At 36.0% G+C, this 144,179-nt stretch overlaps 3 protein-coding genes across 3 annotated transcripts; 1 reads left to right on the top strand and 2 right to left on the bottom strand.

The window, feature by feature from the left end:
- Nucleotides 1-2,297: 2,297 nt before the first annotated feature.
- LOC145682232 (E3 ubiquitin-protein ligase sina-like) lies at nucleotides 2,298-4,839 on the top strand. The gene is made up of 2 exons (XM_081753815.1): nucleotides 2,298-2,481; nucleotides 4,058-4,839. Exons 1-2 carry the CDS (start codon nucleotides 2,298-2,300, stop codon nucleotides 4,837-4,839), a joined length of 966 nt encoding a protein of 321 aa, XP_081609941.1.
- Nucleotides 4,840-73,271: 68,432 nt separating this feature from the next.
- Nucleotides 73,272-117,580, bottom strand: LOC145681668 (uncharacterized). Its single transcript, XM_081753290.1, has 4 exons — nucleotides 117,496-117,580; nucleotides 108,728-108,912; nucleotides 102,442-102,602; nucleotides 73,272-77,168 (listed from the first exon to the last, which is right to left on the bottom strand). The coding sequence occupies exon 4, from the start codon at nucleotides 76,778-76,780 to the stop codon at nucleotides 75,836-75,838; it is 945 nt and encodes a 314-aa protein (XP_081609416.1). The 5' UTR covers nucleotides 76,781-77,168; nucleotides 102,442-102,602; nucleotides 108,728-108,912; nucleotides 117,496-117,580; the 3' UTR covers nucleotides 73,272-75,835.
- Nucleotides 117,581-124,575: 6,995 nt separating this feature from the next.
- On the bottom strand, nucleotides 124,576-131,826 carry LOC145682231 (E3 ubiquitin-protein ligase Siah1-like). Its single transcript, XM_081753814.1, has 2 exons — nucleotides 131,672-131,826; nucleotides 124,576-125,362 (listed from the first exon to the last, which is right to left on the bottom strand). Exons 1-2 carry the CDS (start codon nucleotides 131,824-131,826, stop codon nucleotides 124,576-124,578), a joined length of 942 nt encoding a protein of 313 aa, XP_081609940.1.
- Nucleotides 131,827-144,179: the final 12,353 nt, after the last annotated feature.

The raw sequence follows: 144,179 nt of genomic DNA, 5'->3' as shown, positions 1-144,179 counted from the left end.
ACACTCGGTCGAGAAAGTGTAAAAAAGCTTCTTCAAGCCAGCCATCCTGAATGAGGTTTTCCTTGCTCATACCAGGCAAATACCTGGGTGGTACCTAACATAGAGGTCCCAGGCCGCTTCCTTCCTTCCCCAGTCCTTTCTTCCTTCCCTTTCTCCAGATAGTGTGCTCGCCTATGGACGTCATCCCTCAAACGTGACGGGCTAACATGGCCATAGATGCCGAAAGACCAGAAATCTAAATCCTAAATCTCTGTAAAAAGATGATTTTTTGAGGCTCGTTTTGGTGCCCCTTAACTGTGGCGCCCCGGGCAGTTGCGCGGGTTGCCCGGTCCTTGGTCCGCTCCTTCTCAAACTTCTTAAAGAAGCTAGCATTAATTCTGGGGATCCGGTACAAATTTGGAATTAATTTCTAGTGCGAATACTTTTGAATTCGGAGAAAGTGGTTGGGCCAACTTTATTCACGTAATCGATTCCCGGCGGGAGCTAATGTGGTTTGAGTTCTACGTTAATCAGTAGGTTCTGTCTCATATAGCCTCGCTGCTGAAAGGCAGGTTAAACTCACAATCAACGCAACTCATTCATTCACGTAACCTGATAACCATGTTTTTCCTGGACGTTTTCAGAAAAAATAAAAGGGTTAATACCAAGAGAATTACTTACTCCATCAAAGTCTTCTGTTTTCTGTTAAGGTTTGATTTGCAATAACAATTAAGAAGACACATCTATCAACTGTTTCAATTTTCAACTATTCCAGAAATGATGAAAAAAAGATATGATTGGGTTTTGATTTGATTATTATTTAGTAGGGTGGATTGAAAAAAACAACTTTTTTTTCGAAATCGATAACGTCTCACACGGGAAAAGTTGCCCACCCATAACAGTAGTTCACTGATTTTTTTTCCCACATTTTTCGGACCATGTCTTCCGGTGCCGCAATCTGCCTAAAGTTTTGGAAAAGTTAACATAGGCAACACGTATTACACAGTATGTAGACAGTCTGTATTATCTTCCAATACGGTTCGAAAGTAGCATATTTTTCTACGTGATCGTTCTTCAACTTTATGTAGTGTACTGATATCACCAACATGTGCAATTCTTTGCTTATTTTAACAATAAAAAGGCATTTATTGACGTCGAACCTGGAAAAGAATAGGAACGATGAATGGAAGCTCAAGTCCATTGTTGCGCGCATCAGCGCAAAACGATACAGTTACTGTTTGTTTCTGGTAGTGGGTGAGTTCATGTTGAATGTATGACATGGCCGAAGGGGGGGTTGGGTTACTGCGAGGGGATGTGCTTTGCTTTAGTGCAGTAGTGTCACCTGCGATACGATTAACGTGTTGACTGTTGAGTGTTTACGGAACCGGCGTTCTTTGAGGTTAAATGTGTGTGATTCGCATGTGCGCACTGAGTATTCAGTTTGCCACACCACTATCAGATACCGGACTTGACACCGCGACAGCCATAATAGACTTTCCGGAGGCGAAACAAGCGTACTTTTCAACAACGAATGCAACGAGCTGCGATGAAACTGCAGGCAACATCGGTAAACACATTGGTAGCCTTGTCAGTATCGAAAAAGACTTCGAAGGGAAATTCAGTTGCTAGTGTGTCTTTTCCATTGTAACGAGCTTCTACTGCGTCACTTGTTTCAACATTTGGATGGACACTGGTCCAAGGGCATACTAAGGTCCAATAGGGTAGAAACTCAACTCATGTGAGGGTAAGCCAATAATATCTTACCAGGCAGTACTGCTTGATTTGCTGGACGATTATGACAAAGTAAAAGATGACAACTGAACAAAATTACTTGATGAAACTGTGCAGAGCTGTGTCGACTGGAATTTGCTTACCAAGTGTACGTGACCTGAAGCCCGGCCCCGTGAATCATTCCCGGTGACTAACGACGGTATGCTGCATCCTGCGCCCTTACGTAAGCGAAGGGTCGCATAATCCTTCTTTAGTTTGGCTTGTCAAATTCATTGTAAAAGTCTACGCACCGATGTGGTTCGCGATTCGACTGCATCCTTCTTGCAGTAACGGGGTGCGACACGTTTGGAAGATGGGCCAGCTATCCGCAGCAATTTAACCGGATAACCTAAAGAAAATAGTCTTTTCGGTGCTCCAAACAAATGGCTTTTTCGCACACCTGAAAATATGTTGCTGACGATGCTCACCGACTCTTCTTAAGTTATTCGGGCTCTTGGATGGGACGAATAAAAAAGGCCCGCGCCATGGCACCCAAGAAATCCATTCGACAGTTTGACATTAACTTTTAAACTGAAAACTATAATGATATGATAAGCTGGTCTTCCGTCAAAGTCAACGAACCGACCTTGACTAAAGCACTTACATCGCAAGAAGTAGAAGAAAACATCAAAAGTGCAGCAGTAGCAACTAAGTCGACAACGGATTTTCCATGCCATACCCAGGCCATGGAAAGGATGGTACGAGAAGTTACTGCAGCGTCCGAGAAGAAAGGTGAATTTCAAGAAAGAGACGGTTTCATTTGAGCAAGACTGCTGTCCAGGAAACATATTCCCACTTTTGAGTCGAAACAAGTCTTCGTCATCGAAAACTTAGGTCTTAACAACATGTCTGTTGTCTACTGGGTGGGCGGAGCTCGATGTGCAGTCACCTCCTCGTAGTGAGCTCTGGGTTATTTTAAGCCATTTTATAGTTAAAATAAGCAAAGAATTGCACATATTGGTGATATCAGTACAGCACATAAAGTTGAAGAACGATCATGTAGAGAACTATGCTAATTCCGGACCATATTGGAGGATAAAACAAACTGTCTACATACTGTGTAAGCGTGTTGTCTATGTTGACTTTTACTTTAGGCCGATTGTGGCACCGGAAGATATCGTCCAAAAGATGTAAAAAAAATCAGTGAACTACTGTTATGGGTGGGCAACTTTTTCCGTGTGAGCCGTTATCGATTTCGAAATATATATATTTTTTCGATCCACCCTATTATTTAGGGTCTCTTTCGGAAGCGAGGCTATATTAAAAGTCGACTTACAGCTTAACATAAATCAAAATTACACAATTCCCGCCGGAAATCGAGCCTTGTTCTCAGGACTAATCAAATAGCCATGAAAGAGGTCGAGAAGAACATATATATCGTCATTATGAAATATAAAATGTAAGAACATATACACTGAGAGGAGGTGAAAGACGCAGTGTCCTATTTATATATTTACAACAGTTGATCTAAACTGAATATGTTTTCATCATTTGCCTATATTACTATTTTGTTAGACTTATTTAACTATTAGGGTCAATCAGAAAGTTAGTTGCGCTACCTAAGGAAATAAAACAAGATAGAAATTTTACAATATTATTATTTGTATCGTAAAGTTCCATTCACAAGCTACTTTTCAACGTAACCCTCTTTGTTATTTAAGCACTTGTCGTGGTACAATTGTTTCTATGCCTTCTGCAAAGAAATTTCTTCCAATGCCCATAACAATCCTTGGGCTGCAGCTTTCACCTCGTCATCCGAGTGGTATCGTCGCTTTGAAAGTTCGTCTTTCATTGGACCAAACGCATTCATTCAGGCGAGCTGCGATTTCCGAATTTGTCGCAGTTGATGGCCTTCCCTAATCCTCAGTATCGTCAATACCTGTACGTCCATTTTCAAACATATTGCAGCACTTCGCGATAGCTTGATGTGACATTGCATTTTCACCATACACTTCATGCAATTGCTAATAAATTTCAGTGCAGTTAAACCTTTTCGCCCACAAAAAACGAATCAACACACGCATTTTCAATTTGGAGCTGCCAAGATATGTTTACGACTGATCAGAACACCTCCACTTGCCTCGTGAAATCAGTTATGTTACACGATACAACTACATGTCTGCAGTGTTACCACAGTTTCATCAAACTAGCCTTTGACCGAACATCTATTTACGAAGGAGTGCAACTAACTTTCTGACTGACCAACGTATAATTCTAATTGTCTCAGCGATAAAGTCATTCTTCGCAAGCTATTATAAATTTCAGTTTATTAAGACTGTTTTGTAAATATGAATATCTTTATTTCCAGTTGAAACTTCAAGCAATATGGGTGATGGAGAAAATATGAAAAAAATATATGACATTCTGACATGTCGTAGATGTAATAAGTATTACACACCACCTATTCGCATGTGTACATCAGGACATACTTTCTGCAATACATGTAAACCTGACGGAAGGGGAAGATGTGATTATTGTCAGTCTAATCGTAGCCGTTCTGCAAATAACCATATGCTAGAAAAGATTGTTAAGACAATTACATTTCCATGCCTGAATGAAAAATATGGTTGCATTATAGGATATATGAATCTAGATCAATTAAATAATCATATGAGAGAATGCACTTTCACTCCTATTACATGCCCTATAGGATGTCGCAATGAATGTTTTGATTTTTATAGCATTGTTGATCATTTTAGAAACAGCCATGGTATTATCGGACTTGATGCAGAAGTAAAAGAGCAAGATTATGATATTTGTCGTGAAGTTGATTTTGATAAGCTTAAACATGAAACCATGTTAATTAAGGCTGACAACGTATGGTACATTGTGCTACAGCGAAAAGGAGACGGAGATATTATGTATTTCTATTATCTCCGAATGTTTTGTAAAGGAAACGCTAGATACAAGTGCAAATTGGAGCTAGAGGTCAAACGGGGAAGGAGGAATATTGAAACGTTTACTTTCGAAGATTCCCTTCCACCATTGAGAACATCGCTTGATAAACTGCGGAAAGAAAAGAAGTGTCTAACCATTTCAGGAGAGCATACTACACTGCACATGAAGCTAACCATTTCTAATGAACCCTAATAACTTTTTTTCGCAATAAGCATAAATAAGTTTCTTCAATTACGAAGGCCGATTGAAGGTGCAGTAACAAGAGCATCATTTTTAAACTGCTAGGAATCAATTTTCATTCATATGTGTACGTATTACACACTAACTCTATTACATGTAATTTTAGTACATGAAGTGCGAAATGTTATGCGATATATTAATATAATCTCACTCACAAAGAAAATTGTATTATCTCAAGTGTTTGCTTCAGCAAAAAGAAAATAATCGAAATAGAAACGTTCTAGAATTACATACATTCGCAGAAAAAATGACACTGCTACTCAAGAGAAATGGCATTACAAAAGGTGTCTCAAAAAGAATTTAAAGAATTTAAATCTACTATAAATCGACTTTATTTATTTGAAAAAAAGCAAACAAAGCACACCTTCAGAATATGTTGAGGTTTAAAGGTGAAACACAATATTAGGCATATGACCCCCTTCTACTAGCCCTACACGCGATCGCTCGTACGATGAAATTAACCACCACCCGCTTACACATTTTCCAATCAACTTCGTCGAGAAACGTCCAATTTCTTATTTGAGTTCCAACAGATTACGTGGTTTGTTCTGGTAAACTCGTGACTTAGCGTACACTCATAGGTAAAAGTCACAAGATCGAGGTGGGTAGGTTTCGTCTTCTTGTAATGAGATTAGCCTGTCAGAGAACTTTTCTGCATGAGAGCGATTGTGTCTCCTGAAGTGTGGTAAGTTGCGCCGTTTTGTTGGAACCATAAATTGAAGATGTTAATTTGATTGAAACGGCGCCAAAGGAAAGCGGTGAACATCACACGATAACGAACTCCATTCACCTTTTATTCATCTTCAAATTATTAAGGAACGATTAAGTTCCCACTCCAAATCCCACAACAAACCGTAACTCGCTGAGGATACATGTCTTTTTTGTGAATTACTCTTAGGTTCTCTGATCTCCATATTCGACACAATGGAATAATTATGCTTGTTCACAAGGCCGTGAAACCATGGTTCTCTCGTTCCTTTTCCAGAATCGATTGTACAAATTATCGTCGTTTACCATAATCTACTGGTTTAAGTTCCTGTATGAACCGAACTCCGTACGGGTGTAAGTGAAATCTTTTGTTAAGATTCTGAGCATCGTTGATGGACACATGTGAATTTCTTGAACGCGACAGCGAAATGATTTTCCCGGCCTCACAGTAACGGAATCACGCACAATAGCATCATTTGCCTCACTCTGGCCACTTCGAGGGCGTGCAGGACTTTTGATATCTACTGTTGAACCGGTTGTTTCAAATTTCTTGATCAAACTACGAACAGTAGATTCATTTGATGCAGTGCTGTGTCGTGCAAGAATCGTACGAAGTTTCCTGGCCACTTCGAGGGCGTGCAGGACTTTTGATGTCTACTTTTGAACCGGTTCTTTCAAATTTCTTGATCAAACTACGAACAATGGATTGATTCATTTGATGCATTGTTGTGCTGTGCAAGAATCGTACGGAGTTTCAGTTTCCGCGAAACCTTCTTATTCTTGTAGCGAGTTTTAACAATCAACACTCGCTGTTCCGTACTGTATTTTTCCATGACGATACTCTACAAACACTGACCTGAAAAAGAAAAGCACAGTATCGAAACATAACCTCAATGATCACTGATAACAAAACATGCAAAAACAATGTTGCCAACAACAATTAATAAAAACAACGAGATTTTAAAGTCAGGTATTCTTTTTGAGACTCCCTTTGTTAGTAATAAAATTCTGACATCTGATGTACAAGATTCAACCTTACCCGGAATCACTTTGTTAACTCTTAGTTATTGTGAATGTATTTAAGTTTCCGATGTTTCTTCACTGTCTTCATGTTATAAATGCTTGCATCACGATCTACTTGCATTAATAAGCTACTTTTGCTGCCTATGTAGTATAACCACTAAGTTGAATAACGTTGTAACTTTATTACATCAATTACATCGTAATAAATAATTATGGAACTTAAACATCATGGAGTGCAAATTGTATTAATAAATTTTACCTTTACATGTTCAGTACCATATAAAAAGGAGGCATTTCGGGGATGTTTTGTATGGCGTTTGATTAAGACAATACAACGTGTATTAGCGAACATAACACAGTAAATTATTAGGTGTATTCTTAACTGTAAAATATAAATACAAAACATCATTTCTAATGTTCACAGCCCATTTCAGAAAATACTTTTCTCGAATCAATAAGATGTTTAAAAATGTCTAACTGACTGCCCAAAGACGAGTGTAGTAGTAAGACAGATCTTGACCTTAATTAGCTTGTTTTCTTTATTTTGTTTTCGATGTATATATTACGTCATTTCTTAATAATTACTCAATATTGTTTTTTATAATTGTTGACATATTGTGCCATTGAAATAAATACGATTTAAATTGTTAAATTTGGTATTTGTACTAGTCTTTAATTAAAGGTAGGCTTCAGATTCAAACGAAATAGTGTAACGCAATTTTAAAACAGTCAGTTTTGTTCAATTTCGGAAACTAGTACCAAACGCGTTCGGCAAGGAGACTGAACGAAATCGCATCGAGAAATCATTGAAACGTGATGATTGAAATGAACACTTGATGGTAAAATGATTATCTCAATATTAAGTTACAGAACTAGCGTCAGATAATAAAAAAATAAATAAAAAAGCAATACACATATGAAGTTGATGATTCGTTTGTCTTAATTTCGATAGCATTGTACTACAGTGAAAAATCATAATGTACGCAACGCAAAAGAAGCTGTTGAATAAACCTCTCATTGTGCTAAGTATATTATTGTGTTGGCTCAAGATCAAGTTTTATCACAGGGCGCGATTATTAAAGCTGAAAAATACGATGAAAAATTCTTGTACTTACAGAACTAACTGACTCAAGTATCACGATAAGCCCCCCAGGGTAGATTTCCTATCCTATTCTTGTAGTGTGTCCTAGCCCACGCGTGTATGTTAATGGTTTCCTTAATTTATGGAGTTCGTATTCATGTCAGTGTGTTCTTAATTACCAAATATGCTAAAGATAAACCTTTGGCAAATATGTTACTCTATCGAAAAGCTAAAGGCGCAATGTACTAACTGAAAACATATTCTATAGGTTCTGGAAGTTCAGTAAGATCAAATACAATATTGGATGGCTATGTATTGTATAACATGAATTCAAGTATTATCATGCTTCAGAAGATAGACCTTCTGTAGCCTACGTAATAATATAGTATTTAAGGTACTGTTTTATAAGACTACTAAAATTAAAGCAAAATTTACAAGAATGTATGTTGGTATCAGTAGATAAATTAAGCAATCTTTAGTTCTTCATGATTCTGCTACTTAATTTATTGACCTTAAGAGTTACATTGCTACTTTAAATATTTTATCATTTCTTTATGTATTTAAGCAAAAGATATGTCTTTCTACACTGAAGTATTGAATACTTGATATGATGAACACGTTCTTGTAAATATTTGAATTTCTAAGAGGTTTTCTTGCATAAATAACAAACCAATTTACTTACATTATTCTTACGTCTTTCTATAGATAATGTCTGTTAAAACATTAATATGAGTAAGCGTAATAAGGAAGACACTGAGTGTGTTAACCCTACAACGGCCAACCTATTTTCCTAACATAAGCAGCCAAGGTGAGTCCAATGGACTCACACTGTTCATAATGGGTTATCTGACCTTATATTGTGATACGAAGTGTAATTTCGTATAGTATTTTTAAGCGTTTCTGACGGAATATGTAAGTAAAGCAACCACGTATCTCTACAGCTTTCAAAGCTCGTCAGTGTTGCCATCTGACGTAAAATTTTGGTGGAAATTTAAATTATTTTTCTTGTATTCTATAAAAGATAGTTTAATTCTAAATTTTAGTAGGGACAACTTTTGCAAACTACTGATTTTCAAGAAACGTTTCTTTCAAAATACTGTAAGTTATTAGAAACAATGTAGATAATGCAATTGTTTGTTTGGAATGTTCTCATAATCTTCTGGAACTACTGAAGAACATGGTTCGTTTTTCTTGTTTGTTGATTTACATTTTTTACAGTATCTAAGTACAACCGAATGTTCAGAAAACACATGCTTTCTGCAGGTCATGCATGTTTGCCTTTGCATTCGTTCTTTTCGCGCATCAAACAAGTAAAAAATCTTTTCTTCTTTCTTTCTCCAACTTTACGTTGGTAACATCACTATTGTTGAACTCAGCAGCCGCAGACTAGATTGATTTGTGAAGACCTACAGCACTTCTATTATTAATATGTGGCTGGATAAGACTTTCTGCTATTGCAGTAAGAAACTCCTTTCTGGAAATCTTCCGATTACGATGTAATATACTCCAGACGAAATAGGCTGCAACAGCACATACATCAGGCATATTCCTGAAAAAAGTAAATGGTCATATGTTGCTCTTTCTTTGGCATGAATATTCATGGACCAATTGGTCTAACATGTCAACAGCTTTAGTCTCATTATAATTCAATATTTTCTCTGGTTTGGTTGTTTTTCTTACGTCCATGTGTTCAGAATGATGCATGCTTCAGAGAAGAATTACAGATCTGTTTCTCTCAGGGACATAAGACAAAAGTGTAAAATCTTTCTGGAAACCAAACATTGGTGACTTTTCTTCGTTCCTTCTGTTTGGTAAGAATTCGGATGGAACGTTGGTTTTTCACTGTTCCTGCTAGTGTAAGATCATTGCGAAGCAATGTTTTGGCTTGATCAAAATCTGAGAAATAATTATCACATTGGATATTATCTTTTACTTCCAAATTTTCCCCATGGTCATAGTGATTTTTGAAGCATTGGTTCTTTCTTTCCCAAAGTTCACGTATTAGTTCAGTTCATCTTGTTTCGTTCAGTTTATCTTTGTTTCTTCTGTCATTTTTTGTTGTTTTGTCATCAAATTGGATAAATATGCACAAATAATTGAACTTGTTTTTGCCCATCACACCGCAAAATATTGGTGGTCCATACGTTTTGTACCATAGCAGTTTTATATTCAGATCTTTGGTTTTGAGACGACCAGTAGTATACAAAATTCCAAGTAAACACTTCAATTCTCTCTCATCGACCGGCTTCCACCGTTTCTGCATGTTGCGTTTTCTGTGTTCACATACTGCATCTTCATGGGTGTACCGAACAATAGTCTTCAATACACCGTCTTGAGTAAACAATAACAGAGCCTCTAAGGGAGGTTTTTTATTTAGAGAAAAGAACCTTATTGACTCTCATCTGACGAAGATCTGAGATTTCGTCTTCTGTGGTCGAGGAGATTCATTATATCATGTGGTTCCGTCCTTTGCATAGACATCTTTTCATTACTTTGGTACCTATTCCCATCATCATCAATCTCAGAATTACTAATCGTATCAGAAACTTCTAATGTTTCAGTTTCCCAATCACTTCCGCTATCTTCAAGTTCACTACACATAATGTCTTCGTCTTCATCTTCCAAAAACTGGCGAATTTTTTACACAATATTCAAAGAAGCTGCCATTTCTGAACTTACGTTGGTAGTAGCATACACTAACAGTTCCACTACCTGAACCACAACAAGAATCAACTGATACAAACGTGTCATATACTGTAATTAATAATTTAAAGACAAATGTACCGATATTTCCACTGGGAACTCAAATATATGATGCAAAGTAGTAGTGAGTCCATTGGACTCATGTTGGCCTTTTGTGTTACGAAATTAGAAAAGTAATTTTAAAACATACCCTAATGTATATTTTTTCAGTTCCGAATTGTATTCACACTTTACATTACCTACCGATAGCATACCTAGAAATAGACATATATTGAGCAAGAAATAAATTGCAGGTGGATAACTATTATACACGATGAGTCCATTGGACTCACGTTGGCCGTTTAAGGGTTAAATATATTATTTATATTATAACTAGTGTGTAAGAACTAGATTTGATGTATGGTAAACATCAGAAGTTAGGTCTTCTATAAGTGTTTATTGTAGTTACAATGCACCACTAAGAATTAAGAAACAAATCAAATACTGGAGTTCATGCGCTGATACTGTCTTCAATATCACGATGAAGCAAAGGCATATTAGCATTTCTAGAATGCAATACAATAAAACTTAAAGTATTTTGAATATTCTGCTTATAACTAAAAAAAATATGTCGTAGTATTGCTACTAGCAGGAATTTGATAATGATACACGTTCAGTTTGAAACATTACATACGAAAATCATCACAATTTTTTTCCCATCCTTCTAATTTCTATTATTAATAATATCATCTTCCAAAATGCAGAAGTTGTTACCACAAGAGGCGTGAATAGGATTTTCCAGAAATAACTTCTCTGCACATTTTAATTAACAGATAAGTTATTTTTTAAATGACGCTATAATTAAAAACATGGTGTCAGCTGAAAACGTTTTCCCTCACAAGATGATTCCTAAACAGTACTCGCCATTAAAAATGCAACTTCAAGGAGACAGGGTAGCTACGCCAAAGTTCCCAAGCCGATATCTAATAGTAAGTGTCGAATATGCTTAGCCCTTAACATACCAAGCGGGGTACTCTAGGGACCCCAGAGAGTGATATTTGGTGATACTGCCGCAATTATAAGAATCAATTTATTCTCGATTTTTATATGTATCCTGCAACCCTTTGAGATATCAATTTCATGATTAGATCAACGATGCGTTTCTTAAAAAAATACCAAAAAAAAACACTTCAAAATGTAAAAACTCCATTGTTAAACCTGTGTTTCAGATTTACGAACACAAAAGTATGAAATTGTATGAAGAACTGAATAGTGTTCAAATATACATAATATTTGACGTCAACAATGTTCATTTAACTTAAGTATGCTTCTAGACATCCAAAAAATAATAGTTGGAGTAACCCTCTGCAATACTATGTTGAGAAATTAAAATAATACTTGGGGTCCCCAGAAGACTCCAGCTTGGTAAACAACTTTGACGACTTAGGCTTGGTACGTTAAGGGTTAAACTTACCGCTGTATTCGCTGTGTGACAACGTGGTGATAGCAGAGCAGAACTGACCCAACATTGACAACCAGAACGACTGTAACACAGCGAGACATCGAGAGGATGTTCTCTTCTGGTATGGTAAGCCATGCGTCTTACGATCCAATGCCACAGCTCATCAACTGTAGCTGGCGGAGTTCACAGGTATGAGAAGCTGTGCAGCCATCGACCAAACATATTTATCCTTCCCTGCTCTATACATTCTGCAAATTTGGACTTTCCTGGATGTATCCTTCTTAGTTCAACATTTTAAGTAACGAGCAGTGTAATAGTCTCATACATTATTTAAAGAAAGAGCGATGATTCTCAGAATTACTCGGAAGTTTCTAGTTTACAATTATATACATATATAGATAGATAGATAGATATAGATATAGCTATATAGATAGATAGATGTACAATAATTTAAAACGGTTATATCAAAGTTTGCATTCAGAGCACAAAAAGAAGTATATCTCTCGGAACATTGATTTTAGCCAGATAATACCACTAGTAAACTCAACCACACTCAGTACCGTTAGTTGCTTGGTATTGTCTATGAGGCAAAGATCATCGTATCTCATTACGTGTAGATTTTGGCATTTGTTTAACACTAAAAATTGTTTGTCGCTAATCGAACCCAGTAACATATATATACCGACAGGACGTACGTTAGTCACAAGGTTACATGAGTGAAACACTAAATTATTTGATTGACACTTACGGCCTTGTCAACACTAGAGAAAGGTACAAAGTGATTAAATAAATACGAAACATAGTACATACAAAATATAGCGATGTATGAAGTCTCCTTTTCATACGATTTGGAGAAAGGATACATCTGTAGAGAGCAACATAAATGATATCTCTGGATAATTTGGATTAGTCCAGAATTCGAACAAAAATAATTTTAAAATTCGTTAAGTCCAACATTTTTTCTTTCTTTCTTCGGATTCTCAATAAAGTTGACTACTGAAAAGCTGAGTTACAGATTTTATGTTAAAACATATTCACTATACCATTACCTTATTCACAGAACAATACATTAGTTATTAATGTATGACTGAAATAATAGTGCTTCGTGCAGATTTACTTTATCCAATCGGAATTGCACAATGATAAAAAAAAGTTGCAAGGTATAATGTTCTTATTTACAGAGAAAAAGAGTTGAAAGGACTTAACGCTAACAAACATTTTCTTTAAACAGACATACATTTATTCTAATTTATGGAAGAAAGAAATAATTTGCGGAGCAGTATTTATTAAGGTTACATATTTGTACAAAAGAATGTAAATACAATCGGGTCTGTCTTCAGAAAGGACGTGCTTTTAGCCACAAATTACACTGCTTCTTTTCGCTGTCTTTCATGCAGAATCCTGGTTTTGTTTTGATGCATGAAATACCTGAAACAAAAATCCAAAAATATTTAAAATGTTACATTTTAAAATATTTAACATTTTTTAGATTAAATGGACAAAATCTGTTCGGTCAGGTATGGACTTTTGGGTTTCATGTAGAAAAATGATGAATTAAAAAAAAGTGTTTGTTGATGCTGAACAACTCGAAATGTATTACTATGCAAAAGTAAGTGGGTACCCACTGGCGTTCGAGGTACCATGGGGTACCTAATATTTCTGCATTTTTAGATATGTGGAAATATATGTCTCTAAAATGTAAAGAACTGATATCTGTTTAGTACAGAAAACCGCAACTCGGTAAGCCTTATGGATACCGAGGTATGGGAAAATAAAGGACAACACCATAGAAGTGTGAGTTTTGCGTACTAGATTGTGCAGTTTCGAAAACGTAATTACTGAGGGCTAACAACAACCTCAAAAGTAGTTTCAATTCAATACACTACACACACGTCCTTATGGGGGTTTTCGGGTACTATGGCATTCGCAGACCTCCCATTTCTAAACATTCTAAAATATATCTTAATAAACTTATAAAGAACGTTACAGGTGTGTGTTTACCGAAACCGCAAGTCGGTACGTTTAACAGTTACTGAAATATGGTGAAATAAATAGGAACACCATAGGTATGTGGGGCTTCCATACTTGACAGTAGTTTAGAAAATTAATGAAAATATGACTAATGGCTATCAAGATATTGTCAAATAAAGGGAGGACCTACACAGTTATGGGGTTTTCGTGTTAGGTGGTAAAATTTCCGAAACCGATCATGAAATCTGAATAAGCACCAGTAGCAATTTCATCCTAAAGTAACTGGGTATTTCCATGGGGTTTTAGAACATCATGGGTCTAAAAAGATTAAGTTTTAAAAGCTTTGGAAAATATAATTTGACATTTGTAAAGAGTATTAGAAAAGAGAATAGAGTTACCCAAAACTTCCAGCCAGTACATCTTACAGCTAGAGAGACACCGTGAAATAAAAGAGTATTAGATCTTGAAATTTCATAAAACAACTTTTGGTCTTAATAAAAGTTAAATAAGATGGTACTTATATGGGTTAAGTGAGTACCTCACACTCGTCAGGGCAATTCCGATCGAAAGATTAATTCAGCTCGAAGTTTTCTTCGGGTAAATCCAAGCGTGATAATTCCTAGCGTACAAAAAGAATGAAAATTCTTTGTCAATATCTAATATAGCAACCGAGATATAAATAATTATGTATTTTACGACGTCGTAAAAATGGAGACCCACATGGATTTGTACTGTTGAGTCTTTGCTGTAAGAAGAAGAAATTTCAGAAAACTACCGTATATACCTTAATAGACAATTAAATGGGTGGAGGCACGGTGGCTTAGTGGTAGAGTGCGTACCTTTGGTGTATTGGGTCCTTGGTTTGATCCGTGTCCAAGTCAGTTTGTAGTCGACATTGTATTCGTGGGTATTCTCGGGGTACTCCCGTTTCCTCCCACCTTTACACTCCATCAATTCTATCATCAACATTCACTTGCCTTAATTTCATTTTAAGATTAAATCGGCAGTTAAGTGTGATCGTATCTCTGTGGATTAAGAGAATACTCCAGTGTAGTTTCTGCAAAACATACTAGGTACACACCCCACCACTAAGTTACTGTGTCCTCACTGATTTAATTGCATATTAAGGTATATACAGTAGGTTTTTGAATTTCTTTCTTATAGCAAAGACCCAGAAGTACAAATCCTTAAAGATCTCTATTTTTACGTCATAAAATAAATGACTCGTTATATTTTGGTTACTATATTAGATATTCACAGGGAATTTTCACTCTTTTACACAGCTCGATGAACCTTTGGAACTGCCTGAAGAAAGCCTAGAACTAATCTTTCCATCGAAATTGTACTTGGTACTCACTTAACCCATAGAAATACCATCTTATTTAATTTTGTTGGGACCAATAATTTTTCCGAAGTTTCAACATCTCATACTCTTTTATTTCACGGTGTTTCTCTATATGTTAGATGTACTAGCTGCAAGTTTTAGGTAAATACATATTTCTAATACTCTTTACAAATGTCAAGTTATATTTTCAAAAGCTTTTAAAATTTAATCTTGGTAGACTGTAAGATGTTCTAACACCCCATGGAAATATCTAATTACTTGAAGATGGAATTGCTACTGGTGTTTATTAACTTTCCATGACCGGTTTCGGAAATTTTATCATCTAATACGAAAATCCCATACCTGTATTGGTCCTCTATTTATTTGACAATATCTTGATAGCCGTTAGTCATATTTGAATTCATTTTCCAAATTATACCTTCAAGTATGCAAGCCCCACATACATATCGTGTCGCTCTTTATTTTCCCATATCTCGGTATCCGTAAGGCTTACCGAGTTGCAGTTTTCGGTAAACAAATATCAGTTCTTTACATTTTAGACACATGTATTTCCATATATCTAAAATGCAGAAATTAGGTACCGCATAGTACCCCTCTTCCCCATTGGGGTACCCACTTACTTTTGCATAAAAGGGCAAAAACACCAGTGGTCGTTACTTTAAGGTTGAAAACATACTCTTTTGTCTCTTCTGTGAGCACCGTGAATCGGTCGGAGCTGTACCATAGTTGGAAAGAGACACTGATCCTTCCTATATATGACCATGTAGTCAGAATTCAAAATCGAATAGCCGTTGAAGGAAAAACAATATTTTAAAATCCCTTGTATTGCACCGGTAGTAGTCATCTCAAAATCGAAATGTTCCAGTGGTAGTTAGGGTTTTGTACCAGTGTTCGTCACTCAAATAACTTGACATAATTTATTCAGAAACGCACTGTTTATCAGTTTAAAATTAAGAATAGAGTATAAAGTACTAATCTTAATAACTGTGCATCACTTTTGGCACTCAAGAAAGAAAATAAAAAAAGTTTTTACATACTTTTTAAAGCAATTTCAGTAAGAAAAATGTTAACTGAATTCAAAAGTTAACTGTATATTATTTTAACGTTAAGAGTACAATATTAATTACTATGTTTAATAACTATAGTGACTTTAAGCACTCAAGAATGAAAATAAACATGTTTGTACATACATTTTTAATACAATTTGAGAAACAAAATAAGTTAACCGAATTCAAAACTTAATTATATATCACCTTAAGATTAAGAATGGACTATAAAATACTGAGGTTAATAATAATGCATTACTGAAGAATGAAAACAAAAATGTTGTATTTACATGTTGTTATTTCTCATTAACATGCTTTTTGATAACGCACGATATGGGCTAGTGGTACGCACGAGAAATGATTTGAGACTGTCACCTCTCGCAAAGGTGTCGCGAAAGTTGTCTCGTCTCGAAAACTGTATCTGTTTCTATTGGAAGAGCTATGTCTCGTCTCGAATTTCGTAACAAAAATTCGTTACACATGCAGTTTTGTGTAAAAAGTGAAATGTATAAATACAGGAGAGAAAACATTGCAAACAAACATTATGTTAGTATGTTGAACATACTTTTTTGTATGTGGTGCAAAATATCTTCATCTATGGGTTACTTTGCACCAAAGTTTATATGAAATGAAATCTTTGAGTTTTACGTTCCACGATTTTGCCGGGTATGCTAAAGGAGACTATAATCATGAGAATGAATGAAATAGTAGAATGAAAACTGTGAGAGAAAACGGGAAAACCCCGAGAAAACCACACACAGTGTTTGTCCAACACAAAGCCCATTTGGCACGTGCTGGGATCGATCCAGGAACTCCACGCAGGAGAGGTGAACGCTCCATCACTGAGCTACCACGTCCCCAAAAACACAACCTCAGAATATACTTCATATAGAGTAGAAATGAAATGAAATCTTTGAGTTTTACGTCCCACGTTTATGCCGGTTAGGCTAAAAAAGATGGTGATGATGAGTAATGAATGAAATGGTGGAATGAAGAAAGTGGGAGGAAACGGGACAACCCCGAGAAAACCCACGCACACGGTGTTTGTCCACCACAAAGTTCACTTGGCGGGGACTGGGATCGAACCCAGGACCCCAAGCACCAGAGGTGAACGCTCCACCACTGAGCCACCGCGACCCCTGATATAGAGTAGAAGTAACAAGATGTAAAAAAAAAAAAAAATGGCCCGTCTGGAGGACATGTAAGCTAAACACCAATACAATTGTTACAGATTTATTTACTTGCACTGTTTAGGCTGAACATCGCAACACCAATATCATTATGTCACATCCTTTCAAAAACTATGCTAACTGCAACGTAGACCTGCTTTGCTTCGTAATGTCCAAATAGTTGATTACTGTGCTCGAATGCAGGCAAGTAGCATACAAATTTATGATGTTGAAGGCGTTATTTTTCACAGCTATGAAGAAAAGACATGAAAACGAAAAATAAAAATAAATCTTTGTTTTACGTCCTACGGTTATGCTGTGTATGCTGACAGTCCCAAATGAGTATTGAAAATTGATGATCTTGGAATACGATTTGGTGGAATAATGAGGGAGGGGGAATAGACATTGATTAAATATAAAATTGAAAAGAAATAAGGGCCTGACGCTCAAATATTTATCTATCTGGCAGCCATGTTGATCCCTCTAAAATATCATGAAGTACTTGATTGATTCTAAACCCAATAATAGTAATAGTAATTATAACAATAAACACAGAATATACCTAGATATAATTTACGCACCTTGAAGTGTAGAAATTAATGATTGCAATCCTCAGCATTCCAATAGTTCTTTGGTTTCTCCACATGAAGATTCGGACATCGGTTTTCTTCTCAAGCAGTAATGGGGTACAATAATCAGTTGCAGTCCAAAGCAAAGTCACTAAGTTAAGCATGAATATAAAAGATTTTGTGTTAAACATTTCAATGTAAATTTCATGAAATAGAATTCATTAGTTAGTTACATACAAACTCTTACGCATGTAAGTCAGAATCTACTTGTAATAACTTGTAAATTTAAACAAACTAAATTATACTACAGTTATAGGGACATCAAACATATATTCCATAAGATATATAGGGTGTCTCAAAAGTCCCCTGACATAAAGTAACTCGATTATTATCAGAGTTACAACAAAATGTAATTGGGAAACCGTCTCCAAATATGATGTTTCCAATGTAAGTTGAAGGAATTTTCAAAACCGGATGAGCCGTTTGGCTGTACACTCTTTATGCGTCCAATGTTAAATGAAAATGCGACGTTGCCATTTACCTGAACCCACAACATAAGTGAATGAAGTTACTGATTTTTACGCTAAAATGTCGATGGCTAGCCCCCATTTCAAACAGTAACTTCATTCACATATGTTGTGGGTCCAGGTAAATGGTAACATTGCATTTTCATTCCACATTGGGCGCATAAAGAGTACAGCCCAAACGGCTCCTCCGATTTAAAAAGTGTTCACTTTAGATTGAAAACAACATATTTAGAAATGGTTTTTCCTCTTACGTTTTGTTGTAACTCTGTCAGAAGACTTTCGAAACACCCTGTATACATCATACGAAGTTCCTTTCTAAATTCTACACGGGTGTAGTTTAATTGAATGTGAGATGGGTGATACACATTAGGCCGTTTGGGAATACTCTCACAGACGGCCGCCATTTTGGATTAAATTTGTTTGTTATAAACTGGTGGGTAATGTGATATATATATATGGCCACGGGCTAGAATTTTCTCAGTATGTCAAATATGCAATCAGATTCCATGGAGCTTAATTTGGTGAAAAGTTATTGCCAATTGAACGTTGTATTTACCTCTTTCTTCTAGATGTAGAACCATACCGTTAGCACTCCGCCAAGTGAACTTTGTGGTGGACAAACACCGTGCTCGTGGGTTTTCTCGGGGTTCTCCCGTTTCCTCCCACTTTCTTCATTCCACCATTTCACTCATCTCTCATTATCACCGTCTCCTTTAGCCTAACCGGCATAACCGTGGGACGTAAAACTTAAAGATTTCATTTTCATATCGTTAGCACGTGAGGAATGCATCGAAATATTCAAACTGCGGAGCGGGAGGAGTGCCTATACAGTGGTTACCGATTGCAAACAGAATCATCCACAATGTGACTGTGTTACATGTTGCACTGTCACAGTAATTAACTAAATTTGAGGAGACGGGCACATTCGTGGACATACGTCGTAGCGGACGATCGTAGACAGCTACAGATGAAGCAACGCCTACGGCAGTGCTGACTTCTTTCTCGATGTGGCCCCAGAGGAGCACACGTCATTTATTAATGCAATGTGGGTTGAGTCATAGGGTCTGCGCGTGTATAAGTGCATCCGTACAAGGTGCAAATGAAGCAACATCTCCACGAGAACGATGTTGATCGCCAAGTGCAGTGAGTAATTATGGTTAACATTTTTATGCAAATACTCTTTTCAGATGAAGCTGACCTCTACGTAAATGGGGAGGTTAATAGGCAGAACATGCACAATTGGTCACCTGACAACCCGCGTGCAAGACCCCTCCAACATGACCAGCGCAAAGAAAATTAATTATGGTGTTGGCAGACAAATGAGGAATACGTCTAATCAGTCACTTTTTCATTCCATAAAATTAACTGCGGAATAATACCTCACGCTCATACAGGGATAGATATTGCGAGCTGCGATGCCCGAGGATGGTACATTCTCGCAGTTTTTTCAACACCATGGCGCTTTCTTCATTATGGATTCGTATTGCGTCACTACTTGAACAATTCTCTAGAACATGGGTTGATCGACGAGAGGCAGTTGAATGGCTGCTCGATCACCGGACCTAACGCTGTTCAATTTCTAGCTAAGTGGAAAAGTTAAGGCTATGGTTTGTGCAGTAAATATTCATAATTTTTATCATCTAGAACAAAGTATCGCCATCGTCTGTGCACAAATTTGACCCTATATCCTACTTTGTGTCCACAGCAATTGGAAGAAGCTTCTGCAAATGTTTATTGCTCAGTAGGAACATGTGGAACATATACTATAACCAGGGGTAAAAGTGGACCTGAAAAGGTGGGGGGACGGTAGGTAGCGGCATCACTCCACGCCGTTCCTCCTGCCTATCTCTGCCCATTGTACCAATTAGGATCTGGGGGACGCCCTACATATTTTTCGAGGTGGGGAACTGCGTCCCTCGCGTTCCCCCTCGCTTTTACCCCTGACTATAACAGGGAAATGTGTTCGAAGTGGGAAAAATCAGAGGCGGTGTGTTTTATTACGATTTTGACTCGATATATCGGCTATCTAAATGTTCAAATGCAGTGAGGCGTGAAGCCTACAAGATTGCATTTCTATTTACATAATGTCTGAAAACCACTGGAAAGCTTCTTTTAGTTACGGAGAAAAAACAGAGAGGCTGATCCATCCATCGTGAACAACTTTCTGGAAAAAAATAAATGAAAATAGCCCTTACCTTGTATCAGAGAATTATACACGAAAGTGCTCAAAAACCGACTTTTAATATTAACAATTTCCAGCGGGAAAACTCCTGGACCACACACTCGAATGAGGGGTATTTCAAACTCCCGTAAGATCTGCCCCCACAGCAATCCCCTAAATCCGCCCATGCTCAAAACACGACGCTTATAAGAATTCAGACAAGACGACACATACATACATACGAAAGAAACAATTCAATACGGCACATCAAAATATAAACTAGATGAACTTCTTTGAAAACACCTCATTTTACAAACAAAAGGTAGAAAAAGGTAAAAATGTCAGTATTGTCAACTTAGAATCTACATAAGAAATAAAATCTTTTTATGTGCAAAGCTATTCGTCAATACGTATAAAAAATGGATTTATTAATGGTATTTAGCATTTATTCTTCCGTGAAGGTATATCTTGATCACTAAAAAACCAGAAACGGTATGTCTTTATCACTGGAAAAAAACAGAAGGGTATGACATACCACTACATATAGTCTCACTTGGTTCACTGCCAATAACATTTCACCAGAATAAGTTACATGATATCTGATTGCATATTTGACATCCTCAGAACATTTTAGTGCATGGCCATGTATCACACTACCCACTTATCGTCCGTATTACAATTTCGAATCTAAGATGGCGACCGTCCGCGTGATGTAATCCGAAAGTATCCCTCTGGGCCTAATGTGTATCTCTTATCTCGCAATCAATGAAACTACATCCCTGTAGTTTTCAGAAAGGATGACAAGAGATTTCTGATGCATCCTGTATATAATAGTTGTATCAATAATGACGGGTATACCGGCTAGGCTAAAGGAGACGCTGATGATATAATGAATGAAATGGTGGAATGAAGAAAGTGGGAGGAAACGGGAGAACCCCGAGAAAACCCACTCACACGGTGTTTGTCCACCACAAAGTTTACTTGGCGCGAGCTGGGATCAAACCAAAGACCCCAAACACCAGAGGTGAACGCTCTACCACTGAGCCATCGAGGCCCGACAGGAATATTTGTTGAAGTCTACTGTCTTCTTCAGTACCAAGGTTACACAAAAATGAGCCTATGGTTTTGATGGAATTCGAACCAACATTATATGTATACTCTCTCAGCGAGAATCAAAGCTGGCACCAAGTTTACATATGCGCGCGCATTGTATTTTACTTATATAGCTCACAGAGCTATGGGCGAGCAAGCAAGGCACGTGCCCCGGGCGTGTGGTTGGAGGGGCTACTAAAAGAGAGGTTATATATTAGTACTTTTCCATTTTGGTGTTTAATACTTTTCATCAGAGTGCGAAATCATGAAATCAAAGTGGGGGAGACTGAAGGACTGAAGAGAGCGAGAGAGAGGGGAAAAAAAGCTGCGCAGTCTTACACTTCAAAGAATTGTAGTGAAATGAGAAGGTCAGAATTCAAGATGACATTCGGATGCTTGGCACAAAGAAAAACATTGCAAGCAATTTTGAAAAAAAAAAGAAAAAGAAAGAAAGAAAAAAACAAATGTGATATATTTTGTAGGCTTTGGATATGTATGTTTTAGTTGGCATCAACAATTATTGGTGTGTTTTGTCACAATTGACAGTTTAGCGAGAGACTAGGCTAACTGACAATTTTAACTTTCTAAAAGAAAAGGAAACAAATGAAAACAGCACGTTACAAAGGATTCGACTGATATTCATAGTTTGGCTTAGTATACAACAGGGGTGGATCCAGGATGGACTACTGGGGGGCGGTGGGTTGTAATGCCACTACTTACAAGATAGAGCTACTTTTAAGAGATTCAACTCTGGGTGAGTTTTATTTTATATTAAAATACACAAAGTTTCCTCTTCTTGGGGGAGATAGACTCTCCCTGGATCCGCCCCTGTCTCAGGACAAGCCACACAGACAAGTGGTTGAGGCAAAGGTCAATTAATGACATTAGTATGCTGTTCCGTCAAAATCTCAATCTTGACCTGGATGTAAGTTAGTCTGGTCTCTCACTGAACCCCTCAATTGAATGTTTAATATGTAAATTAGGCACTTCTACATCACAAACAGTAAATATAACCTACCTTATTCTACGTTTTTAAATGCATTTCTACAACTGATTGTAACTTTAAAGGTTCTCGTGAAGATTAGCTGGCGGAGGTTACCTAACATAGCCATGAGTTATCAAATTAACAGTTGTGCTTCGTGGGTGATGATAATGATCCTGAGGTTAGATGTTAAATTGGACTCGAGAGCGGAACAAGGGCTGATCTTATTCGTGTCTCAGAAGGGGCATGGAATGGAACGAATATGAAAATAAGGTTGCTGTAATAGTTTTTCATAGGGTTTGTAAGATTTTCGAAACACATGGCAATTTTTTTTATCAAGACTTGACATTTTTTTAAGAAAAATATCAATACTTGGCAATTTCAAGTTTCATCCCCCTCCCAATCTTGTAATGCTCGCTACGCCGCTGTAAGCAATACATATTTTCGACAATATTCGTTGTTCATCTGTTTCCGCTGGGTTCCAACGTGGTGAGCTGCATATGGGACTTTTAATAGTGTTATTATAATGAGAAAGAATTGCAAATTATGTTCATGTTCCTAAAAGAGGGAAATTGAAAGAGAAATTAAATTAAAAATAAATAAGGTAGAGAAAAGTAATTACTTGAAAATAAAAATAAAGTCTTTGAGTTTAATGTCCCACTATTATGCTGTTAGGCTAAGGGAGTCGGTGATTAAAGCAAGTTAATGATTATGGAATATTTGGTGAAATGAGAAAGTGGGAGGAAACCAAGTCCCCGAGAAAACCTACGAGCACGTATATGAAAATGAAGTAAAACATACACTGGCCTATGCTTTCTTTGTCTAGCAGAGTCATAGTTTGGAATCGAAAATGTGAGTTTCGAATCCTTGTATTTAGATTGAGAGTGTAAGTAACGAAATCACTTAATACATCCATTAAGATTTCGGAAGGCGAAATCTAAATTTAGGTAAGCTAACTCCATGTATTAACTGCTTGCATCCGCTTCGTACATTGTTCGAAGGGTCACGAAACAAATCACCTCATTTAGTCTACACATACCTAGTACTAGCGTTAATTACCTGCTTCGTTGGGTGAAAATAAGAAAACCAGTAATATGTTACGTTAGTCAGTCACTTTTTTTGCTATTACGAAACGCTCTCTCATATCGGTTATTTTCGATCATTTGTAAGATCCGTCTCCCCGCTTTCCCTCCCCAAGTTGCTTGGCCGAATTTTGATTTAAATAGTATCGGAAGTGTCACTGTCCATTTCTGCGCCCCCAAAAACAATGGATTTAGATTAGGATTAGTTCACTTAACTTAGTAAGCCTACACAGCTTTGGCGCGGCTCGACTTGTTGGAAAGCAATCCAAAATCTAAACAAATATATCGATGTCATTGGGGTTTAGTAAAGTGTATCGCAAGTCAAGAAGATTGAGAATCACTGCCTCGATTATTCCCTTCAATTAATCATCAAACTCCTTTAACCTGAAGTACATAATCGTGGAATGTTTAATTAAAATTATAATTTTATGGCATCTAGAAAATGCACATAATATCGGACATTACGTTACATTACCATTCAATCGCAATAGGTTATTACAGACGTGTGGTTGGCTTGAAGCTTAGCGTCCTATTCAGCGCCAAGACTGTGTACTACCTACACCTACAGCATAATATGGAATCCTACTCGCATGATCTTCGATCAAGATTTGAATCAACGGGAGGATGAAGATTTTCCCTCTCGTCAAGTAATTTCCCCAACTCGCCAAAGAATTTCTCCCTTGCCGGGAAAATATTTTCCCTCATTTCATATTTTACATATTATATACTATATATTATATCTTGCATCACTGAGAAATAAAATGCTTGGATTGTATATCTGAAAAGTCGCCCCCTCCCCGCAGGCACGTAGCCACGATTTCGCAATACGGGAGGTCCGTGACGAAATACTGTGGTTATCACACCAGGGGTTCGATCAATCTAAACTATTTTACTGACAACATATCCATATTGATTTGTTAGGACAATAAAATGAGGATATGTTAGTAAGTATTTTAATTAAAGAATTATGAAGAAATCTTGCGTAAAAGAATAGAAAAAAGTATTGACAAAGACATAGTCTTCCGAGGTCATTCGAACTCGGTTCTTCTCGTCTTCTTTCTATTTCTCTTATCTTAGTTCAATGCCGTCAAGGATAGCAACGAGATCTCTTTCGGGAGTAAAGACATCCTATAAAATGGATTAGTGTTGCCGCGAAATTCAAAATGGTTCATATTATTGGTAATTCTGGGCATTGCTTAAGTTCTGACAGGCTATCTGAAAGAACCGGTTTATCGATCGTCATTTGTAGTCCATAGGGTTACTAGCGCAAGTCCCGGGGGGATGAGGACATGTCCCCTCCACTCTTAGAACTGGGGGGGACTTTCCCCTCAATAATCCGATTTGAAATGCGTTTTTTGGAGAGAAATGTGATGATTTGTGTCCGATTGCCACAAAGGAAATTAAGATGAAATTGATGTCCCCACCCCAGAATAAGCCTTAAATCTGCCCGCCTCACAATTTTGCAGACAACTCTGCTCCCCCGATCCTCCGCAGCATTGTTTTTCAACTTCATAAATATTTTGAACATCCTTAAAAAAAATTATGAGAACTGTCTTACCCGTCCCTCCCAATGTTGAAGACAGATTTGCGCCGCTGCATACGGTTAACATGGAGCTAGATGGAATTCGGAATGTTCCGTTACAATAATATCCGATTTCAACTTGATCCGCTCCCCCCTCCCGTTTCCTCCACACAAAGCTCCTCGTAAGAAAGAGTAACCAAAACGCTTATTGTAGCTTTATATTTTTGAGGCTGATTCATCTGTTTCTTTCTGTTTCATCTTTCCTTAATATTTTTCATTTCTGGATTCGAAGGGGGGGTCTGGACCCACCCCTTGGCTACGTGCCTGCTTCCCGTAAAAAGCTTCATTCGAACCCTGAATCAAACAACTCCATCTGTAAAGCAGTGCTGAGTTGATTTTAATATCCTTTTCTGCAACGAGGCTGTATGAGACGTGAACTTACTGATTAACATGGACTCCGAACCACTCCCGCCGGGAATCGAACGCGGGTCTCCCACACCAAAGGCGCGTACGCTAACCGCTTAGCCATGAAGGAGCTCATATCTAAAGCAGTGTAAGCAACAACAACAAAAAGAAACACACACACATACTAGAAGTTTGCGCAATTGGGGATCAAAACATTCTCAATGAAGTATGAGAAATAGTAAACGTCAATCAAAGTGGGCTTCTGCTTATTCTTTACTTCGTTAATACTTAATTCCTTCTAGAAATAGTGAAACAATACTATGAAGACACAGTACTTAAACATAATCGAAAGAATAAGACAAGGAAACAGGGTAATTTCCGACTAATTAAATTAGTCATATATACTATACCTAACTGTTACATTGTATTTCTTACCATTTTACGAAAGCGATATAACTTTTTTACCAGCCATAGAAGCTGGACGCAATCCAATACTGCAATTTAGACGCTGTAACGAAAGCTGCAAGTCAAACGCCTGACACTCCTAACTCTTCAAACTGTGTAATAGCTGTTTCAAGCGGCCTACAACTTATGACCTTGAAACTATGTGCTAGTAACCAAATTAATGCCAAGGTACGATACAAACACCCCAACTTGCCACAATGACGTCAACACAAGGAAAAAAAGAAAAACATCTAATTTTTGGTTCGAAAATTATGAAACAATAATAATAATAATGTAATTCTCAGAAACTCAAACATTAGTTAACTAGAGAACATAACAAGCAAAACAAAACAAAACAAAACAAAAAGAACCTTAATCGTGAGCTCTCCCTGACTGCTGTTTTTAAATTTCAGTGAGGCTGTAAAATATGTTTTGTTTTATTGTTAAAAAACAAAAAGAAAAAGAAAAATAAAGAAAGAAAGGAAATAAATTTTGTTGCAAATATCCTAGTAAAAATAGGTTTCCTAGACACAAGTGGCTCCGCGTAGCGTAGTTGCTAACGCTCTCGCCTTCGGTACGAGCGGACCCAGGTTCGATTCCGGTAGGGGCACTCGGTCGAAAAAGTATCAAAAGCTTTTAAGTCCAGACATCCTGAATGAGGCTTTCTTGGGTTTTCCTCATTTCACACCAGGCAAATGCCGGGTGGTACCCAACATATAGGTCCCAAGCCGTTTGCTTCCTTCCTTTTCCCCGGATAGTGTGCTCACCGAGGGACGTCATAACTCACATGTGACGGGCTAACAAGGTCATTCATGCCGAAAGCCCAGAAATCTAAAGCCTAAATCTTCACTACACAAGAAAATGTTCTGAAAACGGTTTCTTAGCAATTATGTTAAGCAGTCCTGTAGTAAATCTCCATCAAGTAATAAACCGTCACATATAAAAAGGAAAGAATAAACACATAACATTCATTTTGCGTACCTTGAAATGTAAAGAGTTACAAAATATTAATATTCAAAGATTTCTCAAAATTCAGATTAACCCATTTCTTTCTCCTCAACCATTAACGAGTTACAATAGTAAGAATTGTAGTCATAAATAACATTACTTGTTTAGTACTATATTAAAGCAAGTTATACTAAAGGAATATATAATTAATGAAATATTTAACTAAAGTGATAATTTACTATTGCACTTACCCAGGCTTTTGTTTCCTTCCGCTCTTCTTTTCCGTTTGTAAACAACCTCGTTTATAAACCAGCTCGCAAGCATACGACAGTTGTTTCATGACGTCATCTATGGTGCAAGAAAGAGGTGTCTATAGGCGGTCAGGACCTCACACACAGATGGACGTATATAACATATAGCTGAAGTATTTAACATACGTATACGTATATAAAATACGGAAGATTGTTAGATGTCAGACATCCTGCAGCGACATGATATAACATCCAAGCGCGTTAAAGGCAGTAGCTGTGTAGCATATGGATAAAGTACGCTCCGTACAGATTTCCTTAGTAAACATAACGAATCCTTGTATTTGTACAATATACCGCTGTCCGGATAATGGATTTTTCTCAGTGTATCCTTAGCCGTGCGGCCCAGCGTTTGTGCACTCTGCAAAGCATTGTTGGTGATATTTGTTCACAGATCGTAATGATTCTTCTTTTCAAGTAGCCAATGTTATTAATTTTACACTGGTAGACAATAACTTTAAAGTGCCCCAAAGCTAGAAATACAACGGAGTTAGGTCGGGGAACATTGCTGGCCACTCAACTGATCCAAGCCGACCTATCCAGCAACCGCGAAAGTGTTCATTGAGTCATCGATTACACTCCGACTATAATGCGGCGGCGGTCCATCTTGTTGACAATATTGATGAAATCACCCTTCCCCGTACAACAAAAGTGGCATAACAGCGTTTTCAAGCATATCTCTATATTGTGTAGCATCTAATATCCCATCAATGAAAACAGATCTAATAAGATTTTTGCCCCATACTCCATACCACACCATTATCTTACCTGCACCTTGCATCTTTGATGCATCTATATAATTAAGATTTGTATTAGGCCAGTACCGAGAAATCCTACGGTAAAGGTTTTTTTTTTTTTTTTACAAAAAAAAATCTGCCACAGTTTTGAAGTTGTGAATGGATTTAAGCTAGAATATGTTATCATTTAGACTTAAATTTTGTTATATGTGGAACATTGTATAGACGAGAACCGACTGTCTCTTTACTTTTTTCTTGTAGGTAGGATAGGATGCTAACTCGAGAGGAAAGAATCGAAATTATCCTTTTGGCTGATGGACGCAGTTCAGCAATAATAGAGGCCATCCTCAAAGAGCGACATCCTAATCGTGAGCCAGTGACAGAAAATGCCTTACGAAAACTAATCCTAAAAATTCAGGGCAACACGAAATATTTACCTCGATCAGGAGAACCACGAAATGCAAGAGATCCACTCACATTAGCAGCTGTTTTGGGTGTATTGATTTAAAGTCCTACTAAGAGTGCGCGACGTTTATTAAATAAACATAATGTTAGTGTCAAACGTGCTGAAAGAATATTGAAAAGGGAAAAGTGGCACTTTTAAAAATTACAGTTGAAACAAAAAAACTGTCAGAGGATGATTCTGATAGACCAATGGAGTTTTGTAAGTAGACGTTGGAACTGATAGCTCGTGACCCAGTGTTCCCTCATAACATTGTTTTTAGTGATAAGGCAAATTTATATGTGACAAGTGAGATTAACAATCAAAATATCTGGTACTGGGCTAATACAAATCTTAATTGAATAGATGCATCAAAGATGCAAGGTGGAGGTAAGGTAATGGTGTGGTGTGGAATATGGGGCGAAAACTTATTGCACCTGTTTTCATTGATGGGACTTTGGATGCTGCACAATATAGAGATATGCTTGTAAACATTGTTATGCCACTTTTGTTGAACGAGGAAAGGTGATTTCGTCAATGTTGGCAACAAGATGGGGCACCGCCGCATTATGGTCGTAATGTAATCGATAACTCAATGAGCACTTTTCCGGTTGCTGGATAGGTCGGCTTGGACCAGTTGGGTCGCCAGCAAGGTCCCCCCATCTAGTACCGTTGGATTTCTATCTTTGGGGAACTTTAAAGCTATTGCCTACCAGTGTAAAATTAATGACATTGGCTACCTGAAAAGGAGAATCATTACAGCCTGTGAACAAATATCACCAACCATGCTTCGCAGAGTGCACAAGCATTGGGTCGTACGGTTAAGGATATGCATAGAATATAACGGTGGGCATGCTGAACATGTCATATGATTGTAATTGCCTTATATGTGTTAGCTCTCTCTTTTCCTGTTTATTAAAGAATATGTAATGTGAGATGTAGCAAAGCTTGTTTTTTACTTTATCTTTATCCTTCAAATATTTAGCCCGGTCCAGATTTTGTATTTCACTTAACAAAATATCATTTTTCAATTACTTCGAACATATGGACATTTTCCAATATTGCGAACGAAGGAGTTGTGGTATTTTAGTATGTCATTTAAATAATCTTACTAATATCTATGTCAAATTTTAACTTGTTAATAATTACTTCCTAAGTTTAATAAAATTTTAAATCAGTTTGACGGTAGTTTTCGGAATTTTAGAATTTAGAGCTAAATATTTCTAAAAGTATATGTTTTATGAAAAATTGTAAAAAAAAAAAAAATTATTGTTATCTATGTTCTATAGACCAACACAAAATTATCTCTTTATGTTCAACCATACCGAAGATATTGCTATTTTTATCTGGGTATTGTTCATTTGATACGTCCAGCGGCCATTTTCCAATGTAGCGGCGAAGGTCATTCAGGGGATTTTAGGGGACTTTAAGTATGTTCTTTAGTTCATCATTCCCAACATTTGTATCAATTTTCAGCTTGTTACTAATTTGTTCCTTCCTTCATTAAAATTTGAGCTTCATTTACTGCATTTTAAGTACGATATGCTATTTTTAACCTCAAAGGACTTCGAAATATGGTCATACTGTTATAACAATTCTAGACTGCTCGGGAGAAACAGTGTAAGTTAAAAAAACACAGAATTTCAGGAGGCGATTTTTTATTTTACCAAGCATATGTATGAATCACTTATACTAACAGTACAAAGACGCGATTATTCCCTCATGTTTAGAATTGACTTATACCAAATTAACCGGAGGTACGGCACGATACATAGATCTAGAATTTTGACTTATCTAGGGGTTCCGGGTTCAATCCCAGCCCCCGCCAAGTAAACTTTGTGGTGGACAAACACCGTGTGCGTGGATTTTTCCGGGGTTTCTCCCGTTTCCTCCCACTTTCTTCTTTCCACCATTTCGTTCATTACTCATCATCACCGTCTCCTTTAGCCTAACCGGCATAATCGTGAGACGTAAAACTCAAATATTTCATTTCATTTTTTTTCACTTATCTAATTTTGTCCAATTTTTGACTTTGTTTCTCCCGCGCACTCTAGAATTATAATCACATTATTTCTTTCTTCCTTTCTAGGGGAAACATCAAGAAACGGTGCGTGCCTTTCCCTTTAAATATTCCGAAAAACATGAAATAAAATCTTTCAGTTTAACGATTATGCCCTTTAGGCTAAGGGAGACGGATGATTAACTCAAGTCAATGATGATGGCAAAATTGGTGGAATGATGGTGTAGAAGGAACGGGTGTACCTGGAGAAAACTCACGGACACGATGTTGTCCACCACAACATTAGTTGACGGGGGATTGGACCAGTGATCTGTCGCACCAGAGATAAAATCTCTACCACTAAGCCACCGTGTCTCCCATTAAAGATTTGGAGATATGGGCATTTTACTATAATAAATAGCAAAATTAATCTTCCCCCACCCTACCCTCTTCATGAAATTTCCGAAAATCCTTCCTTAGTGGCACCTTCCGTCACAAATTCTACGCATTGTCAACATTTCTAACTTACGTGGTTCGGCCTTGACGTTAATTAATCAGTCACTCACTCACTCATTCAATGGTTTTACTTTTAAATACATAGATAATGATTTCAAATTGACAAAAGAAAAAAAACTCACTTCTAATGATTTGGAAGTAACTAGCACTTATTGCTTTGAAATTTGATGTTGCTTCACTAGAGGTCTCTATTTGCGAGTAGTGAAACGTATTGCACAACTAAGGTTCACTGACAGCTACTTGAAGACAAACAACACTGATCCATGGAAATGATAACTGTAATACACCTGATGTCTGTCATTTCCAAGCGTCAATGGCATAAAGAAATATTACTGTGATAGTTATCAAGAGATTCAGACATGCGTACTATAACAAATTGTCATTGGCTAATAGCATTCTCATTTAGATAGTCTTTTAGTTCCATCCCATCTTTTGACATTGTAACTTACATGCACGCAAACAACAACTTTGATAGTATTGATTATCCTTAAATGCAGGTCAGTAGTTACAACACTAAGACAAGGGCAATGCAGGAAAAAAGTTTCTGATGGGCTAACGTGAGTTCATTTTACACGCATGTTTCTTGGTTCAACAATTCTACTATTATGGAATACGTTTTTTCCTTCTTGAGCAACGAAGAAACAAGAATAAGATGCATTAAACAATCAGCAGAATTTATTGTGATTTGAAAACTTCTGAAAATTAAATATTAAATTAATAAATAACTAGCTGAAGTTGCTTAGTCTACACAGCATATTATTTTTTCATATCTCAGGGTTGCGAACTCCTCAGACAACAAAATAAATTATGTACTACTTCATTTTATTTCACGAACAGTCCTTGGACCTACGGGGGTTATTAAGGCAAGAGTGAGTGCGTTTTCGCCGTCGCTGTCGTTCAGACACCTGATAGTCTATGGACCATGGCCGTCTCGGAACGGCAGCTTTACAAGATGCTCAGTGGTAGAGTGTTCACCTCCGGTGCTTGCGGTCCCTGGTTCAATTCCAGCTCGCGCCGTGTGGACTTTGTGGTGGACAAACACCGTGTTCGTGGGTTTTCTCGAGGTTCTCCCGTTTCCTCCTACTTTCTTCATTCCACCATTTTACTCATATCTCATCATCACCGTCTCCTTTAGCCTAACCGGCATAACTGTGGGACGTAAAACTTAACCTCTACGGTCCCCTAGTGCTCATTTGAGTACCTTCATTTTAATACTACGTAAATATGTGTTGTTTCATTTCAATCTCATCCATACACGTTTTGCTACTCAAGTACTTATTCGAGGACATATTTAGTGCACTCTGGGTCTATTTAATGGCAGCATTAAACACACAGTGTGAGATTCAGAAGAATAGCTGTAGCAGGAGAGGAAAGGATTGAAGGTCCTGCCAAATAAACGTGAGTATATACGTTTATTTACCTTCGGCATGGTTCCAAAAATTATTTTCTTGTAATTTAATATCAACTTCTTGATATAAAGGTATTATTAGTAGCAGGGACGTTCTCTACATTTCAGAACTAAGTAAAAACTACCATGTACTCAAATGAGTACTTTGGTACTTACGTATACATATTATTCCCCTGTACTCATTTGAGTACTTTTCATATTGCTAGATATATTTTCTCTCTCAAAAGCTATTTTAAGTTTTGTTTTGTTTTAGTTACATTTAGAAATAAACATACATTAGATGCTGGATTAAGAAGATGTGTTAAAAGCAGTTGAGATATAAATAATGTAACAAAATAGGGGTGTATTGTAATATTCTCTTTATAACAGTTTTACGTCTATTTATGCTACGGGCGTAAGCCGTAATTGCCGTTACCGACCATAACATTGATTTTATTCTTTCTCTGTTTATGCTTTTAACTTGTTTTCCGATTAAGTAGTGTTAATGAAAGTTTTAACTGCTGGAATATCATGAGAGGTGATCGCTACTATAATTTCTAAATATTTTTATATTAAATTGCGCTCTTTCTTTGTTTTAATTTTGTCAGTTTTTCTTTGCTTGCGACTAAATTCAAGTAACTTTCTTTTATGGAGTAATGTTCAGCAGTAGCTACTTAAATTCTAAGGAATTGTTCTTAATTTATTTCAGGATCTTATAGAAGAAAAGTACTGCATAATCCTGATCACATTCTACAAATTTAGGTAATGCCTTAGTGACATTTCAATATCAGACGACAATGAGGCCAGCAATAGTGACTTCACAATGAATGAACCCAGCATCAGTACTGTATGAGAGTATGATGCTCAGCAGACTAAGGTGGAATTAGATTCTATTTCTTATTTTCCAAATGAAGCACCAAAAAGAGACATGATATGAGAACACAGCATGTATGAATTAAATCAATGTGATAGTTAAGGACATTAAGAGTGTTCTCGTTAAAGTTATTTTCGTGATGTAAAATGTACGATTGTTCTAATGAAACATTGACGGAATATGATTATAATAGTATCTTATCTTATAAGGTAATGAAGGTAAATATACAATTAATACATTTTCTTTGTTTCTTATTTTGTTACGATACATCACAACAATATAGCCTACTTTGTTCTAACTTTGTTAACAATATTTTTGTCATTAACATTCGATTTTTCATTTAATATTTGCAAAAGGTCGTTTATGGTATGGAGTGAATTCAACCAAATTCTCAGGAGTAATTATACTCATACTGAATGGATCTTGAATGATGTTAAAAGAAAGAATTCTGTTTGAAAACGAAAGCAAATAAATTTTTATTGATAACTAACTGCTAATATTTGCCTCATTCCTAACAAAAACATCCTTTATTTATTTTTATATTTAGAATAAATACATGTAGTACGCCCCAAAAGTACTCAAATGAGCACATGCCCTCCCTGTGCCCCTGTGGCACTTTTTAATAAGAAATTTCTTTTAATACACCCTAATACATATATTTAACCAGAAAATATTCAGAAATAATTTTTTGGTGCAGTAAAAAAAATTCAGGTCTGTAGAGGTTAAAGATTTTTTTTTTAATTTTCCATTCTTTCTTCCTCTTGCTACCAACTTTCTGCTAGGAATCTCGTTACCTTATATTTGCTGTCATTACTTCTTAAGAGTCGCTTTTTCCAATTTTGTGGTTTATGTGCATTCTTCAAAAAACATGAAATGATATCCCTTCATCAGCACATCTCAAAGTTCTTTCAGAGAATGTTATTGATTTCTCTTTCTAAGTGTCAAAAATAAAATCTATTTGGTCACTTAAATGACCTACTTTTAAAACTTCCTAGCAGTATTAAATATGATATTTCATCAAAAGTTCACTTTCTCCATATAACTTATGAATAAGCTCCATTGCGTCAATAACCGTTGCAGATTTACCTTGCGGATGGTCAGTAGGTGAAACCAGACCCTCAAGGAAAGTTCGCTAGTGTGGCTTTATTAATTTTCCTTAAAGTACCATCAGGATTCGCTAGACTCAATGGCAAAGAACCCAAAGGATGACTGAAAACTTCCTTCACGTTTAGGTTACGGTTTTCTGTTTGTTATTGTTTTACGCCTAATCTGGTTATTTCTTAAAGTTTGCATTTTTTTTACTAGAGTCAAGGAAACCTTTATTCTTTTCTAAACTATTATGTTGGAAGTCTTCGTAACCTATTTCTCTTTCTATCTTCTCATTAATAAATCGGTTTGAGCTTCTGTTGGAGCTTCTAACCCTTTGAAATGTGCACAATGTTGTAGGGAGTTTTGTCGAAAGGGTTGGTCCACTCACTCTACAGAAACTCAACTAAGGCCGAGACTTGTTCTTCGTCTTTAGAAATACGAGTCTTCTGAAGATCGGGATGCTAGTATTTCTTATCTGGAATGATTTCTACAAATTTTCACATCCTTCCAAGTGCTGAGGCTCAATATTCTGTAGTTAAATAGTATTTACTGACTGCTTCAAGCTTTAAACTGTATCCTTTTGCCCCACCTGCTGTCTGAGTATCTTTATTTACGGTCTCCTTTAAATCCTGATCAACCGGAATTTGTGCAAATGGATTCATTGATTTAAGCTGAACAAATGGAAAGCTTTGTATTTTCCAATTGGGATATTTCAGCCAAATGAATTGATAAGTACTGACGTTGTGTATTTTATCTAAAGAAACACCATGGGATCATTTCTTGGAAACACGAAAGGTAGAGTAATCAATTATCTTCCCAATAAGCTGGAATCAAGCCCAAACGTAACTCCATAGATCTATGTAAAAACATCCAGAAAGACGAAAGTGCTCCACTCTTATGTCTCAGATGATTCAGATAGTCTTCGAAAAGGATAAAAATTCCTTTGATTTTGTCGTCTCCATACAACGTCTCAAAACTGTTTTGAAATATGTTTTCGGCAAATGAACAAAATAACTAATTTAATTCTGTAACTGTAAAAGGACGCTGAATATTTTCGACTTCGACATAATAAAAGAACTCATTCCAAATTATTCTCATTAAGGCTTCGTACAGGCATTCGTGAAGTCTTACAGGGTGGTTGTATTGCTTTCCGTCTAATACTTCATAAATGAAGCCAATTGCAATTCTTTCTGATTCTATTGCTAAGTCTTTGAACTATGTGGAAAGGTCCCATCATTGTGAAAATACTGTCAAATTCATGTATCCACTCAAATTCAAGATGTATCCCTTAATTTCTGTTGCTTTTGAAAAATGGCCTAATCTACAATAACAGCAATATTTTCCAAATTTAGCCTTCACTTTATTTGGTTGCACTTAGTCAATATTTCATAACTGTTGACTTATCAGTTGCTGGGTGATTTGTGGAAGGCAAATAAGCTATTGTATTTGGTTAGCGTTGTTCCTGACTAGTATATAAAGTCCTGCCCAAGAGCTAACTGTCTAATTTCCAGAGTTGTAATGCTGATTTGGAATCCAAAGTAAATTTTTCCGTTTAGATTCCGAAAACAAGCTAAGGCAATCAGGAACTTGCTGTGTTCTAATGTTAGGAGGCTTAATCTTCTTAATTGCAATATATTCTGGAAAAGGTGAATGATGACTACCATGCATCTTTTCTTCTTATCACCATTAAATACAGGTCTCACAGGCAAACACGAGGCTGATACTTTCTGCATTATAACCGTTAACTCAGTGAGTTTATAGAACATTCCGCCGCACTATTCATTATTTACATTGACTTGCAGTGCTGCCGCGCGCACCTTTAAACATTCAAACCTTAATATTTCCGACTGTGTTATTGTTAGAATGTTCACAAATACATCAAATGAAAGCTAATTAATATATATTTTCTTTTGTCCAAAGTATTGTTTCATAAAATCTTTGTTGTCACTATTAGTATAGATTAAATAAAACTTAAAACGCTTCGAAATTCATTTTTGTTATTTTCCTCATATATCGTCCAAGATGATGAGAACGCTACTTGTAAATATAATCAGTATCGTTTAAAAGAAAGAGCTTTAAAATTCGATAATTAGGAGCGGAGATACCAGTTTTGTAAATCAACTTGGGCGCCAAGTTGATTCGACGTCATCTTGTAAAGTTACCGTTTCGAGACGGCCATCATAGTTCTTCGTGGTCTTCAGGTACTGGCACAATTGTGGTTTGAAGGAAATCTGTTACCCCAAATTATACTCACCTTACCTATACTGGCCCATAGACTATGACTAATAAAAACAGAATCCTCCAAACATGGGCCCAGTTATTACGCAGTTCACAAGGAATGTAAACCTCATTTAGGTTGGTTATAGGGTGCGTCAGTGTTTTCTTTTTTCTTGCATGCAGCACGTAGCAAGCAAATACATTACACAAATTAATTATAATGTCAGTGATATATATGCTGTTCATTGGGCAGAACACCTCAAGCAATAAAGATTCATCTTAGACTGGAGAAAGGGTTATCCTTCGTTTCTCCATATTTGACCATGAAACAAATTCCGGAGGGATATACTAATTCCGTATACATATGTGTGATGTTGGAATATATAACTCGTAGGATATGAAGCTTAGTTTTTTTTTAAATTTCAATACTTCCAGTATACCCCTAAAATGTAATAAAGAAATAACTTCCCGTTTTAAATATTTAATTAGAACTGAACAATCTACATAAAATTTGTAATCGATCAGTGGCAACGCCATCTTTCTAAAGCCTATGGTTTTCGAAAACTCACTGTCGATGGGATTGGCCACAAACAAACTTTTGTTGGCCAAAAACATATGGACGTATCATTTTAATATATAGATTCTATCAGATGAATGTAAAGTAGTATGGACCGTTTTATAGGGTGTTCTGGGAATAAATCGATGAATATCGCATGAGTTCAAGATCTCATTACAAGAAAAAAAATTATATGCGACTTCGGTCGGAAACATTTAATTACGTAGATGGAGTCAATTAAGGTAACCAACCTATAACAAATTGCACTAATCTTAAATTCACCCCACCTCCGTAATTAGGTGTTTCCGACCAAAGTCAGGTCCTGAATGCGTATGCCAAATACGTTGGTTCAACGTAACAACTCTACGACCAATTCCACCAATTGTCTTAAATTCTTCCAATCTCTGTAAATAGGCGTTTCAAACTAAAGTCACGCTCTGAGCGCATATACGAAATATGTTGGTTGTATTATTCAATGTAACCAGCCTACGAACAATGCCTTCAATTGTCTGCATCTCCGTAATTAGGTGTTTCTGACCAAAGTCAAATTCTGAACTCGTATGCGAAATACATCGATTGTGTTATTTGACATAGATATCCTGCGACCAATTCCACCAATAGTCTTAAATTAGCTCCATATACGTAACTAGGAGTTTCCGAGCAACGTTGTAGATTAACTTTTCATTGCATTGATGTGTTGAATACGTATGTGACGTTCGTCGGTGGTTTTATTCAATGAAATAACCGTATGACCAGTATCAATAATATCCTTAAATTAGCTCCATCTCCGACGAGATTCCGACCAGAGTCGGAGAAAAGCTTGTTTCTTGTATTGAGGTCATGAACACGTATTTAACGTTTTCGACTTATTCCCGGAACACCTTGTATATCATATATTGGGTGCATGAATTCTTTCTCGCTGTTTATTAATAGAAGTCTGTTGTTCTATTTCAACATAGCGGAAAGTGACAGTAGTCATATATACAAATAAAACATTTTATCAAGAGACTTTAATATCAGTTTGTGACCTTCGATTGGAGTAAAAAAAACAATTATTTACTACTTTGAAAACATCAAGTTTTATATTTTAAAAAAAGCATTTGCAGCAAATGTTGCTTTTCTGTTTTCCTGTCGAGTAATGTCCTGCTGAAAGTAATCGTTTGCTAATGGAGACACGCGGGGAACTTGCTCTACTTGAAACCACATGCAAAGGTTGGTTTAGATGATACAAATACAACAATTTTGAAATGAATGACAAAAAGCCTTCTGGTCAGCTGAAAAAGTTTGACGATGGAGAATTAGAGCCATTACTGAAAGAAGCTTTATTACAGTCGCTTAAAAAATTGTCTGCAACACTAATCGTCGATAAGTGAACTGTTAGCAAATGTATAAAAGCAATGGGAATTATCCAGATATGACTAAACTGGATAAATTATAAACTGTCAGAAAGAAACAATGCGAAATGATTAACCATTTATGAATCGCTGCTTTTAAGACAAAATGGAAGCCATTTTGTCATCGAATTGTGCTAACAATGAAAAGTGGATTTATTACGACAAGGGTAAGCGCTGGAAATTATGGGTGTTCGACCCGGCCGACTGTTTGACCCGGCAGACCATCAACATCAATGCCATGACAGGATAATCGTTCTAAGAAGGTCACGTTATGCATTTTTGGGGATCAAGTCGGCGTAGTATATTATGAGTTGCTGCAACCGGGTGAAACAGTTAATTCTGATCGCCAGCGAATGCAATTCTAAACGTGAATCCAACATTCAAAGAAAAATGCCCGCAACATGCCAAAAGACATCACAAAATCATTGTACTCCATACCAATTCTAGACCCCAATTACAAACCTTGTGAAAGAAACCCTGGAATTAATACGATGGGAGGCCTTACCGTTACCTGCCCTGTTCACCAGACGTGGCTCCTTCACAACACTATTTGTTTCGATCGATGCAGCATGTCATTTCTGATTGACACTTCAGATCGTTTGAAAATGTTGAACAATGGCATGATGGGTGGATCGCCTAAAAAGAATCTGATTTTTCTTTATTTTTGTTAATCACGGAATCCATGTGTTACCCGAGAGGTGGAAAAGGTTGTAGCTTCCGTTTCAATAAAATGTATCGCCCTTTTAAAATAAGCATGGTCTTTTGTTGCAACGAATAAAGAGCAGCGAGAGTTAATTCAAGCACGTAATACTATCAAGAACTACGTATTTAAATATACTTTTGTAAAATCCATAACTGCGTGATCAAGATCGACTAAAAGTTAACTAGTTTTGGCCCTTACATATTTCCCTTATGTATTTCCAGTTTTAACTGATATAGTTTCGGATTCAATTTGGAAACCCAGTCGATTATCCTAATTCAACTCCCGATATCTCTATCTTGAGATGTAATCCATAATTATGACCAACTTTTAAACTTAAATATTTTTAGAAACTTGCTACTCATATTTGAATCGTGTGAACTCCCAATTTCAGAGTTAAATATTTATATACTTTAGAAAAACAATCACAGGAGTGTTGATTGATCATTAAACCAATATTCGGTTGGAGTTGTAACATCAAATTAACAATCACCAACAGCAACATAAATATACTACCTTTGGTTCACAAGCCTCGAACTTTTTGATACCAAATATGAAACTCCATTATAGATTAGTTATTATTATTATTATTATTATTATTATTATTATTATTATTATTATTATTATTATTATTATTATTATTATTATTATCCTATTTTTCAGCATTAATAGTCCAAAGTCTCCAACAGAAAGGGCCTATTAATATAACATTAGGCCAGATCAAAGGGTTATTTATAATCCCAAAATATGTATCAAATACTTCTACATGAAAACATGTATAAAAAACATATTTAGTTTTTATTCTCGTGCACTTTACATACTTTCCCTTTATTCACAATATTCTCTATATCACTTTCTTTAACAGTGGTATCAAATATTACAAAAAGAGTTCCTTTCCTACTTTTCGCTACTAAGTCGACCTTGTCTATACCACAGCATGAAACCAAATTATGTTGACTTTCATGTAGATTTGAACTAACACTAGAATTTCTTATGTTACTTGCTTTTCTTACATTTTTTTTAATTTTCTGTTCTCTTTTTGTTTCTCGAAATAACTTGAACCCATTGCTCTTTATTTGTGTCATTCCCAATATTTTCTTGACTGTATTCATTAAAACAAACATTTTCACTAACACTCAACCCAGGAATTTGTTCAGAATAATTCACTCCCATAGTACACAAATTCTTATGAGAACCAACTATTCTCTGTTTCACATAAAAGGATAGGAAAAAGAAGAAGTTTTTTCCCCCACCACGCTCAAGTACAGGTGAATGTTGGTGTTCCGTCTTCCACCATCAGCCCCCGCACACAGAGGTATAGAGTGTATTTAAATATGTCTAGGCCTAAATAATAAACTACAACTTTCATAATAACATTGAGTATTTTAAAACACTTAATGACATTTACCTGCATTAGTGAGTAAGTAGCACATGTGTCATTTTAATGGAAATTTTATTGAACAGTTGTATTGTTTATTTTCCTTCTTTTTTGGCAGTCGGGGTTATGACATAATGTTGGAATGGCAAGGGATGTCAGGGTTGGTAATTGAATTGGTATTTACTGCTTTGATACATGAATTTTATAATATAAAATCGGAAACCAAGTACAATATGTATGGGTAAATTATCAGTGCGTTAAGATAATAACAATAGAACCTGAAATAATAATAATAATAATAATAATAATAATAATAATAATAATAATAATAATAATAATAATAATAATAATAATAATAATAATAATACACTTCTTGTTTCCTCTCTTATATACATGTGTTCTTACATTAAAAAGAACCAGAAGAAAAATAACCAAATGTATACACACTGATAATAGTGAATAAATGCGTCTCGCCCCGGGCGCCTCAACTCAGGCAAATGCCCTGGTTTCTATTGATTATTTTTCAATGAAATCATTTTCCTACGTTTTTCTCTTCGTACGTACACCTGATGTGATGGTGGCAAAGTATCTTTTTTTGTTTGTTGTTTATTAATACGCGGCGATAAATTTACGGTAAAGCATCATACATACAAGATTCATCAACATTGAAGTCTTCTGAATTTATTAAGGGGGAAAATTTGTTATGGTGGACTTAGAAAAACAATCCCAGATTGATTGAAGCCTGACACGAAATAGTAATTGCAGATGCTACGTAATTTGAACAGGGCCATGTCTGAGTCTGTCGTTTCAAGCAAAATTATAATTTTGGAGCTTAACCATCACAGTGAATTTGATGCCCCTAAAATCCCCTAAAATTTGGCGCCTTGTGTGGTTGCAATCCTCACCCAGCCCTTTCGTTGGCCTTGAGTTTAGCCAATTGATAATAGAGGAAATTGACTTTTGAATTGTTACTTGACTATTTTAATAAAAACGGAGTTGTCAACAGTCCTGACAACCGTTGAGGGGGGGGGGGGGAGAGTAACAGATGTTTGGAAATGAAATTAAATCTTTGAGTTTTACGTATAGCAGTTATGCCGGGTAGGCTAAAGGAGACTGTGATGACGACAATGAATGAAACAGTGCAAAGAAAAAAGTAGGAGGAAACAGGAGAACTCCGAAAAAATCTGCAAAAACAGTGCTTGTCCACCACAAAGCCCACTAAGCACGAGCTGGGATCGAACCAGGGCCTTATGCCCCAGAGGTGAACGCTCTACCACGGAGCCACCATGGCCCCAACAAAAGTTTTTAGTTCTCACAGAACTCTTGTCTGGAGGTCAATGCAATTAATGGGAGCTATACATACTTGAATTTCATTATTTTCAACAGTCTATGGAGAGTTGAGTGAGAAAAGCAGGGCAGTTCATCATCGGTATTTATAGCTATCAGAATTTTATTTAACGTTGGCAATTCATTACGGGAAAAGACCTGATGTACCTTTGATCGAATTGCCGATTTCGTGAAGTCGTCATAGTTTTCCGAGAGGGGAAATACTTGTACGCGTATTTTTGGTACTTCTTAATTTATTTTCATTAAATTTAGCCTCCCGCCTACTTCTATAAACAGTTGCCTTTCCTACACTTGTCTGTTTCCCAGTCATGTCGGCGAATTCTTCAACAGTTAAATTAGGGTGTTGTTCTCTTAAAGCATGGAAGATATTCAAAATGCAACGCTTCTCACCACTTCGTAACGCTGTCCCGGGCTCATGTTTTATCGCAGAACTACTGCAAGCATCATGAATTGTCGCTTCACAAAGCACTAAATACGCAATTATTTACAATTTAATATGCACTAAAATTTGTTTCAGATAATATAAACTATACAAAACATAATGGATACAGAATACAATTTAATATGCACTAATTTCACACGACACTATATATAATATAGTTACCACACACGCTAAATTCATACAATATTTGCACAGGTCGATAGTCTGCGCACTCGATACTCAGACAGCCAGAAGATTACCTTCCTTGAAATTGTAAATAAAGACAGAATGTCGACCCCCGATTCTTAAGTGAAACAATGATGGAAATTAACTTTATAACGAATTAGTTCTTATTTCTAGAAATGCAATTTAATAAATAGGACTAAAGCCAAAACTTTAATGCATAAATAGTAAAAAATACTTTTCTTAAAGACAACAATTAAAAAAAGTAATTGTTTGTTATTTGGGGTTGACAGGTAAAAAAACAGCAGTCAGTGCTTTTTCGCCATCAGGTGCGAGCGAATTGACGTACGAATTTAGTGTGTACACGATTTTGTTTATTAGAAAAGCTTCCCTCCCTGTGAAGGTCAACGGCTTGATTTCCCCTCCGTACTGGAGAGTGGTGGGAGGAAGGGGAGTTTCCTATCAGGTTGCCTGGAATAGATCTTAATAGTTGGTGCTCTAAACATTCACATGATTTGTTTCGTAATCAGATTCTTAACTTATTCTGAGCTTTCAACTGAGAAATTTCTTATTACAAACTTTCAAGTTCATTACGAAAAGCACTAAACTTTTCAAATCGTTCAATTTACTACTAAAGAAGTTTTTCAAAAGATTTTCACCAGATAACCCACTAAGAACATTACTATTGTTTTCCTCATACGAACATGTAACATTTCTATCTTCTGATCTATTAGATTCAGAAACTCCATCTGCTTTTGTGCAAGAGTCACGTAAAAATTCAGACAGTTGAAATAATCTAGTACCCATTTTAGAATGAGGTTCTATACATCTTAAGTAATATTTAATTAAGCGATTGTTTCATTTGATATATTTTTTTCTTCCATAAATAGGTTGGTTACAAAATGGGCAACTCTCTGAGAAAGGAGCCATAGCATAAACTAAAATAAATTAACTCAAAGCCTTGTATATACATACATATCGGTACATTTCAATACAATTCTTCAAGTAGCCTCGCTGCTGAAAGGGACGTTAAACTCTAAATCAACTCAACTCGACTCTTAGCCTTGGTATGAGAAACAAACTCAACAAAAACACACAAAATTAACTTCTCTACCTGCATTAGGATCTAAAACGGAAGACCGCACAACTCAACCTACTACTAACTACTACTACTACTACTACTACTACTACTACTACTACTAATAATAATAATAATAATAATAATAATAATAATAATAATTATTATTATTATTATTATTATTATTATTATTATTATTATTATTATTATTATTATTATTATTATTATTATTATTGTTATGTTCTGAGTTATGAATTGGCTGGTAGATTGAAGTTTATCGTTCATTTCAGCACCAAGGTGGACGACGTGGACCGACAGTTTAATGTATTATTTGAACCACAGGAATTCCCTTTAAGAAATGAAATCCAGTCTCCCTTGTCAAAAATGTAATTGGGGATCCGCCTATGGTGCACTCTATTATTGCTATTATTATTATTATTATTATTATTATTATTATTATTATTATTATTATTATTATTATTATTATTATTATTATTATTATTATTATTATTATTATTATTATTACTTTCCGTTTAAGTATTTAGTGGAATACCACTATCCATGATATGAAAAAGCCAAAGCTAGTAAAAATAATTTAATTATGCTGGATATGAAACTCTCACCTACATCATTAGTCCCGCACCCCGCACCTTAACTTCGCCCTCTGACGTGCAAATCTGCGGGATGGCCCTGTTCATTCAACGATCTTTCTCCATTTAAACTCCTGCGAGAAAGACTGTACCAATCACAATATCAATATTTGTTATCCCTTGCTCTTTGTCAGGCTTGATCTCTTTTACACAAAGAGCAAAGAAAATTAAAGTATAAACCACGATTATAGATATCAAGAATCTGTAATAATAATAATAATAATAATAATAATAATAATAATAATAATAATAATAATAATAATAATAATAATAATAATAATAATAAAACTGACACTCTATGTTTAGAATAATATTAGGATTATTTTAGTTATATTAACTTGCAGTGTAAGCTATTTGGATGAAATATCTTCTGTACTGGCAACGCTGACAGAGAAACCTTTTTCCTGCTTTGTGACTCATGTGATCTTAGCGTTGTATATCGATAAGAGACTTGAAATAGCTTCGAAAGAGTGCTGTCTGTCTCATGTGATGGGAAAAAATATAAAGTTGCTGTCATCTCTAATGTGATAATATTTATTTTACAGATGTATAAATGGTCCTACTTGGCTTATGTGAAGAGAAGGAGGCTATCATGAGGTAAGTGTTGCATTCTCAATTAGAATGAATTCTTTAGAGGCGCACCCGAGTGAATTACTACTCTCGGATGCACTGCTTGTGTTAATTTGTTTTGAGTTGCGCAACTTCCGTCAGTGAAGTGTTTGTAATAGTGAAGAGCATGTGTTTGCAGTGGCGGTTCTTGCGTATTAGGATTGTTCACAAATCAGTGTTTGAGTCGTTCTGTACTATTTGTGCCTTATTAACTTAGAATACAGTGAATGTATAGCGTGACAGTATGTATAGCAATAAATCACCAGCGGAAGCCTGATGATCAATTGTGATTTTTCTTTCATTTTTTTTAATTTTTAGCCTAATTATATAGCGAGAAAACGAAAACTTGTTGTAACTTAAGCAAATATGCCTACAACTAGGGTGACCAAAATTCCATCAGCTAAAAGTGACTTAAAAAAAGCTTATTTTGAAATAAATTATTATTTTCCCAATAAGCCAGTACTACAAATTGAAAACGTGTGCATTTTTTTTATTGTATAGCTGTAAACACATTATGCCGTTCAGGCTAAAGGAGACGGCGATAATGAGAATGAATGAAATGGCGGAATGAAGAAACTTTAAGAAAATGTGATAACCCCTAAGAAAACCTATGCACACGGTGTTTGCCCACTACAAAGCCCACTTGTCGCATACTGGGTTCGATCCGGCGGCCCCATGCAACAGAGCTGAACGCTCAACTACTGAGCTATCGCAACCCTCAATCTCTCTTACACAATTAACAAATACATATTATAGGCCCTACCAGGGCCGGATTTAGGGGAGTGCACCGGTGCACGTTCACCCTCCCCTCTTCTTTGTAAATATACACTATTTAAAATGAGAAGTTAGCAAGGAAAATAGCAACACTTTCCGAAACTTTCTGCCATTATTTTTTTCCGTTTGGGCTTAAGAGAAAGCAGAGCTTTGCAAAATCAATAGTTTAAGTCGATTTTCTTAAGATTGAAGGAAATGGATACATCAATCAAAACAATATAACATTTGTCAAGTAGGGAAGAAAACAGGAGCCAGGAGGAGAAAAAAAAAACATTTTTCTCCTCCATATCACTTGCGACTCTCTTTAAAATACCCTCACCCTCGATCTATGTATTAGCGTTGTCAGGGTTAAAGAATATTGTCGCATGCCACTTTGAAGAGTTTCAGTGTAATTGGTTATTTTGGTAGTTATTTGTGCTCCGCCCCCTCAGAAAATCCTGGATCCGACCCTGGCCCCTACTTATTGTGTTCTGTGGTAACAAAAATTCAGAAGAGTGAGGACAAAAAGAGCTGTTCTTTATATTTTTTATTTAAAAACAAAGAGAGAAAAGTCACAATATTTTGTTCTCAAAACGGGAAAGTTCCGATTAGTCGAAACATTGTAGGATTGCCAACTCTGGAAAATAAAATCACTGGCACCTCCTGTAAATTCCCTATGATATAGGGGTAAGTGTGAAGTAATGTTCGGGCCCATCTATGGTAAGGAAAATGTACTATCGTGAACAAAAGTGCATTAGCACCTGTATTCTTCATATCTTTAGTGCATTCACTAATAAGCTTAATAAATAGGATACATTGTGCTAAAAGTGAGAAACTGAAGTCGATATTGATCATTTTGTTGTATTTACCAGTAACTGTCTCTTCTTTAAAATGATCGAAACAGATGAACGAAAGTATATAAATCCTTACGTGACAATTTTGAATTTATAAAATGAAATTTACTCTTTAAACTTACGTACTTATATCTATCTATCTATCTGTATATATATATATATATATATATATATATATATATATATATATATATATATATATATATATATATATATATATGAAATTTAAAAAAAAAGTCACATATTATGTATTGCTTAATGTATAGTACAACGGAAATTGAAGTATTTGTAAAGCCACTGTTGAAAAATTTCGATGTTCGATGTTTTGTTGTGGATTACAGATTTGAAATACCGGTCATAAGGTTCTGGTAAGAAGTCTGTACCGCCACCGGCCTTAAAATAACAGCAATATCTCCAGCCAGGCCGGTTAAATACCTGTCAGTTGGCAACCCTAACTTATAGTCACCTACTATTCATTATAATGTTCTTTTTTTAGTTTATTTTATTTCCTCTTTTTTTGTACTTTTTCTGTAATATTTTAACACAATGTTTCTTTCAAACAGTGGTGGAATTATGCAGGCCACGCCTACCTATTCAAAACTTTGACCCTCACCAGTTGCACTCTTTGTCTGTAGTAGCCATGCTGCTACTGTCTAAAATAATGAAAACTTATTGCAAGTTGAAAAATACTTTGTGCTATAGAATATTGAGAACTATTACTGTATTTTTGTAGTTCAATAGCAGCAACGGTAAGATGTCGAAAATTTTAACTTGCAAAAATGAGATGCATATGAATTGCGGGTTGGGATGAGATGTCGTATTTTGGGTCCCATATTGCATTTTGGGTTCCAGCAGTGTTTTTAAGTTACAAAATACACACGTAATGGTAATGCTGCAGCCTTTCTTAAGTAATACGCAATTGCTAGTTCAATCATAGGCTAGAAATTCCCAATAAATGTTGATACCAAAATAGCTCTACACACAGTCATTTTAATGAAAGAACGTAGAATTTTCTCTCATTATTTATATTTTGAATGACAACTACGGGACGCCTTGTTCATATTTGATTAAAAACGGGGCATTCAAGCGTCACGTTTGAGAATTAGAAAAAAAATACGGTTAAAAAGAGTACTGTCCCGGCGAAAACGGGACGTTTGATAACCTTAAGCTGTGAACACAGTTTACAATATATTATGGACGCATTCTAATCCCTTACCTGAAAACGGCGAGAAAACTTCAATGACACTGATGGTAGAGTTTCGATTCTTCGCTTTCGATATATATATATATATATATATATATATATATATATATATATATATATATATATATATATATATATATATATATATATATATATGTGTGTGTGTGTGTGTGTGCGTGTGTGTGTGGAATTTAGAAATCTGGGCTGTCGGCATCTAAGACCGTTTAGCCCTTCACGTTTTGAGGTATGACGTCCCTCGGCGAGCACACAATCCGGGGAAAGAGAAGAAAAAAAGGATCGGGGAAGAAAGGAAGCAGTTTGTGACCTATAAGTTAGGTAACACCCCGGCATTTGCCTGGTGTAATTGAGTAAAACCTCATTCAGAATGGCTTGCCTGAAAATCGTTTTACACTTTTCGACTCAAGTGGCCCCACCGGTATATATATTGGCTGAAATAGCCTCTGATCGCACGGTTTATGGCAAATATTTGAATACCTTTCCATTTAGGATATGTATTTCAATGAAACTGTAATGGAAAATACAGAAGATAATGTATTTCTGACAAATTTTAAACATTCTACCCCTATAGAATACACTCTATAATTTAATTTATATAATTTAGAAAACTAAGCTTTATTATCTAAATTATCAGTATATATATATATATATATATATATATATATATATATATATATATATATATATATATATATATATATATATATATGTGTGTGTGTGTATATATATATATAACATGGAAAATGAAATCTTTAAGTTTTACTTCCCGCGCTTATGCCGGCTAGGCTAAAGGGCAGAGTGATGATGAGAAAATGAATGAAATGGTGTAATGAAGAAGTGAGAGGAAACGGAAGAACTTCTAGAACAAACACACACACGGCATGTCACCCACAAAATTCACTTGGCGCGAGCTGGGATCGAACCAAGGCACCTATACACTAGAGATTAACGCTCTACCACTGAGCCACCGCTGCCCTTGTGTATATATATATTTTTCTTCTTGTTATTTTTAATGTAAGAACATCTATTTATAAGAGAGAAAACAAGAAGTGTTTTTTTTTTTATCATTTCAGGTTCTATTGTTATCATATTAACGCTCTGATAACTTACTCATACATATTGTACTTGGTTTTCGATTTTAAGAGCCGCGGTGGCTCAGTGGTAGAGCGTTCACCTCTGGTGCTTGGGGTTCCGGGTTTGATCCCAGCTCCCGCCAAGGGAACCTTGTGGTGGACAGACACCGTGTGCGTGGGTTTTCTCGGGGTTCTCCCGTTTCTTCCCACTTTCTTCATTCCACCATTTCATTCATTACTCATCATCACCGTCTCCTTTAGCCTAACCGGAATAACCGTGGGACGTAAAACTCAAAGATTTCATTTCATTTCATTTGGTTTTCTATTCTATATTATTATGAACTTATACGGTGTAGTATTAGTAAGTAAATACCCATTCAATTACCAACCCCTGCCATCCCTTGCAATTCCAACATTATATCACAACCCCGACTGCTAGAAAGAAGGGAAAGAAACAATTCAACTGTTTAATAACATTTCCATTATAATAACACATATGTTGCGTACCTCACTAGTACAGGTAAATGTAATTGTGTTAAAATACGTAGTGTTATTATGAAAGTTGTAATTTATTATTTACACATATTTAGATATACTCGATACCCCCTCAAAGACGCAACATTCATCTGTACTTGAACGTGGAGGGGGAAAACTTCTTCTTTTTCCTATCAGGTTATGTGAAACAGATTATAATCTCAGTAAGTTTTGATATTATTAGCTGAATCCGCGCTCTCTCCATAGCGCATCAGTCCAATATGAGAATCTCCTTCCCATTTCCTCACTATATTTGCGCATGCCCCTTTCCAGACACAAGTTAAGGACGGGAGGACTCTGAAAGGGATTTGAATTGCTATAAACAAACATAAACGTAGCATTTTAATATATACGTGGTGAAGTGATTTCTTAGCAAACTTGGAGAAGTGATAGTTGAAGCAAATGGAAATATTTTTCCTTTATAATATTTCCCTAATATATTTCCCTTTCTCTCGACCCGAGTACTCTTCGCTGCGGCTTTACAGCCCTTTAAAAGTTGTCAGCATGCAATAGATTATCCATGCATTCAGATTAAAGCAAAACGCCTGAAATGTCCGTCAACCCGCTACACTTAGCTCTTCTGCGGGTTGTCTAACACAAGGATCACAACCTTCACAACGTCACAGTTACTTTCATGACAATGTTACTCTTACGGGTTCAAGCAAACCCAAAAACGTTGAGTAGAAAAATAGCGACAAATTGTTCGAAAATTTTAATAAGAACTGACAAATCTACAGAAAATTTGCAATCGATCAGCGAAAGCGGTATCTTTCTAGAATCTATGATTCCTGGGAACTCATTATCGAATGGATTCGCCACAAAAATATAAACATTTCTTGACCACAAATATATAAACCTAGCATTTTAAAATATAGACATTTTACCAGTCCTCTTTGCCCCTCTGACGATAGGGATGAATTTGTACAAACGACAAATATCGGTCGCTCTCGATTGTTTTTACATGTCAATATTTACCCAAACTGTGATAAAAGGCACTGAACTTTGACGTAAATGGATCTCGTTGTTACTATCATCTCAGCATTCCCGACGACTATGGATTCGACACTAATATGGTCGTTTTCCACCATTTTTATGTCACTTCCTTCCACTCCTCTTAGATGCTGTAGGGACCTCACTTCTACTGCGAGCTGATGTTGGACTTAAAAGGCATCAAAACTGTTAACAATCGACTCAGGGACACAGAAAACTGTGGAATCGGTACTAATATCGGTCGTTTTAGATTATCTTTACATCCATTACCCCTCTCCCAGGGATTCTTATAGGGACTGAACTTGGACTTAAATGACATTAAGAGTTTCATTATGCATCCCAGCATTAGATTCAACAGTAGTATCGGTCATTTTCGATCATCCATAGACTGAACGGTGGCTCAGTGGTAGAGCGCTTACCTCTGGTACATAAGTACCCTGGTTCTATCCCCATTAATTAAATTTGTATGGACAACATATATTTAGTTTGCTTAAGAAAATTGACGCGATTCAAAAGCTTGCAAAGTGTGAATGATGTGGTTTCTGCCTCGAAGACTAGTTGCAGACTATGAACTGAAAGTTTCCGGTTCATTGGAGAATTTGGAGGACCTGCCTCCCAGATCACACAAAATATATGAAATTGACCGATTTGATTGGTCTTTAAACTGAACGTAGGCAAGTGACAATCTTTGAACTCTTACAATTGCATATTCTCAGATTACGTAAGTCCAAGAAATGTGACTAATTAGTCCTATCGTTCTGGAAAACACGGCTCTTTCTAATCCATGATAACGGGTTTTATGTAGCGTAAATCCCAATGTTAAAGAAAAATTATGAAAATTGTTTGCAAACTATTCAGGATTCAAAAGTATGTTTCAATACTTAATACTTACGATTGTAACATAATTGTATATTCGTTATGTATTATATTTCAGCTACAATAGAAATACCATTTTGTTCCATATTTTCGTTTGTAGAATTGTTTTGAGTAAATTTTTTAACTTTTGCAACTTCTTTTTAGCTGTTGAAATTATGGACACTATAGTTTAGTCTAATGGGTAGTGGATTCGCTTTGAATGACAGATAATATATTTCAGTATGTAAGGAGATGCATCGTCTCGGATAGAAGCTGAATATTGGCTCGACTCCTAATTTATTGCTAAGGTTTTTCCTGCATAACCATTTTGCTACTTAACGGAGTGAAACGAAATCATATCATATCTTATAAACAGAGAGTATAAATTAGGGATGACCATTTCCAGAAAATAAATTTTTCAGTTCTCCGTTTTTTCGGAAAATTTTCTACTCTTCCGCTTTTCGGACCGTCCGATTCCAGTTTCTCAGAAATTTACCATTTCCTTTTTCTTGGATTTTTTGCGTTTTCGTTTCCTGAAAAAAATGTTCTGCTTTTTTTTACCGATTTCGAAGAATTTTCCAATTTACGTTTTTCGTGTTCATCAGTTTTTCCTTTTTTTCTGGAGAAATTACATTTCGTTCTTTTTTATATATTTATATATATATTTTGTTATTATAAAGAACAGCCGAGTCATATAACCCGTAGAACGAGTGTAAAGCGAGTGAGAAGGGAGGGAGGGATGATATCAGGGGCAGATAAAGGGGGCTATAAACCCGGGCATCCACTCTGATCAAAATCTCAACCAGCTATCTAAAAAGAATCATGAAGATGCAATCAGCATAATAAAATAAAATGTAACCAAAAATATGAAAAATATTCTCTTAACTTTTCTATTGTTCTTTCACAGAAATGTATTAAGTGAAGCCAGCAGGAGCCAAATATTTTTTATCCCCGAGCCTGCAGATGGGTTAATCCTGCCCTGGATGATATACATATACAAAGGTGTCAGTGGGTGGGTGGAAAGTGGAGCTAGTTTTCGCTCATTGCAGCTTATTCCTTAGCTCGTCACCAGCTCCAGTATAACACTTTTTTTTTTTTTTTTTTACATTTTTTTCTATTATATGAGCTCTTTTACCTTTCAGCATTGAAAGTAAAACATAAAAATGTGTTAAAAATCTTAATCCATTAGGTAATCAGAAGTAATAATATGAACTTTTTTTTTTGTGTGTCGTTGTTCAAAATAAAGCACCCGTACGATCGTGAGCTGCAATAAAGTAGTAAAACGGAGAAAATCAATATGCAAAATTTTGTCCATTTTATTATATTTATTGAAATGATTAGAGTGAAAATACGAATGCTTTAACGGATCATTAAACCTTTAGTTATATTAAATATTGCATTTTTAAAAATAAATGTTTCTTTTTCTGCATTTATATTTTACAATATGCGTAAAGTCAAAAACATCAATAGTTCTTCCTTGTGGTATTGGGAACACCTCCCGGTAACAATACCTCGCGTGCCGAAATCTCGCGGGAATCACGGTCAATGAAATTGTAGGCACGCGAGATTTCGGAGAGGCGAGTTTTAGGCTCTGCGAAGTTATAGTCTGGCAAAGTTTTGGCCAGAAATATTTTAGACGGTTATGTTGTCTCGCAAAGTTTAAGGGCGCTGCCCAATCAGTTACCCAGAAGTTTTAGGAGGGTATAACCGTATGCTCACCAAACTAGCTTATTTTTAGTATATAATCACTTGATTTTAGTAAACCGTGTTTGTGATTATGGCGTTCTATTCCACCCCAATTTCTCTTTTGTACGGCAATACACGTGAAACTAATCAGAAGTAAAAAAGAAATGATTTCTTCACCTGATATCATTGGCCTTTTGGTTATGATTTATTTTCATTGACTTCAATTGAAAACCGGAACGCACGATCTTCCTTTGCTGATTTCAACAAAGAGGGCTACAGAAAAATGCATGCATTTGCTGTATGTTCAGGGAATTCCACTCAACATGTTATCACTAAAATTGCCACAAATTTTCTTTTAAATTATTACATAATTATTACCGAGACTTTTTTTGAAATCGACGTCAAGTGCGATCTAACAGTGCACTGCGTTGCCCTGCGTGGCAACTTCTTGGTTGGAGCGACATCGTTCTCCTTGTTGTTAATATAATACCAGTGTAGGTCTCTTTGTTTGAAGGTGGGTGCAAAGCAAGCAGGGCGACTATCCATTGCAGAGTAGATGATGGTTGTTTTGTGATAACTGGCTGTGTTCTCTGATTTTAGTTCTCGTTAGCCTGTACACCCTCTGCATGGCAAAGTCGGCTGTGTGGACTCAAATTTTGTTTGAAATAAGAAAACTAATGGTTTGAAATGCAAGTACTGTCTATTCCGATAATTGTACGGGAGATCTTGGTATCGTTTGCAGTCGAAACATTCAGGGTTCTAGACAAACCAATCACATCGATTGTTAAAGTAATAACAGAAGAGGATGATTATAATATTACCAAGAAAGGACATATTTTGAATATTAATTCTTATATCTCCTGTTTGTCTGTTTGTCAATAACGTAGCGAACGAGATTTGAGACTTGAAACCCTCCATTTGCCGTCCATGATTCTTGATCCATTGGAAACACTTTTGTGGACGAAGTTTTTATTATTAATATTAATACTATTTATTTAATCTATAACGAAAATGCACTGCAAATCACCAGAAACATTTTCGTTGCTGATGATGCTAATTTCGAAGCACTTTTAATGGAAAGTTGTAATAGAAGGCATGCCAACTACTAAAATATTTTATGAATCCCACTGGCGTAGGATTGGTGATGTGAGTTCCAGCCAGATCCAGATGTGTGTAACGTGGAACAAATTTTGTCCATATCACTAGCACCAGGGACACATGGTTTTCTATTTTTTTTTTTAACTCTTGTTATGTTTATGTTCACTCAATCAGAATTATGTGTACCACATATTATATATATACTAATCACATTTATTCACATCACAGATGATGAAAAATGTTGCCGTATTTGCGCGAATATAGCCGCACCTAAACCTTTGACGCGAGATTAAAAGAAAGTAAAAAAATGAAATGAAATCTTTAAGTTTTACGTCCCACGGTTATGCCGGTTAGGCTAAAGGAGACGGTGATAATGAGATATGAGTGAAATGGTGGAATGAAGAAAGCGGGAGGAAACGGGAGAACCCCGAGAAAACCCACGAGCACGGTGTTTGTCCACCACAAAGTTCACTTGGCGGGGGCTGGGATCGAACCCGGGACCCCAAGCACCAGAGGTGAACGCTCTACCACTGAGCCACCGCGCCCCCTAAAAGAAAGTAAATCTCGAATATAAGCCGCACTGCTACATTTACGAGAAAGTTCAATTAGAGAGTAGTTTGATTTGTGTATATATATATAACTCGAGAATAATTAAGGGTGACTCATCACCAACAGGACAGCTTTTGTATATTAGAAGGTCTGGTGACGTAACTAACTTATGCGATAGTGTAAGGACTTCAAAGTTAATCACTTCGTTTGTGAGTGATAATGAGAAAGGAGCGTACTAGTTACACAGCGAAATTAAAATTTTCAATTATCAGATATGCAAAGGAACACGAAGAGCAGGGAGCAAAACCCAGATTTGATGGTGATGAACAAAAAAAAAAGAAAGAAAGAAAGAAAGAAAAGAAAAAGAAAGAAAAAAGAAAGAAAGAAAAGAAACGTTCGTCGGTGGTGTGCAAATGAAGAGAAACTCACAAATAGTTCGAAAATTCAATGTTTATTTCGAGGGCAAAGATACAAATATTCAAGAGAAAACAAAATAAGTCTTTTGCGGTGTATTCTCGAAGGCCAAACAAATGACGTCGTGGCCCGCGCCAACTTGACGAGCTTCTTCTCAAAACACGTGTAACCTGTTTCGCAATGCATGTAGGACTGAACAACAACAAAAAAAAAGTCCGGCAGTAACATATCTTAAATGAGCGTTTTAGAACAATACACACAAGTATATATATATAACATAAATCCTGGAAGGCTTAAACATACCATGTGTTTGTTCTCTGCTGAACATGTGAGCTCCTTCGTGGCTAAGCGGTTAGCGTACGCACTTCCGGCGTGGAAGACCCGGGTTCGATTCCGGGCGGGAGCTCATGTGGTTCGGATTCCACGTTAATCAGTAGGTATACGTCTCATATAGCCTCGCTGCTGAACGGGACGTTAAACTCCAAATCAATTAAAATCTCTACTGAATATGCCAGAATGTTATTGCCAGAGACGGGAAACCACACCGATTTACTTTTTAAGGTAAGTATGCCGTGACTGAAAAGAAAACTGTTTCGGGATATTTCTTTGTTCAAGTTTAGCGTCCCTTTTCAGCAGCAAGGCTATATGAGACAGAGACTTAAGCAGTTTAAGGTGAATCTGTATCGCCGTAATATAGTCAAATGTTTAAATGATATTCCTCTGGGAATCGAACCCGAGACCAGAAACGTGTATCGGAATACGGTCTTTTTAAGTATATATAGAAGGAAATATGCACGGAAACTCTGTTCTAGCAGAGTTTGATCATTGGTATGAAGAGGAAGGCAAAAGGATGAAAAACTCTGCGCATTCCACTGCGAACAATTGAATCACGAAAACGGTGTTCATGAAGAAAGGAGTCCTTGACCAAACAATAATATATTTATAGACTATGAACGGGAGTTTCCCGTTCGATCAAGGCTTCCACGAATGCTGGAAGATATTGTTTCCGTGCTTGAGCTGTTTGATCACGATATGTTTTTTGTTGCTTTTTAATTGTGTATAATAATAATAATAATAATAATAATAATAATAATAATAATAATAATAATAATAATAATAATAATAATAATAATAATAATAATAATAATATGTTATTCCATGTCACCATTGGATCGTTTACTATTGCTCGTATTAAATGCAAGTTAATGGACAATTTTTGAAATATTTAGATTCGTAACTGTTATAATTTTATTTACTTGATTAAAGTTAAATGTTCCATTTCAGCAGGATTTGAAAAACACCGTTTAAAAACGCACCGTTTATCTTCTTGAAAAGTTTCTTTGAGACTTAAGAATTAGTTGAGGTGCTACATCGCAGAAATCAACGAAAAACTGCAAATTGTGATAAGAACATCCCCGTTGGTATAAATAATGTTTAAGATTATACAATGAAATTAAGTCGGGGAGGCATCGTCTAAAATCAAAGAAATCCAAGATGGCGACCATATTTCAAAATGGCTACGGAGTTACAGTTATTCTGTTATACGTCGTAGGAATTGAGTGTTTGGTATCGATTTATAGGTTTTTGAATTCAAGAGTTGCAATTTTTATGTTAAAAACAAGTTAGGAATTACTGTAGGTGTTTTTTTGTTCCATATACTTTTTAAATTGAAACATAGGCGAAATCATTATACACTATTTTTATCTAAAAGTATATGATATAATGCTTCGTTTAAACTGAATATTTCTGAAGTTGAACAATGTTTCTAGACCATAACCAAACACATCGACAAGCACCACAGCCATTGATTCTTACATTCATTCATTGTTCACATTCATTCTTACAGTTGCATAATAGTGTACAAGACAGTCCAACATGTCTGCATCCACAGTTGTTTCTACAGTTTTTGCACGTACATTTTATTAGTTCTCTACATGATTCCGAAATTTCTGACAAATACGACTATTTCACGTGCCATGATGCATCATCCAACTACCGTCCTTAGTCGGCTGGAGAAGGTACACATATTGTGCGTTTGCTTGCTTGTCCCCAAACGTGTCCAGCTTGGAAAGCACTACGTAACACTTGTTGTAATGCGGTCTTTGTCGGTGGCAGACTTTCAAGGGGACGTTTTTTGGTCATGAACAACTCCTGTCGTGCATTATTGACACTTCTACTGTTACTGGTTGAGCAGTATAGTAGTACCACGTATCTTTCAAGAATGTCAAAAATTGCCGTTGGGATGGAAGTTTGAGGTTGTGAGATGAAAGAACATGCAGTGGCTTCTTTAAACAGCATCCATGTCTTCCAAGTTGATTTTTTTTTTCCCTGTAAAATATGGAATACTGTCACAACCCGTAAAAGCATGGAATCCTGGTAAACCTATAGCCTTTTCTCTTCCCATTGCTTCAGCTATAGCATGAACTGGAATAAATCTGTATTTCTTTCCTGTTCCAAATGCAATACAAAGTTTATCCAGGCCCTTTGTTAACAAGGGAAAGAAGTAAGCAATTGCTAAGACTACGACATCGGTATCTACAGTGCGCATAACAATATTTCTGAAGCCGTTTTCTACATTGTCTTGGAAGTGGAGTATTATCCTTGTGTCCGCTTCTTCATGGCCAGGGCAATGAGCACCAATTAGGGAACTTCGTGCAGTAATATTGCCTTTAACTTCTTCTCCTGCAGTAGTTAGAACCTGAATATTTGTAATATTATTTACAGCTAATTCTCCAAGTAGAGTAAAAAGCTCTTCTTTGTTCCTAGAATTCCACAAGAAATCTTGCCAATGTTTAGGTAAAGTCACGTGTGAAAGCACTTGTCTCCTGGTTCCAGCTCCTCTCTTCTGTGTAGTTGCACCTTTAATACCTGGTGTAATGTATCTATCTCAAAACAAATCAATTCTTTGACAAGCAAAATTTTCAATGTTGTTACCAATGTGAGGATAAAATGTGTTCGTATAGTAGTCACCAAATGTTCTTGAATAATGTGGTTTTAAAACGTTAATAAGAACTGCACCATCATAAACTATAGCATCACAGTTTCCAGGAAAAGCATTATCATTCTTGTCTACAGTATCTTCTAGAATGTGTACTAAGTCAGATTTATTACCTAATCTAAATTCGCCATTATTTGAAACTGCAGGCGGAAATGGTTGGTTTTCGTGCTTTAAAAAACTCTCCATATCCAACTGACGATTCTGTGTAACTATAAAGAGTCTAGAAAACAGCTTAACATATGTTTTTAAAGTCTTAAGTATACTATTGTGTTTACTAGAGTCCTTCGCAGGAGTGTTAAACAGAGGTATTTTGTTCTTCTTCAAAGGTTCAAATTCCTGTATTAACTCAGATTTCTGGCCTGGCAACCACTTAACGTCTTAGTGCCGATGGATACTGGTTCAGCCCTACGGCACCACCATCACCTTTCACTACTGCGTTATTTCGTTCATGTGCTTGGTCTATGCTAATTGCTGAGAAGTTTCTGTTTGATTTTCTTATCACAAACTGTCCAGAAGGAAATGAGCGATGTATGCCTGATAGTTGAGACTCTGCATCAAATAGGTCTTTTAGATGGACCGATAGCCAACAGGCATAGTTATGATGATCCAGAACAAAAAAACAAGGAATCATGTCTTTTAAGCAGTCACAATACAAAAAGAAGTTGCCTTCTCTAATTGAGCGAACAAAGAGAAGCAATAGGATTTCCGTAGCCAATATTTGAACACGACACTGTTTTGCAGCTCGCTCTTCACTCCATATGTCAAATTCAAGCTCGGAACCAGACTGGTGGTAAGCATCTTCCGACAAATGGTATAGTGCTGCTGCAGTCACTTGGTGAATCCCTCTGCCTTCCTTTACGTGGGGTTATTTTGAGATAGCTTTCTGCAATGCAATATCAGCGCTGGAAATTGCAGCGCTCCATCCACTTTCTGACATCCACTGACTCAAAACTCTGAGAAAGCTTGTTCGATGTGGAAGGCACCAAACATCACCATGAACTTTATCTCACCATACATGTCTGGATATTTCCACTGAATCACTTTTGATAGTTCCACTGAATCGCTTTGCCATTTTCGATTGCCATGTTCACATACTCAAATCTGAAAAAAAAAATAAAAATAAAAAACAGGGATTAGTTGGGTGCGCTTTTGTTACAACGAGTTTATTATTATATACGAGTAAAAGAAGCACAAATGTGAAACACTACACTTGTGACCAGGACGTTTATATATAAAATTCCTAACACGTTTTTAACACAAAAATTGCTATCCTTGACCTCATAAACCTATAAATCGATACCAAACACTCAATTCCTGCGACGTATAACAGAAAAAACTGTATCCGCGTAGCCATTTTGAAATATGGCCGCCATCTTGAATTTCTTTGCGTTTAAACGATGCCTCTCCGACTAAATTTCATTGTAGAACCTTAAACATTATTTATACCAACGGGGGTGTTCTTATCACAATTTGCAGTTTTTATACACGTAGCACCTCAACTAAATGTAGTGAATGTGATTTGTAATTAAAGACGACATCATTATCGAAATTGACAATAATTTTATGTTTATTGGTTATTAAAAGTCACTGAATATTTTCTATGTTTAAGGAGTTTGATTTACCAAAACTTCATTATACAGGGTGGCCCAAAAGTAGGTATACACTCCTACATTGACTAAGCATAACACTGTAGTTTTAAGGTTTATTTCATTCGGTTGTTCCGAGCTTAAGATATAAGTTAAAACACATTAAGAACAAATAATAAAGAAACTAAGTTTACCTAATGGATAACAGTGAGAAATGGTATAAAAAGCAATGAGTTGATCAGCACGGGACTGTATACTTCCTTTTTTTTGCCACCCTGTGTATTTGTCTTGACTGTTCAAGTATATATAGGGTATAATTATAAAGAATTATAATATTTAGTATATAGAATCTCCAGAACTACCTGGAGTTTTACCATCAGTTTTGAACAGGATGTATAAGGCCAATATTTATTAATTAAGTTCGTTGGTGGAGATGATATTGAAACGAAAAGTGGTAGAAATCAACCATTTCCAGTTTTAACATTGACAACTATAGAGCAGATGAAATGTTCGAGAAATAAATTTTGTATACTGTGTACTCAAACTAAAAGTAATAGGAATTCACTACAACTTCCGATTTCAATATAGATGTATGTGGAGCAAACATAATAATAATAATAATAATAATAATAATAATAATAATAATAATAATAATAATAATAATAATAATAATAATAATAATAATAATAATAATAATAATAATAAGTGAATGCAATCTTTGAGTTTAACTTCCCACGTTTATGTCCTTTAGGCTAAGGGAGATGGATGATTAAGGCAAGTGAATTATGATGGAATAATTCGTGGAATGAGAACATAGGAGGAAACTCGAGTACCCCGAGAAAACCCACGAACACGATGTTGTTCACCACAAGCTTACTTGGCCAGATTCAAACCAGGGACCCCACGCATTAAAGTTAAGCGTTGTATTACTGATCCACAGTGCCCCCTTTGGAACAAACAAAAAAGAAAAATGTTAAGAACGAAAAACATTTTTAAAACCGACTTAGTGTTCTAATGTGAGAGAAGTTACGATCTTCTCTCTTAACCCTCTGTTCAAACTGGAAATGGCAGGAATTAACTACTTCCGGTTTTAACATTGATCGTTATAGATTAAAGACAATCGTAAGAAGTGAGAGGCGTCTCAAGAATATATTCCGTCTCCACTGTCTCTGTACTAAAACTGGAAGTATTCTATTAGAAGTCTACTAATTTACCTTGAGGTTTCAATATTATGAAAAGAAAAACCGTGACAAACCAAACTTTTTCACGTAGTACAACACATGTGACACTGTTACTTGTTGTATTTTTCTGATTGAATTCCATGCCTCTCTGGCGTTCTTTTTTTTTTTTTCCTGTGTGTGTATGTGTTGTTCAAGTTCAACGACTCTTTACAGTACCCGGGCTATATGTGAGACGTGGACCTACAGTTTTAAGGTGAAATCCGATCAAGGTACCACGTACTTTTACATTGTTAGATTGAATAATGCGGTTGATAAATGTACAATGCTGTATTAATCCTAGCCATTGCAGAGTTACCGTCGTAAATAACGGGCATTAGGATCATCGGTCTGCTATTGCCTCATATTCGTCTGTTAAAACTTGAGATTAGCTAATTAAGATACAAAATTAGTTGAAAGTAAAAATCAGTTTTATAATAGCATAATTGTGTAAGTATTAGTATCCGATGTACCACTTCAAGGATCGAAATGGCTAATGCTAACTGCAAGACCAGTACACAATCGTAACGTAATATTAGAAATATTTTTAATATTCTACTTTCTCTCAGTTGCTCGTTCGTGGCTAAGCGGTTAGCGTAGACGCCTTTCGTATGGGAGACACGGGTTCGATTCCTGGTAAGAGCTCGTGTGGTTCAAATTCCACGTTAATCAGCAGAATCCGTCTCATATAGCCTCGCTTATGAAATAATGTTAAAGTGAACTCAACTCAACTCTGTTTTCTCTTACCCTGTTTTGCAATTCAACAGTGCATTCGTGTACTTAAATTCCAAACATTACTTTTAATGAAATGAAGTTTCTTTAATGTCAAATGAAGACTGTTAAAGATGCCATTAATCAGAGACACCTTGATTAATATTAAGACCGGGTATTCGACATTAAGTGTCGCTGTGAAAAATTCAAATTCTGTTAGTTTTCAATTCTTGAACTATAGCCGATAAACGAAACGTGAAACGACGCTTAGTTCAGCACAATTGAAGTTCGTGTCGCCATTGTGCACAATATAATTTCTTCTTTTTCTAAATGTGGAATTGAGTCCAAACAGAAGAAGTAAACTTTGAAAAAGTCAAATACAAATTTTCAAACAAAATACTTTAGTTATTTTTAGGACTAGGCGAAAGGTGATAGACCAGCATATATAGCATTTATAGTAGAGCGCAAAACCCAGAAGGCTGTGCATGTGCAATAAATAGGTAGAGAGTGAGTTTATCATAGGTATGGAAATTATACTCAACAATAAAATTTAGAGAGCGTGCAGAAGATGAGTAACCAGGAAAGCATGAGGCTGTTTGAGAAGGAAGAATGGCAAGGATTGCCTGTTACTAGCCTCGCTACAGCGTCATTTGCTCCAGAAAATAGTAGAATGACGTCATGAATCGTCTCTTAAATCACGGCATAGAGACCAAGAGGCAGATGTTGCAAGTCCAAGGTTTCGATCTTACATCAGGGCTGCTTCGTCGTGGACCAAAAAATCCTTGTTTAACTTCACTCTAAGACGAATGTACTTCTCCATTGACCCCACTTCAAGACTACTAGGCTTCCTCCTCTGACCCTTGGATGCCTGGTTTTATTATGGGCTCTCTACCAGAGAAGTCAGGTGATTCTCATTCAGAACAACACGTTGAATAACGCACGACGATTACCAACAGTGTCAGATTGTCAACCAGAGACAAATAACAATAACTGTAAAACAAATGACCCTTTGGCGAAATACATCCCAGAAGAATGTTCTGACCTTTGTGTCCTGTGTATTTATGAGACGATTCTGTGGGTGGTAGGACAGCGTGACGTAGATAATTCCTCCTAGAGGGAATCCTGTCTGGTAATGATGTAGTGTCAGGCCATGCTGATGGTGGAAAAAAAATTGAAATGGTATTAACAAAGTGACGAATTATAGAAAAGCAGTTGTTACTTTGATAGCACGTAGAAAGGAAAGAGAAATTTCTGCAGACTTTATTGTATTTCATTCGAACCACATAAGCTTATGTAATGTAAATTCTCCGACTCCGGCTTAGGTAACTGATGAGACGTTGAAGCTTTCTTCTTCGTTGTCTGGGGCGATGTCCAGTCGTGTTACTGGTTGGATAACAGATGCTACTGGGTTCCTTTACAATATATAAACAAAATGCAGTAAGGAATTATTTCATAGTATATATTGGAGCTAACAAAAGATGACTGTAGTATGTCTTAGCCAGTGAAAGAGAAATGTGTTATTACGTGCATGAAAATCTTCACCTATCGTATATTGCTGACGTTTCTTCTACCGTCTCCCATCTCTTCCAGACTTCGACTTTTTCTTGGCAAAAAATAATTTACATGTTAACTGGGCGGTATAATGTTCGTGTGGTTGAGGACTTCGCATCGCAGAGTTCAATCTTACTTTCGTCATAAAATCAAATTTGTTGACTGAAGGATATACCACACACACTGCAGTAAATGTGTGTGTGGCTGCAGAATTATATTAAACATGTATTGTAATTATCGTCTTATTGACCTTTGAAAATGACATGTCAATCTAACATTTCTATTGCATCAACCTTCTTCTTAGTTCACGTTGAGGTCTCTTTTCCAAATTTCACCAACTTGTATCCCGTCCCTCCCGTGTATTCCCACTCTGCGATAATACGTAATACTGTATTAATAATAATAATTCGGAGACAATGTATGATATTGAGGTCGAGTTTTGTTTTGCAGTCGGCATTGTAGCTTGAGAAAAAGTTGTTCTGTGAGATGCAGTTTTGAGTGATTTTTCGTCTGCCTCCCAACTTCGCATCGTTTCAGTGTAAGCGTGGTTCAGATATCACTTGGTCCTTCATAATTTGGATGTTGTGTAAGGATATAAATCAAAATTATTATTATTATTATTATTATTATTATTAGTAGTAGTAGTAGTAGTATTAGTATTAGTATTAGTATTATTATTAGTATTATTTAGTAGTAGTAGCAGTAGTAGTAGTGGTAATAGTATCAAGTTCCGTCACGTATTACGGCTGGAATTACTTTACATCCTGTTTTATCCCTGGGTGTCATCGTGAATAGTGTAATTATACTATACGATATTGTTGGAAACATTTTACGTGATGTGGAATACAGTTCATGTTGGCAATATATTGCACAAATTGATAGCTTAGGATATATTCAAGGTCATTATTTTGTATTTCTGTAGCAAAATCCATATAATAGAAATGCTCATTCTTGTCGTCCATTGGAATTTTCAATTCGATATTTGCGGCCGATTTTCATTTATACAGAAATTACAAATTACATCCCAAATGTTAAAGAGAGAAAGAAAAAATGATTTTTTAAAAGTGTAACCCCTTAGGCTGAAAAATACGGATGGTTGATGGAAGTGACTACCTAATTAATTAGTTTATGCTCTCCCACCGGGAATCAAACCCGGGACCACGCGCACAAACGGTGCATCTGCTAGGTGCTAAATCACGGCTAGAAAAAAAGAAGAATAGAAACTGACAGTCTCAAAGGTACTGAAAATTGTTTTAAAAAGCCAGAAGTTTTAGCAACGGAAGGGGCAGATATACTGACATTAATTTGAGTTTCGAGGGAGGATTATTACTTAGGTACTATTATTAACCCATATATGCCCAGAATATTTTGTGTCACGAAATTAAGTAATGTAAACATTAGTAACAAGAGTTGTCAGAAGAAGAATTTATAAAAACTTTTTACGTATTTGTTCTACTTAATGAAATAATGCGTGTTGCGAAAACGCAACGATTGATTTGAAATTGTTACTGCTCTTGAACTCAAGGGCGTCATTTAGGGGAGCATGTAGGGGAATTTGCCCCCCCCCTCCTGAGTTTGAGATTTATATAGATTTTATTAATAGAATAGTAGTAGGCCAGTGAAAAACGCGAAATATTACTTATATCAAGGGGTCTTGCCCCCTCCCCCAAGCCAAATCTGAAATGACGCTACTGCTTGAACTTAATGAACTATTATACAAAAAATGATACAAAAAAAGTCAGGAGCCTTGTTGAAACACGAAATGTAATTTTAGTTAATATTTGCTTCAAATTAGAAACACAACATACATTTATTTCTTCACCAAGGTGAACGGCCATTCCGCAAGAAAAATAACATGAAAGAATGCTCTACGCATAAAGCTGTTACGAGTAAGAAGTTCGAACTTCTCCACTAGGAACATCACCTATCCACGTGTGGCTTTATGACTTCCAGTAGCAAAAGATTGTTATAAAAGAAAATAAAACGCCATTATTTAATTACACTACAAATGTTGCAAAAAAGGAACTATGGGCATATATGGGCTAAAACCCGTATAAAATGCGCCACCATAAAATGTGCTGTTGATTGATTTAATTTACTTACAGATCATTTTATATTGCATGCTTATAGTTCGTGGGATTCTCCTTTTTTCCACATTCTCATTCCATCAACTATTTCATCATCATTCACTTGCCTTAATGATCTGTCTCCCTTAGCCTAAAGGACGTTAAACGAAAGTATTTATTTTTTTTATAATTTCAGAGCGACTCTTTCTGTAAAATATTATTATGTAATGATTAAATTTTGTTCTTTGTCTGCATGTACGTATATATTTAATATTATTTGTGTATAACATATAATTTATTTATTTTTTCAGGTGATGTCAACAAGAAGAAAACATGAATATTTGTTTTAAGAATCGGATCTGCAATTCGTATAAAGGAAATTGAGTACTTCGTTCCCAGTACAAGTAGATTATGCTTCTCGAAAAGGTAGCATTTGCTTCTGTTCAAGTGTAACTTCAGTAACTAATCTTTGCATGTCAATCCGAAGGACATCAATCTAAAATTTCTCTAATTTATAAAGATAATTATGGCTGTTAATAGCGAAGAAAGTGTTATCAAAGTTATGTGTTTGAATGTTAAAGGCCTTGGTGCAAGACTGGGCCAAACTAATGTTGTTGATTATATCGAAAATTTTGATATAGTTGTATTCACGGAAACTAAAAGAAGAGATCTCAGAATGCCAAACGTATTAAATAAAAAAGGTTTTGAAGGATTGTGGATGGAAGGCGTAAAAACAACGCTCAACAATCAGGAATACCATCCGGAGGTCTTGTGATTCTATGGAAGAAATATTTGTGTGACTACAGTTTGAAAGAATTGAATCCATTGTTCCAAACACCGGGAAATACACTTAATAACATTTTAGGATTGCTTCTAACAAAGAATTCTATCCGTTTGGCAATAGTCGCAGTGTATAGATCGATGGGGGTGAATTATTATGACGAAAATTTCTTCAGTATACTTGGTGAATACTTGTCTCGCATCAGAAATGAATATCCGGATGTAAGTGTTTTAGTTGTGGGAGATTTTAATGCGCATACAGGTAACAAAAATGTGAAGCTGAAACCAGATGTTTTAGACAGAAGCAGCAATATTGTTCGTGAGATAGCAAGAACGGAAAGGCAAAGCCAAGACACAAAAATAGACGATTCAGGTGTGTTGCTTATTCGCTTTTGTGAAGAACAAAATCTAGTTATTTTAAACGGGACTACTAGTGATGATAAGGAGGGTAAGTTTACATATGACTCTTTGTCGCAAAATTCTAAAAGTGTTCTTGATTATGCACTAATTTCATCTAATTTCGAACCTAGATTAAAAACATTTTTTATTGCTTCAGATGTGTTCGGTGAGTCTGGTAATCAGTCAGATCATAAACCACTAGTTATTCATTTAGATTTTCAATCCAGTCTGGAAACTCAGGTTGAAAGATTGAGTTTATTGGTTGACAAACTAACTGTGGAAAATGAAAGTTTAAAATGTAAAATGGCAACGATGGATGAGGAGCAAGTAAGGTTAAAATATGAAATAAATGAAATGAAGGAACAGATGAGGAAAATATTAAAAACTGTAGCGAGTGATTATTCAATACTGAATCATACGAAAATTTAAACTTTGTATTGGTTTTGTCAGTGCGTTTGTATTGTTGTGAATGTATATAATCTCATTCTGACATAAATTCGTTCTTTGGTAATAAAAACTTGAAGACCAATCTACTGATTGATGCTTTACCCAATACGAAAACTTGATGACTGGAACATATAAGGATTTAGGATTAAGGTTTCTGGGCTTTTGACATCTATGGCCAGTTAGCTCGTCGCGTATGAGGGATGACGTCCCTCGGCGAACACACTATCCAGGGAAAGGGAAGGAAGGAAACGGCCTGAGACCTATAAGTTAGGTACCACCCCCGCATTCACCTTGTGTGAATCAGGAAAACCTCATTCAGGATGGCTGGCCTGAAAAAGCTATTTTACTTTTTCGACCGAGTGCTCCCATCGGGAATCAAACCAGGGTCCGTTGGCACAGAGATGTGTAAAATATAAGTAGACTGGACAGCAGCTATAAATCTTTTACACAATATGAACCATACGGTTCATTATATCCAGCAAGAATCTGCCAACAATTCAAGGTACTCCGTTTTTGAACACTGCCAATAATTCAAAATGAACAATATTCAGTATATTTAACTGCCTTTCCATGCAGCACAAATCGATCTACAATATTTTGGAATTGTACGGGTGGTATTTTTGGTGACGATATGATTGGTGATATTTCCAACCAAATACTTTTTCATGATTCATCTAATCAACATTAGATTTAAATATAATTTCATTTTCATTATTTATTTGTGATTGTTCAACACTATGGATTTATTTTACAAAAAGAAATCAATGGACTGGTGCCAGTACGGGTCTTCCTTTCAGATACCAATAGGTCAATCCATACGAAATGGTCCAGAGGTGGTTGCTCGACCATCTCCGAAAATTATAAAACTTTGAGTGTAACGAGCCTTGTGTATGAGAAGGTCAATAACACTATTCACGTTGTCGTACGTACAAGTGTTCCCGAATGGCGGCCATCTTTGTTGCCGGTGGACTGCCATTTTTTGCATTTGCAAGTGTTTGCGAAAACTACATTTGCTCAGGATGTACGTATCAGACGAACACCAAACAAAAACGAATGTTTAGATGAGAGACTAGGGTACGTGGAGAATATATACTCTTACTTCTAAACAAATATGCAGGGTTGCAAACCAATACATGAAATCAATAGATAAACTACAGAAAATTACACTTTTAAAGGGGCTGTATTTTGGAATGGCATAAAGTGGGGGGTTCATAAGTTTTGTGCTGAATACTATTGCATGTAAAGAATCTGTAGAAACATCCACAACTATGATACTATTGACACTAGATTTATGGGGGTCCGAAAGCTGAAGTTTGAGATTTTGATGCCATGTTTGAAGCGTAATATCTCAGGAGGGCAAAGTGCTAAAAAATGCTGCTTAGGTCACAAAGTAATTCTGTATGTATACTAACTATTGCAAAAAAAAATATGACTGATATTACGTGGAGAAAAAAGTGAGGACATGGTAAAAACTCGAAAAAAGCACGCGAGTGATGATGGTCATAGCCCGGAAAAAATTAAATGTGTTGATATATTTCATGCTAGATCTCAAAAACTACGCATGGTGCAGCAATTAGTCCCGCTTTTGTTTGTGTTCAGTTGTGCAAAAGCTTGAGAGTGGCGTTTGGTCCATCTTTCTAGCTCAATGATCATTGCCACGTCTAGAGATTGGACAATTTACCTTGACCATCCGCTATAGCGGACAAACCAAAAGTGAGAGAAAAGCGAAATTTTGCATGAAGCAACTATAACAAGGGGGATATCTTTGTATGTATTAAACAGAAAGACACAACAAATAGTGTTGTCAACCAAATTTGAAGTTATATATTTTCAAATTGCCCTTCCGCAGATTATTACATATGTCAAATCAACGTGTCAAACATAATCTTAGAATATCACTTTTATTATTCAGTGTTGCAAACCAATGATGTTATAGTATCACAAACATCCAAAGTTTGGAAGCTTCTAATTCAAATACAGCATAACGAAGATGCACAGGATAATGCACATCGAAAGTACGTTAGTGTTGGATACTATGGTCATGGTATGACTTGTTTCGAACTAATAGAGACGAAGTTATTAGGGCTTGAAATATTTTAAAACATTTATTTCGAAACAAATGCTGAGATAAGAATCATATCTAGTTACTTTTATGGTTTGTAATGTATATGTAAATTATTTTGCCGTTTACAGCACTTCGATATCACAAAGCGTTCCGGAGATATGATCAACATTGCTGAAGTTTGGAACACTGCTTAAATCGTGTAATTGCGAGAACTTGTTGTAATTACAGCTACTAAAATCTATTGCTGTAATGCTATAGAAGAGAAGAGAAACAACAATTATTTTAAACATTTCCCACAAATACGCTATTTTCAGCAGGATAGAATAGATAGGTGTAATGCAACCTTGTGAACACATTAACTTCCGTAACTGGGACTGGATTTCAATAATACATTGCTGATGCATTAAGTGCCTTAATAACGCGGTCCAGTTCGACGATGGGTGTTGCGGATGCAAGGGAGAGTTAACACCCTTACCATATAGACGTAAGAATGATCATGGAGCTAGAAAGATAAAACAAACGCCACTCTCAACCTTTTGCACAACTGAACACAAACATAAGCGGACCTAATTGCTGAACCATGCGTGGTTTTTGAGATCTAGTATGAAATATATCAACACATTTAAATTTTTCCGGGCTATGTCTTTCGTCACAAGGATGCTTACTTCGCGTTTTTGCCATGTCCTCACATTTTTTCCCATGTGATATCAACCATGACTTTTTTGTAATAGTTTTTTACATACAGAATTACTTTGTGGCCTAAGCAGCAATTTTAGCACTTTGCCCTCCTGAGATATTACGTCCCAAACATGGCATCAAAATCTCAAACTTCAACTTTCAAACCCCCATAAATCTATAGTATCAATAGTATCATAGCTGTGGATATTTCTTTAGACTCTTTACATGCAATAGTATTCAGCAGTAAACTTATGAACCCTCCACTTTATGCCATTCAAAAATACAGCCCATTTAAGAGTGTAATTTTCTGTAGTTTTTCTAGCGATTTTTTTGTATTGGTTTGCAACCCTGCATATTTATTTAGAAGCAAAAGTGTATATATTATCCGTGTACCTCAGTCTCTCCTCTAAACATTCGTTTTTTTTTTTTTTTGTTTTGTTTTGTTTTTTTGGGTGTTCGTCTGATTCGTACGTCCTGAGCAACTGTAGTTTTCGCAAACGCTTGCAAATGCAAAAATTGGCATTCCACCGACAACAAAGAAGACCACCATTCAGGAACACTTGTACATAAGACAACGTGAATTATGTTACTGACCTTCTCATACAGAAGGATCGTCACATTCAAAGTTTTATAATTTTCGGAGATGGTCGAGCGACCATTTTCGCCATGTTTGGACCACTTCATATGGTTTGACCCCAATGTTATACGTGACTTGTTATGTTATATATATGTCTGCATTACTTATTCTTGTTATTTTCACTAAACGAATAGTGATCATCCAGGACATTTCTTCTTAAGCAAACGAAAAAATAAATTAAATCTTTTAATTTAACGTCCACGATTATGTCCTTTAGGCTAAGGGAGACGGTTAATTAAAACAAGTAAATGATAATGGAAGAACCTGTAAAATGATAATGCAGGCAGAGATGGGAGCACCCCGAAAACAATGCAATTAAGTAAACAATGCATATAAAGATTTAAGCAAGTACGAAATTTAAAGAAGTGTACGGCAAGGCACCCGCACGTGCCAGGGTCAATCGTTGTATGGTTCCTTTCTGCTATATTAACCAAGTTCGTCCTGGCAAAGGGAACTTAGAGCCACGTCTTTATATTGTGTCCCTTTTTTGAAATGTTACTTAGTCCCATGTCACACATGTCAACATTGTAAGCTTAATGATTGATTGGTATTTAAATCATCTCCAATTCCTTACATTATCAGTGTGTCGCCGTGGTAGCTTAGCAGTAGAGCGCTCATTTCTACTGCATGGGGTCTCTGGTTTCATCTTAGCTGCAGCAAGTGGGCTTTGTAATAGACAATACTCTATACGTGGATTTTCTGGGGTTCTCACGTTCCCACCCACTTTTTTCCACATCGTCACTTTTTTGGTATCATCACCATCATCTCCCTTAGTTTCGGTGCGTAATTCTACTATGATGAACTTTAAAGCAAAAACTTCATCAGCGTATTCTCTCATTTATTTGCAACAGAGTTTCAAATGTATATCTGTACTATATGTTCAATTATGACTTAGTGCTAGGAAGGAAGTATGATAACCGTGCAGTTGAAGAGTTGGATATAGTAATTGCAATTTTGACATATTTGGCCTCGCAAGCAAACCTCTAACAGTGTTAAACAGTACCTCTAACAGTGTAAACGAAAGTTTAGTCGAATATGATAAATATGAAATATTCCGATGGAAAAGAATAGAAGTACTTAAAACAATTTGTATGAATACGTATGAATGAAATGTTAAACGAAGAATATGATTGAGTAAAAACTAATCTTTGTGGATTCTGAGCCCTTGAATTTTGATAATGTCAATGAAAATTAAGTTTTGATCAAACACCTAAACCAGTCATCTTCAAAATTTTCAGATTTTTACATTTCTCTTTTTTTTCTTGTCTCAAAACTTCGCATCAAATACTACAGAAAAAATGAGGAAGATAGATGAATATACTATTGTAATTGATATCAAGTAAGGTTGCTAACGAAGTACTGAAGACAGAAAATTACAGCAAAAAATAATTCTGGTTTAAAACAACTATAGAAATATTAATATTATTACTAAGTATAATGTATGGTACTTAATGCAATAAAAGGTTAACAAAAACCTTTATCTCTGAAGATAAGTTAATGTGTTATGGTCAGAGTACGATATTACTGGTGTTAACGATAAATGGCAAATTTATATTTTGGTTTTACCAGAAATGGAGTGGCTTAATGAACGAATCACAAGCAAGACTTGTTATCTCTCAATCCCTCTGAAACCAGCATAACATGATCGGCCCTTACACGAAACAAGTTTCCATGGATAGAGACTTGTTATATTTTCAGATGAAAGGACAATATTGTCGTGAAGGTACATTAAGGTGGATCACCACCCGGAAGTCAGTACATATTTTAGCTCGTTCCCTTAATTACTGCGCAATAAAACGTTACATGTTATAAATATTGTACTATAAGATAGAGTTATGTTTCAGCTACAACACAAGATACTGATTCATTTGGTTGTGTATTGTGATATCGAAAAAGTTAACAAATAAAAGAAAATATTTCATTCGTTTTACGATGAGCACACAAGATGGCACTTATTGTTAGATCTTACTAGAACTGTTCAGTTTTATGAAATGTTTATTTGTGTGTGTAAAATATTTTAAAGTAACGATCTCATTATGAAACAGATATATTGTATGACCTTTTTTCGTGTTATATTTTATATTTTACTTGAATATTAATCTATATTTAAGGAAATAGATTTTGAGAAGGAACTTGCGCAGAACGCCATAATGCGTCTTTGCCAAATTTGTACGTTTACTGTGGTAATCACAATAAGAAAATTCCTGGATTCTAGCGTTGCAGTTCGAGAAGTGGAACTTAGCTGTGAATTGCGGTACGGGTTGAACACTAATTTCTCCAGTACGTATCCAGGCAGAATTCCATGATTACTTCCTTTATTATCTGGCATTAGTAAACACTCGACACTATCTGGCAACGCCGCACTATTCAAGCAGCGTTTAGCATAGCACCGAGAACACCTAGTGATTCACCTTACAATGATGTTCCTAGGCCCATACTTGTTCATATTAAAGATCCTAGGTCATCTATGGAAGATACTGCTTATAATTATGTGAGGAAACTTCTTTCAAAACAGCTTGGGTGATATAACGCTTTGTTGATCAATAAAGTACACACTTCGTATTTCTTTTGTCCAGAGTGCTTATATTACATTTCTAATTTTTATATCCATACATCATATCACTTATTTATTTATTACGACCACTTGTAAGGTAACAAGAAATAGGTCCGGAGAATATATCCATGCCATATTTACCATTTACAACTGTATTATAATTAATATTTTGTTTATTTATTTTGCAAAATAAAATCGTGTTAACCTATTGTAGGTATGTTTGCTTATATTGATACCATGTTAAACTCTTTCATCAGGAAATAATCTTTTAGTGCCTTAGAAGGTGTTTCTTAATGGATGTAGATTTACTGGGTGGGAAGGCTGTTCCGTTATTAATATAATTGCAGCCTGTGCATATGTATCATAAAAACGATTGAACGAACCTGTGCTAGGTACCTACTAAAGCAGAGATCAGGAACGTTGGGTAAGATCATAAGCAAGAATAGTGCAAAAAACATATATGGCATAAGAATACGTGATTTCACAGCCTTGCAACACTTCTATGATTATACATCATCATTTTGCACGATACTTTGAGTTCGTCGTGGCGTTCTTATGGAATACTAACTGATACAGAACATGCAATTTGCACCACGTATTTATACTTTAATATATATGTTAGAGGTAAGATCTTTATATATTTTAATTATTTATACATTGGTATTGTGAAATAAAGTAATATATTTCTTCCAGCAAATTTATAAATCTATGCATACCTAAAACAAGATGGCACCAAATACATTGTTCATAATTACGGGTTAAGACCATCACTACTCATACTAAATAATGTCTCTAAATTTTGTTTACGAGGTATAACGAAGTTATAGTTTATATCACTATGAATAATCAGCATTAGTTATTCCGCTGTCATAAGTAATTATGTTTTATCATGAATATAAATGATTACAATAAAAATATTTCTGTAGAATAATTTAGCAATTAATAATTTGTTTAATGTATTAAAATTATACGTGTTCAATTGTCTTCAATACATAATATTATATTACTGTTTAGAATATTCTGAAAGTTTCGATTCGATGGGTATCTGCACAAAGGTGATATGTCCATTTTTCTTCGAAAGTCAGGTTTAGGCTGATGTGGATAATGCCCGAAGTATTTTTGCAATTGGTGCACATTGCATTAAAACAAAAGAACCTCCAGTAAATATTCCATTAATAAAAACAAAGTTTTGCATGAACCTCTGATTTGTGAGATGCATTGAATGTTGTCACCTGCAAAAATTACGGCATGGACATATCACCTTTGTCCGTATACCCATCGAAATGTACTTTGTTAGCAGATCGATGTATCTTGATTTATAGTTCTGCATTTAAGTTAGTAGATTAATCAATTATTATAGTAAGTATTGTGTTGATTTCTTGTTCGTAGTTGCTATTCCACACATTCAATACACTATAAAATATGTGCAAAAAATATCATATACTATTTACTTAACTAACACACATCCAACCCACTGAAAGATACACACAAACTCAGATCTCCCATATTACTTATCAACCGTTCACAAATCTTGTTCTTGTTCTGTAACCACAGTGGTGGTTTTATAACAGGAATGCCGCGGCCTTAAGCCATGTCGACTATTACTCTATAATTGTCAAATACGAAGAAATTATTTTTTTATGATATACACTTTAATTGTCTATATCACACACCGAAGTTGCAATCAAAATGGTAAAGAGTCCGAAGTCGCTCGTCTTAAACTGTTTGGTATTTAGCTAACTTTTCGTTATATTGAAAATTAATGACACTAGAAAAGTCCACACTCTTTAAAAGTTGTAACAAACTTAAAATGAACTAAAAAACAAAACTAGGAACAAATATAACATTGTACCAAAGTAGAGCTCGGAGCATTGCTGCCTATCACGATGCCATGTTGCCCCGAACTTCTGACAAATCTCCCATGTTATCAAAAATTATGAAGCTGCCGTAAAATATGCAATGATCGTGCAAATAGTATTGGAATATTACCATGTGCAGGAAGAAGGTATCAAAACAGTAATAGTGTTGGCATATACGCTGATAACTTCCTTACTTTGTTAGTTTGTTACATTTCTAATAAATATATTTTTTCAGTTTACCAACAAACAAGAAACATATTCCACAAGACCAGTATTCATTTCGTAACACTTTCTGTAGAATATTCGGAGAACATATCAACTCCTTTAGATTACATATTATCATCCCTATCGATAGTTTTGTACAGAATATATAGGTATTGGGCATATCGCCTAGAAAGGGACGAACTGATTAGAGAAAAGAAAGCGGAGAAGAATATATCGATGTTGTTAGAAAGATACAGGAAATATCTTTTTAATTTGGCATCTCAAGACGAAATCATGACACTTCTCTTTACTCAATTTGTTTTGTTTTATTTGCAGTCTGCTGCGTTTTCTTCTCTCTCTATTTATCCGTACATATTCTTTCAATATTCAAGATCACACGTGTTCAGACCCTTCTCTCAAAGAGAACTTTGTCATTTGACATATATTTGTAAACGTTATTACGAAAATTTTACTTCTTTAACAGAGAAATGATTATTGTAGTCTAAAGATTTGATCTTCTATTTCATCTGTATTATTTCTTTTCTTTTAAAAACAATTAGTTCTACATTTTTTTGCAGAGAGTATATGTGGTAGTACTTAACATTTTATATTGTCTTTTCGGATACAGAATAACGGCGGTTCGATACTATCAGGTGTTAGACTCTTGAAAACTTTAATCCCTCCCAGAACAAAAAAAAAAAATCTGGCTACTTCCCTCCTCAAGACTGTACTATGTTTAAAACAAAATCAATATGTATATTTCGTTGTACGTACTAGAATATTAACCGTTAAGTTCCCTCAATGTTTAAACGAAGGGTGTTATAAAATAGAGGATCTGCCCATATGTATCTTCATCCTGTTACCTCAATGAAGAAAAGAAGGAGCATTGGCACAACAACCGAGTCTAATTGGCTACTCTAGTTTCCGCCGCGAATGCTAGCTCAAAACATTGCTCCTTATTGGGCGGAGAGGGCAGAGTCGGGAGTGGCGAAACTGTGACGTATGGCTTCACGATTTTCTTATATACGCAGATCCCCTAATTTTATATCATCCTTGGTTTAACCTTACTTTGAGATATTAAGGCATTTCAGTTTCTTCGTTAACAACGTGACTGCTTGTTTCTTTTGTTTTAATTGTACTGTTTTTGCTTTCTTATCCTGCCCAACAGATTCCAAGTTCAAGCTAACAACAAGAGGAATATGATCTGGTCGATTATCACATTTCTCAAAGGCCTCAATGTCAACAATAAATCGCACTATTTTTGAAATAAAATCAATCGAAATCAAACCATAATCAATTACAGTCCTAGAGTATCGTTTATTTCTTGGAATGTATGTATAATTTCCTTCTTCATCGCCGTGTGTTGTTCCATTCAGTATTTGCATCTTTTCCTTCTCGCAAAAGGCGATTAGCAATTTACCTGCAGAGTCGATTTTTGTATCACGACTTTCTCGAATCGTTTTTATCAAATTAGATGCTAACAATGCCTCAGATTGTAGCTCTACATTTAAGTTTCCCGAGTGAGCATTGAAGTCCCCCATTATAAGAATACAAGCATCTGGATAAGTTTTTCTCAAGGATTTTAGTTCGCGGCCTAGTTTTTCGTAAAATTTTGGAATATGATATAGTGAACACTGGCTTTGTCGGTAAGTGACTACGTATATAACACGCATAGAGTGCATTGTAACTAACAACCCCAAAGTATTAGGCAAATGCATGGGCAATTTTGTTACATAATGATGAAGTTCTTTCTTATACAGTATCATAACTCCGCCTGAAGGTGAACCTTTTTCATTGTTTCTGCACGCTCTCTTCACAAACCCACAAAATTGTTGTAGTGATTCAGGTATTCCATTTGGTAGTGTATTTGAGCGATCAGTGATTTTTGTTTCAACGAACCCTACTATGTCAAATGTTTCAATGTATGTAATGAAAGATTTAGCACGCAATCTGCATTGAAGACCTCGAACGTTCCAAAATAGTATTCTTAAGTTCCTTTCTTCAGCCATCTTGTTGTGTTACACTTTAAGCACTTACTTCCTCCCCAGTTTATTAGTAGCTATTATTATTATTTTGTTCCATTCCGTAAGCACTACATAATAATCCCTGTTTTACTCTCAGAACATCAAAGAATTTATACCTTACACTTCTCAAAAGATGCGAAACCATATTCATCCTTTATCTTTTTCAGTTGACTTTTAAAAATCCACAACCATACGGTGAATTAGACTCGTCGTACTCAATCAAACTTCAGGTCATGACAACAAATTTGCTCTCACGTTTTTCTTAATTCGATTTTTAATTATTCTTTACACTGTTCTGTTGAGTCTAATGCAAATAGTTGATAATCCTGTCAGCTATATCCTGTTGATTGGTAAGAATTCGAACGTAACTCGTCTGAAATACAAAAATAATAAATAGTAAAATTAGAAATACTGTCTATTAACTGTTTATATATATTTAGTGTACCTAAATTTTAAAGATTTACATCAGATTTTTCATTTGCACTCATACTTTTCTTTAATAAATATTTTTAGTAGCTATATTACATATATCTTGTGGCCAGTGGCGGTTCTGAAGAGAAGACATATTGCTAAAAACTTAAATTTTATCGTTATAAGCTAATTTAACCCTTTCGTGAGCTAATTTTTTCTACAAGTGATGGGACGATACCTCCTCCATGTTAACTAACACCCACTCAAAACAACCAAACAAACAAAAGAAATATTTTTTCTAGCGCAATTCCCATTTCCATAGTGAAAATGACTCATAACTAATGGGAATACTGCTTCCCAGTGGAGCAAGTAAGAGCTTACTTAGGCTCCTTTGGCGGGAACTCTTCTTCCCGTTGCCCACAAAAGGGTTAAATAAGGAACGTTGCTCACCACGGGGATATTTTTACATTTTGCTATACAGAAGTGGTTATATTTATGCAAGGCTAAAGAAAAAAGTATGCTCCTGATAGCTTGATATTTCAGTTTCAGATTGTAAAACTTACAACACAATTGAACCAATGAGAAGACTACCACAGAAATCTTTGTCAGGGAAGTCATTTTGTCCTTTGGTACTCAGGGACAGGTTGTAAGTTTCACCGTCCCTAGGCATAAAAGTGTTTACCACCTCTCATCCCGATATATAAAATTTTCACACGTTAGAAAATAAAAAAAAATGATAAATGCATACATTTGTTTCCAAGTTAAAAAAAAAAACTTCAATGAATGTTTACTTTGAATCTGCTGTAAAAAAAATTTGAATTGTAAGATAATTTACATACAGTTTCTAAAATAAAGTTAGAGAGAATGATTATTTTTATTTTTACACTACGCACTAGCGCAATAATAAAAGAAATTACTTTTAAATTTTATCAGAAACAGTGTGAATATTCTAACAACAAAAACTCACTAAAACAATGAAAAAGATGGCTTACTTAATTAAAAAAAAATATTTTATATATAATTAAAACAAAATTACGTAATGAAATAATTAATGGAAGCTTTAAGTAATGAATATACAGTGCGGATCTAGAAGGTAAACACTGGGGGGGCCAGCCAGTACCCAGACTATGATAGGTATTAATAAACAATAGCAAAAATATATAAATAATAGCATAAATTATTTTGTCACTGGAAAAACTGGGGGGCCTAGGCCCACCGGCCCTGCCCTAGATCAGCTACTGTGAATATACTTTGCAAACTAGAAAGATAGTGCGTTTTACATGTAATGATTGTGATAAATAATAGTGATTGTGACTGTTTTCCGGTTGCTTTTAATTTGCTAATGCATTCTCTTTTTTTTCTCATTGCGGAAAGTATTATATAGTCCCTAAATTTCATAGTCTTGGCTATTACATTAGTGAGAAACATTTTATGAATGATGATGATTTTTGCTCTGATATCACAAATAATAGCTACCTTAGCAATAAAATCACAAATTTTGCCAATTTCTGACTTGGGCAAGGTATTAATGTCACTAAGATCCTATACATAATGTAAAACTTTGTCTCATATAGATTATAGGTAGAGCATTTAATAAAAAGAGCGTCCGGAATCGGCTCCCACTACCAGTTTTATTATAAAAGCTTCCACTATAAAAAGTATTTTTTACAAAACACTATACAAGATAATCTCTCTAATATGAAAGCTTAATTATAGGGGTCTTTGACCGTAAGGTCGCAGAATCTCCAACAGAGCCCCGAAGCAGGCTAAGCGGAGTGGAATTGGGTGCCCAAAGCTCCGAAGCAAGCAGTGGGTAGGTTAGATGGCCAACAGAGCTCCGAAGCAGGCTAATCGGCTGAGGTTAGGACTCCCAGTCAGAGCCCCGAAGCAGGCTAATCCAGGAGGAAGGATAGGCGTAGTCCCGAAGCAGACTAGAGGCCCTGGGTTTAGGTTACTCCTAAAGTCCCAAAGCAGACTAGAGGGTCACCAGAAAACTGGTGTCGAGTTGCCTTCGTCCATCCAATTTATAGGGTTCCTTGGGTGGCGGTGGCCCTGCTGCTCCAATGTCGTCATCTGCTCCGTGGGAGGGGCCAGAACAAGGATGTTATAAAAATAGAGGATCTGCCCATACGTATCTTCATCATATGAACTCAGTGAACCCAAAAAACAATCGAGCATCGACTGATCCGGCACGTCTGATTGGCTATTCTCGTTTCCGCCATGATTGTTGGCTCGAAACATTGCGATCTTAGTTGCTCGGAGTGGGCAGAGTAGGTGTGGCGAAGCTGTGACGTATGGCTTCACGATTTTGTTGTATGGGCAGATCCTCTATTTTATAACATCCTTGGGCCAGAAGCTGTCGTCTGCATGTAACTGTAGATCCATCTGGTGGGAGATCCTCTTGCGGAACCACGTGGTGGTGTTTGTAAACACTGATGCGTGGAATTATTTATTTACAACATCACACAGGATATTACAATATATTTTTAAGCGTGTTCCACGACGTGCTTGATCAACGATAGCTGATGCACTCGCAAAGGGGTTATATCAAATAACGATTTCAACTTATAAAAAAGGCTGGATCAATCTGTGTCTATTCCCATTTGTTGCTCTAAATGCTCCCAAAATGTTTAAAATCTCGCTTCTTGAATGAATCAACGAGTTCGCCTCTGGTGTAATATCTGTCAGGATCTCTTAAGTTGGCTTTCAGCGAAGATCTATAAATCTCGATCAAATCAGGAATTTGCAAATTTCAAGATTTTAGAGAACAAAATGGTCAATGGTAATATCCGTGGAATAGTCTGTCTTTTAATTTATGATGATATGGTTGCAGCCCCGAATAACTCTGTGTTGGTGAAACATCTAGCCCACTCCAACAATTTCATTTCGCCGAATTCCAGAAAATTAACACATTTTTACAGTTTCAACTCAAAATGCAATTGAAGTTCAATGTTGAAGTTCAAAATTCAAATAACTTCTTTCTGTCAGGCAGCTCGGGAGGCCGAGACGGGCTTTATCCTTTAATTTCTAAAGACTTTTTTTTGTCAAATACTAGAATCGAACAAAAAAATTCTTAAATCCTTTTGTGATCTATTTAACTTCATCATTTGTGGAAAAGTACCTATAAAGTTCATCCGTTGTTTTTTGGTGCCAAACTTACAACGCTATAAAAGAAGTATAGTGGTATTCGGCCATAGCGGTTGGGAGTCTTTGGCGCTGAATTTTGGCTAAAAAAATCTCTATATGCTTAGAATAATTGAGCAAGTAAGAACATTTTATACCCCCATTAGTTTGATGTTTGTATTCCCAATATATACCGAAGCAGCTGTTCATGCAAGTGAAGTTTTGTTTTCTTCCACTCAGACTGTTGGAAGCTAGGGCTTCGTAAAGTTGAATATTCGTATTTGCGTTTAATGAGCTTCGCCGGAGTACCATGCATGGCTCATTACTGAATGCTTTTCCTTTAATTTATTTCTATGTTCATCAATGCTATGCTCAACCCGGTGATCTTTTTGGGCAAAAACAGTATTTATTCTTAGATAGGTATACAACAAGGTGACCCCCTTTGCCCAGCACTTGTCCTTATAACTATTCATTCTTTAGTTAAATCACTGGATACCGAATTAAATATTTGGTAGTTAGACAATGGAACAAATGGCGGTGAACCTGAGGTGGTTCTTTCATCCTTAATAGGAAACAAATGAAAAGGCATCTGTTCTTAGATTACGTCTTAATTTTTTAAATGCGAGGTTGGTTGTCTTGCGCAAAACTGACAGAACATTCAACGAAATCTTTAGAAGATTTAATAAGGCTGCTCCAGGCATACGTCCTCTATCCATTCAGAATGCTTGTGGGTGCTGCTCTCACCTCGGAAACACTTACTAACGTGCTATTGAATAAAATATAAAATTTAGAATTGTTCTTTTCTCGACTTTCCTCAATTTCAGCGCAATCAGGCTTTCTTCTTTTACTGTTGTTTTTGTCAATTCTTCGCTTAACATATTTTTTACTATGTTTTCCAGCTTAGCATGAGACTTAATTGTTGAAAATATATGATTATATCCTGAAAATTGGCATTTAATCAATTTTGAACTGCTCCTTAAATGACGACTCTTGGATGCAAGCATGTTTACCTGGTAGTCTTGGTATTCGACGAGCTGTGAATATGGCGATTCCTACATTCTTAGTGCCTTTGCACATATCTTTTCGTTTAGTCGAAGCCCTCCTTCTACAGGATTATTGTTTGGACCCAGATGAGACTATTCAGGAAGGTTTTAGTAGATGGCCAAGTTTACAGACCTCCCAGAAATTGGCAAGAGGAGTTACCACTCATGTTGGTAAACACCAATTATATCTCTCTTTCATAATCACATGTAACAATCTTTTGTTGTCCAGGAAGATCCCTCCTGAAGCGAGTGCATGGTTTATTGCAATATCTTCCACGACTTAGGCCTTCATTTGTTAAATGAAAGCTTTCGAATTGGTGTTGCCTTACGTTTAGGTTTAGTTATATTTTGAGTCTCATCGCTGTCCAGTGGAGATTAAGTTAACGAACGTTCTCCACACGGTTTTTCATGCGTGAAGAACACCGGTAGATACGACCGACATTCATCTGTTACTGATACAATACTACGAGCCCTTAATACTGCTGGAAAACATTCAATAGGTGCACCTGGCTGCTATCGTTTGGATGAAAAGCGACCTGATGGCCTGACATTGGTTACATGGATGAGAGGTAAGTGATTATTATTGTACTTAATGTGCGATGATATATCTATACGCTCTATTTAAATGTCCATCTGTCTGTAATGAACGCTGGAGCTGTTGTTAATCGCAAAAAGGCCGAAAACTAAAGAAAATATTGCAACATTCTTGAATTTCTTTCACTTCAATTGCTAAATTTAATTAAATAAAACTTTGTTAATTATCTAATTGTTGTAAGGGAATAGTTTATTAATTTCAATGCTTAAAAGGAAGAGTTATATAATTTTGAAAAATTGATGAGATCGAGACCATTCTCCAACAAGATCTTAGCCTAGTATCGGATTCGGATGTCAACGATAGCATTGCTAAGTGGTTATCTATAGTGGGATCAGATCCCCCTGACCTTGATAAGAGAGGACTACAATCCTCTTGGGACGATCCTCTTATAAATCATCACTTTTCAGCTCTGCTTCAGTCATCCGATAACCCAGAAGATAAGGCCAGACTTCTAGCTACATCATCTCCAGAAGCAGGCGCTTGGCTCCATGCTATCCCGTCACCTTCTTTAGGATTACATCTTCCCAATGACAGTTTTCGAATTGCCAGTGCACTGCGTTTGGGAGCAGATGTTTGCGAGCAACACAGATGTCCTGCCTGTAGAAGTGTCGTAGACAAGAAGGGCCTTCATGGACTCTCCTGTGCCAGTAGTGCGGGCAGACATTCACGCCACTCCAGCGTCAACGACATTATCATGAGGGCACTAATTTCAGCAGGAGTTCCTTCTATATGTGAACCGTTGGGATGCAGTCGTGCAGACGGCAAGAGGCCAGATGGTATGACTCTAATACCGTGGAAGAAAGGAAAAGCACTTCTATGGGATTTTACTTGTTCCGACACCTTCGCCCCTTCAAATATACATTCTTCCTCAGCACAAGCTGGTAACGTGGCTGCTCGCCGGGAAACAGAAAAGCGCAGGAAATATAGCAATTTACTCGACAAATATCATTTTGTCGCTATAGCTGTCGAATCGGGTGGTTCATGGGGTCCCGAAGGCCTTAACTTTATAAAAGAAGTTGGTCATCGCATTCGTTTATCGTCAGGAGATGCTAGAGCAACCTCGTTTCTACTGCAACGCATCAGCATGGCAGTACAAAGAGGGAACGTTGCATCAGTTTTGGGAACGCTACCCTCTGGTAAGGAACTGGAGGAGATCTTTTGTTTGTAATCTCGTTTTTGTTTCATTGTTAAATTTTAATGTAAATAATTAGGCAAAAATTGCTTTGTTGTGACAATACATATATATAATTTGAAAAAAAAAATTTTGAAAAATTGTAACAATTAAATACCGAGTTCGCATATACGGAAATAAAATTTAAAATAATAAATGCTTATTTTTTTAAAAAAAAAAAAAAAGTTCCGTTAAACTTTAATAAATTGTCACTTTGAAACTGCTACAAAGAAAGATTTGAATTGTAAGATTTTTTAAAAAGTGAAGTTAGATAGAATTATTAGTTTTATTTTTACACTACGTACCAGCGCAATAATAAAATAAATTAGTTTCAAATTTTGTCTGAAGTAGTGTGAATATCCAAATACCACAAATACTACTAAAACTATTAGAATAATTGTTTTGATTGCTCTTACTGTAACTCTAAAAGAAACCAGCAAAAAGGTAGCTCTGATTGGTAAGTTTTTTTAAATGTGTAGATCTTCACTTGATGAGATCATTTGTTGAAAGACCATACAGTGATATTAGATTGAGGCATTTTGGTTTCAAAACTAGATATATTCATAGGTTCATTACAACAAGTAGTCCTCATTATATCCGAAGTACTATCCCTTTTTGTACGCTTAGGGCCCAAATCAGAAACAAAATCCAATTCTAAAAAAGAAATGCAAAACAAATTAAAATTACTTACATGCGGAAACAGTAGATTGACGTCTTAAATATACTACAGTATTTACTTATTACCTACATGTATGTCTGTGCCGTAGTGATCTTTACTTTTGTGTATTTATTGGTATTATAGCATAAAATGAATGCAAAAGGGATTTAATTTAAAATGTAGAAACAGCGCTGTTTTATTCTTTTTTTCTTTCTTTCTTCTTTTTTTTTTTGTAACCTATTCACCTTCCTTTTTTTCTCCCTGTACTCCACTACAGTATATTTTTGGGATATAGAGTTTGGTGTTTTCTTAATTTAAATGATCTGGTATTATGGTTGGAGTCTTTTGTCAATATGTCATGTGATTGCTATATTTGAATTTGATTGGTTGTTTGTCCTTCCGATGAAGGAGCCTTGAAAATAGGTGATTGAGCCCGTCACTTGTTCTCTTCGCGAGGTATGTGTAATACCATATTTAATATTGTGTGTAGTATAATTTATTTGTGAATTTAAAATCATTTTCTGGGTTTTCCGTGAGTATATAAAAAACATGTAGATAGAAAATTGTTAAATATTCTAATTGAACCATCAGTTCTAATATTGTTATTGAATTTCTGTGATATAAATAATTATATTTCAAATGTGGTTAACGCTGAATATGACTTGTGGTAAGGCAAGAGCCATCTTGGAATTTTACTTCATACAACATGTGCCTGATGAATTTTTCAGTAATTATAAATTTCTTATGGTTTTTCCATGAATCGAATTTATTTAAATCTACTAGTGGTTGAAAATATTTTTCAAGATCGAACAAAACTTTTTGAACTTCACAAATTCGTTGTTCTATTCAACATTACGTTTTTTTTGTTTTGTTTTATTAAAAATAAAATTTGTTAATGTTATCGGAATTCTTTTTTTTTTGTTGTTGTTGTTGTTTGTTTGTTTGTTTGTTGTTGTTTATCAAGTGGTGTCATCATGCTCCTGTAACCCTTTAAAACGTATTATTATTTGTTGAGCTTTAGCATGCCATTCTTTTTCAGTAGCCTACATTTTTACGTGCGCTAAGCGGCGTTGTGAACCACATACCTGGCCGGCAAACTCTTCTCGGAGGGGCTACTTGTTTGAGTAGAGGGAAGGGAACGTGAAACTTTCTTTCCTGATTTTCAAAGATTTAGTTTCTCTGGAAGGGACGGTAATGGTAACATTACCCACCTTGGCTGTTACATGTCCACTAAGAAACGTAGTTGCAATTGTCATAACTAAAAATTACTTTTATACATGGAAAGGAAAATTACTTTTATACATTACTTACTTCACGGGAAGGAAGAAAGAAGTGCCTACGAAATTCAGGAGCCTTGTAGGTACCGCGTCCCCTAGTACATCCTGTCTCTGGGATAAGTATCCTGTCCTAAATTATTTAATGCATTAATTCTAGTATATATACAACTTTCTGAAGCTTTCTAATACTGTTTTTTTTTTCGATTTTGTAGAAGTGAAATTTAATTTTTTAGAAATTTGACTTACCTCACGAGTTGACACAGATTGTGACTACCTATACTCAAGGGACTACTATTTTTCTTTTCATAAATGTCGAAATTCCTTAAAACAGTTATCTCCACTTATCCGTCCGAAAGGTATGAGAACAAACATGATACAAAAATCAGTCTAATAGTTCTGAATTTTTGCGATACCTTTTAGGTTTACTTCTTCAAGATGTCTTGGCAGAAATCCTTTATTTCTGGAGAACATAACACTTCTTTGTTGTCACAAAACCTTGTTTAAAGGCCGAAAATTAAATTATCTAAGGACGGTACAAAGACTGGTCTTATGAAATACTCTTCCGGGGAATTGCTTGCTGAATTTGAACTTTTCGTTTCTTTCTTTTTTTTTTTTTTTTTATCCGTCAGTCGAAGGGGATCAATTTCACTCCCAAAGACTTCTTTTGCTAGTTTAGAACAAGGTTTTTAAATATCACCAAAATCTCGTACTACCTGAAAATTACGTCTTCCTCATGTTCCACTAGCGCAAGACGATAGTTTTTTGAATACAGATTTTTTTTAATGTATTTGTCACTCGCTTAGTACAACGCGTCGTTTGTCACCCAAAAACACGTTTCTGAATACCACTGAAAATGTTTTTGATCGTATACCTAAGTTTGAACCTTCAATATTGAGCGTGAGTTCGGGATCTTAGATTTTATTAGTACTGTGTTACTTATTTCCAAATATTAGATTTGCTAATACCTAAGGAGAGGCAATCATTAGCAAAGCACCTCAAAGTGAGATCGTCTTTGTACTTAGTGTTTAAAACTAAAATAAACACATGTCCTTACCATTCAAAGCATTCAACATAAAGTACAACCTTGTCTGGTACAGCTTTTAAAATTTGACTACAAGTGTGTCCCTAATGTGAGGTTCTTTTTTAAGCAGTCCTTCTACTTAAGTATTATCATACCTAATACTTGGAAGTGAATAACTCAGTAACTAATAAAAATCAAAGATCACGCACCCATATTCGACATTCAAGATTCAAAATTAAATATATGGGTCTAATAAAAAAATTGTTGAACTATAGATCTCCTGTTATTACACCGAAATAACATCAAAGAAAACAAGAACTAAATTACATGTCACAGGAAAATTCTCAATGATGCTGAGTAGGTACACTCATGTCCAAAATTATTGTCGCATGTCTATGAATATGTTGTTGTAGAAATATAATTTGATAACGAATTCGCCCGGTATTTCTTATAATGTTAGTATGTGTATAATCGGCAAAGACATGTATGTGCCAAATTTCATGTGAAAATAGCGGTAAATCAGAACAATAAAACGAAAATAAAACTTTCTTGTCCATTTACCAACATTTTGTTTTATTCATTCTAATTTTCGTATTTATAATTCTTTTCCTATGAAATTTACCACAAATATACATTTCCCAATTATACACATACTACCAGTATTAAAAGTACCCTGCAAAGTCATTATCAAATTATATTCTTAGAAGAAGACAATTATAGATATGCGACAATTATTTTGGACATGAGTGTGCATATTACTATCTTTATTTAACAGAAGATTTAACCAATTCAGCACGATCGCAATCCTCAAACAAATTTAATAATTCTTTGATTCTTATTGCTCCCTGAAATCCATTCTAAACATAATCTTTTCTCTTATCATTAGCAAAAACACTATCTCAACCTCCCCGACTACTGTCCTGTTTTGAAGAAATTCCTACTTTACTTGCGGATTTTAAATTTACTCGCCAAATTTGACGGAGTAAATGTTATCCTTAGACAAGTCGATTTACTAGGAGCAATCACGCTAAGAAGCACAACTGTGTCCTACTCCCGGTTAAGTAAGTACCTTTTCCCCCAGAGTAACAGCTTAATCTAGTTTGAAGAATCTTGTTCTATGAGTACTAAATTCCACTCCACTATCGTAATACTAAATCTGAGTTTAAATTTGATTAGGATTATTTTTTATTCTAGTTCTTTTCTTTCCTCTTCCCTCAGTTTTTCTTCTAACCCCTTTCACTTTTGTTCTTGATCAAAATTTCGGGGGCCATGTTACTTCCGTTTCCCCCTTGACTATATCCCTCTATACACATACGCTTAAGAACAGAAGATATTCCAGTAAATCTACATAAAATTATTCAAATTTAACACAACCTACCTCCAGTATATACATATATTTTCTCGGCGTTGATTAATGCACATTGCTCGGGGTTGAAATTTGTTAAAAATGAAAAGATAAATTTACCCTACCCCACAATTTAAGAAAAATATTTCATGATAACTAAAGAAATATGTATACGAGTATTTGAATTTGACGCCTTCCCATTGCTTAGGGTTAAAATTAGTCAAGAACAAGGGTTGAATTGACCACTAATGAGAGTTAGTGGAATTTCCCCCAGCCCAAAAACTGTCCAGTGTTTTATTTTATTTTATTATTTTTTTATGGGGTAACGACCACCTTCTAAAATATACTCCATATTAAGGCTGCAATGATAGCCTTAATATGATTGTAGTTACTTTCTTCAATCTTGTTCCTCGGTACACACCATGTTTTAGATTTAGTCTAATATAGGCTATGTACACTCATGTCCAAAATTATTGTCGCATGTCTATAAATATGTTGTTGTAGGAATATAACTTGATAACGAATTCGCTCGGAATTTCTTATTATGTTAGTATGTGTATAATAAGCAAAGACATGTATGTGGCAAATTTCATGTCAAAATAGCGGTAAATCAGAACAATAACACGAAAATAAAACTTTCTTGTCCATTTAGTAACATTTTGTTTTACCCATTCTAATTTTCGTATTTATAATTCTTTTCCTATGAAATTTACCACAAATATGCATTTCCCGATTATACACATAGTATCAGTATTAAAAGTACCCTGAAAAATCATTATCAAATTATATTCTTACAAGAAGACAGTTATAGATATGCGACAATCATTTTGGACATGAGTGTACTTATGTATCAGGAGGAGATTTCCAACATATAGAGCCTACTACTATTAAAAGAAAAAAAATATGATTGGGAATCATGCATAAAGAACTTTGTTCGTGCTCATCAAGTTTGGGGCATGGGTGTTCAACTGAAATCAGGAACAAAATTCAATGTAACTACATTCCATTCATTTTTGTAATAATACGTAATCGCGTATTAGTACAAATAATAAAATAAATTTATCCATATGTTAGTTAATTACAAATCGGAAAGAATTTACTTTTAAAAAATACTAAAATTATGCATCTACTTATTAAAGACTACATTTGGAAAATTACACATAGGCTACACAAACGAAAAAGAGTAGCATTAAGAAGAAAATAAAATCATCTTATGATAATTACAAATGCAGAAATCAGTACCATAATTTGAATCAAAGAAGCTACTAACGATTCACTTTAAGAAAATTACTAAAGATCTACTTCTATTTTCTCAACAGTATACTTGGACAATTAAACATACAAAAACAAAAAGAATTCTTCTAACAACTGCAGTACATCTGAAAACTCCTGAATTGTTCTTATGTATCTGGTGAAGCATGTGACGTAAAGTACGATTATATTGTTACAAAGATCATATAATAATAAAATCTATTGTAAAAACAAAAAGACAATTAGAAATGAGCTCTTTTTTGGGAAAGAAAAGGGTTTTGAACATTTCAGTTTTTCTAAAAAGGCGACCTTTTATTTTCTAAAGTATATTTGTTAAAGTAGTTTGTTTAATCTTTGGCTCCTGGCCTTGTACTATTAAAGTATTTGCCTGGCGTGTTTTAAGGGAAATTAAAGGAATCTTCAGTTACAGTGGGTCTCTCAGGGATTCGAATCCTGAGTGTAATAGGGGATTTTATTCTTATTCTTTATATAATATTACCCACCTATTCGTTACTCTAGGGAATTATCTCCTTCCTACTTTCAATAAATCGAAACATAAGCAAGTACCAATGGGGAAGCATGTCCCACGAAACGCGGATGGGACTTCAAGTAATGCCCCTTTTTGTGATAAGGAAGATCCATATTAGGATTATGGTTTTGAATGTAGGTATAAAATTTAATAAACCCGATTTTGAGTTTAACGTTCCTTTCAGAAGCGAGGCTACATGAGACGGGACCTACTGATTAACGTGAAATCCGAACCACACGAGCTCCCGCCGGGAATCGATTCCGGGTCTCCCCACACCAAAGGCGCTCATGTTTAGCCAAGAAGGAGCCTAATAAACCTGATTTTGTCTAATAAAGCCGGGCCAAGTGATTGCCCAGTAGAACTAAACGTCACCCCAATAAAAGCCACTGGGCTATTTTTCCAAACAAAACCTCGGTTTTTCACAAGCCTGCCTCTAACGAGGATCAAATTAACCTAAATGATTTTAATGTGTTTCGCTCTAATCTTCGTAAAAATCATTCGACTTCATACAATATGGTTTACACGATGTTTCAGTATTTTCTACAATTTCCGTAGCATGCAATCAAAATCAGTAAGTTCTAAGGAAGTGGTTTAACCTCGTCCCCTCGATTAAAAAAAAAAAAAAGAAAACTTTCGCTGTATTGACTTGCTATATATTTTTTTCTGAGGCTTACCAAAGAAACAACTTGAAATTCATAATAATGAGGAAGTAGATTTGACCGTACCTTCACCCATGTTAGAAACACATATTCCGCGTAAATTTCGCCAAAATTGTGCAATTTTATGTAACATATAGTAGTTTTCTTTGAGATTAAGGAGTTTGTCATTAATTAGAGTTAAAGGGAAAAAGATTGAGTCACGCCATCTCATGAAGCAGGTTGATAATTACTTTATGAAACATTACGTATGTCTAATTTGAACCTTTTCAGTGGGACCTATTATTACTGCTCGCAAATTCACGACCTCAACTTTTAGATTTTATTTCACGGTAACTTTAGTTAATCTAACATAAATAAAATAAAGAGTTTGTTTGTGTGTTTGTATGGTGTGCGGCCTGGGGACCAGACGAATGGACCGAGAGTTACCAAATTTGGGTCACGGGTACCTTGGTGTTGGCCCTAGACCAAGACGAAGCGTTTTTTTTTCTTAATTCGAACCAGGAGGTTTCAGTTGGGCGTTTACCAGGACATGTAAAAGTAGTAGAAAATGCCCGATATTAGTGTCGAGTTCACAGTTTCCACGGTCGCTGAGATCAATGGTCAAACTCCGATCGCATTCACCCCATTCGGCTGCGGGGCTGGGATCACCGGGGAAGGGATACCGAAACATAAAAATAATCTGAAGTGACCGATATTAGTCAAATCCATAGTTTTCGCGGTCGCTGAGATCAGTGGTGACACTTCCATAAGCGATGACTTGGAAATTCAGCTACCATTTACACGGGCCGGGGCTCATCTGCGGGTGGGGGTTACCAAAACGTGAAAATAATCCAAAATGACCGATATTAGTGTCAAATCCATAGTTTTCGGGGTCGCTTAGTTGAAACTTAAGGTCGCGTTTACTTTGAAATTTAGTCCCCGTCAGCTAAGGAACTGGGACCATAGTAGAGGGGTCATCGAGACATGTAAAAGTAATCTAAAATGAACTATATTACTGTCAAATCCATAGTTTTAGCGGTCGTTGAGATGAATGGTGATACTTCCAACGCGTTGACTTCCAAATGCAGCCCCCCATCCGCTGAGGCCCAGATGCGTTTTGTTTTTCAAAAATCGAACCAGATGGAGGATGTGTAAAAGTAGTAGAAAATAATCGATATTTTATTTTCATTGTTCAGTTTGTTTCCATAGATATCTTATCTGATCCATGCGAAGAATGGGTATATTCAGCTAGTAATAAATAAAATACATAAATAATTAGAAGTATAGGGCCTTAATCATGAAACAGAATATCTGTTTTCTTCGAAATTTAAAACTTACACCTACTGTTTGGGACTGAAGTTGGTAAAACGTCTTTTGGATTTAGAAATACCTGTGCCTCGTTTATCACTAGAACTTGATTCTGGTCTACTTTGCTATGCTAGAAAACAGGCGTACCATTCTCTTTAGTTCATGTTGCATCCCTTTTAGCTCACATGTTCTCCCAATATAGTAGCTATTAATGCTTTGTCAGATGGCATTGTCCTTTAATTCAATTTTCGTGAATGTGAGATAATGTAGTGAAATACGGCCTATACTGCGAGTGTTGTAGGTGCTCTGTAAACTCCCAATTACACCAGATTTAATTTGACGTCGTGGTTTGAAGCCTACGTTAATAGTAGGTTACATCCTTCGTAATCACGTCGTTGCATAAAGACACAAAAGACAGAAACTGAAAAGACTCAAATTCAGCTATTGATTATAAACTGATGAAATCACTCGTACTTCATGTACTCATTCCGAAAACAAGAGTGTTGCTTTGAATAAAGTGTTCTTGTATTATTTATACTGTATTTATTTTAAATATATTTTTGAAGTTTCTCATAAACTTCAATTACGTTATCACTGTATTGCTAGCGGTGATAATAATTGGGAAAAATGTAAGTAAAAGGCTAATAGTAACCGCAAGAAAGAAACCACATCACTAGGAAGTACTTTCAAAGAACGGCGTCTTCATCTTCAGCCTAGGCACACTTCGAAAAGGATTTAAACCATAGGAACGAAAATATGAATAGGTAAAAATGGTTAAAAAGGAATTTTAAAAATATGCATATCAAAAATCTTCTTGTCACTAGAAATAGATATACATTAATAGTAATTCACTTGTCTCTGTTCACTGTTGTTCACTGAACACTGTTGTTTTCCTTTCTTCATTCTTCTTCCGGGCGGCAGAAATGACTAGTAAAAACACTGCTCCAAATGTCATTTATGTCATCTTTATCTAAATTGAGTCTCGGTGTCTCCTTACAAATGAAGCAAGCCTCTTCAATTTTCCGTTCAGTTGCTGTTTTTGCATTTTTGATCAAACATGAATTAGCAATGTTGTGGTTCTTGCGTTTCAGATGCGATGCAAATCCAAATAACTGTTGTAAACTACACAGAGAAAAATCCGTTCTCCGGACCGGAGAGCGGTACTTTTCATAAATATACGGTATCCTCTTGCCTACTATAGAAATCAGTACGGGGCATACGTTATCCGTATGCTACATAGGCACTCCCCTTCGATGTTGCATCATGCAGTTGCAGGATGTCTGACATCTAACAATTTTCCGTATATCACATGCATATACTTATGTTACCTTCGTCGGCTATATGTTATATACGTCCATTTGTATGTGAGATGCTGACCGCCTACATTGTTTCATACGGAAAATACGTATAGATGGAACACTTATACAGAAAGTATTGTAAAACATGCGTTTTCAGTTATACGTTTGCTGTGCGTTAAGTCCAAAAACTACAGGAATTACGCATGTAACCTATCTTTTTAAGTACGCCACCTACATTTTTTTCTCAGTGTACGAGATTTGGATATGCGAATGTGTTCAGCGATTCTGGTATAAATATTTCTTGTTGTTTGACTTATATATATTTAGCCACATTGACATTTAACCGGATAAACGCCGCTACTTTGTTGAGAATAGTAAAAAATGATTTAAAATTTGCAATATATTTTTTCTATAGATTTATTGGAAGTTTGGAGACCTTGATGTTATATTTATACAATGCCTTCTTAATTTTTGCAGAAATACGTGGGACCATACCAGAGTTGACGTGGGTCAATGAAAACTTGATCCACCCACTATGATCCACCACCCACTTTGACCCACTCTAACCCACCACCCACCATGAACCACTCTCGTCCACTGTGACCTATTCTGACTCACCAAAATCCATCGTCATCAACTCTGACACATGATAAAGGGCCTTTTCTCTTTAGACTAAAAAGTTTACATTTGTAATAAAACAAGACTGTTAAATTGTCACTAATCGGAGTTTGAATTTCTACTGTCAATCGCTCAAGTACCAATCTGTTACAATAACAGTGGATCTGACCTTTACGATATAAAATGGTAAAGTGTTTGTCACTAAGGAAATTGAAGAACTTCGAGGGGGGGATTAATGTGTGCTTAAAATACACTTGTACTAAGAGAGTATTCTTGAAAGTGTTAATTTCTCAACGCATTTCAAAAGAAACTTCTATTCGCAGGAAAATACCCCTGTACAAATGGAAAAGATTGTGATTTCTCAGTTCACAGTATTTTTCTCCAAAAGACTTGACAAATCAGTTTTTCATAGCGTATAAAGGTGCTCGGATATCCTCTGTGGGAGCATCTCCATAAAGTATGCTCATAATTGTAATTTGTGTAATCACTAAAACACCACGTTAAATTTAAGTTACAAATATGCATAATTGCAATTATTATGAATATTTATTCAAAGTAGTTTATCTTCTAGTTTATAAAAAACAAAGAAGAGATTTATTTAAAATTAGGTACAAAGTTGAATAACAGAAATAAGCCATTAGAAATACAAGTATACATTTTCCATAACTCGTAATTTGGCAACTTAAAACAGATCTGAAATCGGATTTTTTTTCCTCTTGGCCTCCAGGACTTCTTCGTGGTAAATCATTCGCAGCGGAATGATGTCCATCCTTCAACCTCGTCTACTTTGAGCTTGTCTAGTGGTGGACCATTAACATTGATGAACAACAAGTTAGATAGTGTTTGATCACTTAGTCTATTTTTAATATCAGTCATCTGTAAATTCATAAGAGGAAATCCCCGTTCGCACTCTGTCGTGGAAATTGATAATACTTCTACCCGACGTAGAAATTTCTGCATCTAATCATCGATAATCTGCTTGTTAGACTTACGCCTGATAACGATTTTTCTCGGTCAGTTTTGAAATACGCAGCAAGAAGTATCACCTTTCTATCACCATACAACATATTTTCCATATCAACCATGTCAGTTGGCAATGTCGACTCATGGAGAACAAAAATTTTATCTAGACCTACCACAGCTTCGATAGGGAATCTTGTGCATAAATTATCAATTAAAGCCTGATAAACTGTTTATTTATTGTTTATAAATTTAATTTTTGTAATTACACATGAAGGTTTCATGTTATTATCAAGTTTCAATCCCCCCTAGAAATCAAAAGGGATCGAGGTTCCGGGGAAGTGTTCAGAGGTGCCTGGGAACTTTTCCCTTCTTCCCCTTCAATTACCACACTGCTGTTTGTCATGGGCCATATTACGATGAATTTCAATTAAATTATCATAGTATAATTATTTCCTTGTTGAATTACCGATACTTTTCAGTGGAAAAAGGAATGAAATTTGAAAGTCCCAAATCAAGGTAAGTAGACCAACGTAGAGGAAAAGAGAATGTAAAATTTTCCGTATACAATCCATTTTGCATACAATTCAAACTTAAAATTTCCGTGTCATTAAGCTTACAGTACAAATTTTATGTCTATTTTCCCCACAACTTTATGGGTTGATTGCCCTGTGCTGTAAGCGCTCCATATAATAAACATAAGCTTCAGCAATTATTATAGTAGAAAGCAATGGATATATGAAGCGAAACATTGTATTTTCTGTTTCTGAATTTTTTCTTCACTAATATCGATCGTTTTTGATCATTTTTTTACAAAAAAAAAAAAAAAAAAAAACACTACCAATTTTCAACATATAGAAAGTCCCATTTTCCCATAAATGAGAATTTTAAGAAATGCTAGGACATATTCTGTTTATTTTCAATAAAGAGTTAATACACTGAATTTCAGCTCCGTAAGTTTATCGGCTTGCGAGATACTCAATTTTTTTTCGCAAAAATTCGGATCCTCACTAGCTCCTTAGGATATATATTAACATGAAAGCAATATAACACCCCAGTTTAGATTAAGGCCTAACTATATACCAAAAGTCATTTCATTTGACTTTGCAATTTGGCCGTGATGATCACGCACCCACAGTTACATTCAATTTTTTATATAATAATTTATATATCACAGTGATTCAAAAATGTATTTTTTCCAGTAGTTGGCTCCTCTAAAAGCTCACAGGCCTCGAAAGCCAAGTAGTAGTATAAGTCCTATTGCTATTATTACAATTACAAATATCAATATCCAAAAGCGCCTGAAGTTATTTTTTGACTTACTAGGATTGTACTTGAACCTGAACCCACAAAGTGGAGATGATGTATATATTTCCTGAAAGCTTGGGTCAAGGTAAATTCAAAACCGGTTACCAAAATTGGGGAGGTCTCATGCATTCCGCTTGGAGCAGAACCTTACTCATTTTTATTAAAATCTTTAAGCGTGTCTATAAGGTCCATTACAACCCCGAAAAATCTGAAACGTTGAGACAGAAATGAAAACAGAAAAAACATGTCTTTCATCATTTCAAAGTACAACGTATCAAAGTAAAATAAATTCTCCCAGGGTCCCAGACGGGATCCAACTGAAAATTTTAAAATGAAAATTGGGGTCAATTTGCATATCGTATGAAAGTTGTTAAATAAAAGAAGATAAATGAAGTCTCGACTCTCTACGATAAGCCTGTGCAAAATAACGCTGGGTCAAAATATCAACACAATCTTCAGTACAAAGTCTATGGCCACTCGTATTAATTTGAAGCGGTGGGATAGGTGTAAAAACAAAAATACGAATATCTTATTATTTCAAAAGTATAACGATTAAAAGTAAAAAAATGTCCCAGATTCCCTCGCAGGGCTCCAGACAAGGTTCAACTCAAAATTTAGAAATGGGAAAGAGGTTCAAGTTGTTTATCATATGAAAGGGAAACTGATGTGAAGTGAAAGATGAAATTTGTCTTGACTCTTGATGATAATCCTGTGCAAAATAGCGGTGGGTCAAAATGTCAAAACAAGCGTATTGAAATATTCTAGTTTGTTTGTTTGTTTTACACGTGCTTCATCGTTTCAGATTAATAGGAGTGGCCATAGACTTTGAAATGAAGGTTGTGTTGATATTTTGACCCAGCGTTATTTTGCACAGGCTTATCGTAGAGAGTCGAGACTTCATTTATCTTCTTTTATTTAACAACTTTCATACGATATGCAAATTGACCCCAATTTTCATTTTAAAATTTTCAGTTGGATCCCGTCTGGGACCCTGGGAGAATTTATTTTACTTTGATACGTTGTACTTTGAAATGATGAAAGACATGTTTTTTCTGTTTTCATTTCTGTCTCAACGTTTCAGATTTTTCGGGGTTGTAATGGACCTTATAGACACACTTAAAGATTTTAATAAAAATGAGTAAGGTTCTGCTCCAAGCGGAATGCATGAGACCTCCCCAATTTTGGTAACCGGTTTTGAATTTACCTTGACCCAAGCTTTCAGGAAATATATACATCATCTCCACTTTGTGGGTTCAGGTTCAAGTACAATCCTAGTAAGTCAAAAAATAACTTCAGGCGCTTTTGGATATTGATATTTGTAATTGTAATAATAGCAATAGGACTTATACTACTACTTGGCTTTCGAGGCCTGTGAGCTTTTAGAGGAGCCAACTACTGGAAAAAATACAGGCTTATCGTAGAGACTCAAGACTTGATTTATCTTCTTTCATTTAACACCAACGTTCATACGATATGGAAGTTGATCTCCCTTTCCATTTACAAATTTTGAGTTGAACCCCGTCTGGAACCCTGTGGGAGACCCTGGGAGAATTTATTTTTCTTTGATACGTTGTACTTTGAAATGATGAAAGACACGTTTTTCTGTTTTCATATCTGTCTCACAGTTTCAGGGTTTTCGGGGTTGTAACGGACTTTATAGACACGCTTAAAGATTTTAATAAAAACGAGTAAAGTGCTGCCCCCAAGTTGAATGCATGAGACCTCTCCAATTTTGATAACCGGTTTTGATTTTACCTTGACCCAAGCTTTCTGGAAATATATATATCATCCCCACTTTGTGGGTTAAGGTTCAAATACATCCCGGATTAGATATAGCCTATTCACATCAGGTAAGTAGACAGAAACAAATGGAAAAGGAAGGGAAATGAAGGTCTTGAAAGTAAAACGCAGACAAATTTACCAGTCTTCAGAATATATTGTCTACAATGCAGTGAGCAGAGTGAGTCGGTAGGTCAGACTGAGTCAGTGGGTCGCAGTGGGTCATGATGGGTGGTGGGTTGCAGTGGGTCACAGTGGGTCACATGCTGTTGATCCACTACCCACTGACCCACTCCATCTCTGGACCAGACCTATCCACATTTTCTTTCCTATGGTTAAAATCCATTTCGAACTGTGCCTAGGGTGAAATTGAGTATGATGTCCTTCGCAAGTACTTCCTAGTGATGTGGTTTGTTTCTTGCGGTTACAATTAGCCTTTTACTTACATTTTTCCAATTACGTTGTTTTGGAAGATCCGTAAAATTTCACTACGCATTGTGGGTCATATTACCTCTGTGCGTACTCCTCCTACAAACTACAAACTTAAGTATTCGACTAAACATTGCGGTATTCACTACCGATTCCTACTGCTTTTACAGTAGTCTATTCTTGGCCAGAAGAAATTTTAGGTCTTGTGCCATTTATGATTTGTGCAACTAGTTGATTTTTACATCTTGTTCCATTTAGGGCTAGTGCCATTGTATTGTGCCGTGCTGTGCAGTCCATTGTACAGTTTAAGTATTGTATCTTTTAAGGTTAATGCCGCATCCCCTTAGGAAATTAACCCGCCAAATAGGGACCGTAGCAGGGAAGACGTTAATAACTAGAATGTGACAACTTTTAACGCCGCAAATACCGGTAAGTTGGAAATGAAGACGAAGTGAATGTGAGACACAGTTTAGCATCTCGAAATTCTTTTTTCTACAAAGAACAGATAATTTCTTAAGTTTTGTTCGGGATTTTTCAAAAAACTTTTAACAATCTTAGTGCATATTCTACCTTTTTCCTTCCTGTATTGTGCTAGAACTTTCATTAGAGTAATTTACAGTAAAATAATATGCGTCGTGTATAACCCTCCCCTTATTCCGTGAAACTTAACATTTTTGTACTTCGTCATCTTCTCAGTCCACATCAGGTCGAGTGTCGAGTTTGCGAATTTGTACTATATATATGTATGTATGTATGTCTTATTTTGTATAATGTATATGCATGTATGTATAATATCTTCAATCTCGTATAGAGATTAAAGATAACGTTAATACGTCAATTCATGTTCATATGAGTGAGGACTCAGTTGATGGTCAAACATATATGAAACTGTTTATTTCATTAGAACCAACTTACAAAACAATATGAAACAAATTAGTAAGCCCTTTTCGTATTCGTAAAGTAAAGAATCGTGTAGTGAAGTTCTGAAAAGCCTCTGGACAAAACCGGTAACTTGGCACGACTTCAGCAAAGGAAAATGAACATGGAATGTAATGAGTCTTTCTAGGACAGAGGCATTACAATCGGTAACAATAGACTTGGAAGAAAATAGATTTGGTAGGAGTACAGGCAGACGCGGATCTACGTAGATGGTAAAAACTGAGGGGGGGGGGCTATGGTAAGTATAACATGTTATCATGTATTCTATAAACTTTCAAAAATATATAAATTATAGCTTAAATTATTTTTGTTACTCAGAAAACTGGGGGACGTAGGCCCCCGGCCCCGGGCTAATTTCGCTGCTTACTACAATGGGAATTCCCGTTCCGTCTAAAGAATAGATTAGGTAAAAAATGTGATACAAAGTGCTGGAGAATCATGAGGCAGAACGGAAAGGAACTGTGCTTTTCCCTGTTTTTCTCAGATTGTTCCTTGGTTGATTGGGAGTTTAGCATCGCTTTCAGCAGCTAAGTTATATGAGACGTGGACCTACAGGTTAACCCTCGGATAACCATGATAGTTTTTAACTTTAGATTCTCAACAGTGACAGAGGTGTACCCCATACAAATTTTTGCAATTAGCAACATCCTTATTTGTACCATCTTTAATATTGGTATATTAGTTTATGTTGGGTTGTGTTTTGTTAGGTTATGTTGGTTTTGTTAGTGAGGATTAGTTTAGGGTAAGTTTAGGTAGGTTAGGTTAGCAAAATGGAATTTTGTTTATACGCTGTAGAACTGTAGAAATTAATTTCGTAATATTTTTGTGGCAGGAAAGGTTGCAATATTGCAATATGAATGCAATACTGCAATGATATATTGCAATAATCTCTAATATTACCTATTCTTTATTTTGCTCTCTACAATAATAAAACACAACAGTAAAATACTTGTAACAAATATTGTAATATAGATACACAACGGGGGTACCCCAGTGTAGTTTTTAGCCACATACGTAAGCAGATCACCTTATAACATAATTTTTATTTAGGAAATAGGTTTCCTTACAGTCCGGCCCACAATGTAAAGAACGTTAGTCAACTTTGGGTTTCTGTGACATAAAATATATATATATATATATATATATATATATAAAAGAAAGAAAAACACATTCATGGAGTACATTTGTATCCCGTTGGGTATCCGAGGGTTAATGTGGAATCCGTACTATATGAGCTCCCGGTAGAAATCAAGCCCCGCTCTCCTGCACTTTTCTCAGATTGTAAAACCGTGCTGCTACGTCATACATCGGTCAGTTGGAATTATCGATCTACAATCATAGTAATCACACTTTTAATTCTATACAAGAAATATTTGTTTTTAAATCTTGAGGAAAGCAATAAAGCTTTCGAGATGCTTCTAATTTTGATACTATTTATTAAGCTTCACACCAAGACACTCTTAAACACGCGATGTAATTACAAATGTATATTGCTCAAATTCATTCAATTGACATAAGAAGCATAACAGAGACAGACGATTTTTCTCTATTTTATCCAGTTTTTCACACAATAAAGGAAGATGAAAAATCGTCTTAATTTAGTAAGCAGAAGAAACAAGTTGTGCATACTTTTATTTTCGTAATGAGGCAGTATTGCCACATTTGGTACAATTGTACCAGATTCAGCCCTTTTTGTCATTCATCGGCCCCTTGGTACCACGCTGGCATTTTCAGCCCCTTTTGTGAAAAAATTGGTACAATTCCATCCAATTCAGCACTATTTCATAAATACATATCACATTTTAAAAAGTGCCAGTAAAATATTTCCTACATCTCAAGTTATTCATACTGTGTGTTGCATTCTTTAAAAATGCTGTTGAACATTCATTCTGCGATATTGCACCGCACGCTAAGAACTTTGTGTGGAAAATTCGAAATTCGAACTATACCGGGAAACAAATTATGCTAGATGGGTGCATCCACGCCGTGCATGAAGGAGACGAGAAAGAAGCAGTGTGGTGGAAATTTTAGCTCGAAATCTTAAAAGAAAAAGTACACACACACACACACGTTTAATCAAGTATTGCTTATTCCGAAGAAGACCAGCGTGTGCTCAAGTAAGTCTAAAATTTATGTGTCGTTGCAAACTTTCTACACCAAAACGATAATAGCACCAGTGCCGTGCCGTGGAAAATCATCGCTTGGGGCGAGAATATACGATGGCGCCCCCGTACATATGAGTGAGGTTGACCACCATAGTTGACGCGATGCGTAATAAAATTTACGAAAACTGCTTTTTCCTTGATTTTGAACACTTTTTATTACTTTTTCCGTCCATTATATATATATATATATATACTTTTTACCTTCCGAAATTTGCGCCCCTTACTTCGGCGCCCGGGGCCGTCGCTCAGTTCCTCCCCTCCAACCGCACGATACTGAATAGCACGAAAAAATACATTGACATAGTTGCCGGCTTACAGGGCTAAGTTGTTTACTAGTGACGCCATATTGACGAATATGAAGATACCTGAACATTTCTGCGTTTTATAGATCTATATTGACGCGTTGTAATAAACTTTATATATAGGCCTAAAGTTAGATCAGGGATGATCGTACGTAGGCTAAATATTTTACTTTTTGACAAAAAAATGAATTCAGCCCTTTTTGTTTCAATTTGGTACTGTTTTTCAGCCCACTCCAGAGCCAGGACTGTGGCAACACTGTAATGAGGTTTCATTTAGGTTTGTTTCGCTTAGCAACATGTGATGGTAGCGAAAAATTCCAAAACTAGTTCAATAACATAAAGATGTACTTCAAGGTATAGAGAGCAGACTACTTCCTGACTTAATATGCCGAATCAAGTTGTTCATTAAGACTACAATGTGCACGGGCATGTTTACTTAGCTGCAAACAGTATGGATTGCAAATTAGAACGGAGAGGTAACCGGATTCTGAGTCAAGCTAGGAACATTTTAAACGAAAATCTTTCCAATGATATAGAAGGATTATGATTAGGGATTGGATTTATATGCGCTGAAAAAAAACGAAAATTTGTACACAATTATGGACTAAAATAGTTAGAAAATATGCACTATAAATTAAATAACATACACTAAAGGAGGTTTTCTATCATCTCAGATACGCTAATTTACAGTCTTTATTGTACGTAAAATAAATTTCCACACTGTATCACTAGGAGCTTATCAAGATATTCTGGAGTCAAATTTTATCTATTGCCTCCTAAAATAAGTTGATAGGCCAAAAATGATCTTTCAACTTCAACTGAAATGTCTGGGCAATATATTTGCATAATAATACAGAGACTTCCAAACATTCATCCCGCAAAGATTTAAGACCTCACAAATATCCCACACAGGTTGATTGACACGAACTTTGACATGAACTAAACACCTTATTCAACGTTAATTTAACCTTTCTTCCAGTTTTACCCGGAGCACATCTTAAATATTTTGTTTTCTTAACAAGAGTGACTCGTTGAAGGACTCCAGATAGAGCTTGTGTTTCCAGGTAATGAATTATTTCAACAATAGCCAAAAATAAATAAATAAATAAAATAAGTAAAAAATGTATGTGAATGAAGTTAATATAATGATGCTAGAAAAGAGTATTTGCATTACTCAGAGGATAGGAGAGATAATTTCTTTATGAATGGCCAATCAGTGTCGCACGCAAGAACAAGTTTCAGGGTTTTAATCAATCTCTTTTAAGCAAGATACAGTAGAAAAATAGATTTAGATGTATATATGAAAATCACGCGTATCCTGAAAGGATATCAGATTGGATGCTAAAACTTTCTCCTCTTGACAAAGTTTTGCGTACGCTACTGTAATGAATACACAGAAAATTACCAATACAAGACAAAGAATATTAAAATAATTCTCAACTTTAAATATATATACAAATGTGCGAATATTCACTAACCTTCAAAATATTCACTTACATATGTGCATATGCAATATTCTTTTAAAACTCTGAGTCAAACTTATGTCCATGAAAGAATGAGGCATGCAGATGTTTTAAATGGCATTCGTGCTTCAAGAATGGCAAAAAAGAGATGTCAGAAGGAACAACACTTGGAAAAACTGTAAAAATAGGAAAAATGCATGAGAATCATCAGAATAGTAATTCAGAAATTCCTGGCAGAATTGATATTTAACATGATCATGCATTTCTATCATGAGCTTTAATTAGTTTTTCTAGTATGACAGTTTCAAGTAATTATATAATACAAGCTGTATAAAAATTCTATAGACAATACGCACATCAAATATTAAAAATAACAAGCGACAAAATGTTAAACAAAATAGTATATTACAAAACTATTATCTAATATAAATACAATAAAGAGTTTGTGTGTTTGTCTGTCTGTTTGTTTGTATGAGGCTTGGGGATCAGAAGAGTCGACGCAAAGTTACCATATTTTGATCAGGGGTACCTTGGTCCAGGCCCCAGATCAAGACGAGGCGTTTTTTTGAAAATTCGAACCAGGAGGGTCTTAGGGGGGGTGTCTACCGTGACATGTACAACCATTAAAAGAGACCGATATTAGCGTCGAATTCATAGTTTTCGCGGTCGCTGAGATCAATGGCAAAACTCCGATCGCATTCATCCCATTCAGCTGCGGGCCTGGAGTAATGATGGGCAGTGGGAATATTCCCGGTGGGGAGGAATTTTAAAAATGGGAATATTCCAGGGTTTTTCCCTGAACTATAAATTCCCGGGAAGGAATTTATTTCCATTTCTTTACTTTATCTTCCAAATTATAAGAACTATATGAGTAATTACTTTATTTTAATATATTATGACTTACTTCTAGGTTTTAAAGAATTTGGAGGTTAAAAAATTTAAAATTCTTTGACAGTACTTTATATAACTAATAATATGATTTTTTTAAGTTCCATTTCCATTTGCACTAAAAAGTAGAGTAATTGTTTAGTATTGGGGGCCAAAACTAGCAAAAAGTAGGATGATTTACGGAAGAAATGAGTTGATAGTAGTGTTCAAGTAGTCAAGAAAGTATCGAACAATTTTTTTAGGGCAGTAGGGGGATTTGTACAAACCTTAAAAGTAAGTCGAAGTTATTTATGTGAGAAAAGAAAGTGAATTGTTGGTAACGAAGATACAAAACAACGAGCCCTGCGGGGCTCTAACCCGCCTTCACTTGCTAACGCTCGCTCGGCAATTCTGTCTAAATTTAATGTTGGTAACGTAATTTAACACATGAAACCACAAAACAACCGCATCGGAATAGAATATCACAAAAACGTAGGTTCAAAATCTGACCCGCCAAAGCTAAACAATCGCCAAAAGTAGCAAAGTACTAATTTAAATAGAAATGAAGTAGGCCTACTATTAATAAACCCTGAATCACCGTCAGTAATAGACGTCAGTCTGTCTCCTCTCTCTGACTCGAATTTTTGAAGAGGTACTCGAACTTCTTTTACATGTGAATTAACGCAAGGAATTTCGAGAAATGGGCAGAAAGCAAAGTCGTGTGTGGCAATGTTACATGCAAAATTAAAAAGACAGGAAAGTATCTTGCAAATATTGTGAACATACATATTTATGCGCAAATGTTGACAAAATGGTGGGACCTGTGGTTCTGACAGTTACCCAACCTAATTTGTTTATAACATTTAAAAATTTAATATGTTTATAATATCAGTAGTAGAAGTTTAGAAAATCCACTAACATGTAAATTTAAGCTGTTTAACGGTTTAAAAGTATGTGAACTTACTATACCATTTTTGAAAAATATTTACTTTTATAGAACATATTGTAAATAAATATCCATTTATGCGTACTCTCTAAATATAATAAAATATTAATAAAATAACATAACATCGTTCAGAATATACATTGTAAAGACTCTTCTGGAGAGAACAGTAATAATATACTGTGATATAAAAATGAATTTAACTTTGAAATCATAATATAGTAATAGAATGCAATTTTCTTTGTGATTGTACATAAATTCCCGGAAAATTCCCATTTTTGGGAATCTTCCCAGGGAAAATTCCATAAAAATATCTTCCTGGGAATTTACTCATCACTAGCCTGGAGGCACCGGGTGGAGAGAGAACCGAAACATGTAACAATTACCCAAAATGACCGATACTAGTGTCAAATCCGTAGTTTTCACGGTCGCTAAGAGCAATTGTGACACTTCCATTAGTGATGACTTGCAAATTCAACTACTATTGTATGCGGGGCTGGGGTTACCTGCGGAGTTGGGGTTAGCGAGACTTGAAATAATAATCCAAAATGACCGATATTAGTGTCAAATCCATAGTTTTCGAAGTCGCTGAGCTCAATGGTGAAACTCAAGATTCCATTTACTTTGAAATTTATCCGCCATTAGCTAAGGAACGGGATCATAGGGTCATCGAGTAATGTAAAAATAATCCAAAATATCCAATGTTAGTGTCAAATTCACAGTTTTCGCGGTCGCTGAGATGTGTTAGCGTTAACTTTGAAATAAAGCGTCCATCGGCTGGGAATCAGGAGGTTTCAGGAGGCGTTTACGGGACATGTAAAAGTAGTAGAAAATGACCGATATTAGTGTTGAATTCATAGTTTTGGATGTCCCCCGAGATCAATGGCATTAACTTCTAAATTCATCTCATTCGGCTGCGTTCCGGGGGAAACTTGCTGGGGGGATTCCTAGACATAAAAATACTCCAAATTGACCGATATTAGCGTCAAATCAATAGTTTTCGCAGTTCCTAAGATCAATGGTGACACTTCCATTAACGATGACTTTCATTGTATGCGGGCCGGGGGTCACTTGCGGGGGGTTGTTACCGAGACATATAAAAGTAGAGCAAATGACCGATATTTTTTCTTTCGTAGTTCAATTTGTTTACATAGATATTTTTCTGACCCTTCGAAGAATGGGTATATCAGCTAGTCTTAAATAAAGCATAGTGATGCAGGTGAATGGGATCTGAGTCTGCACCTGAATAATACATAAAATGTCAATCGAACTTAAAATGCAAGAAAGGAAAGCACTTCAACTTTACCTCCTGTAATTCCCTGAAGTATTGTGGACTCGTAAAGATATACTATTTTTTACAAATGGTATTAGTGTCACTTTAAAAGAAATCAATCAACCAACAATAGACATAATCTGCTACTGAACACTTCTCATATTTTCTTATACAGTGTATATTTTAATAATAAAAAAAAAAACTTCACCAAGAAAATAAAACTATCAACTTGCAACGGACAACATACATTTTAACGTCACAAATAATGGTTTCTCTCACTATTAGGAAAATGACGTATGGAATTTTCCTTCAATGGTGTCATATTTTTATCGCTTTTACGAATATTGTGCATGAGAATTTGCCCTGAATGATGCCATTTTGTTCATAGTTTTTACGAAACTATTTACGAGAATTTACTCTAAATTATGTTATTTTTTTCGTCGCTTTTACGAAAATTATGCTTGAGAACTTATCTTGAATTATGCCATTTTGTTTATCACTTTTACGACAATTATGCATGAAAATTTATCTTTAATGATGTCATTTTGTTCATCGTTTTTACGAAAATTATTGACCAGAATTTGCCTTGTATTATGTCATTTTGTTCAACGCTTTAAGAAAATTATACTTTGAATTATATAAGATTTTACTTTGAATTATATCATTTTATTAATCGGTTTTACGAAAATTATGTACACTCATGTCCAAAATGATTGTCGCACATCTATTACTGTCTTCTTGTAAGAATATAATTTGATAATGATTTTGCAGGGTACTTTTAATACTGATACTATGTGTATAATCGTGAAATGTATATCTGTGGTAAATTTCATGGGAAAAGTACGTAATTATATGATAAATACGAAAATTAGAATGAGTAAAACAAAATGTTGCTTAAATGGACAAGAAAGTTTTATTTTCGTTTTACTGTTCTTATTTACTGCTCTTTTGACATGAACTTTGCCACATACATGTCTTTGGTGATTATACACATACTAAAATTATAAGAAATACCGGGCGAAATCGTTATCAAATTATATTCCTACAACAACATATTTATAGACATGCGACATAATTTTGGACATGAGTGTACAAGAATTTACCTTCAATGGTGTTATTTTGTTCATTGCTTTTACGAAATTTATGTAGGAGAATTTACCTTCAACGATATAATTTTGTTCAGCGCTTTTACGAAAATTATGTATCAGAATTTACCTTCATGATGCCATTTAGTTCATTGCTTTTCCGAAAATTATGCACGAGAATTCACCTTAAATGATATCGTTTGGTTCATCGCTTTTACGGAAATTATGTACGAGAATTTACTTTGAACTATGTCATTTGATTCGTGTCTTTTGCGAAAATTATGTACATGAATTTATCTTCAATGATGCCATTTGGTCCATTGCTTTTACGAAAATTATGCATGAGAATTTACCTTCAGTGATGTCATTTGGTTCATCGCTTTTACGGAAATTATTCATCAGAATTTACCTTCAATGATGCAATTTGGTTCATCGCTTTTATTAAAATTATGCATGAGATTTTACCTTCAATGCTGTCTTCTCATTCATCTCGATTTCATTTATCGACTGATACGTGTGCTATCTTTGAGTAATATTACAGTAAAAGAAAAAAAAAGATAAAAATAAAATAAAGTTGAAAAGTACAACATACGTAATTTTAGGCCATACATCATTAATCATACTGTATATTGTTGTCTTCGTGGTGTCCTAGTGAAACGCTTAATTAGTGTATAATTCAGTGTATCAGTTTCAACCTAATATGACTTGATTTTCGTACAGGATATATTTTTAGATTTGCAATATATAAACTTATTATCGATTTTCTCGAAAATTACAAATGAAGATTTAGACTCACCTATATAATTTTTTTCAGGTCAATGAAATCTATCGATTATTTATATGTTTTATTTTGACATGTTTTCCTTTCTCGTTAGACGCAAATATTCTAGAATCACAGGTGGCGCCACAGTGGGTGCAGTGTGTGCACCTGCACCCATATTAACTTCGATTTTCAGATTTCCTACACCAATCCTTTCTATTTTGTATTATTCTTGTTTCCTATTTTTGGATATATTTGAGTGACTTCTTAAGTCTCTCATAAGTTACTTGCTTTCATACCATGTTTTTCAATTTTTTTCTTTTTTTGAGTAAAACTTAGGGATTATTTTTAAGATCTTAAGGCTCAATAGTGCAGAGCGTTCTGGCAACAATGTTAGGATGTGTTGTCCCATCCTAGCCTGCATCCACATTACCAAAATCCTGGCGCCGCCTATGTCTAGAATAAACAGTACTTACTGTGCGATTGTTTCATGAATACGGAATTTTACTTTTTTAAACGTAACTAATACTCGTAATTGGGACTCCGTTTTGTAATTTTCCAATAAATAAATAATAAAAATAAATAAAATAAAATAATCTTTGCTTCTTCCAAGCCCATTTCATCATTAACTTCTCTTGTAACTCAGAACATATAAATAAAGTCATGTTTTTTATAGCATAGCTCAGAAAATTGAATTTATTGCAGGAACATACACTGTAAAGATACACTGTAAAGTTTCTAATTTCTTACTTCTGCACAAAAATGTTATAAATTTCTGTGATTAGTTTCCAGATGAACTAAACTTTAGATTCTTGCATTTGTAACTGCCAGTTCCGTTACTGAAGATTTCTCTTTGTGTTGCAATCTCCCACATGATGATATGTTAATGTTTCTTGTTAATGTCACTTAAAATTTATATATTTCACTTTATATATTTATTTCTATTCAATTGCCCTACGTTATTCTGCAGTTGTTTCTAATAATCTATTGCTTTGAGTACAAGGTTCACGTATTTACCTTGTCATATTTTAACTACATCCTAAACTACATATGCATTTTGAACTATTCAAATGATGGATATTAAGGAGTTCTAACCACCTATCTCATACAAAAATCTGATTATTCTGTAATTTTTTATCCACGTTTTCTTGTTTTAGAAAAGACACGAACATTTTGGTGTTGGAAATCAGATTGATATGTCCAAATGTTGCTACATATTAAAGTGTTACGTTAGTAAAAGTTATGAGTATGTGTGTCACTGTTAGTAGTACAGGGTGGTTGTAAATTCAATATATATTTTTAATTTAGATTATCATAGAAACCATCATCAGCTGGAGCTGACGTGTAATAATGTTTACTAATGTGACCTTTACCATTTATGATTCCAGAAGTTGATCCAGTGAAAACCGCAAAATGGCTGGTGTATACAGTGTAGAGGAGAGAGCTAAGATTGCTGCCAGGTATGAAGTTTGACCACTGGTATGCTGCCGGGAACCGACAGAATGGCCTGCACGCAGCCCCGATCTAACCCCGTGCGTCTTCTTCCTTTGAGGTTGGCCTAAAGAACAACTGTATAAGTTAAAACTAACACTTTAACAGAGTGTATAAATTAAAACTAACAAGACTAATACATGAGATAATAACTGCCTTGAACAAAATATCCGTGAAGTGTTTGTAAATGTTCTAGTTGAGATGCTAAGAAGAGCCGTGGATTATGTTCCTAAATGATTCCAGAAATGGGTGGAAAATGCCTGTGCATACGTTGAAATGTAACTTAACCAAATGGTACACCCTAATAATGTATTCAATGGAAATTAGACTGTGAAAGGTTGAATATTTTAAAACTGTGTTTTAAAATATTCATTGTCACAAATAGGCACTGATTTTTCAACCACCTTATATATCTACGTACAATTATTATGCGAGATTTATAGAGCGTTTGTTACCTCTAGGACATACACATGTAAACAATCTGATCATCAGAATTACCAATTATTGGCAATATATATATACAGTAGAGCGTCGATTATACGAAGTAATTGGGGGACATGGGTGTTCGGAAAACTGGTTTGTTCGGATAATCGAACTGTACATGTTTATTTGCCATGCGCGGAGCGGCACGCCTCAACTCTAAGCTGGCGCAGCTGTTGCTGTGAACAGCTTTGATACTGCCGCTACTTCTACAGCCAGTGCCAAACCGACAGAAGTGTGCTGATTGTTGAAACACAGCGACTAGCGGCTTGGCCGGTCAGCAGCGCCTTATGAAGGCCCCATTAGAAGCAATGTTCCGCCAGCGGTGGCTCAGTGCGGCGACTACTGTGGGAAACTTGGTTTGGGAGTGAGGGGGATGATGGACGGTAGGGTGGGAGAGTAACAGGTGCGAGCGAGTACACAGTTCGGTTAAACGGTCGTTCGGTTGACCGACGTTCGGATAATCTACGCTCTACTGTATATAGATATACGCATTAGGATTTACACTTAAACTATCACTTTGTTATACTAGATGTGATTTATCAACTGCAGGACAAGTTGAAAAGATGGACTCGATTTCAGAAATTTACCCTGTCAAACCTAATAAACACATGTTATCATGAGATATACGCTTCGAAAGGTTAACGTTTTCAAAGTTCATTTTCCACGCAAGTTTTCCACTTTCTACCGCTAAGAGTCAGCAGTGAGCATGAAACAATTTGCTGATGTTGAACGCAACATGTTAAAAAAAAAAGTTTGGCAGGTGATATTGGCTTGATGCGTGACGTGTTTACGAAAGGTGCTCACATAGAACACGTGATATATTTGAAGAAAAATTTTCAGTTTACCTTTCTTAGCACATGTCTCACAAAAATATTTGTTTATTCAATTTTGAGAGAATAAGTTTCTGAAATTGAGTTCATCATTTTGACATGCCATGTATACGTATCATCTCTGAACAATATATTAGTTAAATATAAATTAAAGAGATGTGATTTAAATTTTATGTAATATTTCCTTAACCATACTACGTACTGTGATCTTTCTAGGGAAGTCATGAAGTGGTACGCTGGGATCTGCATGTGTTATATATCGTTGGAAAGGTCACATCGAGCATACTGCATATGTGAAATATCTTTCTTGAATGGGGCTTGTAGGGGGCGTGGCGGCCATTAACACATCAGAACAAGGCTCGCTCCGAAACACCAGAAAACGTGAATAAAATAAGAAGCTATGACGTAATTGTTTTGAGACGTGGTATATATAGGTTTGAAAGGTAACTGAATACAAATCTGATATCAAATGTTTACAAATTAAAATGGCAGATCCAACATGCGGACACAAATTACAAAGGAACATGCTATTCGACGTCGCTGTGTATGAATCAGATGCTAAAAGTGTAAAATTCAATATGGTGGACAAAACGTAAAACACTGCTGGAACAGAAAGTAGAGGTTTTGGTGGTCGCGGTATACGAATTCAATGTTAAAAGTGCAAAATGCAATATAACGCATCTAATATGCTGGGCAAAAGGTGCAAAAGTACAGAATGGACGTATGAGTATCGAGACGAGCCTGGGCTCCGTCTCGATCTTCTCTCGATTTGAAAAAGCACACAAGATCTAAATTACTCTCGGTATCAGTACCATCCCTACTACGGAGAGTGGACATTTATCATACATATTGCTCACAAGTGTACACGAAATAATGTGAAACCAGAAAGACAGTTATGGAAGCATAACGATATTTTAATCGCTTACTTTTCACTGTCATTATTCGAATCTTCAGATGGTATATGAAAATAATTGCAACATACTCTACAGAGGCCATTCAAGAGAGATATTACAGATGTGAAGAGTAGTCGATGCAGCTTTTCAACGATATCTAACACATGCTGGGCCCTGCGTATCTCTCCGTTGGCGGGGGAGGGAGTTGGTAGTAAAATAATTATTGCCTATGATTGCAATCTGTTCATATCATAAAACTTTCATGTGCAGTACAAAACCTGCTCTGCATTCTGTGCCTCAATTTTGGTATGATTGTATGGCAAAATACGTTCCCTGTTTATTGTAAAACATCATCTACTTGCCCCCTTATGCACTATAGGTATTTGTCTACTACATGTGTAATAATAACATATGACCGTTCTGTACATATCTTTTTTGCATTTTTCGTCCGATACATTCGATCCGTCATATTGCATTTTGTACGTTTAACATTGAATTCGTATTCATCGACCACAAAAACCTCTATCTACCTGCTTTCAGTTCCATTGTAGTATTTTACTTTTGTCTACCTTGGATCCGCTATTTTGAATTTTACAATTTTAGCATCTGATTCATAAACAGCGACGTTGAATATCTCCATATGCCTGATTTCAGATACATCGCATGTTTCTTTGTAATTTGTGTCCGCCATGCCGGATCCGTCATTTTGATTTGTAAACATTTGATGTCAGATTCATATTTAGCTACCTTTCAAACCTATATATACCACGTCTCAAGACAATTACGTCATAGCTTCTTATTTTATCCACTTTTTTTTTTTTTTTTCGGAGCGAGCCTTGTTCTGATCTTTAAATGGTCGCCACGGCCCCTACAGGCTACATTCAAGCGAGATATTTTACATGTGAAGTATACTTAGTGTCACCTTTCCACAGATCCTCGCGTACCACTGCATGTACTTCCCTAGTTAGTAGTGTCAGAATAAATAACTTAAATAGGCTTCACTAGGCTTATAAAGAATTTCACTAGGTGAAACTATACGAAAAGATTTCACCTTTAAACGTGGCGTGGGTTTTGTTCAGCGTCGACATTAAGTTTACGAAATTATTAGGTTTCTTCAATTTTCTCGAAAACCACACATGAGCTATTACGCTCAAGCATTAGTGTTGTCAACGGGTCGAGCGGCTCGGCTCATGGCTCAGCCACTACCGAGCCGAACCGAGAAGTGAGCCGAGCCAACAGCTCACCGAACCGAGTCGGCTTGAGCCCTTGGCTCAGTTGGGAGGAACCGAGCCGAGCTGATGGCTCAACCCAATCCAGCCGAGCCGTTGGCTCATTCCAAGCAAGCCGGCTCGAGCCAATGGCTCACCTGAGCTGAGCCGAACCGAGCCGGTAGCTCATCACAATCGAGCCGGCTCGAGCTGTTGGTTCAATTGAGCCGAGCCGGTTGACATAACTATCAACCATATGATTGTGTTCTGCTCACTGAGATCTATCAATCGGTAGATCTCTAATATTTGGACATTTTTATTCGTTAAACGCTAACATAATTTTAAAATGTTATTGGAGTTGCCTGGGAACTCGTTACTAAAATACATAATTCGATCCTCTGTATACTCTAAAAGTTAAGAGCGTGCTTAATTTAATACTTCCATTGTCTAATTGTCCTAACAATAAATAGCAAAATTCATTCATGCTCAATATTATCACTCTGTATTTTGAAATAATTTAATTGGAATAATACAGTTTAAGTTGTAATATACAGTGTATTACTGTGAAAATACACAAATGCTCAAGTCTAAATATGTTTACAGCCAAAGGTGTTATGAAATATGGGATCTGCCCATGTGTATCTTCATCTTATTAGCTCAATGAAGACAAAAAACAACGGAGTATCGACACCTGTGATTGCCTATTCTCGTTTTTTCCATGAATATTGGCTCAAAACATAGCAATCTTATTGGACGAAGCGGGAAGCGCAGGGGTGGTGAAGGTGTAATGTTTGGCTTAACAATTTTCTTTTATACGTCCTCTATTTTATAATATACTTGGTTACAGCCATTTTTCTATTTTAAAATAATTAAATTTAAACAAAGTAGTTTTAAGTTGCAATTAAATCGTGACAATAGTTTTAAATCGGCAAATTGGCATCAGGCAGGTAGGTTGTGACGTGTACCTATTAGCTTACTGTGTACTACAACTAAATTACTTGATAATTAGCGTTACTCATAGACTGAAATGTTTTTGTTATATAAATAGGATTTTATTTTTTCTGGATTGAATTATTTCTACAGACTCACAATTCCATAGATCTGTTATGTAAAATAGAGAGTCCTGTGGCTATCTTTGCATTGCAATGAAAGTGAAGTTGTAACATTTGATGTATAAATATTAGAATATTGAATGCGTTCATTATTCACAGTCTTATAAACAAACAAATCATGTTAAACTGGTGGAAATGAGAGACCGATATGGTATCTTATGAGCTTTATCTTATTTATATTAGAATATTGAATGCGTTCATTATTCACAGTCTTATAAACAAACAAATCATGTTAAACTGGTGGAAATGAGAGACCGATATGGTATCTTATGAGCTTTATCTTATTTATATTAGAATATTGAATGCGTTCATTATTCACAGTCTTATAAACAAACAAATCATGTTAAACTGGTGGAAATGAGAGACCGATATGGTATCTTATGAGCTTTATCTTATTTATATTAGAATATTGAATGCGTTCATTATTCAGTCTTATAAACAAACAAATCATGTTAAACTGGTGGAAATGAGAGACCGATATGGTATCTTATGAGCTTTATCTTATTTATATTAGAATATTGAATGCGTTCATTATTCACAGTCTTATAAACAAACAAATCATGTTAAACTGGTGGAAATGAGAGACCGATATGGTATCTTATGAGCTTTATCTTATTTATATTAGAATATTGAATGCGTTCATTATTCACAGTCTTATAAACAAACAAATCATGTTAAACTGGTGGAAATGAGAGACCGATATGGTATCTTATGAGCTTTATCTTATTTATATTAGAATATTGAATGCGTTCATTATTCACAGTCTTATAAACAAACAAATCATGTTAAACTGGTGGAAATGAGAGACCGATATGGTATCTTATGAGCTTTATCTTATTTATAGTACTAAAATATGTCAGTGTATAAGTTAATACTGTATCCTGCAATGTTATACAACTTTACTCAACTTACTTCTAATGCTGGTTGCAAAAAGACAAAGCGTGTGTAATAAGGATACCTTGTAATGAACGAGAAGCGTCTTACGTTCAGTTGCACCAACCGAGTATTAATCCGTGGATAGGGATAAAACTAAAGTTAATTGTCGAACTGAGGATAGTGTGTTGCGCTAACACTGTTTCGAAGATTGTTTCAATAAATCATCAGATTAAGGTAAGTTATCGAGAATGGGACATTAATCCGTGATTAATGTTTTGTAGGGAATCACAGCTGTAAATTAGTTGCTATTATGGTTATTTTAATCGTCTCTAAAGCAAGAAAGAATGATAGGGTATATTTGCACTACTATCATTAATCGCAATGAAACGATTAAAGTACCAAATTTGCATTAATTATTATAACATTTATTTCATTAACTAGTTTATGTCTTTATCGTAGTTTTTCAATTGAAGAAGTTAGGTATACAGGTGGCCATCTAGGTGACGGACACAGTAGTTTAATTTGGATATTATGATAGAAAGTCCTTATATCCATCTTAAACACAAACTAAATTCAACGATCTTTCAAGGCTGTCTATAATCTTTATTATAAATTAACTAGAATTGTTACAGTTTCGGAAGTATATCACTTCCTTTTTTTGACTACTACTCCAACTCTTTATAATGTTGCTTTATTGGAGTTGAATATGTTCTTTTATATTAAATACTGAACGACTAAGCGTGAAAATAAAATAAATTATCCGGAGCAGTAAATCAGAACAGTTAACTCTGTATGCCATAAAGTAGAATTTCTCCCATTGTTGCACTCAGGGTCGGATTAACTCATCTGGACCGGGGGTAGAAAATATATGTGGCCCCTGCTGACCTAGAATAATTTCTGTGAAAGTACAGTAGGAATGTTATGTTCGGTAGTTTTGGTATGCTTTATCTTATGAAGATGATTGTATCTTGTATGATTCTTTTTAGACAGACAGCTGAGATTTTGATGAGAGTGGAGGCTCCCATTCACCTGGTGGCCTGGGGCTAAAACCTCTCTAATTCCCTCCCTTAATCCAGCCCTGGTTGCACTAAATTTGCTGGCACGTTCTACAAATTTTACCCAGATTTTATAAACAATATTCCTTACTGGTGAAGTGTTAACCGAAAACAGAAAACTGAAAACTATCGTGCTTTCAACAAGGAGTAGGCAGTAACATGTTTTAAACCACCTTATCTAATTACCTAATGTGTATAGTTAGCATTAAAAAAATGGTGCAGATTTTTTGTGCGTGTCCACATATTTGTGAAATTTATAGAACAAATTTGTAATAATATTTTAATATACCATTGTGTAAATAATCTAAATATATTGTGATACTACATATGCGAAGCATATCTACGTAGAAATACATTAATGAAATCTTAATCTGTTAAGCAGCAATTCTCCTATAACGTAACCAATAATTAGAGTATACGAACTAAAATGAAATAGCTAAAGCCACTTTGCTAATTAATGATGTATTTGTGAAATTTACGTTAGTTATGTGTTATATTGCTTTGGAACACAAATTTGGAAGAATTGGGACCATATCGGGATATTACCCATAACATCTTTTGCAACGTACAAATACATAATTCAACACTAATGTAAATGTTTCATGCCATATATATAGAGTTTGCGATAATCCTGTTTGTGAGTATACCCACCATCGCTGACGCACCTGCCCCCTGCAGACGCATTCCATCACTACCACTCGCGCCACGCTGTGCTCCTGCCCTGACTCGGTTACATACTATTCGTTCTTTTTTTTGTGGCAACCTTGGCACAAGTTGGTTAATGTTTTTTGTGTACTGTGTGTAGTTTGTTAATTAGTTGGTAAGTGTTGGTTAGTTCTTTCTATGTAAGTACACTAAAGCAATCCTAAAATGAATCTGCACAGAGAAATGAGAGTCCACTTCCCAAAAATGATTGTTTAAAATATAAAGAGTTGAAATTTGATAAAATAAGATGAGTTACTTATACCCAAGGGGTTAAGAACTCATTTTAACTATCTTTCTCTCAATGATCTAACATAGTTTGGTGATGAATGTTTAGGTCAATGACGATGTCATGACCCTTTACACCCCGGCCTTGCTCAACTTTTACCAGATTATCATCCAGTTTTTCTGCGATTGATCACCCAGTTTGAGAACCACCTTCCACATCGAAATTTCAAGGACGAAAGCGAATAAACAATCTTTTGGTTGTTACTTTTGGTAATAAACCTTGCCCCCAATTTCTTGACGGATTTGCAAAGGCCTTTTATTTCTTTCATAATATCGACTGAGATTTTATATATTAAAATGTAGAATGCTACTGACAATTGAAATTAATTTTTTAAGTTTAGTGTCTGACGATTGTTAAAAGGGAACGATTGTGAAATTTATTTTTGTGGTCTCCCACTGAGAATCGAACCTGAGACCACATACACCATAGACACATACGCTAGCCACTAACTAAAGCAGCGAGCTCACTATTTTTGATACCAGAGCAGTCACCTCTGGTACGTGGGTTCCTCGTTCGATCCCAACTCGCGTCGAGAGGGATTTGCAATGGGTAAAAATGAGTGTAGATTTTCTTAGTTCTCTCGTTTCCTATCTATTTCTTCATTCCACCATTTCGTTTCTTTATATTTATCATCACCGTCTCCCTTACCCTCGGAGCACCAAGTGACATGTGATTTCCTGAAAAACAAAAGCTGAGTAACCATTGAAAAAACAAAAAAACAAAATCGATTCCTCATACCTTGATACAGTGCCGTGAATGGAAAATCAGCGCCCATGGCGAGAGTATACAGCGGCGTCCCCGTACATAATTTTCCTTCTCTTTTCTCTTCTTCTTCTTTTCTTTTTCCCTCCCGAATTTTGCTATCCCTACTTTGGTGCCTGGGGCCGTCGCCCCCTCGCTCCCCTCACGGCACGGTATTGCCTTATATCAGTCTTTACTCGTGAGCTATTTAATAAACTATTGTGTAAATATCACAGTAAATGGCTTACTTTCTGAGTTTCCGGTATTCTTCGTTGCTTCTTTATTATCCATTACAACTTAAGCGCGTGGTAGAAGAACCGTTGGAAACTTTCAGTAAATATTTTAATATTACATTCGAACTTTTGGTACCTTAACTTCTAAAATACTATTTCTCAAAATTATTGTAACTATAACATTAAAATATCTTTTTAATTTATTATTATTATATCTGCTTTACGTACCTGTTGTTCACCTTATTGCATCGAAGTGTACTTCCGACACGCAAGAAATAAACACTGAGGGTTATTGTCAGGCAGGAATGTGGGATACTACAAAGTAAGGGAGGGGTGGGAGACTCTTGCGTGAGAAAGTGTTGCAAGGTAAACATATGTCGTCACTGCAGTGTCATAAAATCACCAATAACAATAATTTTCTTCATTGTTATATTTACGGGAACTTCCAGGTTGAAAACTTTACTATCTCTTTAATAATTTGCCTCTTTAAAAATTGTTTTCTTAAATCTAAAATAATTCAATACTTTGTTTGTTTCTTCGTCCTGGTCTACTACAAGTCAATAATATAATTAGATACCGGTAGTGCTATTCAGTCAATAGACCTGAGATAGGCCGTCCAATTCCAGCACCGTAACATAGATGTTTTCTAGAGAGACCCAAAGAAATATTAATATTTAGGCCCCCTAGAAGAAGTTGTTTTCGGCCTCCCGTAAAATTCGAAAATATGCCCCTTCTTTCCATCCTTTTTTTACTCGTTTTGCCTTCCCCCCGCCCCGGAGACTGTGGGTCCTTTTGCACGCCCCTGAGTCCTTTCCATACATGATAAATTACTAATTAAGGAGATAATATTGACAAATCTCAGTCATACGAATAAATACTATTTCTAGGGTTCCTAATAGTAGGATTTTTTTTTACTAAAATGGGCCCACGACTCATTTTTGTTTTATTTACCTTTTGTGTGTTGTTTTGTTTATGTAATGTAGCGAACATGTTTGATACTTCATTTATAATTTTGTGTTCGTATCGTATACGGAGTAAGAAAATTTTGTCTTAAAGTGGGTCCCCTCGAACAGCGGGGAACTTCCCAGGGAGCAGTTACCCCTGCTCCCCCATAAGTTATGACCCTTTCCAGTTCATTCTCTGCCGTTCAAAAGTATATACGTGAAACAAGAATTTAGGCAACTGGCGCTGATGCATAGGAAATAAAATAAAATGAAATCTTTAAGTTTTACCTCGCACAGTTATGCCGGTTAGACTACGCTAAAGGAGACGGTGATGATGAGAGATGAGTGAAATGGTAAAATGAAGAAAGTGGGAGGAAACGGGAGAACCCCGAGAAAACCCATGAGCACGGTGTTTGTCCACCACAAAGTCCACACGACGCGAGCTTGAATCGAACCAGGGATCCCAAGCACCGGAGGTGAACCCTCTACCACTAAGCCACCGCCTCCCTCCCCCCCGCTGATGCATAGGGTGAGAATTTGAATTTGGGATACAACATATACAAGAACTGAAAAGGGATCGCGGTGGGTCAGTGCAGAGTGCTCAACTCCCGTGCAGGGCAGGCCCGTATCCAGGGGGGTCTAGGGGGTCGTGCCCCCCTAAAGTTTGGCTGGTCCCCCTAAAATTTTCACGTTAGCCTGGCAAGTGAACTATAATATGATTGGATTAGGCCCCCCTAACTTCAGCCGGGCTCCCCTACATTTTGGGATTGGCTACAGGCCTGGTGCAGGGGATCTATGGTTTGATCTCAGCTCGCGCCAAATAGGTTTTCTGATGTACAAATACTGTGTGTTTAAGATTTCTTGGGGTTCTTCCGTTTCGCCACACCTGTTTCATTCCACCATTATCATCCATCTCTCACCGTCTACCTTGGTCTCGGAGAGCAATGGTGAAAAATTACACTTAAAAAATCGAAATAATAATGTTTTATTCACGCAGGTAGTCATATTGTACACGGTAATTAATATTCCTTTGATATAAGGCACTATTATTTCATTATAGCCTTGATTAACCAAATCAATCACTAATACAGTATTATTTGATTGACCAAACTTTTGTTTTAATTCGAATATTTATTAATTCAACCATTGTTTTAATACTTGAGAGATTTGGACAATTATAATCAGTGTGCATTAATTTAACATATTCTGCTGTTCAGAAAGGTGTGTTTTGTCGTACATGTGTAATGTTTTGACAAGTGGTTTACTGTGCTGTGCAAGAATTGCTTACGACCATTTGCAAAATACAGGGATTTTTACTCCGACTGTATAGAACATTTTAATTCAACTTAGCACAAACATCAATAGCATGTGCAACGTGTTTACTAGGCGTTGTCAGTAAGAAACAGTAAAGTGTTAAACAAATGAACACACAATCATCCAATTCTATTTGGTATCCTTTTCTCTTCAACTCATGACCTACCTCTTCAAGGAATATTGTTTCACTTCAGTTGTATATTTAGCGATACTGGATACCGTGCGGAAGGGGGCGATGAAGTTTTGCTAGAACAACCCAGTGATTCTGCAAAATATGTAACATATCGGACACGAAATGAAATAGTTGCATTGGTAGACAAATTTTAGAGCGAAATAGTAAGTGACGTAAACTTGTCTAAGCCATTTTCTGTAATTGTAGATGAAGTAATGGATATATCTGGTACAGAAAGCTTACAATTGGAATTCGTTCTGTAGATATATCAAGAGTTAAGCAGATTGCGAAATAATTTGTGGGATTTACCGCACTTGGTGAGCTTCATGCTGAGGCAATCGCTTGAACTACTCTTAGATATTTAGTTGATGTTGGTCTCGATCTGTCAAAATTAGTTGGTCAAGTGTTTGATGGACGCAACACAATTGCAAGGAAAGAAGGTGGTGTAAGCAGGGCCGTAACTTGTGGAGGACAGGGGGGCAACTGTCCCCCAGGGAAGCTCCCCGCCGTTCGATGTGGCCTACTTTAAGACAAAATTTTCTTACTCCATATACGATACGAGCATGTATAGAACGGGGCATAACCAACGGCTGAGGGGCATAACCAACTGCCTTGCAGACCGGAAGGAACACAGGCTTCTGGAAGCCATAAAGAGTAAGAGAAAGATGAGAAGAAGGGGCCTTTTTCGAATTTTGCAGGGGACCCAAACAACTTTCTCTGGGGGGCCCAAATATTAATACTTGCCCCAGAAAATTAATCAATTACGGCACTAGACGTAAGGGCAAAGATTGGTACTTCAGAGCATTGTACTTCCACTGTTCGAGTCATACACCAAATTTCGTTATCCACGATCTAAACAAACTTACTGCAATTTGAAACACTACGGGTACTGTTAAAAAGGTTATCAATTTTTCGACTACAGTGTAACAGAAAGAAAATTCGTACAAAATATTTATCTTTTGTGTGAAGTACGGTGGGACTCAAAGCATAGAAGTACTATTTGTTATTTTTATGTTCTTTTCAAAACCTTAATTCTCATTGTGAATGCACCATACAAACACTGGCTTCAGGTACTGATATCAATGCGAAAATACGTGAATGTGCTGATATTTTGCTGAGCTCTCTGTCAACATCTCTCTACTTAGCTTGCTTACATACTGCTCCAAAATACAGCTCTATATTCGAATCTGTTACCGTTGCTTTCCAAGCAGTAGGCCATCAATGGAACTGCACAACCTGGCAAGTCATACTGACGAACTTTCATTTATCGTGGGGCCTCACAGGTCTGAAGCAGCTGAAACATTTCGGAGTATAATGGCAGAAGTTATAGAAACTGCAAAAAGGCTTGGTTGTTAAATGAAATCTCCACGATAACATAGATCAAAACATTGCTAGCACTCGTTAAGAGTACTTTCATACATGTATATTCATTTTTGTTCCTAATCTCTATTCAATTATTTTATATTTGCAACAACATGAACAACACGAAAATTCTCATGAAACATTCAAAAATCTAACAGATGAGATAGGATATTCTTATTACATAAAACTTTCAATCCAGAAGCTCAATTTTGGCTTCAAATATGGTACAATAGGAATTTCAATGAAACATATGTTGATTATCTTTCACACATCCAGGACATTTCTCCACGAATTGCAAAAGCAATTATATGTCACTTTCTGAGCAATTACTTGTACAGCAGAAAGATCTTTCAGTACTTTGAAATGAACAAAAATGTGTTTGCCATCAACAATGATCCAAGAAAGTTAGGATAGTTTCTGTTTCGAGCGTACACTGGGAGGGTATGAACAGAGAAAATAGCGATTTTGTTCAAAAGGCAATAACAAATGTTGGTTTAAAGACCCCACAAAAATTGCAGTTTTCTTGAATGTGGACGTCCAAAATCAGTTTCTTCACCTCTTTGTGTTTCGTATATAAAATTATACGCATGGTGTATCAACTACCAGTAGCTTAGGTCTGTTATCTTCAAATTAATTTCTAGCCGCTGTATATGCATATAAATATCTGGATTTTAATCATCAGTCTGTATTTAATATTTGAACTTATAGAAGACTGTATAAATATAATATAAGAATATCGAATTCAGTTCCCACTCGTAACTGTATAAAATATATTTTGTTCCTAATTTTCAGACTTCACTATTTCTTAGAGTTATTATCGTTCTTATATTATAGATATTAAGCTCCCAAGTTTCAAAATTACATTATGTGGGAAAACAGTTAAGATAATTCATTCTCTGTAGCCTGAGTGCTAGAGCCAGAGACAAATACAGAAGGACTCCAGAGGGAATTTCTGTTCTCATTAATAAAAGCTGTCAATTTATTATATGCTGAAGCACTGATACGCTTAAACCATTACTACGCTCATTCAATAATGATTTCGATGATTCTGAAAGAAACACGCACTGATCAAATTTTACATCTCAATCCCAAATAACAAGCTATAAAATCCCATAATCCTAAAAAAAGTGCAAGGAAAATCCACCTTTCTTTTCTCCCAAAGGGTTTAAATTCCTAAGACAAATGAAACAACTTGCCCATTGGTTATGTCCTTTAGGCTAAAGAACACAGATGATTAGTAAAAATGAACGATTGTAAAATTAATTTTTGTGTTCTCCCACTAAGAGTCGAACCCAGGATTACGTACAACAAAAGCAGTTGCACTAGCAATAGAACAACAAAGAGAAGTCCAGCATTTTCCGAGTGATAACTTATTTGGTTTCTGTCTTCGTTGAAACTTGAGAAAATAACTTACGTGTGAACCAATAAAAGTACATTTAAAAAGTAATCGTAATTCGAATTCTACATTCACTTACAACGATATAATAATAATATAAGGAGTGGGACTCGAATCCAGAATGTACCATGTCGACGGGTTAACGATTATGCTACCCAGTCTGCTTATATAGCGTCCATACACTCTCTCATTTTTGAAGGCGGTGTTCTTCCAATAAGATCACATAGCTTGTATTTCCCTTTTCCTTTCTGGGACTTAACTCTATATCCATCCATAGGATCATATGCTATAATCAATGCTCACCATAGAGTATAAATTAAGAGTAATAATCATTCAAATTTGCGATAATTATTTACCCATTCAAGAGGAAGAGATGAAGCACCCAAACGTTTAGGGATACATACATTGTTCCTATACATTCGTATCAAATATTTATTCTCGGCAATTTTCAAAATTTAAGAGACAGTTTTATGCATCCGCTTCAAAATTGAAATGGATAAAACAACGTAACCATGCCGACATCAAGACGGCGGGGCAAGGTAACCTTCCGGAATTTATTATGGCAATTAGATTTTCGTGGCTCGGGGCAAGACACTCCTAAACGTTTAGCTGACTCAGTTGTAGAGCATAAAGCTTAGGAAACACCACTTTTGTCTTCTGGAATACAGGTCAAAAATGCACTAACCGTATGAGACTTCACAGTGGTTCTTGGAAAAAGTCATTCAGAGCGGTGATCACTTACTATATTATAAGTCTATAAAAAATTTGGCTTTATATAACTTCCCTTAAATACGTAAAAGAAAATACAATTTCTCTTTAAAAAATATTATACTTTATTTTCTATTTCTTTCTTTTCAGGAATGAATTTTATTTGTGTATAGTACAAATACAAACGTGTAATCAAAATCCCATTGTTATATATACATGCCTATGCACGTGAAAACATTGTATATGAGGCCTTATCCATAGTTTATATTTCAGTATTTATAACAAATTCTCCATATAGTTACGTTGGCGTGTAACATTTAACTGTGACAATTTATAATAATAGCAATATTCATTTACAAATTCGAAGTATATGTTGCAATTTATTAATTTACTCACTTATTCGTTAATACTGAAACTTTCATTCTCAATACATTAAGTTGTGCACCATCAAGCTCTGTGTTTTTTGTATAGCTAATGTAATTTTTTTTCAAAGCGTCACGGCGACATTCAGAAAAAGATTCAAAAAAGAAAATAGTATTTCCTTATTATAAATTATGTCCGTAGTTAGAATAAGTAAACAAAAGAGTAAAGTTTTAAATTCAAAAGGTTGGCCACAAAGTCCCGTTACCAATTGATAAATGCTAATTTGTATTCTCGTTACCCATTTATAAATGCTAATGTAAGGTTTTCCATAGTTTCAGATTGTATTAACGATGGCTGATACTTAAATTTACAGTATTGAGGAAAGTGTTATTGAAAGTTGTTTGGTGCATGAGAGAGACCACACAGGCAAGACAACTGGCAGAAGTGCATGCAGACTTTCGGACAAGGTTCCAAGATATATTCTCCGAAACAAACACTTTTACGATGGAAACAGAAACTATTCGCCACAGGAGGTGTGAAGGACAAGGAAAGAAGTGGGAGACCGTCCACATAAGAGAAGCATGTCGTTCCTTCGCGCCGTCCGTAGAGAGATCGCCAAAGAAGTCGACGTGTAAGCGATTTGCAAAACTGGGTATGCCCGACGTAATGTTTCCTATCTCAATAAAACTCCTCGAAAGCATTGTTGCTCATGTCATTCATGTAGTTATTTACGTACGTTAAGTGGTTTATATTACTTATTTTCAGCGGTAAAGGGACTTTGTGGTCAGCCTGGAGTAACACTTGTCTAGCAAGGCCTGGTTGATAATATCACGAAACAAACGAAAGCTTCAGCACTTCGTTCCACTTAAATTGATCAGAATATTCTAAAAATAAAAGAACCATTAAAAAAACATTACATGCCTCAAGCAAATTTAATATGAAATTTTCACAACAATATAATTCTATATGCAAATAATTCTGGCAGAACAAGCTATATCAAGCGATCGTTACTGTAGAAACTTCTGGTAATATGTCATCTTCAATTTTTCTTATGTTACCATCGAGTTTATTCTTTTCCTTATCTTTATATTGATCAATGAATCCTCTTTCATGAGATGTGCTTCCGGAACACTAACAGATAAGAAATTGCCTGACAATTTTATTTCATCGTATGATTTTGACAGCTGTTCTATTGGACCCTGGAAAGAAAATCTCCTTCCATCAACATTTATGGTGATTTCACACTCAAACCAATACATTGTTTGTCTTTCGTCTGCATCTTGTACAAAGAAAACAAAAAGGTTTGACGAATCCTTTTTGTATTGATAAATAAACTTATGAGATATGTCGAAACTCAAAATAACCAGAGAATTTTTCAAAATAGATTCAGAACCCCATTCTATGGTTCCTTGGACTGGAGTTTCCATGGTAACGTACTCTGACGTGACATCAGCATGCTCTTCTTGTAGATGAGATATTACTGTAGAAATATTTACTGAAAAATCACAATCTTCTGCAGGACATTTAAACGGATTGTAGAGACAAATTACTTTATGGCGTGGGATACCATCAAGTTTGATCCATTCACAGCAACCACGTTTCCTATTTCGACATGGCAACCGTGCAGAATTGAGCACAGAATCCATGAGTTTAATTCTTCTTGTCATAAATTGTGATCGACATTGAGGGCAGCTGGATAGCTTTCTTCGGCAAGTGTAACAGACATGGTGTCCGTTCAGACAAATATTCACTGATGTTGTCACGTGTTCAAAACAAACTGGACATTCCAGTTCCCCCCAGAGGTTTTCATCTTCCATCGTTTCCAACAGGATTCTTCTAGTAAAAAATCAAGAAAAAGAGTTAATGTATTTCATATAAATATAGATATATTGCATAGATAGATTATAGATTTTAGTATCATTCTATAGTTTGTTCTATATAGTTGGTACAAATTAAGGGGCCCCGTTTCCCGCTATGCAACTTTAGTAGTAAGAGAATTAGTAACAGTGGTGATCTTGTGACAAGTCACATTTGTGAAAAATCAAATTTTAATGTTATAAGCTAAGAGAGCAAAGCTTCATACAGCTTCAGATAGTTGGGTGCATATACCATTTTCCTTGAACTTGTATCTATAAAAAGTAATTTTTAGGAATGTGGTTTCCCTCAAGAGATCTCACTGGTTAGTGGAGATGCAAGGGCTCGGGAAAAAACCGGATTTTTGAAAAAAAACTCGTTTTTTTCTGCTTCGCTTTTTTGCTTGGGAAATTTTGGGCTTTTTTTTCAAAATTCTGCTTTAAATTGATAAAGCAGACTTTGTTTCGCTTCTCTATAACACAAGAAGTCATTTAATTAGTGGTTGATGCCGATATTTATATAAAACCTCGAAAATAAATCATGAATTTCGAAAATATATTTTAAACAATTTTACTCCAACAATTTTGCATTATGAATTCCAAAGGATTAACCAATGTATATAATAAAAAATAACCTCCTCTATACAAAAGTAAGCAGAGTTGGCAAGAACCATGGTTGTTTCTGAAAATGCCAAAAACCTGTTTTTGAAGGGCAGTTTAAACCAGGCTTTTTTGGGGTTAAAACCAGTTTTTTTTTATTTAGATATTTTGCTTTACGTATTTATATTACATATTCACAGAAATAAGTTTGTTTCGCCTTGCTGTTATTATGCAACAACGGGGTTATGCTGGAAGAGCTCCCATAAGCTTAAAGAGGTCCGGTCAGTATATTTCTTAAATTGAGAAACTCCCGCCCTAGCCATCGGGAAAATCCCGTCATTATTTTAAACGTAAAACAATAACGGGAAAAGGTCAACGTATTATAATCAGTACGCTAAATTGAGGTATTAAATTACAAATTTAGTATGTAGATAGCATTGAAAGTCCAATCTAAGCTAATGTTGGAAGCTACGTAGGCAATCGATAAACTTTACCAATTTCAATCAATATATTTAAACAACCTTGGCTTCTTTATAAAACAACAGGCATGCAGAAATATATAATTTGGTTTCGTTTCGTATGTTTAGGCTTAACATCCTTACGTAATACCGAGGTTATCAAGGAGAAGACTTTCGCTTATAGTGACATCCGAAACGCTACTTGGTTTACACATGAAAGAAGGGTTGTGATTCGACCTGGGACACAGAATTGAACATGGGACACCTTGATTAAAAGGTGAAAAGGAAATAAAACTAATGCAGATGGTTTGACATGTGGAAACGTCACCATGAAGTTCACACGATTCGCATTTTTGTTCTTTACATTTTTGGGGGGTTTAAACCAGTTATTTAAAAAAACAGCTGGTGTAAACGAGCCAACTCTAAAAGTAAAAACTTCTTTTAAAAAAATGTACAAATAACTAGCAAAATTGTATGTAGTATTTTTACTTCAAAATATTTCATACCCTCTTTTTGAAACAAAATAAAATTAAAATAAAACATAAGAGAAATACTTAGATTTATATGATACAATTAAAGGTTGCACATCTGGAACTTTTGGTTCTGTATATTCTTGAAATTCTACAGTTAAGTTTTTTATAACCACCATCAAGGGCGCAAATCAGGGGGAGCAAGGGGGCACTCACCCACCCCTAGAGGAAAATGTACTTCAGAATATCGAAAATCCAATAGAATTTTTACATTAGTTACAGCAAAATTTGAAAATATTTTTGAAACGTCTCTTATACTTGCCCCTCCCCCTTGGAAACCACAACATGGGCGTCCTTGACCACCATCACGGTTTACCCAGTCCTCAAGTTTTCTGAATTTTTAACAAGAGGGATTCAACTTATCATTACGGAACTCCCCTCAAAAAAGGACTACGGAATATATTTAAGTTAAGCTAAATACAACTGCACAACAAACATGACTGAGTGGTTGGCTTTTGTGCTTCTATCGGGAAGTCCGGGATTCAACCCAGCATTGACAATTCTGACAAAGCTTTCCTTCATTCTATCTGTGAATGTAGAAATAGTGCGTGTACTGGCCGACTAGGAGTGTAGGAGTTGGCTGACTTCCTTTCTTATTGTTTTTAAATCGTTATTATTACTAATTACCAGTAGTGAAGGTTAGGGAGTCGGTTTTTTGGACTGAAGCCTGTTCCACAAAGTTGCAGAATGTCTAAAACGAACGAAATATCTATTAGTTATGAGTTTACTCATAAACTTTAAGCTCCCGTGAAATAAAAATTACGAATGTTTAGAAAAAGTAAACATTAGTAGTAAGAAAACCCTCCCAAAATATTTTTTTAAAATTCGCCATTGATTCTCATTGTCAGTATAAAATGATCTTCAAGGTTGTATCCGGAAGATTATTGCTAAACACATAAACGAAACGAAATATTAGTTATGCCTGTACTCATAAACTTCAAGCACCTCCCAAATAAAATTAGGACTTTTTAGAAAACGAAACAATCAGAGAAACCCCTCCCAAAGTACTTTTCTAAATCCGCTATTGATTATTTGTATAAATTGGTATTCAAGGTTGTATCCGGAAAATTATTGCTAAATCATTGCACAACTACAGTATAACAGAAATGTGGAAGTACGGTTTGATGGACATATTGAAAAACGTATGCTTTGACGGATATATAGAAAAACGTAAGTTTAACTTTTGTGCTAGAAGCTAGAGTACTAAGCTCTCAGAAATGAAACACGGATGACAAACTAAAATGATATAGAAAAGAAAAAAGTCTATACCTCAAAAGTTAAAATAAATTTAAATAGCCTGTAAAATTGCCCTCAAATACTACATTCTTCATGTTAGCTTTAATTCGTAAAACATGTGCTCCATCCATCTTGATGATGATTTACAGAGCTAAATATCGCATTTAGGTCATGAAATTTGTATCTAACTATAGAATATACTAAAAGAAAGCTATTTGGATAGAAAAATCATGAAAATGAAAAAAGCCAAAATTTCCAAAATTCTCGTTTTTTTTCAAAAAGCCAGCTTTTTATGTGAAAAAAACCATCGATTCAAAAAGCCGGCTTTTTTGCATCTCTACTGATTAGTAACTTTTTAAAAAACAATTTTCTATTTATTTATCAATTTTCGAGTTATAATCTTCGTGACTAATTAACTCTAGATCTATTAAAATTTACAAATATTACAAGAATAACGATGAGAAAAGAAGTGGAAGAAAATTGGCAGAACATGTACAGAGCTGTTGTAAAGTTCTTGCTATAAAACGCTTATAACTTGTTTTAAAGATAACGATATTGCAGTGAAATAAATTTTAAATTATGCGATGATCTATAAATTTTTGGTTGGCAAAACTTCCACAATGAGGATGGCAACACTAGTGACAACAAAGATCATGAAAACGAAGACGGTACAAGAGAAAGCACAGTATGTGTGTGTGTTGTTATGTAGAAGTGAAATCAGATGTGTTACTGTAGCGAAACTTCAGACGAGTGTACAAAATGGTACCTCCTGGATGTCAACAGCATATAGAGCTGACACAGTAAGTTTCAGGCTACCAAGCTGCCGTGTCGTGACAAAACGCTGTAACTTTGGCGAAGAAGTTTTGCGAAAATGAGCCTTAAAGTTTTCATCCGAAAATGTGATCTGTATCGTGTAGAACCAGTGTAACTAGGCAACAATGGTCAACCAATCAATTTTCACCAAATTTAATCACACAACATGCATTTACGTAACATTACATGTAACCACGTGTTTCCAAAATCAAGATACACTATTTCTACACGATACAGATCACATTTTTGGATGAAAACTTTAAGGCTCATTTTCGCAAAACTTCTTCGCCAAAGTTACAGCGTTTTGTCACGACACGGCAGGAAGAGTGTTTGATATGCAAAGAAATGGTCGGTCTCCTGTGAACCCAAATACGGTGCGAAGGGTTGCCGACAGCCTGGAGAAACGGATTCCGTGGTGGTAGCTGGAAATATTGTTATAAGCGTATTTTTGAATCTACACGGTGAAATTACTGCACAACATGCTATTATTTCTATAATTTTTCCTGGCTCGTATATTATTAGTGGGCACTAATTTCTCTCCAGCTCATCGAATAAATTAATTTCGGCGTGCGCTTTGGTGTAAATAACCTTACAGGAAGACGTTGGTTCGTTCCATAGATCAAGGTTGAATGTAGTAATATTTGGCTTACAGTTTTTAATGGCAGGATAGTGTAGAGGTAATATAATGGGCTTACGAGAAGTACAACTACGTCATAGGTTCACACCCTGTTCAAATCAAAGGTTATTTAGAAATTGGCCATAAAGAATCAAAGAGGACTCCTCATACTAAACGAGTAATCCTCAAGAATGTGGAAAAAACACCTGCTTCACGATAGAGCCTATCAGTGTTTACGAACGTTAATTGGGAACGCCCAAATAGTAACTATGGGAGTTACCAAGACAATTCGAAGTACTTCACTGATCTATACGAGCGACTTTTCATATCATTGTACATAGAAAGAAACACTATACCATTTATTAAAAAGTTTTGAGTAGATTAATCGGTGGAGTATCGATATCATGCTAGACTTCCTAATGGAAAATCTCGATTCGATTCTCCATCAGGTAGTATCTTTTTTCGCATAAAGTAATGATGTCAAAGAAAAATTCATGTGCGGTTGAACTTGCTAGGCATCACTGTCGAGAATCAGAGTAAACAATGAATGCGTTCATCATCATTCAGTATAATGATAAATAGTTCTCATGCTTATATTCATCTCTCTTAATCCTTTTCCTCTCTCTCTCTCTCTATCTCTTGAAATTTTCTTGTCTTACGATCTTTCTCTTCTCTCTCTCTTCTTTGTGGTGGACAAACACCGTGTGCGTGGGTTTTCTCGGGGTTCTCCCGTTTCCTCCCACTTTCTTCATTCCACCATTTCATTCATTACTCATCATCACCGTCTCCTTTAGCCTAACCGGCATAACCGTGGGACGTAAAACTCAAAGATTTCATTTCATTTTTCTCTCTCTCTCTCACACACACACACACACACACACACACTCACACACTTTAAGTGCAGTTGCGTTTTCCAGAGTTTAAACCGAGCCAGGTCTAAGGGCCTGGTGACTAACCATGTAATTAATTGCGAATTTCGACGTCGTGTTTTCCATGCTCTCGGGATAACATCTGCAGTGCTGGTCACTTCAGAAAGAAATACTGTTTAAACGCATGGAAATAAGTAAAATCATTTTTATCCTCCGGGTTACCGAGTCTCGATCGAATGACCGAGGCACTACGGGTTCGAATCTCTGACTCAATGGTGGTCTATAAGCAAACCCACATCACCCGACTGACGCGATGACATGTTATAGCTCTAGCGTGTTCATTCTATTTTGTGCGAGTTACAGACTTATATCCGCAATAGGGGAAATCTAGAATGGATGTTCGTAACAGATAAATAACCAGAGAAAATGGCCCCCATTTTAGGTATTTCAAGAGAAGGTTTTATTTATATTAGTTTGACACAAAATTCGTTTCGATCTTATAATTCGAGGTGTTTTATTCACGTCTGAAATGTTAAAAATGCAAGATTTGCTACATCTATAATTAACATCCAATTTTCCTTTCGAACATTTATAACTTTTCATTATGATACATTTGAACTTTTAATATAGGGTGTTTCTGATAGACGTTTAGCAGTAAAATAGCACTCACTCAATTTTTCTTTCTTTCTTTCTTTCTTTCGTTCTTGTTCTTTATCTTCTTTTTGTTGCTATTCAGTTGCTACTAGTTGTCCGGAATGAGAGGTATGACCTACGCTACCTACTGGGTTTATTATAATGCATTTCGGATCAGTACGTTCAACGAATGCTACTGAATTGGGAACCGAACCACGCAGAAGGAAAGCATGAGTGTTAAACTTTTGACATTATCTTAAAATCAGCCACCTTGAAATGGCAGAAACTTTTATAAGTGGGAACCCTATTATGTGATATATCAAATGGGACTGAAACTTTTCCAGGAATCAAGTGATGAATATTTTATGGTCTAGAACAAACCGGTGCAAAGTTTTAACCGATTTTTTGCACTTACCTGGAGATAACACTCTGAGCAATGTGTGCGTGTCTAACTGACCAATGTTACAGCAATTGTTCAACGTGCCCTCCCTCTTGAGCAATCGTGAAATGTAGCCGCTGCTGCCAGTCAGCCATTACCTGCCCTGCATGTCCTCAGGAATTCTGCCAAACACGTCAATTATCCTGCGTTGGAGGTTGTTATTGTTTCTGATCTTGGTAGTACACACAACGGGTTTCACGTAGTCCCACAGAATAACATCAATGGAACGTGGTCTAGGGAATGTGGTGGCCATTTTACAAGTCCTCGCCTTCCTATTCATCTCTGTGGGAATTGCTTATTGACGCACTCACGAGCATATAATCCGAAATCAGGTGGTGCACCGTCATGTTGATAGAATAAAAGGAAGGAGCCATCCTCTAATGCGACGTACCGCAGGACCTCCTCCTGAAGCATGTTACGGTAGGTAATTGCATTTAGATTGACCTCGATGAAGATGAGTACACTACACGGGTACCCCACACACCACACCACACCATCACTTCATCAGAGCCAACGACCCTAAGATCATAGTACCAGTGTGGATTGTTGTCACATCAATATCGGTGACTTGCTTGTTCACCTCACCTGGTATAAAAAATTGCCTTGTCGGAGAACAGCACATCATATGCGAATCGAGGATTCTGCCTGATTTGTACCGCAGCACAATCACAGAATTCGACTCGGTGGTCTGCATCATCCTTGGTTAGATGTTGGAATAGCTGCATCGTGTATGAGTGCCACTATGCACATATACGGTTTTCAAGATGGACGTACGAGATACACAACATCCTTGGGCTAGGCGACAGATACTGCGGGTGGGACTTTTCGCAAATGATACCAACACGGCAGTGGATATCGCTTCGTCCGTCGCTATGAGAGGCCTGAATGCTTTTGATTTCTTTTCCACCGACCTGGTTTCCCTAAATTTCATTATAACTTTCTACACTGCATTATGGAAAATGGGCTTTCGTTCTGGGTGACGAGCATTGAAATCGTCTGCAATGTGTCTACTGCTGCGCTCTTCTGAGATCAACACGATCTCTATTCGCTCATCCCTTGTTTGTACCATTCCACGTTACGCAACCTGAAACAAAAGAAAATCGGTTAGAACTTTGCAACAGTTGTCGTAGAGCTAAAATCATTTCACCACTGGATTTCTGAAAAAAAATCAGTCCTATTTGATGTATCACAGAATAGGGTTCCCATTCAAAAAAGTTCCCGCCATTTCAAGATGGCGGATGCCTATGTCTCAAAAGATTTTCCCCGTCGTCTGTTATTATCACTTTTTTCCTTTATTCCCAATTCTGAACGGTTTCGATTTTATTTGGTTGTTTCCATACTTTTGGACCACCCTGTAGACAACCAGCAGACGTCTTGTGTATATACATTTGCAGTAAAATAATGCTGGTTAATGATTCCTTAGTTAATTTCAGAAACGTCATTATGGTATGTGATCAAGGGGCTTTAAAAGCAACTTAAGTGTCGGGAAAAAATACTAATGAAATCCCTTTTAATCCCTTTCAGTGAAAATTAGGTAGAGTGGCAATTCCCGTTTCATCTTTAAAAAAAAAAAAATAGAAAAAAATGTGAAACAAAATGCCGAAAGATTATTAAGCAGAACTGGAGGGAATGTTCTTCTCTCTGCTTTTCTCATATTGTGATTTGATTGATTGAAAGATTAGCGTCCGTTTCAGCAACGAAACTATGAGACGTCAATCTACAGCATAACATGGAATCTGAACCACATAAGCTCCCAATGGGAACCAAACCCAGGTCTCCTGAACTTTTCCCAGGCTGTAAAACCGTACTGCTGTGTCACATATTGACCAATTGGAAATGATCAGTCTACAATCATAGTAATTACTCTTTGAATTGTATACAAGAAACAGCTGTTTTCAAAATTTTTGAACCTCGCGGCAGAGTAATACAGTTTACGAAATGCTATGGTCCTACAGCAAAACATTAAGATATAAAAAATTGTATAATCGACAATATACAGATGGTGATCAGAAAAATGGAAACACCTGAACGAAATTGCAACTTACCAGATTAATATGGTATCGGGCCATCTTTCGTCTTCAGAACAGCCTTGATGCGACGTGAGATGGAGGCATAGAGGTCGTGAATGGTAGCAAGTAGAATTTTACACCATTCCTCGTGCAGGGCATCGGCCAGTTCTGTGAGAGTGGATGGAGGTGGAAATTGTCGCCGGAGTCGTGTTTCCAAGACGGACCACAGATGTTCAATTATGTTGAGATCTGGGGATTGGGCGGGCCAGGGGAGGTGTTGAACTTCATCCCGATGTTCCTCAAACCACGCTGCAACAACGCCAGCTGTGTGAATGGGTACATTATCATCCTGGAAGATGGTGTCATTGTCCGGGAACAACATCCGGACCATAGGATGGAAGTGCTCTACTAAAATTGCGACATAATCGTTGGCAGTGATTCGTCCGCTAAGTGTGACCACAGGACCCAATGAAAACCATGATATGGCGGCCCACAGCATCACCGAGCCGCCGCCATGTTTCACAGTTGGGCGGAGACAATGCAAATCATAAGCTTCTTTGAGCGTTCTCCACACATAGACACGGCCCGTGGTTGGGAATAGGGTGAAGGATGACTCATCCGACCATATCACACGTTTCCAGTCCTCAACGGTCCAAGTTGCATGGTCGCGGCACTATTTGCGTCGTGCGAAAACGTTATGGTCCCTGATGAGCGGTTTGGCCCGTGCAACACGACCCCGTAAGATCATGTCATGTAATTCGCGGCGGACTGTGATTGTCGAAACAGGGTGGGGGAGGTGCTGATTGAGTTTCTCCGTCACTTGCTCCGCAGTGGCACGACGGTTCTGCGTGACAATGCGCTTTAATACTAGGCGTGACCTGTCACTCATAATTTTCTTCCGCTCACTGTTCAACTTCCCAGATGTGGTTTTCCCGTGTGTTGTGTAGGCCGTCATCACCTTCGACACTGTCCCACGCGACACACCTAACACAGTATCCACTGCCGTCACACTCACTCCACATAACCGCGCACCAACAATTTGCCCTCTTTGAAAATCTGAGAGGTCTCCCATTTTACACTACCTTCGTCTGCTGCACCCACTGGACACTGTTGTTCCACTGCGCCTGACGTAGTATGGAGACCGACCTAACACACCACCACCAGCGGTTAGGCGCTGCGGGCACTACGACACCACTGCGAACCCATACATCTGACGTGTTGGCAACTACAGGTGTTTCCATTTTTCTGATCACCATCTGTATATACTGCATCACTTTTTCCAACGTTGTTCAAACTTATTCAATAATCGTTAAGAAACATAATAGAATCGATTTTCTTTAGTTTTATCCACTCCGTTACATAATAGAGGAATAAAGAATCGTCCTAATTTTAATGAGAAAAAGAAACAAGTTGTGCATTTTTTTAGTTCGGTAATCAGGTTTCATTTAAGTTGTACGATAATAAAAGAACACGTGATAGTGCCGAAAGGTTCCAAAAATAGATCAATAACATAAAGATGCACTTCAAACTGTCCAGGGCAGACTTCTTCCTAACTTAACTCGTTCGCTACCACTTGACGCCATATGGCGTCATTCATACCTATTGCAATGTGCCACTGACGCCATTTCGAGTCAAGAGTTAGTTCTCAATGTAGACATTCTCCGTAAAATGACACGCAGGTATTAGAGGTCTACACGGGGTCAGTCCGAGCCGCTGGGCCTACAAAGCATGTATCACTTCAGGCGCGGGCCGTGCTCGGGCAGTAAATTTTTAAATATATAACCATATTTTTCGGACCTAACTTTATAAATATACTGTACGAAGATATTTATTGGATCGTTCTTTCTGGAACTTTTAAAGCACAATTGCAAAATTAAACTTGCAATTGTTGTAAATAAAAATACAATTATTAAGTTTCTGTAATTCGGGCTTATTTCGGGTTCATTGATTATCTCACGAGCTTAGGCCGGGCTCAGGCCTAAATGCTAAAATATATTTTGGACTCGGATCGTTAATCACATTATAAATTCACGGCCCGTTCCGACCTCTAGCACATATAGAGCTCTTATACTCTGGTGGCACACAGTTTTGGCCTAGTCATTTTCTGACGTAAAGTGGGGGGCTATCTTGCCATACGTCATTTAAGTATGGCAAGATAGCCCCCTCACTTTAGAAAATTGAAACAATGACTAGGTCATTTGTTTGTACTACGTTTGTACCGTTTGTACCGAAAATATTTTCGTTTGTACCATTTTCCTTATAGGGTTGCTTGAGAGGTCGACTGGGGGGGGCTATCTTGGCGCCAAGATAGCCCCCCCGTATCACAGCACAAAAAATTGGAATACACCATTCGAAAGCAAATCGTTTGTACCGTTTGTACCGAAAAAAGTTTTGTTTGTACCCTGATAGTTTTCGAAAAACAGGGGATGACACTTGGGGGGGCTATCTTGGCGCCAAGATAGCCCCCCCCGTATCACAGCACAAAAAAATGGAATACACCATTCGAAAGCAAATCGTTTGTACCGTTTGTACCGAAAAAAGTTTTGTTTGTACCCTGATAGTTTTCGAGAAACAGGGGATGATATTTTGGGCGGGGGGCTATCTTGACGCCATGATAGCCCCCCGTATCACAGCAAAAAATTGAAATACACCATTCGAAAACAAATCGTTTGTACCATTTGTACCGAAAAAAGTTTTGTTTGTACCCTGACAGTTTTCGAGAAACGGGATGAAATTTGGAAGCTATCTTGTACGCAAGATAGGCCCCCTAATGTGTACTTTTTCCAAGTCCATTAATAAGTATTATATGTTTATCCATGTGAATTGATGTGTATTTAGAATTCTGGTTGTGCATATCAAAATAAAAAATGAATTTTTCAGTAATCACTCAACGTTAGAATTGAATCGGCGAGTGGGAAAAAAGTGTGATTCCGAAATAAACCATTTTGAAGTAAAGGCAAAAATAACACTAAAGATGTAGAACTACAAGTTGTAATGAAGAACAGTGCAATTTGCAAGACCTTGCACGTTATAACAGAATGCTATAATGTCGGCTGTACATTTGTGGCATTAACAAAAGAAAGTTATTTTTTCAAATATCTCAAAATGCGTTTTGTGGACTAGTAGTGGTTTTCCACTCACCGATTCAATTAAATTCTCTCTATTTCTGCCCTTTTCCTTAAGTAAATACGTGTTATTCAGCAATGGCTTATTTGCTTTCGTCTATTGTCTATGAAGGCGGCAAACTTCTCGAGCCGTTAATGTGACAGATATAAACAGCTAATTTTTTCAGTTGGTGTAAAGCTGAAACGTACAAACGATTTGCTTTCGAATGGTGTATTCCAATTTTTTGTGCTGTGATCCGGGGGGCTATCTTGGCGCCAAGATAGTTCCCCGCCCAAAATATCATCCCCTGTTTCTCGAAAACTATCAGGGTACAAACAAACCTTTTTTCGGTACAAACGGTACAAACGATTTGCTTTCGAATGGTGTATTCCAATTTTTTGTGCTGTGATACGGGGGGGGGCTATCTTGGCGCCAAGTTAGACCCCCGCCCAAAATATCATACCCTGTTTCTCGAAAACTATCAGGGTACAAATAGAACTTTTTTCGGTACAAACGATACAAACGATTTGCTTTCGAATGGTATATTCCAATTTTTTGTGCTGTGATACGGGGGGGCTATCTTGGCGTCAAGATAGCCCCCCCAAATATCATCCCCTGTTTCTCGAAAACTATCAGGGTACAAACAAAACTTTTTTCGGTACAAACGGTACAAACGATTTGCTTTCGAATTGTTTATTTCAAATTTTTGTGCTGTGATACGGGGGGCTATCTTGGCGCCAAGATAGCCCCCCCAAATATCATTTCCTGTTTCTCGAAAACTATCAGGGTACAAACAAAACTTTTTTCGCTACAAACGGTACAAACGATTTGCTTTCGAATGGTATATTCCAATTTTTTGTGCTGTGATACGAGGGGGCTATCTTGGCGCCAAGATAGCCCCCCCAGTTGACCTCTCAAGTAACCCTATAAGGAAAATGGTACAAACGAAAATATTTTCGGTACAAACGGTACAAACGTAGTACAAACGAATGACCTAGTCATTGTTTCAATTTTCTAAAGTGGGGGGGCTATCTTGCCATACGTCATTTTCTGTAGTGCACTTGGTTTCCTCTAGATGTAGCTAGTTTTTTTTTTTTTTTTTTTTCAAAAGTGTAGGTAGCACATTGACTTTTGGTACTGAAATCAAGGTGGTAGCAGAAGAGTTAACAAGGTATATAGATATTACGTAGAACTCCATTCTCACTTATGAGGAATAAAATTGACCAATAAGAAAGTAAGGAACAAACTATCTACTAATCAAAGCATCTGAAACATTTTCCTAACAAAGGCGAATCTAGATGTTAAAAACTGTGGGTCCAACCAGAACCCAGACTATGATAATTATATCATAAGTTTATTATAAACTTTCATAACTATATAAATAATTGCTTCAATTATTTTGTTACTTGGGAAACGGGGGAGCATAGGCCCTCCGACCCCTGGCTATAGCCACCACTGATTCCTACTATCGGTACCACAAAATGGCTGTTGTCATAGGCTATGGAACATCTCCCAAACATTTTTTTTAGAAAAAGAAAGAGATGCTACCTAACAATTACATGAAAAGGAATAAGACTATTACAGTGTGTCCGTAAAGTTGCGCAACCCAAAGTTTGATTGCGTATATCTTTTGATCTAAGAATGAGAAAGACCTGAGACTTGAAACAAATGTAAGCACGTTCCATGTAGATATTTTCGAGATCATGACTAATGCTGGAATTTGTAACTTTTTTGGTAAAATAAAAAAAAATGTAGAAAATGAAGAAAATCAATATTCAGTTGCAGAAAACTGATTTCTCAATGTGACAATTTGTGATATCCCAAATTTTTGCATAAAAATGCATGTTATCAATTATGTGTAAACTCTCATTGCTTATCATTAATTGACCTAAAACACAGCTGTTGAAGTAATTTTACGACAACAGTGTTGCCAGGGGTCGCGCTTCTTTCTAAAAGCACCCATCTTAAGGACTTCCAATAAATAGCCTTTTTATATGGCAACGCTGCATCAACATTGTCACACTTTCCCACCAATGGATAAATGTTGATGCATACTATACATATACACAGAAATTCACCCGCAAAAAATCAGTTTTCTGCAAATGAATATTGATTTTCTTTATTTTGCACATTTTTTTTTTTAATTTTACACGTACGGTAATTTCTTTCGTTACTACACAAAAACGTTACAAGTTCCAGCATTGGTCATGATCTCGAAAATATCTACACTGAACATGCTTACATTTGTTTCAAGTCTCATGTCTTTATCATTCTTATATCAAAAGACATATGCAATCAAACTTTGGGTTGCGCAACTTTACGAACATACCGGTATTTATTTGATTTGCAACAAAACATTTTCATATCTAATAGTAAGTTATTACTTTCTTATTTTTTGTTACTTGTCTCTTTTGCTAATACACAAAAAGATTACTTAAACCCTAACCAACATAGGCGGAAATTGCCTCAAATAAAGTAGACTTAATCAGAAGATAGGCTATGCCAGGTTATTTGGCATATTTATATTTTCTATAAGTTAAATGATAGTAGTCGTTCGTGTGTAGGTTATTTCTGAACGTAAAATCTTGTATTATAGTCTATTTTCTTAAATTTAGGGATTAACATTCCTTATGCAAACTTGTGAGGTGCTCAAAATGAACTTCTGATCCTTTCAGTACTATGTCATTAATATGCTATGTATATGATTATTCCGTGCATTAAATTAACAGTGTATTAAAAAAAAAGTAACTGTAATTTTTTACCAGGAGTTTCTCACTTCATTTGCCCTTTTATTGCCTTTTCACTGGAACTTAGTAATACATTTAACAAACGTTTGTTAGAAGCTGCACTCCATTCGTTGCTGCTGTTAATTTTGCGATGCTGTAACCACAGATCACAAAGTCTAATGGCTGTAACTGTTTTGGCTATAAATACTGGGGCCGATTAAATATTGACTTACGTGATCCCAACGCATCTTTGCAATCAATTTATGACAAACAATGAGGCCGATTAAATATCTTTCTTCCGAAACTTTGGAATCAGTGTGTCTCGCAAAATTTTTCTCTTCGTTTATGACCTGTTTATGATTTTACTTTGAGTGGAATTAATATCTATGTTAATCAAATCCTAAATGAAAGCTTGTGATTTTGTACAATTTTGCTTGCTCTCTGCAAACAAAATTCACCAAACAAATAGCTTGTTTATTCAGAAATTTTGTTCTAAAATTCGCATTCAAGACTTTGAATATGATAAATTTAGTTTCATGATCACAAAATCTTACGATTGATGTAATTACACAAATTCAGAAAAAAAAATACATTTAATGTTGTTTGTTGGAAATTAATCGCAAAGATAGGTTGCGATTACACAAGTCAATATTTAATCGGCTCCACAGTTATTTTATGTCTGTAAATTCGAAACATGCTCCCTTAAAACAAAATCTGTTATGTAACTTTACCAGTATTCTACCCACAAATTGCTACAAATTTATGACATATATGATACATGAAACCTATACGAAAAACAGGTGCAGACTGAGAATAGAAAGTCATGAAAACAAATCTTTACAGCCAAAATGAATGAGAACGTGTCAAAGAAGACTGTCTAAGATATTAATTTCCATCGGCGGTGCATTTCTGTACAATATAGGAAATGAAAATTTTATATTTACAAGTGTAGGGTTACAAGTGATCAAACCATGACAAGTGCTGTACAGCGGTTTAAAATGAATGAGTGTATTTGAAAGACACCAGTGTAAAATATTAATTTCCACCGGCCGAGTGTTTCTGCACAAGGCAGGGAACGTATGTTTTATGCTTATAAGTACAGAGTTACTAGTGTGATAATAGCGAGTGATTAAACCTATACAAATGTGCTGCTTGTATATGATAGGTTTTTCCACTATCCTCGTCTATGAGCATACTCTCTTTCACTGACGCGCCTGATCAATACTGACGCACTTCCGCGCTGGACCCCTGCTGCCCTAATACTCTGGTTTGGTTAGATACCATTCTCGCTTTTATGGCCGCCTAGCACTTGTTGATTTGTTTTTGTTGCATACTTGATTTTATGGCATATATCTGGATGCGTACTAATACCAGTAAGTGGAAGTCCTCACCAAGTGGATCTCCATCCATGAATATAAATTCTAGCCTAAGAAATAATTTGTAAGGCACTACGAGTGAATTTAGTGATGAAATAATTATAAAAGATAGCACGTAACCATTTAAAGAGCACCTATTATAACTTTTCAATTATTTGAGCATGATGCACTTAACAGTCCAGAACTTCTTAGAAAATCACTTAAGCGAAGTAAAGTCAAACTTGAGTGCTTTATTGTTATTTTTTAAAATTTAACGGATTATCTTTAACGTGCGCTCCAACTACAGGTTGTTACGGAAATTACTGTGTAACAGATACCTAGGTAGATCCCATCCACTTGGACCCCATTGACTATGTAGAGTACTCGCTTATCTCTTCCTTCCCATGCTCCAATATTCCGCATTGGGCTAAGTAACAAATGCACTTGTGATATAGTCAGGCCCGTAGCCAGCCCAAAAATGTAGAGGGGACTCGGTAGAAGTTAGGGGGGCAAGCCAACCGTATAAAAATAGTAAAGTATATGAAATATCTTGCAGAATTTTCACATTTTCAGGCAAAGCTCCCCCCGAATGTTAGCAAAGCCCCCACCGAAACAAAATTGTAAATACGCCACTGCCCAGGACATTACTCCAGGAATTGCAAAAGGGCCATTCCACGCAAAAGTGAGCCTGAACCCAAATTTTCGAAAACTGTCAAAATCAATGCATTTTTACGTATATGTGAAGTAAATAGAACGAAATTTACTTCTTCACAAAGAAAAACTTATTTATACTTAGAATTCACGTAAAATTTTAAGTCTGAGTTGTGAATTTGTAACATGTCAGCTGTGAGGATTTTTTTTATTCTTGTTATCGGCAACATTTTACGGTATATTGTGCATGTTTGGCTGAAGTAACTTCGAGCTATTCAAGATGCTTCTTTTTGCTACAAGCTGCAGTTGAAATAGTGTTTACAGGATAAAAATTGTTTATAATATCATTAAAGATATAAACGTCAACTTGAGTGTCCTGCCCGTGACAGGAAACTACCAAAAGTTATTGTACTGAATTACTAAATTTGTGAATGTGGTTCGTACTTATTAGAAGTAACAATTTTCACGTGTACTTCACATTTACCAAATTTTGGACTAACGCTAACAATATATTTCGATTTATTTCAATTTGAAGACTTGTCCTGCTCGTGACAGTGGGCATGCCACTGGTGGGATACACTGAGAAAAAAAATGTAGGTGGCATACTTAAAAACGTAGGTTACATTCGTAATTCCTGTAGTTTCTGGACTTAACGTACAACCGTATATAACATCCTGCAGCAAACGTATAGCTGAAAAAGTATGTATTATACGTACTGTCTGCACAAGTGCAATGACGTCATTCGTGTGACGTTATCTGCAGTAACAAGTATATACGGAGGTAATATCTAGCTTTGTGACGTCAGGGTCGTATGTAGCATGTGGGTTAATAATGACGACATACACTGACTATCAGGACAGAGCATGATTTCAAGAAGTATGCAATATACGTTCTGTACGTATGTTTCTTGCGTTCAACCCCGAGACAGCATCTATATTGTACTTGTGCCCCATACGTACGACTAGATACAGTATACGTATTGTACGTATGTATTATACAGATTTTCCTTATGTCGCACACAGCTTGTCCAGATACAGCATACAGAATATCCGTATGCACCATACAGAGTGCATATATGTAGCTTACAGACTGTGTGCATGCAGTATATAGATTATACGTATGTCGCGTACAGGTTGGCCATATGTAATGTATAGATTGGATGTATATAGCTAATAGGTTGTCCATATGAAATATACAGATTTTACCTGTATCGAATACGTATTGCCTTCTTGTAATGTATGGATCGGACATATGCAGGATCTAGAGTGTACGTATAGTGCACCATTATTAAAGTGCTGCAACATACTGCAAAGTGCATGATACATTCTTACTGTAATGTTGTCAAATATTGTTTTACTCTGTATGAAAACAAAAATAGCTTAAAATATGGTTGATCTCCTTTGTGCCAATAATAATAAAATTAACAATACTACACTTTTCAAATCTTAGTTTGGAGCAGTGAAACTGTCCAAAGAAATGTATTTACCTGCAGGGTGTCCTATAAGTTTGGGCTTCCTGCTAATTCGTTAGAAAGCTACTGCAAAGTCAAGTGTTGAAAAGTGACACAAGCGTTAATTTTAAAATTATGGGCACAAACTGAGGTTAACCATATATTAAACTATTTTCGTTTCCATACAGAGTAAATCAATATGTGATATATTACTGTAAGAATTTATCATATGGTTTGCAGTTAGTTAGTTGCAGCACCTCAATAATAATGCAAAATGCACAGCCTTATACAATCCTATATTCAAACTCAAACAAGATTTACGTACAATCATTTATTAAGCTGTTATCATCCATTGCTTGTACGATATAAAGATTATTTTACCTCATTCTTTTCCTTAATAGTATCTTCTACTAAAGTGCAGTTGTTACCACAAGAGGCCTGAATAGAATTTTCCAGAAATAACTTCTCTGTACATTTTAATTAACAGGTATGTCTTTTTTTTTAATGTCGCAATAATTAAAAGTGTGGTGTCAGCCGGAAACGTATTCGCTTACAATATGATTCCTACTCAGTACTCGCCATTAAAAATGAAACACTAAGAAGGAGACTGGGTAGATGCGCCAAAGTTCCCAGGCCGATACCTAATAGTAAGTGCAGAATACTCTTAAACGTTCGCTGTATTCGCTGTGTGACAACGTGGTGACAGCGGAGGCGTTGTGCAGCCATCGACTAAACATATTTATTCTTCCCTGCTATAGACATTCTGCAAATTTGGACTTTCCTGGATGCATCCTTCTTAGTGCAACATTTTAAGGAAAGAGCAATTTAACAGTCACATACATTGCTTAAAGAAAGAGCAATGATTCTCAGAATTACTCGGAAGATATATATACACAATAATTTAAAACGGTTATTTCAAACTTTGCAATTCAAAGCACGAAAAGAACTATAGATAAAGGAACACTGATTTTAGCCAAATAGTAATTAGTAAACTCAATCACACTCAGTACCATTAGTTGCTTGGTGTTATCCGTAAGTCAGAGATCACGGTATCTCATTTCGTGTAGATTTTTGCATTTGTTTAACGCCAAAAATGTATTTTATCGCTAATTGAACCCAGTACCATATATATACCGACAGGACGTACCCTAGTCACAAGGTGACATGAGTGAAACACTAAACTATTCGATTGACACCTGCGGCCTTGTCAACACTAGAGAAAGTTACAAAGTGATTAAGTAAATACGGAACATAGTTCATACAAAGTATAGCGATGTATGAAGTCTCCGTTTCATACGACTTGGATAAAG

This window comes from Thermobia domestica, chromosome 3, assembly GCF_964235325.1.
Source record: "Thermobia domestica chromosome 3, izTheDome1.hap1.1, whole genome shotgun sequence".
NCBI classification, from domain to species: domain Eukaryota; kingdom Metazoa; phylum Arthropoda; class Insecta; order Zygentoma; family Lepismatidae; genus Thermobia; species Thermobia domestica.
This window is presented reverse-complemented; position numbering and strand designations above follow the sequence as displayed.

Coding starts and splice junctions, on each gene's coding strand:
- LOC145681668 (XM_081753290.1), bottom strand. CDS start 76,780: ATGGCTGAAGAAAGGAACTTAAGAATACTATTTTGGAACGTTCGAGGT.
- LOC145682231 (XM_081753814.1), bottom strand. CDS start 131,826: ATGGCCACCACATTCCCTAGACCACGTTCCATTGATGTTATTCTGTGG. Junction 125,363..131,671: donor CCTGAGGACATGCAGGGCAG/GTAATGGCTGAC, acceptor ATTTTTTACTAG/AAGAATCCTGTTGGAAACGA.
- LOC145682232 (XM_081753815.1), top strand. CDS start 2,298: ATGATAAGCTGGTCTTCCGTCAAAGTCAACGAACCGACCTTGACTAAA. Junction 2,482..4,057: donor TGCAGCGTCCGAGAAGAAAG/GTGAATTTCAAG, acceptor CTTTATTTCCAG/TTGAAACTTCAAGCAATATG.